We start from the raw sequence: 121896 nt of genomic DNA, 5'->3' as shown, positions 1-121896 counted from the left end.
CTTCTCGGTGGTGGCTCTTGTGACATAAACAGGGGAGTGTGAACACAGGTTAATTGGCCAAAGGAGAAGTTGACAGCTGGATAATAGAAGAAGAAGAAAACATCGGCGATAAGAAGTTAAGAGATGAAGCTGTGATGAGTGTTGAAACTGACACCAAATTGCAGAGAATAAACACAATAATCCTGCACATTACCTATGAGGGGCATTTTATAGTCTTCAGTCAATCAGCTATTGTGATGTATGAATCAATGATTGTCTTGCAATACATCAGTTATCTGGGAATTTCTGGATCAAAATATTCTAGTTATATGCCCCTCTTTTTTTAAGCACATCTGTGACTTTATCAGTGTAATACTAGACCTACTGCCTTGTGCCTATTATTAAATCACAGCCGTGTTATGACTCAGAACAGCACGCCATCTCATGTGCTTCAGTCTGGATAAACAACTCTGGGCCTGACGACTGATCACAAGACATAAGGAGTCCTCAAGCAGCTTCACACACCCTCAAATATTCAAACAAGCAGCTGTCAGCTTCCTCATCTTAGCTTGAACACACTTCATAGACCATATCAACAATATCAACAGTTAACTTTTGGAATAAACAAGACATTTTAGAGTGACAGGGATGATGCACAGCCCCCTTCCCCAATCTCCATCCTCCTCACTAGGCTTACTTGTCCCAACCCAGGTAACTTAACTGAACACAGAGACAGGATTTATACTAATCCGTCAAACTACAGGTTAGACAGTAAGCGAATGAAACACTTCCTTCGTTTAGAACACGCTGTTATCATTTGATTTAGGTTGTCCGGAGGGACTTTTTGAATCGCATGTCATTCGCATCAAAGGCAAAATAATAACTGATTCCTGCACATCCTATTGGCTGACTAATTACGAAGTTCAAAGACTAAAATAGTGATTACTAGCTGGAGAAGGTGTGTGTATATGTGTGGGTGTTGGGGGGTAAAGAAGACAGATACAGGTATCCCAGAATGAGACAACCAAATTCATTGAGAGTTTCTGCTGTAGCAGAAGAGGCACAAGTATCAATAACGATTATTTCTTTGTGACAAACACTGAATTTAATGCACAGACAAACAGCAGACACACAATCATTGAACATCCTTCATATGTAGCCCTCCACATTCAGCACATCAGGAAATTGCAAATAAATAAAACAACTGATGTGCCAAAGAAGAAGTGTGTGCTACTGACCGAGACAATGCTTGTCTTTCTTTGTAAGCAGTAAACATTGTGAGTAAACTGATCCACAGGTGCTATCGGTTGAAGGTGGGAAAAAGGCCAACAGCCATACATATCTTGAAAAGTGATCAATATGTTCATTTTATTTTTCACCTGTTTTAAGAGTCACAAATAGATGAAAATGTCTGTGTACATTCTTAGTTCAACTGGTACATGTGTTGAGAGGATTTCTCCATACAAGACGCAGGATTCTTCACAAAGTGGGCCGACATAACAGGCAAGCACAGTAGATCACCGTGACAATAAATTTTTCAGTAAAAAGGATTCATCATAAGGGGGACTCCACCTCTTGTACTGACTGGCATTATCATCAAGCAGACAAGAAGTCTCTTGTATATGGCTGTAAATTACACTTTCTATGGAGCTTTTGGATTTGTGTAGAAAATTCCTGATGAATAGTCATTTCTGTGAATGTATTTAATCATATGGTAGGATTCCAATCATGAACATTTGTTCGCAAAAACAATACATATAGATGAGTTTTCTTCAGCTACTGTACTGTACACTTACTGTAGTCTTTACGGTGGTTGACCTTGGTCTTTGTATTTCAATGTCACATTTCTCTGGTGTTTCTGTCTTGTTGTTTCTCTTACTGTGGCTTATTATTATCTTCAGTTATAGTACACTCATTATGAAGTGTCAAGCTGAACTACAACCAGTGAAAATGCACAATGACATCGCCCTCCCTGAGAAAAATCAACAGCTTTGTGTCCTGTTAAGACATTTCTTACATTTCTGTTCCATTTGTACGCTTCTAAAGGTGATAAATGATTGTCTTCACTCGGGGGGTCTGCACAGCCGTAGCTCACTCAAAGTACCAACACTGGAAAATATTTGTAGATTTATTGAGAATTTGTAAGGTTGTAGTGTCAAAACAGTCCTGATGGCATGGAGAAAAATGTGCTATATAGCATTCAGCTTCTTACCATCTCACCATGCTTACATAAAATATTCATACGTTTTTTCTTTTGTTTGTAGAATTCATTCATTTATTAATTGCATAAACCAGTGGTTCCCAAACATTTGAGCCAGGCCCCGCTTTGGCTGAGGAAAATATGGTCCATCCCCTTTCACCCCCCCCCCCCCCCCCCCCTAACCCTTCACCCTACACATCGAAACATAAATCAATATACACTAATCACACTGCCAGTCACACTCTTTGATTTAAAAAAAATCAATATTTTTAAAATTCACTTGAACATCGACTGCAAAAAGTACAAAACATCAATAATTGACAGCAAACTGAAATGCCAAACAGACCACTTCTCAAGAGGGAGCAATTAAAAGTGTTACTGTAAAATAAAACGTCCACATTTTGAAGATGTAACACCAGCCATTGTTTGGAACAGATTCTTTTTTTATTTTTAAACCTGACTCTCTGAAGATGAACAACTCATTTTTTAGGAAATTCCACACAAGAGTTATATTTCCAGTCCACTCCTGCAATAATTTATATGAAAAAATCAACAGGCTTCTCTTTGTGTGCAGGATGTAATGTCTCCAAGTGGAGTCCTATTTTTTTCGGCTTCATGCTGTCAGAAGATAATACTCTGAGGAACAACAAACACTGTGGTCTCTTTTTTGTTTTCCAACATTGTACAGTCTAAGTTCTGATGTGACTCGTCATATTTTCATGTCTTTGTTTAAGCAGTTGTGACGTTTAGATTCATATCCTTATGTTACCTGGAAGCCCTCTAAAAAAAATAATTTGTCATGCTTTGCAAGTAGAGCAGAATGGTAGATAACACCACGCCCCACTTTTGGAATCACTGGCGTATAAAGTCAACGTTTACCTCGATACCCTGTTTGGACTTTGAATTACACGACTGGAATGTGTTGGCAAAGTTCTACCTTCAGTTTCATCAGTCCATACCGCATGCTTAGACCTCTGACCAATGCTACAATGTTTCCTCCTCATCCTCGGCTGTTGCACTTGTATTAAAAACAGGCAGATTTTCCTTTAGCGAGATATCGTCCACCATTTTGGGCCCGCTGTCCTCAGGTTCCTCACGTATGGAAGCGTCTGAGTTACTGATCACATATCCTGGGAGTGTGGCGTGCATGCTGATCACAGGACCCGTGCTCCGGTAAACATGACTCGAAACGAGAGTGGTTGAACGTGTGGAAGGTCCAGCCCCTGCCAGGTGGGAGTGGCTGCTGGTGCTGTTGTTGTTGAGGCCGACCACCACATTGCTGTAACGGTAGCGGCCACATACCACCGGGCCCTCCCACTCAAAGGCCAGGTTCCAGCGGGTCCATGTTTTCTTTATCTCTGCCTGTACCTGTGGGGGAGGTAAGGATATACGCTTTAAATAGCAAGAGATGTATAGCAGAACTACCACTCAGGGCATAATGCACACAGATTTTCAAACATTGTTTTTATGATTTGGGTTTGAAAGTGCTGATTGAATCTGATTCTTTTTGTTTCCATTTCTTAATACTGTACTCTGAGTATTTCTAAGGAAGTTGTATTTTAGCCATTTAGAATATAAATATAAAGGCAAACAATTACCTATTAGTATTCAGAAAACAATAAAATCATCCACTGAAGTCAAGTTTTTTTTTATGAATCCAAAATGATTTACAAAAAAGAGCGATAAGAACCATCAGTAGAGTTCGATATAAAGACACATCAAACCCGTTGTTTGTTCAGTTAAAGGCAGGGTAGATAATTCTCCAAAACTAGCATGATTTTGAAAGTAGCATTCCCTTAGTGCTCGCCAAGTTTCAACCAAAATCTGAAAAAGTGTATCTGGAGGAAACTACCACCCCTGTCTTTAAGGTTGTTGAAATTTCATCAATTAGTAGATTACAGAATTCGGCAAATTACTTATAAAGCTCATAATGAAATGTTGCCTACCAACATCCAGAAAATATTTGAAAAAAGAGAATGCTATTATAACTTTAAAAAAAACCCAGAGATCTTCAAAAAGACAGATTCAGAACCAAATAGAGGAAAAGTTGTCTTTCTGACTGGTATCAGATTAGGGAACAATCTGAACAGAGAAACCAAAAAATCTCAAACCAACATTGTATTCAAAAGAATAATAAAACCCAGTTTGTTGAGGAAATATGATGTGTTCATGGGGAGTTCTGTTTTGTGATGCTGCACGTAAATTATTTTATGATCTGCTTTGAATGGAATTAAATGAATTGCACTGAGCCTGAAGGCAAAGCTCTCGATTTACCGGTCGATCTTCGTTCCAACCCTCACCTACGGTCATGAGCTTTGGGTAGTGACCGAAAGAATAAGGTCGCGGATACAAGCGGCCAAAATGAGTTTCGAGGGGAGCTCGGAGTAGAAACGCTATGGAGCCAGTTGAGGTGGTTTGGGCATCTGATTAGGATGCCTCCTGAACGCCTCCCTTTAGAGGTTTTCCGGGCACGTCCAACTGGGAGGAGACCCCAGGGTAGACCCCGAGTTTGCTGGAGGGATTATATATCCCGTCTAGCCTGGGAACGCCTTAGAATCCCCCAGGAGGAGCTGGAAAACGTTGCTGGGGAGAGGGAAGTCTGGGCTGACTTACTACGCCTGCTGCCGCCGCAACCCGACCTCGGACAAGTGGAAGAAAATGGATGGAAGGATGGATACAATTTATTGTTACCAGGGACCTTCTACTGGGCTGTGAGTGGATATGTTGGCCTGGAGATTAAAAAAAATGTCATTATACATTTTGTTAATGAATATCTTATGAGAGAGGGGCAGATTATTTACAATTATTCTTCTTTCTGCCCCTTTTCATTCAAAATTTGATGTTTGTATTTAATTGTTCAGTAATTGTCAATGAATTAAATAAATGTATGCTCTAGTTTGATTCAAGCCAATGTGTTACGACGTTATTCACGAGCATCATGTGTATTTTCAATATTCAGCACTCTGTGGTGGAAAACCTGTTGATAATTTCATATCACTAAAATACACTCTCCCAAGTCCCACTCTCGTAATCCATTACAAGAGAAACTACCAACTGATAACAACTATTGTGGAGAGATGGTGCTGAGGGTAAAGTAGCCTTAACGTTGCTATCATGGCAGCTCCATTCCCCGTGGGCGAAGTTGGGCAGAGGTCTTAGGGCAATGCACAAACTCCAGTTGTTGCTAATGTGTTGGAATTATTGCTGTGTGGGTTGCTCTATTCACCTTTTATTTGTTGTCCACTTACATAGAAATAGATGTGCAAAGACCTCCGTTTTATTCAGTGAGCTTACAGAACAGTCAGAGGACAAGGAGCAGATATGAGTCAGCTAAGAGAATGACATGTCCCTCTTTTAATGCTTTCACAGACTGCAATCATGATGCAGCCTACAGTTATCTACCAGCAGCTCACCGTCAGCTACCCTCTATATGTGGAGCCAATGACTAAACCAATGCATATACTGTAGAGACTTAAGACTTGTAGAGCTCCATGATAGGGTGTTGGTTGGCTCAATAGGTCCAATGTAAATTGAAAAATTAATCATTTGGATCAAGTTGCATTGAAAGGCTTCAGAAGATAAAAAGGACTTCTCCACAGAATGCAGGGTGAAGAACAAAAGTCAAGAGTGGAAAATACAAAAAAGATCAGAGGGTGTTGATGATGAAATCTTGCTATTTTCATTTGGATTGCCAGATAAAAAGAGCTGATTGCAAAGTGTGTGAGGTAGTGAAGACGGAGCGAATGACGGATATCATGACAGCACCTTCTCTTTTTTCATTTGAGAGGGCAGGAAATGACTGACAGCTTAAGTATGTCGCTTATTACCTCACAATTATGTGTGCCAAACAAATTAGCTCTTTTTTTTGTTCAATGGTCAGGATGAACTAGAAGCCATACCAAGGTCTGTTTGTCTGCAGCTGTTTTTTAATCGCATTTAGTCTGGCGATGTTTGAGCGTCTTTTTTAGGATCAATACCTTTCAGACGAGGACAATAAACTCACCTCTCCGTTGCAGTAGCAGTAGATGATGGACACAAAGAAACCCTGAAGGAGAGAAAGTGACAGTAAATGTATGAACACAAGAGGGACCACGTCTAGAGAGAGCGAGGGTTATATTAAGCATGACTGTGATTCGTATCTGTTGACGTTTAATCGCCTCAAATGGCTGTTATCACATGGAACATGTTTTTGTTTCGTCCTGTTTCACCCTGTGTTCCTGCTTCCTTCATCATAATGCTGGGAACGTGTGTGTGTGTGTGTGTGTGTGTGTGTGTGTGTGTGTGTGTGTGTGTGTGTGTGTGGCTTGCTGCACACCTTTGCTGGTGAGAAACTACCAGGAAGAGACTCTCCAACAAGCTTAAATAAACACAGTGTTCTCTTCTTTGAACAAGTTTGTAGCTTTACTCTCTTTATGCTGGTTGTTTATGTCAAATTTATTTAAGTGGGCTGTCCTTGGAGTTTAAAAAGACATTCTGCACATCAAGTCCCATATGTCAAAATTACAATTGTTAAATTTGAATTGTTTATATGTTCAGTAGATATAACAAGTATTCATGGATTCCATGGAAAATTCTGAATGTCGCAGAATTCAGATTTTTGTTGAAAGTCAGCCGTGTACAAAGTGAACAGGCCCCTGAGGAGCCCCTGTGTTGCTAACCACCGTACCAGAGACACAGTTCCCAAGCCTGACAAACTGTGGTCGTCCTGTCGGGTAATCTGTGATCCATGCAGTGAGAGAGGAATCCACCCCCATCCCCTCAAGTTTGTGTCTTAGAAGAGGGGGCTGGATGGTGCTGAAAGCGCTCGAAAAATCTAAAAAAACATAATCCTCACATAACTACCCGGCTCCTCCAAGTGGGAGTATCATCCACTCCAATATGCTGCTGGTACACAAACTGTAGAGGGTCCATTAAATGTCCAATCTGTTGTCCAAGACTGCAAAGAAGTAGCCATTCCAGTGTCTTCATGATGTGTGAAGTGAGAGCCACCGGCCTATAGTCATTTATCTTGATTGGACGGCCTACTTTAGGTACCGTTACGAGACATGATGTTTTCCAGAGAGGCGGAACTTTTGCGTTCTGTAGACTTAAGCCTGGCTCACACTGTAGGATAATCGGGCCGATTCTCTGCTCAGATTATCTTGTGGTGTGAGTGGTACAAAGATCCAATCTTAACGTAACCGATGTGGCTGGCGATCGTCGGTGATGCCCCGATTTATTTCAAACATGTTTGATATTTAGAATTTAAAATCTTGATGATTACGTCATGAAAGGGTCCGGCAGAAGTTATGTGTGACTGTAGTCATGGCGACCATTGGCAGGACTCAACCTGGCGGTTTTTTTGTTGTTTGTTTTCAGTACAGATCATCAGTGCAGCACTTTTCTGAAACTTGTATCCATATATCTACGATTGTATCAACTTTCCTGTATCCTACAATAACTTCTTTGATGTTAGCATACAGCAGATCAAGGGTCTTATTTTCCCTTGACAGTGACAGTCAACAAACTGTGAAAAGCCAGTCAGATGGGAGTTGAGGTTGACATGATTAAAATCTCAGAGTATTGCGATGAACGCATCTGGGTGTTGAGTCTGTATTCTTACAACAGTTTCATGGATGACGTCACATGTCACCATAGCAACCGCTCGTGGTGGAATGTAAAGAACAATGTCGACGATGTGAGAGAACTCCTTTGGTACATAATACGGTCTGAGACCAGCTGTCAAAAGTTCAATATCCTGACAGCACAGCTTTTCTTTCACAGGTATATGACCAGGGTTACACCACCGGTTGTTCAGAACCAGGCCCCCACATTTGCACTTTCCACTCGCTCTCGCATCTCTGTCCGCTCGTACTATAGCGAAGCCAGTTAAGTCCGTTCTCAACCCCCATGAGCTCAACTGCAGACACATTTCCCCCACTCATTCATTTTTATACATAAGAGTCCTGTGCAGACATTTGCACAAGTGCATTTTTTGTGTGGTTGCATTTGTCCCCAGCTGTTTTTGACTTTCTTTAAAAAAAAAAATTAATGCACAATAAAGTGGCATAAGGTACTCAGTCAAGAGACAGTATGTTTGAAATCCTTTGGTGTGAAGCTAGTAATATCTGATTGAATATCAGTTGCAGCAATGCCACAAACTTCCTAAAAGTCTGCTGGAAATGATCTTGGGATTCCAAAATTCTTGTGAAGTGTCAAAATATGTTGTTTTGCTCGCAAAACTGATAACAGAATTCAGCCAGGGGCTTTAAGATGTCATCATCCCATCTCCTTCACAGTAAAGTACGCTGATTGGGTGCGGTTGTCACATTTGCTGTTAGTGTCTTTCCATGTGATTGAAGAGCTGAGTAAAAGCAGGTATGTCTGAGTGTGCCTCCACGCTTAAGTCTACTTAGGAGACATGCACATAACAGAGCTAAATCTAATTCTTATGTGCCAATGTGTGGGGTGCATGTAAGATTTATGTGAATATCTATCTATCTATATCTTTTTATTGAATAATAACCTCAACTTGGAATGAAAATATTTTTTCCTGGGGGGGGGGGGGGGGGGGGGTAGTTATGTAATACTTCAACTCCTTGTTTAAACATTAAGAAAAAGTGCCTTCAAAGTCTCTGTCTGAGCTCCACTGTGCACTTGGATGAGTGGGTGTCACATTATTATCTTTTGATTAGTTTCTCATCTCTCCGTGCTCTGCATCCGTTAACACATGAATAACCAAGTACTGCTGAAAGCAGAGTAGAGCTGTTTCTTTTGTTGGTTTACATTACAACCCTGAAATTTGGCTTGACCTGATATTTAAACAATGATGCAGGTTCAATCAGGAGAGACAAGTAAATGAATCAAAGATAATTAAATGTTCTAAATATGTGGGATTGAATCATGTTAAAATAATTGTTGGTTCTTGAACCCTACAGGGAGATAGGGTGATTGAAGATGTTGGCAACAAGATCCATCCCCCTGTGGAATCCGAACAGGATGGATGGAGGTGTAAGCTGATGATGTCGTCTGAGGCTGATTGGATGAAGAAACTGATTGAACTGTGAAGTCTGGGATTGATGAGAAGATGGTCGATGATGTAACTTGACGCTGATGGGATGAATAGCTGATCAAACTAAAGAGTGCATGAGGTAGACAGGAACAGCTGATGATGTCGTCTGAGGCTGAAGGGATGAAGAGGCTGACCAAACTGTGAAGTCTGGGGTTGTTGATGTCATCTCAGGCTGATGGGATGAGGATGGCACAGCCTTAGTAGTGATGGGGAGGTGGAGGGTCGCATGTCACGATAGCATGAATGAACTGGTGGAAGAGAAAGCCAAAAAAAAGACAGCAGCTATATGATCGGCTAACAATGAGGGAGTGGAGCAGGGCTATTAGATCGATGTGACCAGGTGATGATTACAAGAAAATGAGTGAGCATGAAAGGAGGAGTGCATGTTACACAGTATGAGAATGAACAATAAAACCAGCATACCAAAGGTCTTCCTGACCAAACTGTTCTATGATGAAAGTATTTTTGATGGTGGCAATGTTTGCAGATCAGAAGCAGGGGTATTGCAACCTTTATTTTGGTAGGACAAAAGTTTTCCTGCAGATATTTAGGAAAAATGCTCTTTGATTTAAAACAGTACTGTAGCTATAAGGGGCGCTGGTGGGACAGTGGTGCAGTGGTTAGTGAGCTCCCCATGTCCTCCAAGGCGGCCAAGGTTTGAATCCAACCTGTAGCTCCATTCCTGCACGCCATCCCCCCCTGATTTCCTTCTCTATCCACTGTCCTATCTCTCCATTAAAGGCAAAAAAGCCCCAAAATAAGAATAAAAGAAACAGTAGGTTTTGTGTTCATGCAGTGTTTTCTCTATTACTGTAAAATCACTTCTTCCTGTTGCTGCTTTTCTCCCGCAGGAAGAGCTTAATGAAACATTTCTATCACCTAAATTAAGTTTGTTCCTGAGAAAATGTCCCCTATGCAATTTTTGATATATACTGTAAAGAAAACAAATCCAATTCGTTTATAGTGAATAGTTTTCAGATGGTTTCCTCAAAAAAATTACATCATTATATTGATGGATATTTCATCTGGCGGTCCCTAAGCTCCCTTCAGTGCATCTGTAAAAAAGAAAAAGTAAGTGGAGGTAAAAAGCTGCTGCACTTAAGCAATGTCATTGAATATTTTTATTTTATGCCGCTGTGTCAGGGTGCCCCTAAGTGCCCCTTCAAAACTCCTGTGAGGAACTTTTAGTTTGTATCAATCTCCCCCTACACCCCATCTCTTTGCTGATCTTGCCCTGTACATGTGTAAGCAGTGTTTTCTGACCATCAAATCATTCACTTTGAATGTTTGCGGTGCGTCTTCAGTTTGCTGTTCATCCCTTCTTCTGATACCTAAGCCACAGCAGCATTTACAGACATTTAGAATACCTTAATAACTTCAATGAACTTCTGATAGTTCATTTTAATTGTGTAGCTCTCAAAGAGACATGAGTCTGTTTCATAATCTGATAAAATCTTCTCCCAGCAGCCATTAGTCCCATTTGGCCAGAAAGACCCCTTCCTCACCTTTAGTTCTTGCTTCCTTATTTCACATGATTACTGAAAGCTCCCGTGAGGAGTTTTTAAGTGCTTATGGAAGAGACTGAAATTAATAATGATGCCTTTATGTGACAAAAAAAAGTAAATAAGACCTCCTGAACAATGACTAATCCTAGATGCTTATTTCTAAGGGATGTTTCAGCTTCCTCTGTGTTGGTGTCAGACAAGGAGATTGTCAGCAAAATGCCAAATAACAAACAACTAAAATAAATTTCAGCAGGTAATTCATTCAAATAAAGTGTTATCTTTCAATTGATCAAGCTTACATTATGTCCATCCATGGGCTTGATGTGCTTTATGTTTTCTTTTTAAACGTCTGCAGCAGATGACGGACGGTATAAAATAACAATATAATGAGAAAGGAGCATTTAGAGATCATCTCAGTACACTGCTTTTAAGCTGGTTTACTGCCGGGTTGCTTTAAGGAATCCCCTCACAACCACTTGTATGTGTTTGTTCAAACACCCATCATCACAGGGAAATAGTTGTAATTAAAAATAATTCTCATCAATGGCTGATTGAACAATGCACAATTACCAAAAACAAGATTACAACTAGATTAGACTAATTAAAATTTTTTTTATTGGTTAATTTTTCTTCCTGATGCATTTTTGATAAAATGAACAAATGTTTTTCTTAACATGGATGTTCTACAGATAAATATATTTTCTTAATTTTTGGAGATTTCTATGCTTTTATTGTAGACAGGACAGTGGATAGAGTCTGAGAATGGGGAGAGAGAGAGAGAGAGAGCTAGAGAAAGAGAGGGAAGTGACCAAGCGACAACCTCTGGTGTTGAAATATGAAGCCAATGCAGAAGTGCAAAATCCTGCAGTTTGTCCAGTGTCCATTTGAGGCTGGCTCAAAGAGCCCTGGAAGTCACATACACACCACATTCAAAATCAGGCCAACAAAATAATTGGTTCACCCCAAACTAACCTCCCTGAACTGTATAACTGCTCAGTGATCAGGAACGGATCCCTTTTTAGCAGCTGTAGTTTTTAACACTCCCCTTTTAATGTGTACTTAATGTAAGTTCTGTTTATTGTTTGAGCCTTGTTAAAGGAGAATTTATGTCACTGTTGGGACAGACAAAAGAGATAATCTGTCTATCAATGTGGATGACATGCGAGAAAGGAGCCAAAGGTCGGATTTGAACCCAGGCCGCCAGCGTCGAGGACTACAGCCTCTGTACATGAAGTGAACCCTTTAACGACTAGGACACTGGCGCCCCTATAGAAAACTAATTTCTGTCAAATAACATAGCATATCTACACTATAATATAGACCTATTTTTCCTATAATTAATTCGACATTTAATGAAAATTCATTAAAAGAGCATGTACCACTACTGAATCTTGATTTCATTTTCTCAATCCATTCAACTTTTTTCTAGGGCTGGGCACGTTAACGCGTTATTTTCGCGTTAACTCATTAATTAATTATCGCCGACAATTATTTTATCTCGCATTAACGCAGTTTTTATTATTTATTTTCTTATTGTAAAAGTCTGTTGCACACTGGCTTTTATTTTGTAAAATTCCATCGTGAGCGAGCCTAGTATGTTGCTTACTGCTGCGCATGACTGCTGTGGCGCTCACAGGAAAGAGGAAACAGTGTTGCCAACTTGGTGACTTTCTCGCTATATCTGGCGACTTTCCAAACCCCCTTGGCGACTTTTTTTGTCAACAGCTACTAGCGACAAATCTAGCGACTTTTTCTGGTGTTATTGGAGACTTTTTTGGTGTAAGAAACTGGCGTGAAAGCACGTATTGCTCTACAGTTACTGTCCTCAACGAGCAGCGGGTGCTGCCGTGAGCCCCTCCCCCTTCCAAAAGCACTCAGCTTTAGTTTTGTATTTATTTGCTTTGATTACATTGTTTAAGTTGAGAAGTACATTTACAATAAAAGTGTGCTATACACTGCTTTTTAATTCATTATTGGATTTTTGCGTATAACAATGTGATTAATCGTGATTAATCACAGGAACTCATGCGATTAACGCGATTAAAACTTTTAATCGTTGTCCAGCCCTACTTTTTTCATAAAACAGCTCATTTCCAGGTTTATTCTTTGCACTGAACCAAGGTAGTAGTAGCTCAGTCTGTAGGGACTTGGAATGGGAACCGGAGGGATCAGGTTCCAGTCCTGGTACAGACCAAAGTATGGAAAATTGGTCTGGTATCTGGAGAGTACTGCTGAGGTGCCTTTGAGCATTATGCTGTATGTTTGTGGATTTGTCTTTGATGTTTTATAAGATGTTTTTTTGGACATAAAGGTTATGTATGTTTCACCTTGAGGCATTTTAAATGTTTGACCACACCTGCCACCAAACTGCCTTTCAGCCTATTGGTGAATAAATCTACATGTTGGTTTAGTTTTCAAAAAGTCCTCTGGTCGAAACGGGTTTTATTAACGTTTTTGAGGCACTGTGCGTGTGTGCACGCTTATTCCTCAACAGTGTAAACATTGAGTTTCCCCTCTAACATTAATAAATATGTTGTCTTCTACTTCTTGAAATTCATAATAAACTAATTTTAATAGCTCCTAACTTTAAGGAGAGTACGTGCTCAACACTCTTAAAGATGTTCTTTACGTAACATTGAAACATAAGCTTGAGTTAATCTAATGGAGTTTGATAATAGGGAAGGTCTCACCCAAATGCACAGTATGAAATTCTCATTTAAACATAGGCAAAGACTAATTGGGACACTGAATCAATCTCGTTATCTAGCTGCTTGACTTAATGATGAAGGGCAATCTTGACTTGACACTGACAGAGTAATTTATAGAAGATAATTGATGTTCCCGCAGCAGGAAAATGGAAATGTGAAAGGCATGAGTTGGAGACCACAGGCTGTGATCCATGATCATTTATGCGTTCCCATGTTGGAATAAAAAAGGAAAAGTTAATCTATTATTGTATAAAACACATTTTCCCCATTTATTAATTAAGAGAAAATCACTGAACTACCTGATAATAATAAATGCATAATGATCTACCTTCATCAAATACAATGACATTCAGAAAGAAAAAGTAGTACCTGAAAGGAGTTGAAGAAGAGTTCACAGTACATGCGGACTTCCCAGCTCAGTCCCTGCAGTGTGTGAGGCATCCCAACAAAGATGATGTAGTGGATGCCGAAAATAAGCACTAACACAAGGGTGGACTTTGCCAGTTTCCTGTGGAGAAACACAGACACACATACACATGCAGAGGTGAATAGCTGTTCAGTCCCACCTGCTAACAAATGGAAAAGAAAGTGCTTTTAGTTTGAAAGAGTACGTTCAAAATACATTAAACGTTCTTATTATCTTAATTATTGCATGTAGTAAAAACACTGCATTGCTGCTGTTATCATCTTTCTAAAATGTGTTCATTTCATGGCCTATGGAGAAACGGCTGCTGTCTGGATATAGGGCTAAACTTATATGACAAATGCCTTTGGTGTGGAAGAAGAACAACATTAATTTCCTAAAGCTTATGTTATAACCTGTGACTGCAAAAATGTGCAACAAATTGATGCCAAAAGGGGAAATGTGATTGCCTGTTGGCCAAATGAAATTGGTTATTTGCCATTTAATAACCAATTTGTCCCCAGTTGTTGGCAGAAATGATTCTTTTACAGAATAGAGGCCCTCAGCTTTGGTCATCAGGAACAATTTTAAGTATCCACTGCAGCAAACAGAGGTTTGTATTTTGAGGGATTAAATTCCCCAGTTCCCACCAGTTAAATATACCTTAAACAATACTACGAGTACAACACTACAAAAAGAAAAAGGGCTTTTTTGCTTCCCATTTATGTTATTAGAAGTTCAATCAGGAGAGGCAAGTAAATTAATCAAAGATGAAAATTATTTACATATTTGTTATTGAATTATTGTCAAATGATTTTTGGCTCTTGAACTCAACAGGGAGATAGGGTGATTGAAGATGTCTGACCTGAGCATCAGCAAGATCAATAAAATAAAGCGGGCAGATGTCACCTGCTATTGTATATACGGTGCTCATGGATGCTTAAATGGCTTTCTGAATGAATAGTGCATACAGTCTGAAATGTAAGCAGGACTCTATAACCAGCCTTTTGAGAAGTAATTGCATGTTCCCTCTGGGAATCAATAAAGTACTATCCTATGCTCATTGTGTTTCCACAGAAAATGTGAAAGAAAAGGCTACAAGATCAGTCTGACCCTGCAGACTGAATGGAACTTACTAATGCATTTTTCAATCAATATGTGACGACAAGATGTCTCAAGGGTTTATGATAGTTTCCAGACAGTTTCTGAAAGGAACCACAAGGTAGAGTTGGAACTACTGTTTGGACTGCATGTATGGGGGTTAAAAGGAGAAATTTCTATATATGAAGCTAATACATTGTTTGCTGCCGTTGCTCAGACAAAATAACTGATTTTTCATGCAAATCCTAGTTTGAGATTGTTTTGAGAAAAGATACATACTGCCAAACAAAGTGACTGAATATATTTTATCACTGGAAGTTGAGGATACAGCCACACTTTACGTACTTAAAATCATCACAAGGTTAGGCCCCGTGTCCACCAAGCCGTTTTTTTCTGAGCGTTTTTTTTTTTTTTTTACTGTTTTCAATGAGGAGAAAGCATTCACAGCACAAAGGGTCTGTCTGGACTTTTTTTTGTGCGGCTGCTCTGAGCGCTCAAGTTGAAACTCGTTCAACTTCTCAGAATGTTGACGTCACCAGCACGCATGTCCAAATGTATGACCTTCCCTGTAGTTTTGCCGCCTATACAGATTATATCATGTACCCACATCCTCTTTGCTCCGTGTCTGAAAGGGAAATAAATGACCTCAAATAAAGAGCATACAGTAAGAAGTAACGAAGCAGTGTTGGTCATACAGTGGCCGTTGTTAACAGACTGTTGTCATAGAGACAGGACGGATGTGCAGCGCATTTCCAAACGCACAGCCAGAGCTTTTCTGCCCAGAAAAAAAACGCTAGTTGGACACAAGGCCTTAATGGAGCCACCGGTTGATGGCACAAATACATGCCTGTTCTGAATGCTTGCATCACACACCTGAAAAAAACACTGTGCCCAAAAGGCTGAGCAGTAGAGGAGTTCCATAATGAGTTGCAGCCCTCACACACGTAACATAAAGACCAATAAGAAGGCGACGGGCTGTCCAATGGAACTGTGAAAGTAAAACTGCCCATGCAGTTTTAGTACGTTTAAGTTTAAGGCTCGGCGCTGCCCTATACTGCAGGGACATTTAGAATTATTCTTTATATGCATGCAATGTTGTGTGTTATGTTCGGCTATACATTATTATAAACTAAACATTGATGCAGCTGGAGTATGTGGTGTTTTTGCTCTGTTGAAAGTGCAAAAAGTCTCTAACATAATCAGTAATGAAAGGTGTGCAGCCTCATTATCTCACAGGCTAAGCAGCAGTTAACGAATAGTCACCAACCTTTTGCTTCTTAACATTGTTTCTTACATCCTCATTCAACCCAAGAACGCAGCTGTGCAGTGTAACGTTGGCCACCAGATAACGAGGGAGCGCCAACTCTGAGTTTACCCTGCTGTGCCGCTCCACAGAGCTGCACAATAGAAAAAAGGCCTTTGTCTCTGCTGTCATACCTCCCAAACACAACTTTGAAAAAGAAATATCCAAATGGCAGAGTCATTAAAAAGCTTTGCTCAAAGGCTGTCCACGAGTCTCATCCTGGTGTGTTCCTTTGACACATAAGTACTTAATTACTGTGTTTGCAAAGTGGCATAAATTGTGAGAAAATGATAATGTGTGGCAGGAAACCCACTGTTAACAACAACAGTGATTACAATTTTGTGGACACTATAGTTTTCCCTTTCCTCTCCTCAAACTCAGGAAAAACATGTTTGTGCCAAAAATCTCTCTTCCTGTTGATGTCCTTCACAATTGACCTGTGGCTGCAATAATTCTGAAACCTGACTTTTTGAGAGTCTACGTTATTACTATGTCATAAAAGCTGCCTTATTTTCTAGACCTTTATTTGTCCTGAGAGCTGGCTGCTCAACCATGAACCTGTCATCGATCAACACTAAAGAGTGTTATTAGACACACACACACACACACACACACACACACACACACACACACACACACACACACACACACACACACACACACACTCACACAGAAGATGCATAAAGAGAACAGAGCCCATGTTGCTTCAGATTTCCCTCTCACCTCTCACTACTACTGTCTGTATTTGAGAATAATTGGATCATTGGATAAATATTTTGGCAGCAACTCGACTCACATTATAATTTAAATGTATTTATAAACGTTTGTATAATTATACCTCTACGACAGGATGTACTATTTATGATTGTAGATGATTCTAATAGTACTTTTCAACTTGAATATGACTAATTATTAACAAGTCTATGATGAGCATATAATACAGAGACACTTGATTTAGAGAATATTTATATAATTAATAGTCAGGTCAAATGATGTCTCTTTGTGATGCACTGTAATGCTTTCGATCATGCCTGCCAACATGGACCTCAGAGAAAGTTCAAGCAGGAAGACTGGTTATATTCTCTCACACATTTATTCAATTTTCTTCATTCAACTTAGTCACTTCCTCTCTACCACTTCCTCTGTTTCCCTGCTCCAGTGATCAGCTGATTATGGGCGTTTACCCTTTAAGTAATTGACAGATGAGAGAGTCTCTTCTGTCTTGGATACAGAAACAGTTCAGCATTGTAAACATGTCCTAGAGAGATTTTAAATTTGCAGAGACTTCTCTGCAACTCTGTTTCACCAGCTATGTGATAACTTCAGAGGAACGCTGAGATGCAGAAGGTTTTTCATAACTTTTTAGCTGATTGTTTGGCATTTTTCGCAGAGTGTGTAACAACAAGGGCTTCACGATTCTTGCTTCTGCCTGAGAATTGAGATTACGATTCTCTACATGCGCCCGGGGGTCTCCCACAGAAGATTTGAAGCACCAAACTTTTCTTTTCCTTCATTCTGATTATTTTCATGCACCAATTTGTACCTTTTCTGCACAACTTTAAAATTATGATCTAATCTTTTTGTCCTTTTTTAAAGTCTTTTTTCAAATCTCTTTCAGTGTTCATCAAAAGATTAATGCAGAACGTGATTCATTTTAGTTTTTGTCTTGTTTTAAGAGGAGTGGACAGATGACAGACACACCCGCACCTGCCTGCGGGTCCAATGAATGCACGCACCAGTGAGAAAGATAGACAGAAAGAGAGAGCGAGATATGCTACATGGAAACAATTCCCAAAGTCCGGACCTCACTAAGCGCACTGACTTGTAAAGCCTGGCGTACGGATTTAAAAGGCGTGTTTATTTTTTTCTTAACTGAGCCTTCAGGGACTCCGTGCAACACAACAAAACTCCTGTTTCTCTAGCGTCTCACTTATCACAACAGGCGAGCCTCCTTGTGTTTAGGGCGGCTTGTTATCACGATGCAGCAAAACCAAGAGATAGCAGAATCACATTGGCAGCAAGCATTTTCAAAATAAAATACTGAAACCAAGGCATCAGGAGCCCTGTACATTAAACGATGCATCAACAGGATGGACGAGGGACAGTGGACCTCTCTCCCGCTCATGCTCTATAGGCTACTTGGGCGGACCTCCCAAGTATGGTCTATGTGTGGGAAACATAGAGGGAAATAGGGGCAAGTGAATCACCATCACATAGAAATGAGACAATTTTTTCAGACAGAATCTACATGTGTAATTGAAGAGGTGCCAGATGTTTTGCCAGATTGTTTTCAATAAAATACCAAACTTTAATGAAGGTGTTTCCAAAGCTCCAGTATTTTAGAAGTTGTGTGCTGCTATGTGTGCTTTAATTCAGACCTGGTTTTGGTCCCTCAGTGTGAAATATCTCAAAGTCCTTACTAAAGGCATCCAATTTTATAGTTGAATACTTCATCTGATTAGTGAATAACAGTGTTTAAAGTTGTTATATCTGTACAGCAGGCCGCTGCTTTGAGGAACAGACAGCTGCCTCATCATTAGTCAATCTACAGAAAGATATCATAGCCTGTTTACTGTGGCAACAACAAGGAAAGGAGAAGCTAAAAGCGGAGAAAAAAAGGTCAGAAGACACAAAGAGCTGGATGACAGAGAAGCAGACTTATTAAAGAAGGCAGGAGATGAACACACATAACAGTCTGGGCTGTGGCCGTGTTAAAAGACTGATTGATAAGGAAGAAAAGACTTTGACGGATATGACGCAGAAACCTTAACAATGTGTTGCAGTAATTTATCTGTTCTGCTTCACTCTATCTCACCATCAATGGAAATGCTCCGTTCATCAAACAATTTCTGCTAAAGCTCAGCCAGCTGTCCTGAGGACAAGAAAAGAGAGGGCTTCATTTCCTTATTTTAATTCATGAAGACCATCTGGAAGTTTCTAGCAGCAACATGCAATCAAGGAAATGATGAAACCGGAAGGCCTGCTCCTGAATTATTTTTTTTTTTGCAGTATGTCTGCAGACTGAATGAAATATCCTGTGAAGTTAAGATGATGAGTATAGCTCACCTTGTTTGTTTAATTACACCTGGGGAGGAGAAGAAGTGCTTTCTATCCAGCTGCATCTCCTTTAACTCTGCTGGTAAATATAAAGACTCCTGTGTGGAGTCCAGGAAATATTTGAAACAGAAAACAAGGAGGGTGACCATCCTCAACTGGTCTAATTTTGAAAACCACATCAACCAAGAGCTGCATCCTGAGCTGAAACTTACCTGAAGGAAACATATACTGTCTATATGCATTCATTCATTCACTCTCTATATGCATTAACTCAATTGTTGCCCTTTAGTGAACAGAAGTGCAGCTTTTCTCTGCTGGCTTATGCAGTAATTAGTGACAGTGATACTCGGTGACATCTATACATTTTCACAGGCATTTGAAATTTAGTTTCTTAATAACATAGCAAATACCGTCTGTTCATTTAGGTACTTAAGTAATGATACGAAGGCAATATCACACGAGAGGGTCTGCTACCAGCACTGCTGTGATTCTTCCATAGACCCGGGGCTACATGCCAACTTGAAACTGGATTGTTGCCAAGCAACCACAAACACTCTCACTGCGCTCCTGCTACTTGTTTGTTTAAATGGTTACTCTGTATTATTAACATTTATTTGTATATTTGAAATGGCTGTGCTGCCAGTGGAATTATAGCCTGTTCTGTGATACAGAGGTGTCAGATTGATTGATAAAGACAAACACTGTCTGCTTTGATGTTAATTAACTATAGTCAGAACAGCTGGCTGAGGTGGAGTGATACATACTGTTAAAGGTCACAGTTATTATAGTGTTGTACTCTATATGTGCAATCATAGAATGTCTCTCGTCCAATCAGACTGCTCAGTGGGAACATATGGTTGTATAATAATCAAGTAAAGGCTCTGTACAAAATGTGTTAACATTGGGCTTGCTCAGGAGAGTTTTAATATCTTTCTGAATGAATTCTGCATACAGACTGGAGTGCAAGCAGTGTAACCAGCAAGTTGAAATAAAATGCATGCTCAGTGATGTTATCAGGTGCATCAAACTGTGCAGAAAATGTGAAGAAAAAATGTATACCAACTCTGCAGACTGAAGTCAGCTTTGATTTTTGGAAAAGGCCAATGTAAGATATCAACAGTTCATTTTTTGTATGTTGTATGTTGATGGCTAGAACCTTGAGAATAAACCCAAGTTGTAATAAATTGCAGTTTTTGGCTAACTTTCAGCAAGCTGGTGGAGTAGGCAAAAACAATTATGTCTGACCCCACCCACATTCTTCAGTTTGAGTTTCAGCTTTTACCCTTTGGTAGAAGATACAGGGTTCCTCTGACCAGACTGAACCACTATAATCATTAATTTGAGCAGTGTAATATGTCAGTCTGCGCTTCAAGAAGGTGTTTTTTATGTAAATGTGGAGTTGTCACATGTTTTTCTATGATATCCATTTATGTGTTTTTTAATTTTCTTTTAACTGCAGGACAGAGTCCAAGAAAAATGTCCATTTGGGGATAAAAAAACATATCTTATTTTAACCATAGTCAAAGTGTAAGAAGTTTAGGTTGAATCAATATTAAAAAAATATACAGTATATCAATTTTGGCACGTTGTGACCACTTATATTTCTTGAGAAGAATTTTGTTGAGGGTCACTTCCCAACACTGAATTCCTTACATATTACTTTATTCCTATTCTTGACTTTCTCTCCCTTTGATTTCTCTATCTGTGTGAAATGCATCGGTAATTGGTTTACAATCAGCTTCCAGTTATAGCTTCTGGTTACATCACAAGATCACTCCCATCTGTTCTGATGAGTGGTTTTCTCATCTCGCTTAGTTGCAGCATACATTCAGCTATAAAAAGACACTGTAACACAACATAATGTAAGCATATAATTATAGTCTATTATGACCTGTTTTTTTAATTTATTAACGACGTCTGACACTGGACTAAATATCTTGGGGTTGAGTGCAAAAGAGAGGGAAAACTGAAACGACTATCCAGTGGAATACATTTTTAATTAGACCAATCCATTGGAATTAATGATAATAATCAAACCAGAAATAATGAGATAGCATCGTCTAAAACTCTGGTGGCTTATCGTGGCAGCCATTGGTCTAAGTTTTCACATACATACAGTATCTTCCTTTCCCCTTTTTCAATTAACAAACTATACCATTCATAAAGCCACTGTAGAGTGAACTACTGAGTCTTACAGTAAACTACTGTACAGCAGAGACACCTAACAGCAGAAATTAATGCAGTGTGATTTGCCCATTTGTCATTTGAAAGATGCGATCATAGCTCATCATTCAGGTTAAAAATCAAGCATGAGTGAACCACTCGCTTTAAAGAAACAGAGTACAAACCTGTACTGTTTCCTCGTGTCGTATCTCCCGGCGTTTGTCTCTCGGATTTTAGTTGCCAACACTCGAACGATGTTCACAAACAGGATGAAGTTCAGCTGGAACAAAACAACAGGGATGGAAAACTTTAAGCAGCTGACGAAGAATAAAAAACTCATGTTGACTGGCTTTTTACAAACTAAACATATTAAAGAAAGTCTACAGATTTGGTGTGCCGATTTAACCAGTTCATAATCCTGGAGGATTTATACCATAAACTAACAATGTCTTAAACTTTTGAGGCATTTACAAACCCCAAATGAACCTTGGGTGATGTTCTGTGCCATGAAAAGCTTTTTCAGCCAAGTTACAGGATTTCTTCTCTAAGACTTAAATGAGGCAAAAGCAAAGTCTTTTCAAAAATGTAAATTGAGACTTATGTTTTCCAAAGCCAGAATACAGGCATGACAAAGGAGATTTCCTTTAAAACATTTACCACACATACTGAGCTCCTCTTCAGCAGCTAACTTTTCACATGATTTATCGTCTTTCTCCACTTCCTTTCATTGAATCTTCATTATTATTTTTGTATATTAATGCACATAGAAAAATAATAATGAAAGCAGCCATGCTTGAATGTTTCAGAGACATGTTTTATACACATTAATGAGAACGTGCTTTTTGTCCCTGAAAATAAGTCAAACGTATAACATTTTTCAGTGAAAAGGAAAGGGAATATTTAGATTTAGAACACCTGATCTTTGAAAATAGTACTGAGCATACCTCTTGACATGCAGAGCTGATGAAATGTATCTTCAAATATATGTCAATAACATTATGTGACAAGTGTTTGACATGTAATTACACAGATAGCAATGCGTCCATCAAGGTGCGTATTATTTGTACATTTGATGTCTTTGATGAATAACATCTTATCTTGACAAGCTTGCCAAACCAACTGCATTGCAAAGCATCAATAATTCATAGCCAAATTTTAAAAATTTGTGAAAACCAATAAAACCTTAGAAATCAACCTTGTTACTCTGCCTGGGAAGAAATCATCCCTAATGAAGCCCAGCGTAAATTCAAGCAGCAAGTCTGTTAATATTCTCTCACACATTCATTCAATTTTATATATTCCATTTAGCCCCTGCCCCCCTGCCACAACCTCTCTCAACCAATCATCCTGCCGCTGTCACATTTTTTAAACCTGTTCTCCCTCTTCCACAGTCAGCTTGTCATTTCAGTCCGCTCGCTGTGACCCTCCTCTGCCCTGGTCACCTCCATTCCAGCTCAGCAGGGTTCAGATACAGCCTCAGAAACCCACTCCTCATCACAGCCTCCATACCTCCATCACCATCAGGGTCTAGACTCCAGAGGGGGGTATCCTATCCTGCTGTCGGCCTCAATACCCTTAAGTCGTCATGATGGAGTCTAAGCTAAAGACATTTCATATTTATTTTCTCCTAACTTTTCCTAACTAAACAATTGTAAATTATAACTTAAGCTTCTCCTGATTGAAATAGAGTGAGTGGGATTCATCCACTGGGCACCATAGATGGACAAGATTCCCTGGCAGTCCTATATTTCCTATATTGGCTGAAGTAAAATCCAACAGATTGACTGAGACTGTGATCCTGCACAGCTGCAACACATATTCTTGTAGGACTAATTGATTCTGGCGCAATCAACAACCCAATAGTTCTATTATTTCATAATCCTAAACCATATAATAAACACTGTGAAACCACTGAAATAAACCTTTATTTGATCTTACAGTCAGTTTTTTGACTCCTGACATACATTATACATGTAGACTACTAGGCTGCTTTAACAAATGGCACTGAATGGTATCACAAATTAGACATTATGATGTTCTGGACCTTTGGTTGAGGACATTTTCTAGAACCGGACCCAGTTGATTTCTAGATTCAACACCCGGTCTCACCCAATTTTCTGCCTTCCTTGCCAATATCAACTTCTGGACCTTCAATAACGTCACTAAACTTGATGATGATGAACAAAAAAAAGTGTCCTTTTTGCCACACCCAACTCTGTAAGTGAAATAGTATGCATCATAAACCAATTTCACATAACTGAGAACAACTGCTTGAAAGTAAGGGGTTCTGATGACTGGGTAAGGAAAGATTTTCAATAATGATTCCCTTGGCCAAAGACCATTTCAAGAATGACACATTTTTTTCGGACCTTCTACGGTAGCACAGGTTTTATGTCCTGTTTGGACTTATGTGATTCCCTATATACAAGTATTACTCTTGCTTTCTATTACCACCTACATTTGGTCCAAAATGCTGCTGCTAGACTCTCACTGGTTCAAGAAAACAAGACAAATTGGTGTTATAACATCCTCTCAGCATTGGCTTCCTGTTCATCCCAGTTTGGTTTGAACAACGTTTACTGCAAATCTCAAGCTTTGTGTCACACTCACACACTTACCCCGATGGCTGTCAGGATGGGAACCTGGTAGATCCACTTTATATTACCAGCACTGAGCTCCCAACACCTGCAGGTCAAAAAGACGGGGGGGGGGAATAGATAGCAGGTGAGAATAACTTTAAAGAAGCAGCAAAAATCGGTAGAGGAGCGGAGAAGAAGTCAGGTGGTGTTATTCAAAAGAAATGCTGGAGGTGGAAGACGTGACAGACTGAAGAGAAAATTGCCACCAAATTGAACGTACGCAGTTTGAAAAAGAAAAAGAGAGCTAGAAAAGAATTGGTCATACGTTATACAAACTGTCAAACACTTTCTGTTTTGTCAAAAGAATCAGAGGAGCAATCATAAAATAGACTAGGAATAGCAGAAATGGAAAAAACTGATCATGAAAAAAGGCAGGTAGAACTCATTTACATACTGCTTTAAAGACAAACACTTAAATGTTTAAAGGAAAGAGAAATAAGTAAAACAAAAAAAAAGCTTTTTCATTTTCAGTGTTCTGGGGATGTGTCCTTTGTTCCTTTGACATTTTCAATATGTGGTTTCCCCCATTTTCAATACATGGTAAACAAACGTTTATCCTTTTCCATTATTACGCGATACATTTGTCAAGCTGAATTTCATTTTCCCAAATTGTAATAAACAATTTCCATGCCATAAAGTGTTTCCTCTTTGTATTTCAGGTTTTCTACTTCACTTTCTGTGTTCAAACTGTGAATGTCTCAGTCTATCACCTTGTATTGAAGTGAAATTGTCAATCCTTGCATTATTTACTATTTTATCAATTAATGTATTCATTAACTCACTTTTGTCAGCTAAATGATCCTAATAGGTATATTACATCACATACATGTAATGTGATGTTTACTTCTCTCAGTCAAAAGTGTTACAAACAGCAATGGCACCATTTAAAGTGTCTATCGTACTGAAACTGTGGAGGAGATTCGTCATGCAATCTCCGTGAACAATGATAAATGCATTTTTTTTTTCTGACTAAAACCTTCAAAGGAAACCTTCCATCATTTAACAAACATGTAGCTTTCATCAGTATGGAAGTTCAAGGGGATTATGCAAACACGATTATGCCGTTGTATGTGCAAACAGACTGCAAGCCGATGAGAAGAATGTACTTTGAATGTTAGGCACGGATGTTTTTCGAAAAACACATCCCCATGTCATGTGGTGAAAACAGAATGAAAGTGGAGTCTCACAGTGACACCCTGAATGGATGCTTATAGATAACAAAGGCCTGCTGTGGTGAGGAGTCGGAACAAAAGCACAATTGGAAGATTGAAGCTTTGGCAGCTAAAACAACTTCAACCATTTTGCTACTCTCAAATGTTAAATGTGATGAATAACAAGTGGTAATCATGTTCTGAACTAGCAGGTAAAGAAAAATGTCTATTTATTCCTTCATTGGAGTTCTAAGCTAAATCTGAGTCAATGATTCACATAGCATTCAGTAACGTCATTGATCTGTTGTCATTGTCTGGGTGGGAAGCTCTGTTTTATGTCACTCTGCTTTGTTCCAATTGTTCAGTTGTATAAATGAAGGGAAACCTGAAAACCAAAAGGCCTTCATGGTTTCACAATGGATCCGTTTCTAAAAAGACAATTAATGGTGACCTTTATGATGAACATAAGACCACAATCCTACAGTAAGTAATATGTCATCTTGATCCCCGACTGGCTACCTTTAAAGAACAGCTAATGTTAGCATTAAACCAATTCCCAGCTAATTTTACAATACAGGGATTAAAGGACCAATATGTAAGATATCTACTAAATTAAATCATAAAATGGCCATACTATATCATCAGACATAGAGGAAACTATATTGAAGTGCTGGCAGTATTTCCCCCTTCTAATTCCCGATTCTGGTCCGGAATGGTTCATTTTTGTTTGGACCAAAGAAGGTAGGCAGTTTTAAGGCAACCCCACATAGCGATGGAAGAGTGCAAGCGAACTGGTTCAGATATAACTGATTCTACTCCTAAAAAGCCTTGGCATTTTCTAATAACCACCACAAGCAGAACGTAGGAAACCTAGGACAAATATCGGAGAGGCTTTGAAAAATGGAGAGAGTTTACAATGCAAAAACGTCTCAAGACCAATTAAAAACTGGCTAAACACTGTCTCTTGCCACCTACAACATATTTGCTAGTTTTTGATAAAGCTAAAATCAGCTGTTGTCTGAAGTTCCTCTAGCTAATTAACTTTTTCATGTAACATGAAATATTGCCAGATTTTCTCTGTTAACTAACTGAAGTATTTCCTATGATTCAGACAAGGTGCCATGACAACAATTTTTCAGATATCCAAAATGTATATAAATTAAAACTGGGATGCCAGACGTATGACATTTTTACTGCTTTTCAGTGTCCCATCACACATCAGGGGAGATGGCTGTTGTGCAAAGTTGTTAATAGCTGTTCTTCCATCCAAAGTTAATTCTTAACAAAAACCCACCAAAATTATAGATCCACTTTAGATCCTCTGTTTAATTAAATCCAAGCCCTGGTTGTTTTGTACATTAGCATAGACTATGGATTGAACACTGACAACAGTGCTCCTCAACATCAACTAAATAATATGGCTCATATAATGATGACATAAGGCTTTGGATAAGGTGCAAAGAATTCTGCATAATAAGTGAAAATTAAGACATGATACAAACCCAAAAACCCCAGTTATTAATATGTTTTTTTGTTACTGGGTGAAACAAGCTGCACCCTAAAAAAAGACCTCATCTATAATTGATTAAGTGACAAATATTCTCCCCTTTTCTTGCAGACCATCTGTAAACAGTCTGAACAGAATCTAAATTAATAAGAGAACTCTTCACAGCTTTTTGAAAAGCCATTTCCCAAACCTGTCCAAAATGTTCAGGGCATCAGGGTCAGAGCACAGAGGAAACAACATGGCCAGGTCAAATACAGACAAATAGTCACATTAATAAGCAATTTAGAACTTGAGAGTGGAGAGAGGCAACAAAATAAAGCGGTTAAATTCAAATCTACAGTATAAGGCAGTGGTGTTGAAAGTGAATTTAGGAGTGCCATAACGCTCTTCATCGCCATAAGTGTAATGAGTCTGAGAATGTATACTCTCCTTTTATGATGAAAGAGTCAGCTAGGAGGCTACATGGACAGCTTTGGTTTAAATCTGAGAAGTTTCAATAAAGTATGTTTACAGAGCCTTTGTAATGGAAATCATTTGATACCTTCTGCCTGTTAACTTAAATGCATGTCTCCATAACGTTCTTTTCTGCATTATAATCTATTCTAAGCCAGCTTTAATAAAACTATGTGATGAAAATTGCCGTCGTGCCTGCACTTTGATCCACCAAGGTAGGGTCCTTAAATTCACAGTGAGGTAGAGTGGGTCATATTTGGCAGAAAGAAAACTACATCAATTTATGAAATCCAGCACTTCACTCACCACTCAAAACCCTTTGCTTTATTTTCTTGATATGTATTATGGAGTCAGAAGATTGCAACTGTTCATATTACACTATACTTTGATGCTGAAGTAGAAGAAGAATTTATACTTTATTGATCCCGCGAGGGGAAATTTGTTTTTACACTCTGTCTACACAAACATAGGCTGAAATACACACACATGCACAAACAGGATCCTATGGACATGCACTAATGGAGAGGTCTCAGAGTGAGGGGGCTGCCCACAGCGGGCGCTCCTGAGCTTGTGGGGGGGTTAGGTGCCTTGCTCAAGGGCACCTCAGCAGTGCTCAGGAAGTGGCCTGGCACCTCTCCAGCTACCAGACCACTTTCTGGACTTGGTCCGTGCTGGGACTTGAACCGGCGACCCTCCAATTCCCAACCCAAGTCCCTACAGACTGAGCTACTGCCGCCCACACTGAGCTACTGCCACCCACAAGTACTGTAGTTTACTTTGACTGCGTTGATCATTTTACCTTTTGTCAAGTCAAGTCAATTCAAGCTCTCTTTATTGTCATTTCAACAAAACATAGGACACAGTAGCGTTGCAGTCAAGACCACACTAGTAGAGGCCAAGACATACTCAAGACCAGAGTGCTCCAAGACCAAGACAAGACCAAGACATTTAGGGATCAAGACCGAGTCAGAACAAGACCAAGGCAGGGCAAGACTGAGACAAGACCATAAATATCACTGAAAAATTACTCACAGAAATGACCTGAAAAATAGTCTGTCAGTGGTGGTCTTGACTGGTCTTGATTTAAAATCCTGAACCCACCCAGTCTGAGACCTAGACAAGACCAAGTAAAAATGCTTTCGAGTCCGAGAAGGAACAGAAACCATCCAAAACTGGTCTCGATACCGATCTTGAGAGCAAGACAGATCTAAGAGTACTACAACACTGGTACACAGTGAGACGAAATTGTGTTCCTTTAGAACTGTAACGCTAGATAAGACAATGGTGACTTTTATGTTACTGTATGTATAGGTACAGACTTTCATGTACATTTGGTTTGGGGCTATATTTCAGATGTGGTTTAGACCCATTAGTTCTAAATGAAGGGACATCTTTAATGCAAGAGCATGCTTTCAGAAAAAATCTTAATGCTTAACAGCACATCACATTTTTCTTAGCAGAAAGGGTTTGGAAACTGTTTGGGGAACATTGTTTCCTGTTTCTTTGTAACAATATCCCCATGCACAATATGGCATGCTTCTTACAGTCCAAAGCGATTTATATTCAAACTATTTTAAAGGCTTTCAATGTGATCCTTTTGAAATTCAGGATCAATTTTAAATAACCTAAATTACAGAAAAAACAGCACATCCAGAAATTTGGGTTACGGCTAACCACACCCAAATGTTTATTCCAACATTTTTTTAAATGATTTCTTCCACTACAAATGTTACACTTTCGATGAATCACATGGAAGCAAATACACTAAATGGCAAAGACATCACGAATCATCTTCAAAAATTACAGTTTGCTGAGAACTATAATTCCGTCTACTACATCCACCACAATGTGTCCTCTAGTAAAGTGTCATCTCATGCATTATTCTTTTCAGAACATTTCATAATGAATGGCCATTTTCCTTAGTGTGCTGTCGAAGTGCCAGCCTCTTCACTATCTTGTTCTTCAGTTCATGTAAACTTTTAAAAGCAGACCTTTGGTTTAGTGTATCAATTCTCCTCATCTGGAACATCTTGTGCCCGGACCTCTTAAGATCTAATCAAGGTCACGCCTGTGGACTCGGCTGCGCGTCTATTGTATTTTTTAATTTATTTATTGCTATGTCTGATTAAAATGGCTTAAAATAAGCTGTAAAGTCAGAAAATTAGCTGTCATGTTCTGTGTTTTTCTCTGATGTGCAGACGTGGACTCGACTGCGCGTCTCTTTCTCTCTCTCTCTCTCTCTCTCTCGTCCGCCTGTTTGTAAACTGAGCACGCTTCATAATAACATAAAGCGTGCATGTGTTGTATTACGACGTTATGTACAAGAGGTAATCGTGCTTTTAGGCACGGATAGTCCTGTGTAGTGTGACCGCGGGCCGCGCCGGCCAGCGGGGGAATGGCGCTGCGGGGGGGCAATCGTGCTTGGGTACAGCACGGTATGGATGGCCAGTGTGATCGCGCCCTAAAAGCCTCTTTCCACTGTAGTCAGGCCGTGATACAGGAGAAGCAGCTTTTACCACGACTCCCATAGCGCAGTGTTAGTGTTGGCTCAGCAAGATGTGGTGCTGGAAGACATATAGCCTAATCACAGTGAGTCGGTAGGAGAGGAAAGTTTCATTATAAACTCTACAGGTAATAAATCACCACACTGTTCCAAACACATGCAACAAATAGAAAGGATAGGACCAAAATCTATAAAAGAATATAGAGTAACACGTTATCTTGCAGTGACAACATCTTATGGTTAAAAAGCAAGGAAATTGATTTGCCATTTCAGAATACTCGTTAAGAGCTTTTTTACATGATCTTTGGTTCTAAAGACATTCTAAAAACAAAGACACCTTCTGACACTTGCTGAATGAGAATCCCCATGTTGCCCTGGCACCAGTCTGGATCAGATTACACATCTCTATTGGGTTCATAAAGGTGGTCTGCCTCAGAGTGAGATATTTTAAGTGGCCCCATGCCCTGTTCTTTCCCAAGAGAAAATGACATTGGTTTGATGCAGTCCGACCTAAACTTTAGCAAAGTGAGGTCTCTCAACTTTTTCTGTTGTTTGGTATATAACCTACAGTATATAACAGCTTTCATCCAAATGAAAGTTCTGTTTCTTGCTCATGGACATCTCGATATGTGGCTGCAGGAGCTGGGATCAAACTGCCAACTTCCCTATTGAGGGATGACGGACTCTAAAACAGAGGCACAGCCACCCCATCTTCATTGGACAAAATATTGTAACATATTATTTGATGATATCTGTTTTAAATATTTGTTCATCAGTTGACTTAACATCAATGCTGTATCATGATAAATGCATCAGGTTTACATGTTGACCTTAATCAACAGAACAGTATTACAAAATGAAGACCTCTTCATATAATTGTGGGCGTTGAATTCCATCACTCACTCATCTGATGCTGTCAGGTTAGGACTCAAGGTCCTGGTCACATACATGTGGAAGAAGAGTTTTGCCAAGATAAGAGGTTTAGTCTTTTAAAAGACAATCTTCTTGGATTTGGTTACATCTTTTTCATGACTGTAGGCTATCCTAAGAAGTTGTGGTACAAAAGATTGTGATGGGTTCCAAGAATGGATGTGGAAATTGTGTTGCTGTAAGGTGTGGGCGCCCAAAGCTTCTGAACATTATCAGTTGAGTTTCTTCAATTCCACTCAGCCTCTTCTTGCTGTAGAGGCTTCAGGATCTACAAATTGACAAATGGTTTGTCCATGAAGACAGAGACTTATTGACTGTCTTGTTCTGATCCCTTTCAACAACCTGCGAATTAAAAAAGGATTAATGAAGCATATAAAATATGGAGGAGGAAGAACAATGACGTATTCAATATGTGTATCAAACTGGATAACAGCACAATGTATTAATAAAGAGAAGGCTCAAACAAGTAAGGCAACAATTGAATTAAATAAACTACTTTAGAAAGTTTAGGACAGCCAAATCTTGTGATTTTTAAGATACTCTCTCCCACAGCCAAAAAAGGTATTTGTTACTTAAAACATACAGAGAACCCATAACACAGCCACAACAGTACCTCTGTTTTGATATTTACCCAGATGTTGTCTAAGTGCTGTTGTCCCTGGTGATGATGATGAAGGTAGCGGCAAACAGGAGACCAGGGCACAATAGGATGGTGAAATGCCTAGCGCTTGTGGGCGGATGAACTTGCAAAAATCTATCTATTGCTTAAATACATTGGCTGGTACTGATTTCAGCCTAGCGACAAAAGTCTTGGTTGGATGACCATTTCAATTGAATTTGCACTTCCCCATACCGTCCACTGACAGCTCGCAAGCAGGAAATTAATGTTTTCCCTTCATCCCGGCAGCAAAAAAATATATAAGCTTTGTTTTTGTCCCCTATCCTGATCTGAATTTAGGGTAGATAGGCTGAGTAAAGCATATATTCAATTACAATTGATGTTACATTTTGACTATAATAAATCTCTCTTTTTTGTCCCGTATAGACCCTGAGCCATTCTGCTTCTTTAAGGTACAAGTGTTTTTATGTGTGTGTGTTCAAAGTTATTTAATCTTAAGGTACTTTACAAGTCTGTGCCTTTGTAAAACTGAAAGTGATTTTATATAATTTCATAACAAGTAAGGCCTTATTCTTATGTTAAATTGTTTAATCTGATGCCATTTTAAAACTCCAAATATTTCCCTGCAGCCCTGAGAAATGTTTTTTTTCTTCTGAGTTTGGTGTGGAAGAATATGGCAAACATTCACAATGAACAGGCCGAAACCCAATCTGTTATCTTTAAGAAAGCAGACTGTGTGATCCAGGCCTTACTGCGGATGACATCACTATGAAAGAACCCTTCAGCAAGTTACCAAAACCATGTGGAAAGTATACCCAAAGAAGTGGACATTACTATATAGGAACCGTCCAATGTCCAAAGTTTAGAATGAGATGTTTGTCAATCATAAATGGTTCAAATATCATATATGTTCCAGATAGATACATATTACATGATTTCTTTTAATGAGAAGCCTGGAGAAAACATGGTTTTCATTAAATTTGCAAATTATATCATGCATATTTAATGTGATTTCAATGAGGATTGATTCAAATGTCACTACAATTAGGAATTAAATACACCATTAAGTCTTCTCATAACGTTATAACAGACTGTAAGACTTGTTCTCTCACCTTGCATCTGCTAGCGTTGCCCTGACAACGGCCCACACTGCCACAAAAACAGCTGGAACACCTGAAATCAAATGAAACAAACGTAAACAGTGCTGTCTTGTTACTGACATAAGCCTTGATTTTCGCCTTGCACAAAAGTCCTTAAACACTCCTGAAGTTGTTGGTGTGAGCTGCATGTGTGAACACAGACAGCTGAATGGTTCGCTCTGACTTGTCCAGAGTTTCTCCTGCCAGCCCCCCTAGTAGTTTTTCTGCATGAAGTGCAAATGAGCTGATGTGAGAACAAAGCACGATATAATCAGGATATGCACAACCATAGAATGCATGCACACAAACGTTGCGATCTCCTTGCATGTAATTAAACTGCTGCATTATGTTTTCTGTTCGCCAGTATTTTCTTCTCCATTGTTTTGTTCATGATGTATGCTGAACTACACAAAGAATTGAAATGAAGGCAAATAGTCTCATTACAGCGTCGTATAGGGGTATCTGTTGCTTTGGCTGAGACCCCCTGCCCCAGCTCCTGTCCGACAAGGACAGTCTCCCACTGTGAGGTTGCGTGTGTGAACAACAAGATCAGGAGCTAATGTATCCAAGTATAATTTACATTCCTTTTTTTCTCTCAGCAGCAGTGCGGCAGCTTTCAGTAGCACTTCCCCGCTTCCTCACGCAGCGGTCTTTGGCGTAACATCGTCGTGTCTGTCATGGCGTGCACCAAGAAAGGCGCAGGCTGTTACAACTGATAACGTAAGGGATTTCTCTGGCTTCGATAACTGTTGGAAATATTTGAGGTAGTGTAAGTACTCAACAAGAATATTTCATTACATATGTTTAGTCAATTTGAACTAATTTTGATATTTAACTGTACAAATGTAAACATGTTACACCTTTAGGCCCAAATGTTACACAAATTGAGGGGTCATGCCACGACACCTGTCACTCATTTACACTACTGGAAGAGATTTCTGCAGTGCTCAGGCTGTAAGAAATGATCCCATTTAGAGATATTGTCGTTTTTTCTTGTTACATTTAAGTTTGGTTGCTACTTTAGGTCCTACCAACATTTAAAAAGCTGTTAAAAGTAATAGAAGGAATCATTTTCTTATCTTAATTGTATGAGAATGGGAGGTTTCAGCCCTGCTAGCCCATTTATTCCAGCTGTCCCTGCTTATATGTATCACAGAAGGAAATGGAAATGAATGAAGAGAGACAAAGAATGAAAAGAGTACGAATGGAAAGTCCATTAACCATAATGGAGATCACTGCACACAGCACAGAAAAACAGTGATATATTTGAATTTTAATGGGCTCTTGGTGTAAGTACTAATGGAAGTACCTATTCACCTGCATGTTATCTAATTAAGTTGTTCAGACATAACATTGAGGGACGTCTCGTGTATTTAACGAGACAACACAAGGGAAATTCAAGTAATGTAGCAAGTTTGAGGTGATATAAGTGCATAGAACTAGTTTATCAGACCTCATGGATACAAAAAAAAAAGTACTTTGTTAAGTAACAAGGGATGTAACAGAAAACTTAATGGAGCATCCATATCACATTATCTGAAACTTCAACAGTACAGCTTTAGTCCAACATGTTGAAGAGTGTTGCTCCACCAATCTGCTCTTTCTATTGTTCTTTTATAACCGTTAAATCACAGGAATAATTAGAATGCTTAAAAGCTGTGATCCGTTAGCTGTTGGATATTGTTATTTACTCACAAATAATCCACTGTTATTATGAATTTGACAATATTCCAAGTTTGAAATAAGTCTTTACACTTCCTGTTTTTCATTTAAAAAACAGTCGTGCATTTTCTAAAAACTTCTGCAAAGATGTCAAAAACTACCAAGAACATTAACCAAGTTTAAAACAATAACAATGATGTAAAAGAAGTCGATTACAGTAAGCATGCAGAACCACAGATTCTTGTCTTTCAGGATCCTCCGCGCCTCTGCATACTCCTTCCTCATGGCCATGATTTCCGGAAGATAGTCGTGGTCGAGGTTTATCTTGTTGTTGTTCCACATAAAACCTTTCTTCTGCCATGCCAGATTAAGCACTTCTTTAACAGTGCAGCACAGGAATTTTACCAGGATCTACCTGGGCTTGGAGCCGTCTGGTGGGGGAGATGATAATGCTCTATGCGCCCTCTGGATCTGTAGTGGGTGTTGAGATTCTCCCGAAGTAGCTTCTCCACAAAATGGATCATAGATTGTGATCCCAATTCCGCTCCCTCCAGGACCCTGTATAGTCTGAGCATCTCCCTCCTCGAGTAGGTTTTTTTAAGCTTTTCCTGCGTTGTTATCATCTCAGATAATATCTCATCTGTATTTTGGAGCTTATCTTCGTGCCCAGCGACCCTGGTTTCCACTTTGTTGAGCCTCGCATTGGTTTTGTTCAGCTCTCCTCTGATGTCCAGTAGTTGTGTTTTTGTGTCTTTTCAAAATTCTTTTACCTCTTTCCCAATGCCTCTTAGTTCTTCCAGTATCAACTTCAAGCTTACCGGTTCGTCCTCGTTCTCTGTCCCAGCGCCATCATAGCTAGGAGCCGGGGGGAGGGCTAACGTTAGGAGGGAGGACTAACGTTAGCTTCTTCTGTTAGCTGCATCTTGTCGTCTTCAACTTGTTCGATAATTGACTTTTTACCTCTCCTGTTCTTTTTGGACATCATTTGTGCCCCTTCTCCCTTGTTTTCGTGTACTTCGCTGGTTAGTAAATTCACTTTGGGGCAGTTTTAATTAATTCTTGTCGAGAGCTCTCTTTCTAAGTTGCCTTTCCCTCTAGACCGGAACCGGAAGCCCCAGTCTGAGTATTGGCACACACTGCACAGGGGCTAATTTTTTTTTTATAACACATACATTTTGATTTTATGAAGGATACATGTAATCCATAATTAGGCGTGCAGCTGACATGATTGACAGGACTTTGATGTAACGGTTTGTCAAGAGGCTTAAATCCCGCCTACGCTCCAGCTCTAAGCCTGTCGTTAGGTTGACTGAAAGTTAGGCTGAGACAGGATTTCCAGTATAGTGGCTCTTGCCAATGAGCCTTCAGAGCCCCCTGCCGTAATAGATGGCTGATGTCACTCAGGCTTCATCCATTAATATTGCTTGTTTTTTTAGTTTCATGTTAATTAGTGAATGTAAATCAATGTATATGTATGTACATCCCTCTGTGTGTTTCGCAAGTTAAACAGGAGACTAAAGTAGACGTGTAAGAGTTTGGTTTGGCACCAAAAGGGTCAAAAGGTTAAATCTATGCTTAAACTGCTATATTCGATTAGACTGACTTAATTCTGCATAAGGTGCAGGCTAACAACAATGCATCTTCACATATAAAATGTTCATAAAGATATGCCTCTATCCATAATTTTAAGAGAATAGTGGCATGACACTAAATCTGTCATTACATTCAAACAAGGGTTGGTTTACCCTGAGAGGCTTGGCAACATTACACTAATATAACTGTTACCTAATACAGTGTTTGCACTAACAAGACATTGACAGATGGATTCATTCAAAATGCAAAACAATATCCTGCTAAGCTATTAAACATTTGAGCATAATTAATCATAATCCCTTGTTTTTCCTTCTTGGTGCTTCCTTCTGGTCAGTTTTCTCTCCAGTCATAGCAGATTTACACAGATCTCACAACTCAGATCTCATTTTCATTTTCTGGGGCCAACTCAAAACCAAACCAAAGCAGCCTCTATAGTGGATGAGTGTAGCTGCACAAGATGAGACAGGGAGCCAACATGAGGGTCTTCTCTTTCTTTTCCTCTTCTTCAAAGAAAAGAACAAAAAGGGTTCAGGGACAAAAACCTTTCATCTACATGTCTGAATGTAGATGACATACTTCAGGGTTTGAAAGTACAAAAACTCATTATATAGCCTCCAAATGTCTATTTCTAAACTGGTGTTTTTGTTTTTAACATGTATTTTATATATATTTTATAACATGTATATTTGGTTCTGTTAATCTAGACTCTAAACAAACTATTTTGCCTTCAAATCGAAACAATTTATGCAAATGACATTTGTTTCGTGTGAATTATAAAGCCCTGATCCAAGGTAATTTCTCTTTGACATCATGAAGTCCAGCTCTGTGTGTAGATGGACTTTAATTTAGTTATATTCATATGCATGGGATAATATTAAAGACTAGAGTGCATTTAAACATCTTTGCTATAAATGTCTGCCTTTGCTGTAAAATATAATATTTTCATTGTCATTGCATTTAATATACTGTAGATTTAATCATAAGGTGACAAGGAAACCTTGGTTGTTTTATAGAGTTGTAATCTGTAATGCTGAAAATGAAGGATTGTTTCAATGGGTGCTTTAGTTACCATCTGTGGTTATAGAAATGTGTAATATTTGGGGTGCTGGTAGCCTAGTAGTTAGTGCGCGCACCTCATGTACAAAGGCTATAGCCCTCCAAGCTTCAAAGGTTCAAATCCAACCTGTGACACCTTTCCTGCATGTCATTCCCCACTCTCACTCTCTCCCTGATTTCTGACTTTATCCACTGTCCTATCTCTACAATAAAGGAATAGAAACCAAAAAATAAATGGGGGGAGGCAACAGAGGTATTTTTATGCTCACCCCATCCGATGAGAATAAATCCCCAGAGGTATTTAGAGTCTGATCTGAAGGCCATGAAGATGAGGCTGTGGAGATAGAGGCCTTCTACAAGGATCCAGTAGTAGTTGGTGGTCAGAAAATAGATGAAGAGCAGCACGGTCACCTTGCAGCCAATCTGATAAGGGAAAAGAAAAAACAGTGACACCTTTGTAACATTCTGTTTTTCCTTTTAGGTTGAAGTCTCTGTGATCACACATTGTGACACCACAGGTGCCCATCAACTAGATGATCAAATTTACATTTCAAAACACTTTGCTGTATAAATTTGCACAGCCATTAGGATAATTACACAGAACTCAAATTGTACATTTGACATTCATATTGAAAAAAAGCCACCAGGGGTGCCGGTATAGCTCAGTGGTTAGAGGATGTACCCCATGTACAGAGGCTGCTATAGTCATTGTCCAGATGACAACAGATTGGGGACGTTAAGATTGGATCTTTATGTGACCCACACAACTAGATAATCTGTGAAGATAATCGGTTCTGAGGAGGCTCAAGTCGGGAACACACCCACGATTATCAGGAAGGAGGGATTGGACCTTAAATTGGCCAGATTATCCAGCAGTCTGAGCCAGGCTTTAATCACAAACATTTCTGCCAGCTGTAACGTTATCTTTATGTAACACCTGAGTGACACACAGAGTGAGTCCTAGTGATTTTGAACTCTACATCAGTTCTCATGGACAAACACAAACTCATATGATAAAACAAAATAAATGAACTTTCTATTTCCGTGATTAAGTGAATTCAGTGTTTGGATAACTGGAGCTCCACATAAAGCCTCTTGTACACAGTGTCATGAGAGAGAACAAATTCAACAGCAGAACGAAATAAATTATGCCAATATATGCAAAAACATGCCCAAAGGATATGAAATAAACTCTGTTTTTGATGAGCTCATACATACATGCTGCTGTACAACCTGTCTGTCATCGGCAGCTCAAGTCCTGATTAATATGAGGAATTAACATGAGAAATGCATGAATACAAAGCTGTAAGCCAGCCACATGTCATTAGCTTGAGTCATAATCTTTCATAAAAAAATATTTTCCCAATGCTGATGAAGCAGTAAAAGCAACGTTGGGTTAAGTGTCTTGCCCAAAGGACACATCGGACATGTTACTGCAGGAGCTGGGGATCAATCCCTCAACCTTTCATTTGAGAGACAACCAACTCTACCACTGAGCCACAGCCGCCCAGCCAGTGAACATGTACATTTTTAAGTAACCCATAGTCAATGTAGAAGACTGCTTTGCAAGAAGACAGATTTCACATTTATCATCCGAAGTTTCTGTGCTTACCGTCAGTCTCTGTTAAATAGTCCAATGCATGCTACGTCATGGTCAATTGAATAGAAAGCAATGCATGGTCCTTACAAGTGTGTGATGTAGAAACTTCGCGACTTTCACTACCATTGGCCTGTGCCGTCCCGACCACCGCCTGACGCCCAGCCACCACCATCGGACTGTGCCGTCCCGACCACCGCCTGACGCCCAGCCACCACCATTGGAATGTGTTGCCTCCTAAACCATCGGCATCCTCATTCATGCACGGCCTGCTCTAACCCCACCTCAGTGGCAAGGAAGTGTGGACAACCGGAACGGGAGGAATTCAAAGGAGAAATCCTTTCTGCTTTTTTGTAAATTGTCTTGAGACAACAGTTGTCATGAATTGGCGCTAAACAAATAATGATTGATTGATTCATTTATTTAAGTCATCATTTCACAACTGATTAAGAGTAGTTTCCGGTTACATGTAGAAATTGATGTGCAGTCTTATCTATGAGCAGATGAAGGAGAGGTGATGTTAGGAAAAAGAGTCAAAATTTGAATGATGACTTATTGTGGCTTCTATGTCCGTATAGAGATTCAATTGTGTGTGAGTGACTCCCACTCCCGCCTGTCCCACTAGTGCAGAATTTTCACAATAGTCTTGCTCGAGAGTGACTTCAAAGTCAAATGCATTCTGAACTGGCTGTTCAGATTGACTTGGGATTGAGTTTTATTTAGGACCAAATATGATGGTGGCACAAATGGACGAATGGACAGAAATAGACTCGTGAACAAAAATGAGGAGATATTTACTTCATAACGTTTTTGTCAATAAGTAATATCTTCCCATTTATACAGAGAAAAGTTCATTTTAATCTTTTATTTGTAGTCCAAGTCATCCAGTGAAAGATGTTTAAGGTGAGGAATCAGACTGCATGGCTGAGTGCAGAACAACATAATTGCTTTTACTATGTTTGGATTTCATAATTGTTCATTCTCAAATCGATAAAATGACACATTTATCTTCATCCAGCCAATTAGAGATACCTAGATTTTTCTCAGACCTCAACTCAAAGAATGATTATCATTCACAAGCAACGTTTGGATCTTCTCAATGACGTGAATGATAATGACACTGTCAGATGAATTGTTGCTTCATTTGATGAGTAACTTCAATTAAATGGAATGCAGCCAAAAAACCTTGATTTGGTACACTGATTTGGTCCATTTGGATTCATGCTCACAGATATGGCTGAGTCGCTGACTGCATTAGTTGTTCTTTTTGATCAGAAGAGTCCCCATGAGGAGTTTGTTGTCGAGCCATACTAAAAAAAAAAAGATACTTAGCCCTTAAGAGTTTCAATGATGAAAGGCTTCCTGCTACAAAGCAGCGAGTTTAAGGATTCTTCTTCTATTTCCTGTTGCAACACAACAGAAAACGGACAGACGGAACAGGCAGAGACAAACTTTATGCCCTGAGAGCAACAGGTCCAGGTGCTCTGAATTGGACTAGCCAATCTTTTTGTAATTGAATGTTGTTACCCCTCTTTCTAAAGTTTGAGTGACCTCCCTTTCTGAAACGGAAAAAAACACAGAGTTTCCCTGAGTTCAGGGTTAACAGACTCATGGTTTGCACTAAACCTGCTTTCAGAAACGGGCATGAAGCAGGTTTGCATGCTGTTTCACAAAGCTAGACCCAATAGTGATTTATTTCATCTGTTTATTAATCTCCTAATTTTGTACTCAGTTCATCTTTCTGGTGTAAATCTACAACGTCATAGTCTTTCCCATATTTGCTGTGCACTAGATTTGTCAGAAAATAATTAAAGGCCTGACTCGTATTGATGCCTGTCCCAAATAAAAGCAGGGTAATTTTTAGAGCCCGGGCTTTTAATCGAAGTTTTACGGTATCTATGAATTCATCTGCCAATGCATCATTAAAGAGACATCTACAATTTATCATTATGATAAAATTAATTCCCTACAAAACTTATATATTTATGTTTTTTTTATATGCTTAACTTTGAAAGGCAACTATATGTTGATTATCTACTACAACTCTCTTTGCAACATTTCATTTCAATTTCACAGTTCTGAAAATCTCACAGGAAATGAGGAGACTGTCTGCGATTAAAACAAAGAAGTGATCACACTTTTTGAAATCACATTGTTAAGAAGATCCAACAAATAATGTCTCTGTCTTCTAAACTAAACTGGAGGTCTGCACTCAGTTGGATGTGAAATGACATGTGGCTGAGATAAGACTGGAGGCTGAAAGGCAGACCCCTCAGGCATGGAGAATCTGTTCATCTTGATAACCTCCAAGTTTCTTTTCTCAAAGATGCTTCAAACTCAGTGAACCCGAGGACAGACTGTTCTTACCATCAACATCCCAGACACACAGCTTTCAGAACCAAACACCAATGTAACATTTTAATTTTTGGCATTAACAGTCTTTTCATGAACACCATTACCGTCGCTGTGTGTGCTGCTCCACAGTTATAATTATTTAGCACTTTATGGTGTATCTGCTCTGAAATGATTCATCACTTAGGCTCAGAGTGTAGTGATAATGGACTGGTTGTAGTTCAGAATGTGTGGCTTATTGTACATTAATTCCAGGGATGACATTGAGGCGGCCAGCTCTTCCTGCCCATTTGTCAAGACTATTAAAAACTCATTTATCCCTCACACTTGGGTTATTTGATAATATAACCCATATCAAACCTGACCGTCTGGACAGTTAGGTTCTCTTACTCTCACTGACTTTAATTGCGTCAGTTATAAAAGTTAAGAAGGTAATTACAGATTATGAAAATTCACTTTTCACAATATAAACAGACATTGTTTGTCGTCCTTTTATTGTTCAGAATTAGAATGAATGTTTAACAAGACGGTGAATAAGAAATAAAGGATATATAAGAATGTGTGAGTGATACACTGAGCTCCTACAAGCAGAATAAAGTGATTTGACAAAAGTAAGATAGGGCATAGAACGGCCTTCCAGTTAAAGTCAGGATCAATAAGGTCATAGTACATAAGAGAATTAGATTTATGACTTACTGAATAAGACATTCCAATGACAGGCAGGTCAATAATATGTTGATGAATAGGGTCTGTGTCTGAGTGGAATGTGCTGAGTATCTAAGTATGCGCAGTGTGCATAGGCGTGTGTGCGTGTACTGACTTAAGTATACTTTGGTTACCTTAGAAGCAGGGATAAGCTAATGTTTTGAACACTTGTGATAACTGATGTTTTCATTTAATTGTTCCAATGTTATGTCTATGCAGCAGTTTCTCCATATCCGAGAATATATATATATATATATATCTCCATATTTCTCAATTTCTCCCCAGGGAGACAAATAAAGAAACCTTGACCTTGACTTGATGTTGGCCCAGCTAAATACCTCAGATGCCTCTAAAATTAAGACCAAGATAGAATAGAGCTACATCTTTAAAAAGATCATATACAAGCAAGAGGGATTCATGGGTTAATAAAAAAATGCAATTAATGCACAATGAATAATTAAATGCATTTAAAACCATAACCAGGGTCAATGCTCACAGTTGTCTCACCCTAATGTTGGGTTAACCTAATATTGACTGTCTTTGTCAGAGTTTTTTCAACAATAACCGAAAAAAGTTGAAGTCTTTCCCTCGTTTAGTCCGATTAGAATCCCACTCAAGATGCATCACACTCAAGCAGGCGCGCAGACCTTTTCCAGTTTGAGTACATCAGGTGACTCAATCAAAAGCAGATTCCACTCAGAGCATGTGGGCATTATCATTGACCTTAACACTGTATGGCTACTTAAAACATGTCAGTATTTGAGTGCTGTTGAAGAGCTATGGACAAGAGGCATGATCACATAAAGCCATGCACGTGTTGTATAACGGTCTTATGTACAAGAGCACACCGTGCTTAGCCCTGGAGCAGAATGAGTGCTGGCCAGCGGGGGAATAGGGAGGGGGAGCAAACGTCCTTAAGTACCATAAGGGACAACTGGGCCTAGTGTGAGCGCCCTAAATGCACTTTCACACCTGTGATTTGTTTCAATTTATCAAGACCAACAAAGGACAACAGACCTACTTGTGGAAACACTTTAACACTCCTGATGTGTTCATTAATTTTATTTGATGTCTAAAAAGCTCCCTTAAAATGAATCAGTATAATCATTATAATTATCATTGGAGTTTTGAGTTATGTCTAACAGCTAGAACCAAAACACATGCTATCCTGTACGATAATAACTGGGGCTTATTCTTGTTGTTTTGCTGTCACACTGTCTCTAATGGACCAATTAAATTGCTGAAGTGCACGGAGTTGGATGTGACAGCTTTTGACCTCTTCATGGAAGAAGAAAATGTCACGTTTGGCAGAGGGTGTAATTAGAGGCTAAGTCTCTGGCAACCCTTTCACGACCTGCTTCTTCAAAGTGCCGTTGACTGACCCCACAACACTGAGCTGGGTTTAAGTGAACCAAACACATATAGGTGACTGAAGGCATCATAGGTTGTCTCTGTGATTACATTACACAGCTTGACCAAATAGGACCATTTTCTTTTGATATCCATGAACACAGAGCTTTAAAGGCTTTATATGTGATTTTTCACACTTAAATATAATAGAAATCAAGTATATCCTCTGAAAATAACTCAGTGAGTCATGACTGTCTACAATGAGTGTAACACAGGAGTCCCACTGTCTGTGATGCTTTCCGAGTTTTCCGAGTCATATCTTCAGTTTGTTTATATCGCCGGGACGGCCGGCTGACTCCTCCCCTCACGAATAAAAGTTGTTTAATTGAGGGACTAGAGAAAAGAAGAATAACATACTGTACTCACTGCTTAACTGTGTTTCTAGATCACGGTCATTTCGGGTAAATTTACATGCAGTGTGAAGATACGAGCATAATAAAGATTGTTACCATTAGCATGCTAACACAACAATGCACCGCGAGTTGTTTTGGTTTCATGCTGGTGCTCAAGGGCGACATCTGCTGGATGAAAAAATTGCATATAAAGCCTTTAAGTTGAATAACTTTAACTTTACATTTTGGTTAATGCCATTAAAAGTTTGACGATTTCCTGTTTAAGAGTTGGCACCATGAGATTAAAAAGTTTGACCTGATGTGAGAAGTATCACTTACAGGAACTATTATAGATTAATATTGATAATTAATGCATAATAAAACATGATGAAAACTCTTCGAAACCACAAATAGAAATCATAGAGGCAGTGAGAAACAAAGGCAGACAGGAGTCTGTAAGTGATCATTTCTTCACGAGTCAGGGAGAATTCAGCTGAAGAGAGTGAAGCGGTTGACTTCTGCTTCTATAATTTAATTTATTAGTGAGATAGATAAAAAAAACTTTGCGGTCGTGGAGCTTATTAGAAAAATGCAGAGTCTATCTAAACCATCGCTGCAGCACCTGTTGGTTTTCAGGTTGTCTGGCAAACCGAGTCCTCTGGTCAAAACTGAAACAAACCATTGTCAGAGAAGCCAGCACTGCAACACAGCATGTTTGCTTAATGTCTGATGATATAGTAGTAGTAGTAGTAGTAGTAATGTTACTATATTCAATTCAACCTTTATTTATACTCAAAAGATCATTGAGGGGCAACCCTCAGTTGCAATGACATCGAGTCATTACAGAAATAATTAGAAAACAGACATTAAATCAAAAAGAAAAACAGGGGACAGATAATACAAGACTGCTAAAATCGGTCTACAAAAGTCTAAAATGTACTAAGATAATTAAGCTAGTACAAAACTGCAATAAATAAACACACTTATGTAAACAGTTACAAACAGAGGTTGGGAGGCTTAAAATCAGGTTTCTAAAATGCCCAAAAGGTAAAAGTTAATTTCCATCAAGAAGATGCTGTATGTTGTTCCAAGAGTCCAGTGCAGAATAACAAAAAGCAGATTTTCCCAGTTCCAATCTGAGAGGAACATTCAACAGTAAACATCTTGAGGAACGTGTCTGGTAATGCCCAGTCGAAAGATGGATAAGTTATGTCATGTATGATCATATCATTGATATGATTTAATTCAGTAGATACTCGCTGCAACAAAAGCTTTCCACTGTCTTGGCTAGTCACATGGAGCTGCAAAATACACTTGAAGGACGCAGCAGGGATCTTGTTTGGTTTGAGCGACAGCCTGACATGTCCGTCTGTCAGACAGAAAAACAGGATGAGATAACCGGTACTTACATACTGAGACTTGTCCAGTGGTGCCATGCTGACTGTTTTTAAGTTGTCCAGAAGGGCAGAATCAAAGTCCTGCAGTCCAGCACTGGAATGGACGACCTTGTCCTTCACAAAGATGCTGACTGCCCGCAACATGAAAGAAACAAACAGGTGCATGTGGATGTAGTTTCTGGTGCAGTGAAGACGCCTGCAGTGAACACAAAAAAGGCATTCATTGATTTAGATGAATAAGAGCAGAGAAAAATGCAAACATGCAAGCCCCTGACACATTATCCTAGAGGGTTAGATTGTTAGATGTAATGCAGATCAACCATTGCTTTAAGGGCATCCCCAGTGACCTTTTTTTAAATATCTGTGAGAGATATGAGATCTTCAGATTATAAAAAGTCAAATTTGGTTGAGATCTCAGCTCATGAAACGTATTTATTCTTCACATGGGTTACATTGCAATGCTTTCACCGTCTCTCTGCTTGACCAAAGCTTGTGCATTGCGTGACCGCTCCGGTCCGTCACGCCTCAGTGCACCCTCGTCCGTCAACAACCACAGGCTCAGTCATTGTTCTGAACCGTAAAACCGATGGTTTTGTTCTGAAAATAAATCAGATGTTTTAATGTTGTTGTGTAGTCCGACTTCCCGTCCCGTTTGTTCTTTACTGTGCTAAATCGATGCGTTGTACCCACAGGCTCAGTGCGCAGCAGGGAAAGCAGAGCCGGACAGCTGGAGTGCCGAGACAAAGGAATTCCCGCGGTAATTTTACAGATTCACTCGTCACAGCATGAGATAATACCTTGTATGTGGTATAAAACTGTATAAAACCATTTAAAACACATAAGCAAGCACACTTTTGGTCATCGTTCGGAACTGTCAAAATGTGTTTTATTCTTAAAAATAAACCAGATTTTTTTATGTTGTATCGGAGTCTGACTTCCCGTCCCGCTTCTTCTTTTCTGTGTGAAATAAAAGCCCTGCGTATCTGCTGCGGAGGGCTCTGGACTGCTGGAGCTGAGACGGACCGAGCACGCATCTGGTGGAAGTTGGCCATCAGAGCCACACCAGTGGTATAGTATATCAAAGGGGTAATACGTATAATTTCATTTAAATTAGAATCCATGCTATTGTTGCTGCTAACACTGCCGCCCCTTCTGTTGATGTGTGTAATTACTGCGACTAAAATTTCTCAAGTATTGAAGATGATGACAGTGTTTAAGTCGGTAAGTAGCTCACTAGTTAGTGATACAGATAGCTTCCAGGTCTGACTTAAATCTGTATATTGTTTTATACATAATCTGCTCTCATAAGTCAATCAATCATTGTAGACAGAAGAGAGCATTGTCAAGTGGTCCAAAAGCTTTTTTATTACGATTTATTTTTCTTTTAAAACGCAGATATTTTTCCATGTATTTGATCACGACCATAACATAGAAACCCTTTCTTTTACTGAGCTCATTCTGTTACAATAGATAGCCAGGATACCCACGTTTTATACAGCACTGTAATAAGCTGAAATGGGCTGTGGTTTGATTATGTAAATGTACCACAGCATCATAAATCTAACAATTATTGGTTGCTGCACATAGTTTACAGTGACTGCATCTCTCATGAGAAGAAACAGAGGTAGAGAGCGAGCAAAAAGAGCTGACATTGGACGTTAAAGAGACTAAATCAAAGCAGACCTGTTTTTTTCACCATGAGGCATGTTGATGGCTCTTTGAACATTTTCCCCAATTGAACCAGAAAACGTGGTCGTCTTTTTTGAAGTGTTCCTTTTTCCGTATTCTGCTTTGATCAACATGATGACTTTGCTTCACAGAAGTAAATGCTTCCTTTTCCCAACTTTCTACTCACCTCTCACCAAATCAAACCCCCTCGTTTTTCATGAGTTATGAGTTCAAAACAAGCACAAATCACGGTATGCTTATGACATTTTGACAATATTATGTAGATGCCCAATCAATACTGAAATACTGTGAGAGTGGATAGATCTGTGGGCAATAAGTGTGTGAGTGCTGGCTGTACTGACTATGAAAGCTGCCTTCTCCTGCCTGCTGAGCCGTGCCAGCAGTGTGTACTTGTAGCAGAAAACTGTGGTAAACGTTCCAGCAGCTGAAGCTAAATCTGTTCTTCTCTATGTGGCTTTAGGCTTTGCTCGAATTAATACGACTGAATATTCAGTCAGCTAAAACATCTTAAAATGTTCCCCATGCCAATCCTCTGCACCGTCTTGCAACAACTGCGGACAGATTTAAACTATGTGGGATAGAAAGAGGTAAGGTTAAACACCTGCACAATGTTCGTCTAACAATGACATGGTGTTCACTTTAAAAATATTTTCTTTAGCTGAAGGCTGGAGATTAAAAGGACAACCTTTTTGTACCCCTCTTACATTTGAAACTGCCTTCAAATAAGTTTCAGATCACACATCAGATGACATTCATTAATAAGATAAATAGATGACCACTGTGCTGTTGTACTCTAATCAGGCTCTCCCTGAGGCCAACATCTGCTCCTCATGCTGTGGCATGTTAAGGCAGTTACTCATAGAGATTTAAAAGAGAATATTATTACACATTAACATCAGAAAATCATGTTGGGTTTCTATCTTCCCCTTAGTTTTTTCCTTCATTGGCTCTTAAGACAGGGACAGGGCTGTATGAATTTAAGTATGATCACTTCTTTTACATCACATTCATTTATGTATCTATTTATTAGATACATTTCTGACGTTGTATTTATGAATTTCTAGATTTCCTAGCTCCGGCTTCTCATTTGGCGACCTGTTCGTCTGTTGAATTGTTGTTACTGACAAGTGATTGTAACAGTCTGAATGCTCCTGATTATTGTCTTGGCTTCTTTCAATGACAGGGTAGGCTGAGAATTGGAATTGCCCTTCTGGGATTAATCAAGTTGTCTGAATCTGAATCTGAATCTGAATCAAAGTTGTGTTGTTCTGATAGAACCTTGTTTTAAGCATTTCTAATTGTGTTATATTTGGCTTTGATATTTCAAAGTCAGGGTATGTATAATACTGAATATTACAACGTATTGATAAAATATGGTTTTGAGCAGCACATACTATGACGTCATCGAATAGAAATACTTCTCTCAGAACCCCCAACTGAAACTGACTTCCAGCGTCCCTGAAGTGTTCAGGAAAAAATGTCCTTGAAAGAAAAAGCTACATTAAAAGCTAAGTTCTTGTGACAGCTTTTCTAAGTTTGCACGGCACAGCCCTGGTTCTGCAAGTGGGAAACAGGAAATGGTATAGAGCAAGCCAGCCCATGTTGGCCCCCTGACATATATACTCATATGATGATGAGTTGTCAGTATGGCTATCTTCTGCTGCCTTGCTGGTTGTTTGAAGCCTTCTCATCCTCTCTCTGCATTAAATTTAGTGTTGACGGCTTTCTAACCTCGCTGATGTTGATTCAATTAATTGTCGAGTTGTTGTTTGCATAATTATTTAATCCCAGCATTTGTCAGTCGACAGTTTGAAAAGTATAAAAAAATGCTTCAATCCTTATGACTGTTTGTATTCCTGTGGAGGAATGTCCAATTATGTTATGTATGCGTGACCCACAGTGTGCAATGACTGATAGGCCCTTGTTAACAATAGCAATTAACTTGAGTTAATTCATTTGCAGTGTACCAATTCCCACTGCTGTCATTTCCCCTCATATAGAGCCCATTAAAGAAAGAAGAGCTTCTGTTCTGTGGTCACACAGCTGCTGAGCTTTCATTGGAGCGCAGAGCAAAAAAAAAAGATAAACATGAGATAGGGAAACTGAAGGTCTGTAGAACGCTGACTGTGGTTTAATACGTGAGAGATTGACTCTCAACAGATCAATTCACCGCAGCTTCTTGCACTTGCTTTATCATACCTGCATTGGCACTGAATATGTGAATGTGGACATGATTTAGATATTCTGCTGCATTATTGTTGCTTAGCGTTTCAGTGAGCTATTTTCTAAGTCTTCATTTTCTTTTTCAAATGTTTTTTTTTACAACCATTTATACAGAATATTCCTTCGATAGAGAGACAGAACAGGAAAGGATCTGAAAAATAAAATCATCAAAATGTAAGAAGTATCGCAATTTATCTTTCCATGTTTACAAATATATGTCATAGATAATGTACTGTATCATTTTGTACAAGCCAGAAACAACAATATTGTGCAATTTCACTAATTTGCAAATAGCCAGCAAAATATTTTTCTTTTTTATTCCTAGGCTAGCCTTTAATGCTAATTTTATTTTTATTTATTTCATTATCATATTATTTTCAGACTTTTGTAGTTCATAGAGCCCAACGGATTAATGGGCTGGCCAATAATGTTGGCAAATATTAGCATAGTGACTATCAGCATCGTCTAATTTTATCTCAGATATGTGCCTGTGAGGGCACTCACTCTTTCGGCCCGGTGAGAGTGGTGAGAGAATCAGCTCCCAGCAGTCAGGTGTGTGTGACTGATTGGCTTTGATTAAGCCCAGGTGTGGGGAGTTTTCATATACCCTGGGTCTCCAGAGCTCTGTGCTGACTCATTATCTCACCTTCAGAGGTAGTGAGAGGTTCTCCCTGTGGTGTCTCAAGTGGTCTGTGTGTCTTAACACCAACTCAGAACTTTGTGTGTATTTGATGTCAATTGCGTGTTTCCCAGAGTACAACTTGGGCTGCTAGAGAGTTTGTTGGGACTTCAGCCTTTTGTGTTATCAAAGGTCTCCCAGTCAGCCTTTGCCTTTCGTGTTTTCTGGGTCTCCTGGACAATTTAAGTTTTGAGTCTGCAGTGTTTTAGTTGATCATTTTTGGTGCATTAGTTCATTTAGAAAATCTGTTGTGGCTCTATACAGTTTTGTTGTTTTTTTCCCCTCTCCAATCTGTCGCTATTGAGATTTTGTGGTTATCCTTCTGGGATAACTTTGCGACACCCCTGGGTCCGCACCTGTCCCACCCCCCAACCCCCCACTTCCTGACATGTGCCGATGAAACTATAGTTATTAATATCTACATTTCTAAATTAGTATTGCAGTGGACTGTTGTTAATCTGGCCAATAAAGGCTTTTGTACTACTGTAAAAAGAAAAAAACTTGTTTATTCTATTCTTTTTCACAAATGTTTGATTTAAGGGATAACGAAGATAAACAAAACTATATTGGCTGATATATCGTATTGGTCGATATCGGTATTGAATATTTTTCTCTCCCTAATATTAGAATAGATATCGGCCCCAAAAATCCCATACTGATCAGGCCCTAGTTTGTGCATTATTTGGTTTTACTTCTTTTTTTTAAATCAGTCCCTTGTTCCCTAATTTGTGTCCATGGTTTCATAATCATCCACATGAACCTCAATGACTCAATATTTGCATGCTGAAATGTTAAGCATTCCTTGATGTTTTTTTTTATCATTTTGAACTAAAGTGGAACCTGTTTCTTTTTTTTGTTTTTTTTTTTAGACTTGTTTTTGGGCTTTTTGTGCCTTTTTTAATGTAGAGATGGGACAGTGGATAGAGTTGGAAATCAGGGAGTGAGAGAGTGGGGAATGACACAGGTGGGATTTGAAACTGGGCCACCCGCCTGGAGGACTACAGCCTCCACACATGGGCCGCACTAACCACTGTGCCACCAGTCCCCCGAACCTGATTTAAAAGTAGTAAGTAATTGGTAATAGAGCAGAACTGTCAGGATGAAGATACACAGGATGAAACAAGATGCAGCTGTAACAGTGAAACGAGCATTCCCCTCGGAATCAGAGATGTTTCAATAGCCAATGAATCACATTAACAGTGAGCACTCACTGAACACTGACGCATTTCAGCTTTCGGTTTGTTACCTGCAACAATGATGATGGTGTTACAGTTCGGTTCTTTACAAAACGAGCCATGCATTTAAGTATCAGCCATTCCTCTCTTACCTGAAGTATCCAATGATGAAGATGGCCACGAGCAGCGAACTGAAGGACACAGCGTAGCCAACGGTGTACATGACATACAGCCGCTCAAAGAATTGTTGCTGTGAACATAGATAGAAATGCTTTTGTTTCAGGTGGAGCACACAAGATTCACAGCTGCTTTGTTACAGGATTCTGAAATGACAACAAGTAAACCCTCACGGCTGTTGTTTTCAGTGCTTCAATAATTTTCTATTTGCCATTCGACAGAAGGAGGAATAGCATATTAGCACCCAAATTATATTTAAACTGATGTTTATGCTGTTTATTCGCTGAGGAATTGATTTAGACTTTCTCATCCCAAATGGGGAAGTCTTCTTCACAGCAGTGTGCAGGTTTGACAGTAATCATCATAATATGACAGCACAGAGAAAAACAAGTTTACATTTCACAGTAAAAACATTAAGTATACGGCTGGTTCACGGAGGTCTGCTCTTTAAGGGCAGCTCAGTGCTCTGTATACCTTCGCCCAGTGGCCCGAGGAGTGAGGTGATAATTTAGTGGGTGTGTGATGTCCTGATAGCTTTACTGTTCAATGATGTGAGGTTGGATGAGGGGAGACCAATTATTTTGGCAGCAGTTGGTAATGCGTGTAAGTTTGACCTGGTTTGTGACTGTAAACATGTTTTAAAAAAAAGCACAGGAATTGGGGCGCTGGTGGCGCAGTGGTTAGTGTGTGCACCCCATGTATGGAGGCTGTGGTCTACCAAGCGGGCAGCCCAGGTTCAAATCCAGCCTGTGGCACCTTTCCCGTATGTCATTCCCCAATCTCTCTCCCTGATTTCCAGCTCTATCCACTGTCCTATCTCTCCATTAAAGGCATAAAAAGCCCCAAAAAAAATCTTAAAAAAAAAAAAAAGCACAGGAACAAAATATGATAGGCTGAATGATTATTTGATACAACAGGAGGGGAAAGTGTAGGTTGTTTTATCACAGATATGTCTTTCTGTGTTTGACTTTAAGTTTATAAAAAAAGAGCTGGATTAATAAAGTCTTAGCATGTCTATAGCAGTCTTAAGCTGTGACAGATGAGGCTTTACAAAAGCTGACAAACTGGAGACAACATCAGGAGTTTAAAAGAAAAACCTTTTGGCCTGAAATCTAAGATAACACCATTTTTAATAAGTGTTTGCCAGACTCAAAGATGCTAAGATACCTTCAACAAAAGATGAGCTAAGCTTCAGGCTGACGACTAAATCTCAAAGCTCCCAAGCCTCAACAACCATATCAGTACATGGATGAAGGTTTGTTTCTTTTGTTTTCTATTGTTTTATTTTCACTCTTGAACGGTGCAGACTAAATGCAAACCTTCAACGGTTGCAAATGTATCAAAGTACTCGCCTCCCATCGAAGCCTCATCAACCCCTCTGGAGTGCATTTTTTCGAAAACTGTCATTCTCTGGCAACGTTTAACACAACACAAACTGTGTCTGGACTGTCACAGAAGATATCTTATCGTTTTAATGTCTACATGCACCTGGAGAAAATGTAAAGCTGAGGGCTGTAATCCACAGAGGCAAAACATTATGGGGCCCTTTTACAGTGTCTATATGGGTATGTATGGAGATAAGGCGTCAGTTTTTGAACCATTATCATCAACCTTTTATTTACGTTCTCGGAGAGGTCATTGAGGGCGACCCTCATTTACAATGATGCCGAGAAAACATACATAAATGACAAACGAGTTAAACAAAATGAGAGAAATCTATCAGAAAATAAAATCAATAAAAGAGCAATAACACTAAAATCATTTAAAAGCTTGAAATTACTACAATGATAAGTCAGCAATTAAAATCAGATAAAACAATTACAGTCAGGTATTGGGCGGTTAAAAATAATATGATATTTAAGGGAGACAGGTTCTGTACCTAGCAATCCACCTTCTGGTCCTGGACAAATAAATGCTGACGGTAAAATAAATCTTTAAACTAGAGTCCGACCAATAACTTAGCCAGCTGATAATATTAGCATATCAAGTGACAATCGGTATAGGATAATTGTATTGCAAATATGTACCGATATTACTAGATTTACTCACCAGTCAAATAGCATTTCATATAAGTAGCATTGTATAACAATAGCAGTTTTCTTTTTGTTTATCACCAGCAGAGGGTGCTCTATTGATTACAACAAGCATTATCATCCTCCAGAGTGTCAAGCAGTGATGCACATGTGCAGTTACTTTCCAGTTGAGTGACCATCTTGTCATGAGTATATATCTTTTCTTTAAACTATTTGAAAACTACTTGAGGGATCAACCCAATTAGTGTGTTTATAGATATCTATCTATCTATCTCTACAGATCTAAGAGCAACTGGCCGATATATCGTATTCAATTTTTTTTTTCTCTCACTAATATCAATATTGGTATCGCCCCAAAAACTCACAAATGGGTCAGGCCCTACTTAAAACCAAAGCATCAACGAGCTTGAGTGATTTCATAAATTTTTGAAAAAATATATACAGATTTAAACATAACACCCAATTATGTGGATAATGGCCATTATGAATTAAATATATAAATTAATTAAAGCCCTGTTGTTATTATTATGGATCTCAGTGGTGCATATGCAACTAATAATAATGTCAGTATAGTTGCAGATTGAAGAAGCTGTTCTGCCATCAGCCCACACGTCACAGAATAATATAAAATGTAATAATGGCCTGTAGTTTAACTAATGTATCTTGAGTAAGATAGAAAGCATCACCCCTAAGCTCATAAGTCCTCCTGAAGCTTCAAAGTCCAAATGTAGATGCAAATAGCTCACAAGAGCTCCATCACTAGCAATCTTTTGATTTTATTTAAACAGCAGTAACATGAGTGGGTTGAATATCATAAGGGGATTAAGTTGAGTTCAGTGAGTGTGGTTTAATTGTTTTCTTTATTTAGTGTCTGAAAAAAACTACTTAAGAGAAAAAAAGTTCTGTTCCTCAGGGCAGTGAATGGTAGGTATTGGGAAATGATTAAAAATTATGAACATTTATTTGAATTGTGCCTAGTTTTTTTCCTGTCTAACACTGCAAGGCTTAGATTACTTTGCTCTAGATGTGAAAATGAAGAAATAAAAATGTTTGAGAGGGGAAGGTCACTCTTCAAATCAGCGGCTTACAACTCAAGAGGCAAGGAACTGTCAGGAGCTCACACTGTTTCATAATCAGGATTAGTGAGCAAAACAAGTATATAGACCAGATCTTTTTTACTTATTAGGACTGGCTTTTTTTTCTTTATTCATAATTTTGAAGAAGGTAGAGAAGTGTCCACTAGAGTGGACATCATGAAGTTTATCACATATCCCATGAGCTGGACAGAATAATTTTAGATTTTTTTCATTTAGAGTTATAAAGGTTTTTCCATCCATCCTTAAACAGGGGGAAAAAAAACGCTTGATTGGGCTTAAAACTACCGCCATCGATTTTGCCTGGAGGCTGCTAGAACAGCACAGCAGCAGACACTTAATGGGAGAGCAAATATTGATGGAGGACTTGCCATAGAAACACATTGATTAAAACTTTCTTAATAACTCACAATATTGTTTATGTTAAAAACAGAACTGGCAATTTACTAATTTCTCGTAAAAAAAAAAAAAACATTTTAAATTACTGAAAAAAGTACTCCGCATCAAATATTTTCAGGATTAGCACAGTCTCAGAATTACTATAAATTGCAGTAGAATATATAGCCAGCAATACATGATGTCCAGTTTAGTGGACAGGTGATCAATCATTATTTTCCCAAAACCATAAATCACTACTCAGCAATACTAGGGCTGTAGGGTGGTGCAGTGTTTAGTGCTGTTGCCTAACAACGAGGAGGTTCCTGGTTTGATTCCCCGTCGGATAGAAGCCTCTCTGTGTGGAGCTAGCATGTTCTCCCCATGCATGCATGGGTTCCAAGTACTCCAGCATCCTCCCACAGTGTGAGTGTGGCTGGTTATCTGTCTCTATATGTCAGCCTCTATTTGTCAGCCCTGTAACAAACTCCACAGAGAAAGACTTCTGTCAGACAGGGATTTGATCCAGGAACCTACTTGCAGTGAGGCAACAGCGCTAATCACTGCACCCCTGTGTAGTACTAGGAACAATTTTATTGTAATATTAATTCCCAAGTGGTGATTTTAGGTTTGGCAAACAGTCTCTGTTACCCCGAACAGGAAAAGCGGTAAAGATAATGGATGAATGGATATTGTTCCTAAGTTTCCGTCTGAACTGCAACAAAAATGTTTGGTTGAATTACTACAGCGGGCTAGTGGGTGGCAGCGTATGGAATGATTTGCTAATGTCCTCTAAAGAGGCTGATATGAAACCATTTCATCAAAACCCATGCATTTAGCAGAAAACTGCTTTTGAACAGCTGTGCACTGACCAGTACGCTTACAGGGTGAGATTATGAGAACTGTTCATTTGTTATTAATCAAGGGCTGAGGTGTGAATTTGAACCTGTACTACACTGAACAACTTTGCAAAATATGTCCTTAAAATAATTTCTGTACTGTTCGTAGACTCCACATTAATTCATGTCTGATGATATTAACAGCTTTGACTGCTACATATGCTAAGAATCTGTGGCTGCATATCTATCCATATAACAAAAAAGTATGTGAAATACATTTGGCAAGCAAGTCATACTTACTCTCCCTTCCTCACCGCTGGGCTGCAGGAAGCGCAGACACTCTGAGTAGTTGGTCCATGTTTTGTTCCAACGGTCCACAAACACCCAGGAACCGTTGACATCACACTTCCTGTAAGCATGACCTGTAACAACACACTTTGACATGATTCAAGACGTTTACAACACACAGAAATGAAAAGGTGAAACTATAGGCCCTGCAGTGCTGGTTAGGAAGCACAGGTTACTGTAATTATTCAGGCTAACTAGACCTCTGCCCAGGACTGTGTGAGTGTGCATTAGAGAATACTTGATTGATGGCTCCCTGGCCATGTCAGAAACTGTATACCAGTAATTATACTGAGTATGACGTCTCATTGAGTATGTAGTGCATTTCTTATTTATAGTATGTCATTTTGTGAATGCAGGAAATGCCCAGATTTACAGATTGAGCATAATTGTAATGAATGATACATGAGCTCACTCAAATAATATTGAAATAAGAACATAGCTGTGTATGAATTTGTTTTCGTTTCGTCATTTACATGACCCATCCCACATAGAATTATTCAGACACAATTGCTGAAAGTCATCCAGTCATCGGCAAAAAAGAGAAAAACTAATCATAGTGAGATGTAATGCCACGTGGATAGAGCTCGTTGCAAAACAAAGGTGAACCTTGAGTTGGCTTTCAGGCACTGATGTGGAGTTGACTGCTTTCTGTTGGACAAGCAGTTGCAAAACATCAGCGGTTAGCTTGTGTTGGCTTGTTAAATTATCGGTGTAATGTAATATTCTCAGGTAGCTTGCAGTGTAGGTAGAAGTAGAAAAGACACCCAAAGTCCTGCAGTGTGCTTCTTGTATCAATGAGCCTAGGAGGAGGGGCCCAATTTGAATGTTGTGTTTACGAGCTGTAAAGAACTCTAGCTTTAAGGATTAGGTAAAGCCCACTTTCTATCATTCTAACAAACCTTTCTCACAGATGACAGCTCGAACAGGGGTGGGGGGGGGGGTTTCAGGATAAAGATAGGGCTCGAAATAGTCTGACCTTATGATGACAGGTTTAGCTTTTACATTAATGCTACTGAGCTTGACACCGTATCGACAAACCAGTGGAAAAGAACACACTGGAGAGCATAAAGCTGCTGTCTTGCATGACAAAGATTATTGGCCCCATGATATACTGTAAATGTCATCACCTCCTACAGCTTGCAATAGTTAATTTTCATGATTATTACCTGCTGCACTCACACATCAGCTCACTGGCAGTCAAAGTTTGCGTTCACACATGCAGCTCATCTCATGCAGAAGATTTTTGTGTATGTGCATAATAAATGAAATATAGGACTTATCCAATGTAGCTGCTGTTGGTCTGGGTCCTGTTACACTGCATGCTGGCTCACTGTCACACTGTCTTACTGGGACTCTTGAACAGCCATCATTAATGTTATTAGTATCACCTGTGCCTCTTCTATGACGGCTCAAAGTATCTGAAAAAAGTGTTGGTGCAGGAAGTCCAGCTACCTCCCGTTGTAACTCCTCACATCTTCCACTTCAGCATAAGTATGTATCGTTTTTCAAACCGTGTGTACCATTTATTAAGAATTGCTCTCGGTCTCAATGTTATTCACTGTGCATGTGCAAAGAACTTTTGGCCTTTAACCTTTGTGGTTGAAGTCATAGATGTATGAAGGGCAGGGAACCTTGGTAACCAGTCCAGGGGTGCCGTGGGGCCAACAAATAAGACCATCCCAGTCAGGAGGGCAGATGTCATCCACTGAGAGAAGAAGAACAGTGAGAAGATGTCAGGATCAGGAGATATGGTGATACTTCAGCTTTAGTGTCATTGACTAAGGTCTGTTCACTCTTCTTTGCGATTTGAGACCACAACTGGAGGTGCCTTACAGGCGGACAAAACGGAAAATAGTGATCTTCATGTTACTGTTGATTTCCGGAAATGTACAGCCTAATCCTGGGCCTGCTGATATTACAAGTTGTAATATGGAGGGAGCCCCAGGATTTTATACTCCTGCTGATTTTAAAGCACAGACTGGACTTGGTTTTATTCATTTGAATGTGCGCAGTTTAATCTCTAAATTTGATATGATGCGTATTTGGGCACATTCAACTGATGCAGATGTTATTGTTTTATCTGAATCATGGTTGAGTAAATCGGTTATGGACAAAGACATTGGTATTGAAGGTTATAATGTCTTTAGGACTGATCAACCTCTGTCTTTTATGTCTGTAACTCTTTGTTGTGCTGCTGCCCCTCTTGGCCAGGACACTCTTGCAAATGAAGTTCTTAATCTCAATGAGGTTCTCCTGGTTAAATGAATTTAAATAAAAATTTATGAACGCCAACTTTTCTCACTTTAAATCCGATAGGTTGCTGATGAACTTAAAATGATGCAATTTAGTGAATGTCAAGTGTGATAGTACACAAATGATTTCTAATCAGTATGTTAATGTCAAATGCATTTGTTATCACATTGCCTTCCATCTTAATTTGAATTGTGCCATAACAACCCCTGACATTCACCTCTAGTTAGAAAGCAAATCTGTGTTTTGACTTGCTGATAAACAGTATTGTTTATACAATTAACCAACAGTAAAGAAAAAAACTACTTCTACTATGACCACGTTTTGCAAAGGCCAGCAAGAAACTGTTACACCTTTGAAGGCCAGGTTGTATAAGTGAAGACCTAGTAATAGGATGTGCTGTCATAGTGCTCAACTCAGCTGAAAAGCTGAAAGGTACGTGTGAAATAAGAGCTCCAACTCTACTGACTTTCTCATCTCCACACAGCCGGCTAATTAAGGCTCCAATGTGAATGTCAGACTGTTATTTCTTTACAGCTATAAACGGACCACGGGGTGCACGGAGTACGTGGAAATTTGGGAGTCATTGTTGGTTGTGTCCTTTGACTGATATGATCTTTGCGTTTGTGTGCTGCAGAAGAGGAACCTGCTGTAAACCAGTTTTAACTGAGCCTGTTTAACTGTGACTTTTAATCATCTCCTGTATAATAACATTTAATGAATAAAGTAAGAGAAATAGATTATGTAATGTTTACTCTTAAAATGTCACGATTCTCTTTCTGCTGCTAGAGTGAAGAAGGAAAGAATCTACCAGCCTGCAAGTGGCTCTTCACTCTCAAGGACAGCTCAGCTCAAAAGACAGTTCAATTGTGCTCAAATGCCAAAACAAAGCATGTAAGCTTTCTTTAAAAATGTTGAGAAAATACTTTTAACCCGTATTCAATCCAATCCAGCTTTATTTATAGAGCAGATTTTAACTACAGCGGTGTTCACCAAAGTGCTATACTGTCCACGATTTAAAAAAAGAATAACAAAAAGAAATTTAAAAAGTATATATCTTCAATAGAAAAGTCACAACATAAAAATGATAACAGGCAGGTGACATGTGACAGTGTGGAGCAATACATGTAAATACAGGTAATTACTGACAGGACTCCTGGAGAATAAAATCTGTGGGCACAAGGGCTGCAAAGTGTAAGGTTTCATAGAAATGCTCAGGTCAGGAGAACTGGGGAGTGGCAGGAAATGAAACGAGACATAAAAAAAAAAAACTACAAAATAAAACAGGAAAGACTAGATTCAGGAATATAACATACCAAGGGCAAGAGGTTGGTCAAGAGATGACGCAAAAAGGCAAGAATTACAAAATACAACAGGAAACACTAAATACACACACAGGAACATTCAGAAACACATGGAAGGAAAAGACAAAATAAACATAAAACATAAAGAACTACCAAAAATGCATTCTAAATATAACTAAACTAGAACACCTGACAGTCTGCCAGTGGGTGAGTTAGGTCCACAGTGTATGTCCCCACACACTGACCTGATCAGAGAGAACTGTCTACATCTAGAACTAGTAAACCCACGTTTTCAGAACTAGACATTTTTGTAAACTGGGTGCTGTAGCAGGATGAGCAGATAAAAGTAGTACTTTCATAAGTTGGGGATTAAAGTTGGACTTTGAGTGTTACTTCAGATATTGAAATTGAAAAGTTGGAAGTGCATCTTTCCACACATTTCTCTATTGTTTGCTATTTGACTAAATTGACAAGGTGGCACCTGCGAGCAATACAAAGTCAGACAAGTGCGATGATTTGTTTTCCCCTCAGGGTGAGTGGAACATAATTGCACTCTGGTGTTTTCACAAGCTTGAACTGTCTGTTGCAATGTCTAGCACAGGCTGCTGTAAACATTTTCTTTTTAAAAATAAGAAGAGGACCGAGAAAAGATTGAAGCCTTTTTTTCCCAGTTACTTTTTAACTTTTTCCAACAATAACGAGAAACAGCACTTTACATTTGTGTTGGTTAACCATGGACTCAGAAACGTGCTCGGACTCACTCACAGTCAATTTCACTGACTTACAGAGCGGCAGAAGTACAAACTCTCTTGGCAGAAGAATATTCTATTTCATTTGTGAGGCTTCATGAATTTAAGTGTTACTGCCTTAATACTTTGGGATTCTGTCACAACTTCACTGTAGTTTTTGTTGGATGCATTTTGTGGGATTTTAGAGGGATTGCAGGCCTGTGAGATTTAGAAAAAAAAATCAAACATCAAACACAAACATTTGTATGTGACCTTGAGGTTTGTGGAGAGGTGTGACTGAGTCGCAAAATAACAAATCAAATTTTACTCAGAAATTTGACACCCTGTCTATTTTTTCACTCCGTAGTTGGACGCCATCAGAGTTAAAGCTGACATTAACAACTCTGTCCTTTAATACCATTTGGATAACTTCATACTCCAGCATTAAACAGCCCATTTTAACCAAGAAAGTGTTTTAGTTGGCTAAGAAAACTTGTTTACATCATTCTTAAGGCCCCTCCTCTTAATACTTCTTTGTTTTTGTTCAAATTGAAATTATTCATACCAAAGATGTAATGAAGTTGCCTTTTATTTAAACGATCAATGCCCTTACTTAATGGGCTGTTAAACAAATCAAAGTAACTGAACCATAACCTTAACTTCCAACAAGCCCTATCATTAATATCATATAACAATTTTTTGTACATTTTATGCTATTTCAGCACTCTGAATGACAATCAATCCATGGAAAAAACGCAGATTAGAGAGAAAACAGCAGGGTTGTGTAGCATTTCACAAACACAAGCGTTTTACCTGTGGACCCTGGTTCAATGTTGGAGAGGTTCTGGTAGCATTGCAGTTGTATTTCATAAAGGATGTACATCTGCTCCTGTGCAGAGAGAGGACCATCAGACCCCATCTGTGAAAAACAACAAACAAGAACAGCGGTGTAACCAAGCACAACTTGTCACACAAATCAATGCGGCGTCTACAGCTCAGCAGGCTGTTAACTGTATCAAAGAGGTCTCAAAATGACTATCACAACAAGAAGGTGATTCAGAGGGCAGTGTGAAATTGCTTAATGAGTCTACACAACTGGCTGCAGGCTACGCTGAAGAGAATGTCATTCAGTCTGCTAAAACACTTTGAACCAGACTGTGCTAACGTCACAAGCTGCTCTGCTGCTGCTCACTGGGACTAAACCGAGCTGATAGGTGCTGAGCAAGCGGAAGGGTCTGTGGTGTGCAGGAATTTGAAAACTCAGGGCCTGATTCACAAAAGGATTGCTCACCGTTTGTGCCCACTAAATCTGCACAGATGAGACAAAAACACACTTTTTAATTCACAAACAACACGCAACGGTCAAGTCTTTAAATTTTACTTCGACATCACACTATTCTCATGAGAATCAGGTGTTAAATCATTCTGGGGCAGCAGGGACTGTACATGTGGAAATAATAGAGCTCAGTCAGGAAGGGAGCACAGAGTACAGCTCTGCACAGCAAAGAGAGGAGATTACTGCAATTAGACCCAAAACAAATGCAAACTGCACAATAGAAGTGCAAATGTATTGGTGTTTTGCACTTGAATATCATTAGGGAAATATGCATTCTGAATTGGAATTTGAGACCTGCTGGTGCCTTCTGATCTTTTCTGTTAGTCATAAGCAATGGAATGTAAAAGAAACACCATTATCCATATCTGTCTGTCTCTCCTTTAATTCATATGTTTCAAGGCTGCTTTGAACAAACCAGTTATCAAGGCTGACAACTGCGTACTTCTAACAGAGGAGAAAACTCAGACTGTGGCCATTAAACCTACGGAAATAATTTTCTCAAAGAATGTTTAAAGTTTTAAATTAATCACTTTGATGCTCACAAGCATTCAGTGTCTTGGAGCTTTGCTGCCATTTGGACATGTTTAAAGGAGGCAATTCGATTCCATTAGGGGCAAACTGCAAATAAGCCTAAGTAGTGGCACAGAGTCCAATTTACCAAACACCAGCCCTCATTGCCACAGGCAGTCAAAATTAATATTATTACTCTCTGGTTGGTATAAACCATGTTCCTGTGCCAACAATTTAACTTTTAAGTGTCATCAAAAATATTAAACTATCGGCAAATACAGTCTGTTTTGACAATATTGTGATAATCAGGGTTGGATCAGTCTGGAGCAGTGCGAGACTTAAACCCAGACGCAAGAGATCACTTTTTCCAGATTAGCGGAGAAAGGTCAGGCCATTACTCATGATGGGGGTGAAAGAGTCACTTTATCTGGACAGCCTGGTCTTGCACCCTTCAGGAAGGAAGCCATATAAAGGAACCAATAACTGGTATCACATCTAACATTCCCCTCCCAGCTCACCGGGTTTATGTGGATAGAACTGAACACAGAATGAGAGCCTGGCTCCACCAGCAAGTTGAGTTGTGGAAAGCTGTTCTTTGCAATCCGGAAACAACAAGCTCAAAATATACTGAGCTGCAAAACGCTATGGTTACGTGTCATCTGTAATATCACAAGTGCATTACTGCCTCTGTGAATCAGACCTTTAATCATGGCAGATAGAAAGTTCAAGATGTGCAGTGCAGTGCAGTGCTGTCGTCAATTAATTCCCTGCTACATTTTTCTGTTCTTCAAGCCCAGAGCAATCAAAGACTGGACTAACACACAGCAGATACTGTGCATTACTGCTACAGAAGTCACAAGCTAAATAATTCACAACAAATTACACAATTGACATCTGTACACACCAGTATTTTACCCTCATAAAGGTATTTGTTTTATTTATTGAAAACCAACATATGTTTCTGGAACAAAATGCAGAATACATCATATTTGTTAGTAAATACACTGTCATAGCATTTTTTTCGAATGAGAGTAAGCCATGAAAACAAAGACACAGCAAATTAAAAAAACAAGGAGCTAAAATCAGGACAAGAACCGTGAAGTGTGAACCGTCTCCAAGGTTTGAAAACATCTAAATACATTAACAGATCTGGGGCCCGTTTCTGAAAGAAGGTTTTGTGTAAACTCTGAGTCAGTTAACCCTGAAATGAGGGAAACTGTGGGTATTCCGTTTCAGAAGAGGAGGTCACTCAAACTCGAGACAGAGGGGTAACTCCAGCCCGTTTCAGAGGGAGAGGTTACTTTACCTCTGAGTCAGTTACTATGGTAACTGAGTCTGTGAACCTAACCTGGTCGTGAGCAGGTTTTCTTGAATAAACCCCGAGTTTCTCTCGGTCTCCTCCCTCTTTCAGAGCCAGAAACGCCGTTTCATTTCCTCATTCTTTCATTCAGTCCGTATCAGGCCGTGTTAGTGAAGATTCACCGGTTGTCTGAATAAAAATCCAGGTTGTTTTAATATGATATGTTAGGGTGGCAATAGCCTACTACAGCGTATAAAACAAACTGTTTAATCGAACATGGCATGTCTTTAAGTCGGTATGAAGGGGCTGCATTACTCCGCAGGGAATTAGAGCTTACATTAACGTCGGGAGATGTTAATTTAATAGGGTTAATTTATAAACTAAACAGGATAAAGGTGAGAGGACATTTAGCCTGTGTGTGTGAATACAGCTTTATGTTGAGGATAAAGTTAATGCACATTCAAATAAACTCTGAATGAAGTTAACTATAAATCTATATGAGCCTCTTATAGTATTATATTTCATTTTGAGCTGTTTAAAAGTCGATTTTCTTTTGCTGGATTGCATCTTAATGAAAATAAATTGTATAGGTTTAATAGCCTACCATTCCATCAGTTTTGACCTGCAATATTTCAATTCTGATTAAATATTAAATTAGTAGACTTTACGTGCTGATGCGAACAGCTCTTGCATCACTTCTCTCTCCTGTGTCGCTGCACTGCAGCAGTTTTCCTTTTTTTTTTCCTTCTTAAAAACCTGTTCATATTCACCGTAGCCTGTGGCCACATGAAGATATTGATGTATTTCCAGATGGTTAAAGTAGGAGGATCTCTTTTTTGTCACCTGTTGCCATGGTGAATCGTAGTATCGGGGCTCCATTCATGTCAAATCTGCTGATCTGGAACCGAAATCTCAGAGTTTCCCACCTGTGGGTAAATCAACTCAGAGCTCAGGGTTAGACTGAGGGTTTGTTCAACCTTCTTTCAGAAACGGGCCCCAGGTCTATAAGTGACTGCCTCAGAGTCAACCAATGTTTATCAGCAGTCACAGGGGATAATACAATCACTCTTAATGGATGTAAAAACCTCTTGCCACAACCACTGCAAACCACGGCCGCACATTTTCTGGGAGCTCTTTGCCACAATTTGGGCAATACATCATGCATTTTAAATCTACGCTTACGTCGTTGACATTTCTCTGCCTGGCTCCAAAGGCGTATGAAGCATTTAATTCCGGTTAAAAAGACGGATATTGCGTTCGTCCAATCAGCGAAGATCCTTGTCGACTGCAGGTACCTACCTTTTCCAGTTAAAGTTAATGTTGTCGTGTTTTTTGATTTGTGGTTGTGTTTTTTTGATTTGTGGTTGTGTTTTTTGATTTGTGGTTGTGTTTTGTAATTTGTGGTTTGCCTTCTTTTACTCCCGTGTTCGCTCTTTTGCCGCTGTAACATGAGCAGCTGCAGTTACCCACTTGGTGAGAGGAGAAATCATATTCAATGAAATTGAACTCATTCTAAATTGATCTTGCCCATACCGAGGAGAGCTGTGCCTGAATCCACCGTCATCGCTGAGCTAAGGCAGTGAATTCCACTTCAGTGATGAGTTGTTTATGTAGCCTGTTTGGCTAGCGCCGAAGTCATTAGCATTTAAACTAATTATCGCTAATGTGTGTGGCCATGTTAAAGTGCTAACCGTTCAAAGATAATGTGAGATTGTGGTATTAAAATGCTTATATGGTCATCAGCCACAATAAAGCTAGCGTGATACAGTCTATTGCCTGTGGAAAAGCTAATGATTTTGTCTATTGGTTGTAAAAGGGAAATGTTCCTTTTCCATACTGTTACTGACTGGTGTTTTGTTAAATGAATGATGACAGATCTGTTAAATTTAATTGTGTTTTATGTGTTTATAGTGATTAAAGGGGCCCATTTTTAGTGCATTCTCTCCACTGTTACCAGTGCAGGGAGTTATATTTAAACACGTAAACGTCTTAATGCCTCAGAGTTACATTACTATAGTTAAAGCCCTGTGAGGAAATAATTCATGTTGATGAATGTTAACTTGCACTATGCAATTCATGCCATTTTATTTATGATAGTTACTAAGGTAACTCAGTTTCTGTGTAACTTGGATTAGACGTTTATTTTTATAAAAGTTTGTCTATTAACGTATTTACAGTTTTGATATCTGAGAAGAATTGTTGAACAACTAAACTGATATTTTGATTTGCCTTATGGGTTTACTGAAATATTAAGCTCTTTTTATTTTCATAGTAGCCTATAGCAATTGATTTGATTACAGAATGATAATTGAGAGAAATGATCTGGCCTCATTTCTAGGTCAGGTTTTGGTGACGGGCTGGAAATCATCGGACAGTCCAACCATCTTTCAATAACTTTATAACTTGAGTTACACCTCCACTACATATGTTATTTTTAAAATTAAAGTGTCATAGTTAAACGTGGGCTACACTTAGCAGTATCATCAAGCAGACGTCCTAAAGAAACATTATAGTGTTTTTTACCCAGCCATTCATTCCACTCTATCACAATCAGGTGGTCTCAGCAGGTACTGCACTGCAGGTGTGATTCCCCCTGAGTCTTCCTTCTAGTCAACATTAACTTAAAGGTTTGTAAAATATTGTGTTTTCAATACTGTTATTGGTGTGCAAACAATTAATCTTCTACAGGTCATCTATGTAACATTTAATGGGGTGCACAAAAATGGTGTGGATAATGATTGTAGATGGCTTATAAACCAATTATTAATCATTGATAAAATATAAATTATCTAGCTAAAAAAATATTTATAGATGCTTTACAAGCTATCAATAAGGGATTATAATCTTCAGTTCCAACTTTATAATAACCATCCAAATAATGTTAATAGACACAAATATTTACAAACCATGAACAAATTTCTGGTCCATGTGTCTCTGTGATGTTTATAGATGTTTTATAAACCATCTCTTAAAGGTTTATAAATCATTTGGTCATCATTAACAAACACTTTATAAAGTGTATGAAATGTTATAATTTGTGCATCAATAAACTGTTAACATAACATAAATAATAGCATTATAAATCATTAGCAAACACTATTGACTATCATTTCATTGTTTGTTAACAGTAAATAACTATTAACTAATGGTTAATTAAGTATCTATTTACCCTTATTTACCCTTTATAGATGATGGTTATTATTAAGTGTTACCAAGCTTCCTCTTTGAATACAGCAAATACATGTAAGGGCAGCTCAGAAAAATAAAAAATAACATCACATCCTTAAGTGTCATGGCTCCAGACCAGGCATGGGCAAACTACGGCCCGCGGGCCATATACGGCCCGTTGGGCTTTTTAAGCCGGCCCGCCGAACTTGTCCAAATTATATTATTATTATTAAATAAAATTGTATTATAATTAAACCTCATTCATTTTCCCCTGTAATGCCCGCGTTTCCCCAATAGATGGCGCACTTCAGAGTGTGGTGTATTACACCCTTCTTCACTTTTTCGCTTTGCCCTATGAACCCGTATGAGCCCTTCTGTAAAAATGAGCGGATCAAAGAAAAGAAAAGTGGACAGTGAATGCCGAGTGTTTAATACGGAGTGGACAACTAAATATTTTTTCACTGAAGTCTGATCAAAGGCTGTATGCCTGATATGCCAAGAAACTGTCGCAGTTTTCAAAGAGTACAGTATCAGCCGTCACTTTGCTACGAAGCATGCTAACTACGCTAGCAAGCAGTCCACACAAGAACGGGCGGCTGCGGCTCAGAGGTTGAAGGCTAATTTACAGACTCAGCAACATTCTTTTCACCAACAAACTGCGATTCAAGAGTCAACTACCAAGGCAAGTTTTTTGCTGGCATTCAAATTAGCAAAGGCTAGCAAGCCTTTCTCCGAAGGCGAGTTTTTAAAAGAATGCATGGTAGAGACAGCAGGTCTCTTGTGTCCGGAGAGCCATGGCCAGTTTGAAAAAATCAGTTTATCACGCAGGACTGTGACTCGCCGTGTGGAACTGATTGACGAAGATATAGCCAGCGAATTAAACAAAAAGGCTGAGTCCTTTAAGTTATATTCACTAGCGCTGGATGAAAGTAATGACGTGAAAGACACTGCTCAGCTCCTCATTTTTTATCCGAGGGATTAATGACAGTTTTGAGATAACGGAGGAGTTTTTGACCATGGAGTCCCTGAAAGGAAAAACGCGAGGAGAGGACTTGTATAACCAGGTGTCTGCTGTCATCAAGAGAATGAAGCTACCTTGGAGTAAACTTGCCAATGTCACAACGGATGGATCGCCAAATTTAACTGGAAAACATGTTGGGCTGCTGAAAAGAATCCAGGATAAAGTGAAAGAGGAAAACCCTGACCAGGATGTTATTTTCCTTCACTGCATCATCCATCAGGAATCTCTGTGTCAGTCTGTATTGCAGCTTAATCATGTTGTGAATCCAGTTGTAAAGCTTGTTAACTTTATACGAGCAAGGGGACTTCAGCATCGTCAGTTTATTATGTTCCTGGAGAAAACTGATGTGGATCATCAGGACTTACTGTACCACTCTCGTGTCCGCTGGTTAAGTTTGGGCAAAGTGTTTCAACAAGTGTGGGAGCTGAAAGAGGAGATCAGCGCATTTTTGGAGTTAATGGGGAAATCCGACGAATTTCCTGAGCAAAGCGAAAGAACTGGCTTTCTCCAGACTTTAATGCACTGGCAAAAAAGGGAGATCAACAACACTGTTCCCACTGAAACTGAACGTGAGTTTCTCTACTGTGTTTATTAAAATGTAATGTAATTAAATGAATGCATTTGGAAATCAATTTGTACAATGAGCCTTGCATATTCATGCTTCGCTACCTGTTAAAGGCCAAATCCTTTCATGTAATGGCTTTTACATGTCATTTATATTAGTTCACACAAACACTCCATCCATCTGTTCCTGGCCCGGCCCCTCTGTCAAATTTTAGAACCCATTGTGGCCCGCGAGTCAAAAAGTTTGCCCACCCCTGCTCCAGACTGTCTCCACATATTGTGGATGAGTCACTGACCACCCTGGACTGATTTAACCCTTTATTATATATATCATAGAAATGTCAAAGTAATACTTCCAGACTCACTGATACTTTTTATCAGTAATACAGACATGGAATTGTTTTCCTGAGCACTGGATAGATTTGCATGACTTCTCTTATACAGTAATTACTGTAGCGAAATTACCACCTATTCCCAGCAGACAGTTTTTGCTCCACTCTTAACTGTGTGTGGCTGTTAGCGAATTAGACACCTTTTGCAATGAGGCAGATTTGCTCAGAAAGGGGACAGTTATTCCCCAAATTACTGCTTAAAGGCACAATGCACAACCAGCACCGAGACACTGTTCACTATGCAGCCTGTGTGTGTTGAGAATTACACAGTGTCTTTTTGATTCATTTGCACAGGTTGAGCAGGTGCAAAAGCAGAGCAGTGGTTCAGTGAATTAGACCCAACGAGTGCAAAATAACATCCACTGCAAGCAACTGCAGAAAAATATTAAATCGACGGTGGTGTATCTTGATTGTGCACTTTGAGCCATGTCCCATCTGTTAACATGGAGGCGGGGTTCGTGACCAACAGTGCAGTCATGAGAAGGGGGAGCTCTTAATCTTTTGGCTTCACTTAAAATGAGTCATACCGCTGTCCATCCTTAAAAACAGACTATGGTTTAAGCATGAATCCAGAACACGAGTCTATGTTGTGTTGGAAAATCAGAGAAGAGAACACATGCCATCCCCTGATCTGTTATATCAATCTGTGAACATTTGTAAAAAGTTTTTGTTGAGCACATCTATGAGGTAAACTGAGTTACCTTCACAGACTTAACATATTCATGATGAACATGCTCAATAAGAAAGAGAGAACGAGTGTCTTTAAATGTCTTCAGTTTACCTGAGTTCATTTAATAATTGCTCTTCTATATAGTTTCTACTGAAGCTTTTTGACTGGAGCAGTTACAGCAGGACTGACACTGAGTCTATGCCCAGAAGTTATAGATATCAGGGAAGCTCTAATACTGAAAAAGTCAATCATTCCTTGAAGCACAGGACAGAATGCTGATACTTCATGAGCTACTTTGAGCAAACCACACATAATGATCAGACACATAACACACTCAAGACCCCAGAATCAAACCAAACTAAATCAAATGGAAATAATGCTGCTGGGGAACAAAATCCTGGTAGCAACCACAGTTCAAAAATGAGCGACTGGACAAACTGATGGGCTGAATTATTATGAGACGGGCCTGTGTAGTAAGATAAGAGAAGCGGAAGAAAGGACGAGAAATGAGTCTGAATAACAGTTTTAATTAGAGAGATAAAATAAAGTCAAGCTATAGTTTCTTCAAAGGAGGAATGTGTAACCTTTTGATCCAGTAGATGTTGCTCTTGAGCTCAAGCATTAAACCAAAACAAATTGCTGTTTGGCGACACCTCCGCTGTTCTGAAGCCTCCAGCGGCAAACCTCCAATCCCTCTCCAATCACGTTAGCACAAAGGAGTTATCAATTAAACACACCATAATTAAGCACAAAGAAGCGCAAGTGGCGAACTAAATTGTCCTTTGCGCGAGCTGCAATCACCTGTGGCCTGCATTGTTGTGTTAGCAGGCTAATGTTAGCACCCTTTGCACATATGACCAAGATCTATATAGAAGCGACTAGTGATCAGAATTCAAATGATAAAGCTAATTTGAAAATGAAAATGCATCAACAGAAATGCTTTTTAAGGTTCAGAATATGGGTGTATTATTTGACTCAAAAATAAAATGATGATTCATTTATCTAACTTGCATTTTAGTTTTCAACTTCAAAAATGCACATTCTTTGACTAAATTAAAATTAAGAAGAAAATGCTTTTTCATTTTCAAAAAATGCCCCGCTAAATTTGTATCATAATTCAAATGACATTGCTAATTTTAAAATGAAAATGCAGTTACAGAAAGGCATTTTCATTTTCAGAATATGGGTGCATTATTTTATCTATATTTAAAATTAATATTATATATTATTGGAATCAGCAGGCCTAAAAAATATGGAAATCCTCATCGGCCAAGGAAATTGCAATCTGCTCATCACTTATTCTAAAACTTTTTATTGTTTTTCAGGCAGCTTTTAAAATGATGCAGCATTATTGAAAAACAGTGTCCATCAAATGAACTTAAGTATAATCTTTCTGAAATGTTACATGATATATAAACAGTAAGGTTAAGAGTCGAGCAGTACACGTCCTTTTCTGGAAATATAATGAATGTTTCCGCTCTTGTACCAGTGACACAGAGCAGTTCCTGCCTCACACATCCATTCTCTTACCATGACCCCTCCTTAGCCCTTTGTCCAAAGTAAAGCATTTTTTGATATGATGTAGTTGGTGTAGTAAAGAATAGGAGTTAATGTTCATACTTTAAAGAAAACCTTCAGGGCGCCGATTAGAGGCGTGACTTCTGAACGTTTAAAGTAAAGGCGGCGGCTGTGGCTCAGTTGGTAGAGTTGTCGCCTCTCAACCAGTAGGTCAAGGATTCAATCCCCAGCTGAGGAACATGTCCGATGTGTCCTTGGGCAAGACACTTAACCCTGCATTGCTCCCGCTGCTTCGGTGGCGGTGTATGAATAGATTACTGTTGTACTTAGTCTCTGATGTACGTCGCTTTGGATAAAAGCATCTGCTAAGTGAATTGTAACATTGTAAAATCAGCAACCATTTAAATGGTAATTAGTTATTTCCCACATTTCATTCCCCACTCTCTCTCTCTCTCCCAGATTTCTGACTCTCTCCATGGTCCTCCTAGCTCTACAATAAAGCCCAAAAACACATCTTTAAAAAAAAAGGAAACCATGCACACAAATAACACTTGAAGATACTTTGCATTCAAATGTAGAGCTGTGTTTCTTGCCCTCGCTGAGAGGTCTAGGATCTATTCAAATGCAAATATTGAGTTGCCTGAGGACTTCAATACATGATTTCAAAGGAGTAGTCAAGGTGCTGATTTAGGTCATGTGTGTTTCATATTTTCATGTTCACTGATGAACCAAGAGCCTGTTGAGTTTAAGGAGCATACTTTTCTTCCAACCTCTGCTGAAATGATAATTAAGACCCTGGCTTTACCAGGCCTGAGGACCTGTAGTCAGCCCACGCTGTATGAAAAAGTGAGATAAGAGAGGCAACATGTGGGAACCGAGGGGGAGATGTTGATAACACCTGCTATGTCGGCACAATCGGTGCCATGGATATATCATTGGAAAAAACAACAAGCTGATTTTTTTAAACATTGAAATGAACAAATAACTTGCTCAATGTCGATCAGATGAAGCAAAAAAGGTTAGGTAGATTAAAAGAAAACTAGCAGGGCAGAGAAGTGATGATGAAAGACAAATATAAACTCAAAAACAGCAGACACAGTGTCCTGAAACAGAAGCAAAAAGAAAGAAAAACTGTGCTATATTTGACAAGGCCAAAGGCAGCATTTATGACAGCTCCATGTCCCCATACATGATGAAACAACGGACCAATTAAGATTTTAATTCCAGCAGCTGTCAGTCTAAAAATCATTCAAAACAACACAGACAGTTCATTGTAACCTGCATGCCATGTTCAATGTCAACATTTCCAATAACCAAAAGTGCCTACATTCCTACACTGCTCCTGCTGCGCATGCTTTGTAGCACCCATTCATACTTTTTGGAAGACTATGCACTTCGTTCTCTTCTCATCATCTGGTCACATCCGTCCAATAGCACCGCTACACTGCTCTCTCTCTGTGTGTGTGTGTGTGTGTGTGTGTGTGTGTGTGCCCAGCAGTGAGTATGAAAGAGAGATAAAGAGCTTTTTATTGCTCCACTTCCATACTAAAGAGATAGGCGCATTGAGGAGGAAAAATGTGCTGTTGAACGCAATACACACCACTACCCACAAGGTGGCAGCAGTGGGGGTATGTCCCATAAATTGAAACGTAAAGAACGAGTCAAGCATCGTGGTATCAGAGCGTGGAACATTTATTAAGGTAGACCAGACTAGCATGAGTCTGCAGTTTTTGAAAGATATGCCTGTCAGTGCATAAGGTGTTGTTTGTTTCGGATGTGATGTAAAATGAATCTTTTCCCAAGGTTACCGTAGCGCAATGCTAATTATATCAAGCTAACAAACTAAGCTATACATCACGGTCCATCTGTGAGGAATTCTGCCCACACAGGAGAACGATGCACCAGCTGTCACTGAGTATACCAACCAATTCATATTTTTTACATTAGAATATCAAATACAGAAAAGATTACTTCTCGAATAAGAAGAGGCACACATGAAATAACAAAAGCTGAGTCAATCACAGACATTCTCCAATCCACATCCTCATCAGGCCACTTAAGAAAAAAGAGTTTGCACAGAGCAGCTGTTGTTTGTGCAGTTTTATAATGAACAGTTGTTACAGCTGCAGGCTTCAGACTCAGTTTGTTAAAGGACCCTTAAAAACCTTGACATTTCTATTGCACCACAAGAGTCCTAGATAAAACGTACTAAGAACCTTTTAATTTCCGTTTTTAACCCTGAACTGCATGTCATGGGACTACTACTGTAGTCAGGTACTTTCACAGTGTGGCAAGGGTTCATTATCGACTACCCCTGGCATTAATTTTTCACAGCAGAGCTACAAATTTAACAGCTTTTTACTGTATACATCTTTGTAAAGGGAAGGCTTAGCCTTTATTGATATTCCCATACCGACCTTAGTCCCTCACTGCATGGGCAGGCTATCGTAAGCTACGGCTCAATGTTGCTTCTCTCTGTTGCTCTCACAGTATTCACTGCTGCACACATAAATGCAAGCACAAAATAACACACTAACACACACACAATTGGTCCTCCTGCTCTCTGCCTGCAGCACACACACATCTCTCTTTTCTGCTTGCATTTTGACTGACATATAAGACAAACAATGGGGGAAATAACTTGAATTTTGAAAGTCTGACAGCCCACTACTAACATTTTCCGCCCGTTCTCATAACCTTTCACAAAATAAAATTTCGTCAGACGTTTGTTTATTGAAGATTTTTTTTTAAGGCTCGCCAACGTCTCGTCTTCCATCAAGGGAAAATGGTCGTTGATGAACATTTATCCAAATAATTTCCGTCAGTTATTCAATTATTACAACCTTCAAACACAGCTTAATCTGACCAATTGCTAAACAGCACTCCACTCTTCTGTCTGTCTAACGTATGCTGCTCCACGCAACAGCGAGTGACATAATAATTGAGCATGACAACGAATCGCTAATTCAGTTTGTTGCCAACACTATTATTCACAGCTTATTCGATTCATGGTTGCAGCCCTATCTGCATGCAAGTGCAGCTACCACATTTAAAATTTCAACTTGAGCGAACAATCTCTTCGATGCTTTGTCATGAAAGCCGATCAGCGATAGGAGTCCTGACCTTCTTGAACACATAAAATATAAGTCATCTGAATTCCAGTTAAGAAACAAGCTAGCTTTTAACCTTTTACAAATCTGTATCATAAGGCTGTAAACATTTTTTAATAAAAAACAATCATACATTCGAACCTGGGAGATGAAGTTCACATTGACACAGTAAAGAGCCGTTCACATTCAAAATATACAGTCTATCGGCAAATCAGGCCATCTAAAGTAGTATACAGTTGATCCAGCAGAGGGCGCTCTCAGCTAAACTTGACCATTGCAGGCCCTGGGGGGTGCAATTACTGTAAGGGAGATGCAAACTTGCATGAGGGAGATTCTCTGTCTGCAGACAGCACTCTGCTTTGATGTAGAGATACCAACAACTCTCCAAGCTGGCTCACAAATATTTGTGTTTGCCAGGTAGGGCTGGGCGATATGTCTAACGATGTTCGGGTGGTGTAATTTCAGATTTAATTGCATCAAACTTTTATCGAATGTTTGTTAGATTTATTATGAGAAAAATTAAATAGCGATAATTATTGTTAACGTTTTATCACGCAGTGCCATGAACCTCTGTGCACTCGTGAACGCATGTTGTCGTCGGCAGGTTATATTGTAAATGCAAAGAGAGAGGGCACATCTTAAGTAGATGCAATAAATCAAGAAAATATGACATTTGCTTTGCAAACATATCTAGAAGGCACAGCGAACTATGCAGCACACAGAAAAGGAAGTATTGGCTGGAAGTTGTGAATCACCAACTGCTCGCTACACCAGAATTTTAGAGAAATTGTCCATTATTCCCGAGGAATATATCGACATCAGCTTTGGCAGACAGTAATAGCTGAATGAATTCTGAGACTGCAATTAGCCAAGACCTTCCGCCTGCAGCATACTGCTACACCTTCACCCAGTACCATCCTCTTCTAACACCATGCACAAATACCAAAGTGAAATCATCCACCAGCAGCCCACTGCCCCATGCAGCCTGACTCAATTTCGCTATTTGTCAGCTGTCAACCTGATACCCAGCTTAATCAAAACTTGCAAAGTTAAAAAAAAATCAAAAAAATACTTTTTTCCTTCTCAAGAAGGAAAACATAATACTGTGCATCAGATCAGAAAATGCCACTGATCAGCTCAGAAAGTCTTAAATGCGAGAAACAAGCCAGAGCCCAGATCCTTGTTCATACAGGGAACTAATGATCTATGCACACAGCAGAAGAGAGTACTGGCATCCTTGTAAAGTTGTGCTGAAGAAAGATCAAGAATGATCAAAACTTTTCCTCCGTCTAGAGGAAGTTCATTTTTTTTCCCACACCGGTAAATGTTCAAAACATGAAAGTACATTTGCAGAAGATGTAGACCTATATGATTGTTAACAATGTCATACTTTAGAGTTGTAGCTAACTTCTGCATATGAGAAATTAGGTTTCAATTTCGTATACCCACCAAAAAGATTTTTGATGGGGAGGGTCTGATGATATAATGTAAAAATCCACATCACTCTCATGTTTGTGTAATCTGCCTTCATCCATTTCCCTCAATCTTACTGACTCAGATGTTTGGCTTTAAACGATGTATTGATTCAGCCATAGTGTCAGCTGGAGCTATTTTCACACAAGTCATTTATTCAACTACCATATTTACAATTTCATGGCATCACCATGTTGCTATTAATTGCAGATTTTGTTCACACTGTGTCCCTTCTATTTGTACCTTTTGTGGGTTTTTTGCTGAAAGAGCTGTCCGTGGTGCTGATAATGCATGAGGCTTTCCTGCTGAAAATTCAAAATCATACAACAGCAAATATAAAGCTTCTTACGCTCTTGTACTACTCAGCCATTCACAGGTCCGTGACTAATAACCTTGACAGCCTAGTGATTCATTTTTTTAGAATTTTACTCAGCCAAGCCTTGTGTTATACTTTTTTTTTACGTGAAGCTCATCACTGCCAATATCCAAAAGGGAATCGTTTAAAATCTAAGAATTAAGTATTTATACAATTATGACAAGTGTAAGGTTTAACTGGAGACAAACACTTCATAGTGCTGGTCTTGTCAGATTGTTGCACTGTTGTGTGCATAGTGACACTGTAGATATTATTAAGTTGAATTCCAGCTTTTAGCCAGAGATTACTCCGAATCTTTGTAATTACAATATGTTTTTTAGACTAGTTGAAGTAATAAGTATTATATATCAATTATTTCACGAGGGGGGGAAATCGGGTGTTGTATTACTTTATAGTAGAAAATTGTCCTATTTAAAAGTGGATTTAATGTTTCCTTACCTGTGCGTCAACCGAAGTCCAGCACAAGAAAAAGTTTAAGAATAATATCCACACAAAAAAGGTCACACTTTGTCGGTCTGTCTTCATCTCCATCAGCATCAAGAAAATCCACAATCCGTTAATTCGCATCCAAGCAACCTCATTCCCTCTAATCTCGAAGCGTCATGTCTAAGAGCCTCACATTTTTAAAAAACTTTCATCACAACTTCTGGTCCAAAAAAAAGAGCTGCCAAGCGCAGTAGGAAACATATGGCAGTGTACTTCATCAGATTCCAAATTTCCACGTGGTTTAGCCATTCAGGTCCTGCTCCTGTAAACTCAGAAAGGTTCTCGGATCCGAGCGCCGTGCCATTTCTGTTTCTGCAGCGCAAAAAGTCAGGCAAACACTGGAGATTTCTGTGGCGCGCGAGCAAAACAACACAGCGCTCCACAGAGGCGCGAGGGGAGGCAAAGTGTGCTTCACCCTCATGTGTGATACTGAATCATCTCCTCAGCTTGTGCGCAACCCTTTAGCACAGCTTTGAAGGGCGCGTAAATGCTGCCTTTATCTTCCTTGCGCTATACGCCACCATGTGATTATGATGCTCCCTCACCTCGCGCATCAATTTCATGACGCGCGCTGTTGAATTGTTGGATAGGATGCTCACCGTTTCTTGCGTCACTTTTGGTTGGAATGTTTATCACGAGATTAGAAACGTTTTTCGGATATGTCTCTATTGTAAATTTAATTTTGTTTTTGAATAACATCTTTAAGTCAATTGTGAATCATCCAAGCCTGAGTCTAGAACAGGGGTGGGCAACTGGCGGACCGGGGCCACATGCGGCCCCCATCAACCCTCAATGTGGCCCTCAGGTTTTTACATATCAATGAATTGGAAACATGAAGAAAATGTGACAAAATCTGCCATGAAATCATGAAAACCAGAAATACGTCCATAATAATATTTGATCACCGGTATATGTTGAGTTAAATTTGAGACATAATTGATTTTTTTTTATAATTGATTCATAATTGATCGTTTTTGTATATTACAATTTGGCCCTTTGGCAGGGAGAATTAATTGAATGTGGCCCTTGCCGTGACCAAAGTTGCCCATCCCTGGTCTAGAAGGTCATTTATTCCAAATGATATTTTTGCCACCACGCTGGGGATATTAAATAGCCTATCACAAAAGCAGATCAAATGTTAAAAAATAAAATAAAATCTAAATAAATTATTAGACTTCCAACTATGCATTTTTGCTTATAAAACCTTAGCACCTGCGAAAAAGACGTTAGTTTCTTCTAACACTAAGCTGCTAAATGGTTAATAGGAATGCATTTGTTTCTTGCTAACTTACTTAGTCTGTTTCCCGTTTGGTTCTGAGCATACAGTCTGTTTACAGTCTGCTTTTGGAGCATTTTGACGGCTAGCTGCTTTGAGAGCGGTGAGCCGAAACCTCAAGTAAAGTTATTGAACAAGTAATTAGGTCAATGCTTTAGTGCTGTTGGGGTTTTATCTAGTCAACTTTGGTTATATTCTTTAATAATTATATTGAATTATTCTCGGGGGCACCACCCTGTAATCAGGGAAATATAACCAAAATATCACCAAAATCCCCACTTTTCACACCTATTTGTTAGGTGCTGTTGGTTGGTGCTGGGCTAAGACTCCTTTGTATAGTTCCCTCCAAAAAAAACTCTTGTCAGGCTTGAGAAGTGCGATACAGGCCTGAGTCCTTTGTCCAGCACACATGGCTGAGGCCCAACAGTGCCAAAAACTGCAGCTAGGCTAGGCTACTTGAGGGGCTGCTTGATGCTGCTTCCAAATGTTACTGAATTCCCCTGAGGCTCCCATATCCCAATCCACAACTTCACAACAGGAATTTAAAATGTGTACAGCATGTTACATGTAACGCTGCAGTTGTGTAATTTGTCAAAAGTTGGTGGCTTGTTGTGGGCTGAATTAATTGAGCCTCGATGATCAGCAAATCAAGTGGGTGTGTAAAAACACTTGTGATTCATTTACACTACAGAAGAAAGGGAGGGCTAGCCCTGCTAGCCTATTTATACTATGATTTATACTCCCTGAATATTTACAGTCTATGGTGCTACCCTGCAGTCCATTTATGAAAACTAGTTCTAGAAAACCAACATGGCTGCAGCCAGTATGCTGATGGTGGCTACATCCATTAATTATATAGTCTACAGTATGGTTGCACGCTGACAGCGAAATCATGAGGTGAATGACCCTAATTGATAAGTAATGTATATGTCTGTAACATTGTGGGAAACTAGAGAGTGAAGTGAGAATTCTCCCTGGCGACATATCATTTCCAGAAGGACATTTTCATCCCATTTTCTTCAAGTTAAAGGCAGCCTAAGGGGCGCTTTTTCATGACTCATCTATTAAAGGGTACTCCTTGACAGCACTGTAGCTGTTTGTTTTTTTTACCCTTCCAAAACACATCCATTGATATTCAGTCCGACAGACATCTTCAGTAGGGAGATTGGAGTTGGATCCAAGATTGCATTGCCGACGAAATGATTTCGGCTTCTGTACCTTTTGTTTGTGTGTGTTTGTATTCCTATTACAGAGTATTCCTTGCAGTCAATATTTCCAGAGATCATAATGTTAAAAGAGCTTCAAAAGGCGCTGACAAATGCAGGATAATTTAGCTGCCCAATTCAAACCATGTAATAAGCCTTGATCGGACATCAAGTGCTGAGCCTTTTCCCCCAGATTGTGCTGTAGTAAGGTTGTGGTGGCATGTGAGTTTAGAGCATCTCCCCTATTAGCACAAAATAAAGTGAGTATAAGAATAATAAAACGCCGGCTGCAGCTTGGCTGAAAATAACATCTGTTTGCCTCCTTTTAATTCATTCATTGTGAATCTTTTAATTGTGTTGCCTTGTGTGTACCACAGTGCACACTGTGGGCAGAACCTGTCTGCTGACTCACAATGACCTAATGCATTTAACAACATACATCATGAGCACCACTGTTAACAGATACAGATGGTAGCTGTTGATTGCATGCAGCTGTCCAATTGTAGTACGTGTGCCAGTCTTAACCCAGCATGTAATCAGTGTAAAATAAACCACTTTACAACCTTATGTTAGCGAGATAATAATAGTGAAGAGGGACAGACAGAGGCGGTGAACAATGAAAACATGTTACATTTAATATTAAAACACTAACTGAATGAATTCCTGCAGATGTAGCAAGAGTTTCCCTGGGAACAACTTTCTCATGATATAGAAAGCTTGAGTTGGCTATGACTAGCGTATCATTTTACACCAAAGCACTTACTTCTCCTCTGCTAGATTAGCAGTAAAAGGTCAACCACTTATACTTCTCTTCAGCCTCTCGCTAACACATACTGGAATCGCTGCAGTGATGTCCTAGGCGGGTTCCTGTCCATCCACTCTATGGACACTTGTTGAGAAACAAGATGGAGTTCTCCCATGTCACCACCCCTTGAGCAAACTTACAGCCTCTCTCAGCGCTCATGTAAGACTTGAAAATGTATTGCTTTTTGCTGAAATGATTCTCCAAAAAACATCTATGTTGAAGCACTTGCTCAATGAAATATTAATGTTTTGGTAATCCGACATAATTACAGGACAAAGACAGAAAGCATTTTTCATTTAATTCTTGTTTCTGATTTCAAAGCTGCCTTTCATTCTCAACCAAACATCAGCCCTTAAAACCAACAGCAAGTCAAAGAAAAGCCCTCAGTCTGTTTCCTTTGCTGATTTAAGCACGTCCACATTGCCTTCACTGTTAATATGGCACCCTATGTATTCTTTGATCTCATATATATTCATTACCCCCAACCCCCATCCCCTTCCCCCCAACTACAATCAAGTGTACTTGCAAAATCATTCTTTTTTGTGGATGTGTGAAGCAGTCAGAAAAAGGAAAAAAACATCATGAAATGCTGCGTCCTGGTTGATCCACGTCTGAGAAAAAATTGCTGCGTAACTGATTCTCTTTTGCTGTTTGGTTTTGCGTAAGATTTATTCTTTTTTTGTGTTCTCACCACTCATTTTGTTTTCAAGCAATTTCCTTCTCCACCTTCAGCTCCTGTAGAGTCATCTCTTATTTTTTATTTGTTCACTTTGCACATATGGAGGTGAACGGTGCGTATATAAAAAGGCATGCCATCGGGTTATTTTTTATTACGAAGAATTTACTGGCCTATCAGATTTTTTGCCAGAATTAAAAAACCTAATTGTGATGCAATCAACAATTGTTTTGTTCATTTTTTTGTGGAACAAAAGCGATTTCATCAGCTGAGTTGAACAGGTATATATATATATATGATATAGATAAATGTATGTTGGGGGATGGTTGTTGCTCTGTTGGTAGACAGGGAACGGGCGGCTGCGGCTCAGGTTGAAGGCTAATTTACAGACTCAGCAGCATTTTTTTCACCAACAAACTGCGATTCAAGAGTCAACTAGCAAGGCAAGTTTTTTGCTGGCATTCAAATTAGCAAAGGCTAGCAAGCCTTTCTCCGAAGGCGAGTTTTTAAAAGAATGCATGGTAGAGACAGCAGGTCTCTTGTGTCCGGAGAGCCAAGGCCAGTTTGAAAAAATCAGTTTATCACGCAGGACTGTGACTCGCCGTGTGGAACTGATTGACGAAGATATAGCCAGCGAATTAAACAAAAAGGCTGAGTCCTTTAAGTTATATTCACTAGCGCTGGATGAAAGTAATGACGTGAAAGACACTGCTCAGCTCCTAATTTCTATCCGAGGGATTAATGACAGTTTTGAGATAACGGAGGAGTTTTTGACCATGGAGTCCCTGAAAGGAAAAACGGGAGGAGAGGACTTGTATAACCAGGTGTCTGCTGTCATCGAGAGAATGAAGCTACCTTGGAGTAAACTTGCCAATGTCACAACGGATGGATCGCCAAATTTAACTGGAAACATGTTGGTCTGCTGAAAAGAATCCAGGATAAAGTGAAACCAGGATGTTATTTTCCTTCACTGCATCATCCATCAGGAATCTCTGTGTAAGTCAGGACTTACTGTACCACTCTCGTGTCCGCTGATTAAGTTTGGGCAAAGTGTTTCAATGAGTGTGGGAGCTGAAAGAGGGGATCAGCGCATTTTTGGAGTTAATAGGGAAATCCGACAAATTTCCTGAGCTAAGCGATATACCTACGTATGTGAGCAGACATTCAGCGTCATGAACATCAACAAAGCCCCTCACAGATCCAAGTTAACTGACCAACACCTCGGATCTATCCTGAGAATTACCACTACAAACTCCAGACTTTAATGCACTGGCAAAAAAAGGGAGATCAACAACACTGTTCCCACTGAAACTGAACGTGAGTTTCTCTACTGTGTTTATTAAAATTTAAATCAATTAAATGAATGCATTTGGAAATCAATTTGTACAATGAGCCTTGCATGTTCATGATATGCTACCTGTTAAAGGCCAAATCCTTTCATGTAATGGCTTTTACATGTCATTTATATTAGTTCACACAAACACTCCATCCATCTGTTCCTGGCCCGGCCCCTCTGTCAAATTTTAGAACCCATTGTGGCCCGCGAGTCAAAAAGTTTGCCCACCCCTGCTCTAGGCGAACATAAATCATCCATACGGAATCATGATAATAAATCATCAGTTGCCAGACACTTCAACAGTTGTAATCACACTTTGAGCGACTTGCATACATGGGCAGAGAAGTAGTTAATATGCCTCACAGAGGTGGGGGCAGGGACAAAATCCCTCTGCAGAGAGAGACTTATTGGATCCAGTCCTTACTGCACCCTTATTCTCAATGGTTTCCATGAGGAGATTTCCTTTTTCTGTTTCCTACGGACTGATTGTATTGTACTGTATTGTTGTTTCTATTGTCTTTATGTTGGATCTGGGGCCCGTTTCAGTAAGCAGGTTTAGTGCAAACACTGACTCTGTTATCCTTGAATTTAAGGGAACGTTTCAGAGAGGGATGTCACTCAAACCCGAGAAAGAAGGGTAACTCAAGTCAAGTCCAGAGAGGGAGGTAAACTTAAGCTCTGAGTCAGTTACTATGGCAACTGAGTCTGTGAACCTAACCTCGTTGAGCACAGGTTTTCTTCAATGAAGCCTGAGTTTCTCACAGTCTCCTCCCTCTTTCAGAGCCAGAAACAAATAAAAGTTGTACTTTTTTTTCTTCTTAAAACATGTTCATATCGCTGTATGTCCGCATAAAGATGTAGGTTATATTCCGAGAGGGTTAAAAGTATGAGGATCTTCTTTTTTTTTGTCCCCTGTTACCATTGTGAATCATAGTATTGGGACTTCATTAACGCTGGCTCTTTATCCTTGTGGTGCACACGCTGAACATCGAGTGAACCTACTCAAGAGATGATTAAACTCAAATCAGCTGTGTCCCACCTGAGAGAAAATCAACTCAGAGCTCAGGGTTGGACTGACAGTTTGTAAAATCTTCTTTCTGAAACGGGCCCCTGGTCGTTGAGGAGAAAAAGTTGACTGATGCTGCTTGTTCTTAGTTGAAAAGGTGTGTGCTGGAGACTCCCCCTGCTGGGATTGATTTTGGACATATATAATTAGTCTCACCTGTGCATGTTTTAGAAGATTGCCTGTAACTCTGAAGAAAAGTGCATGCTTGAAAGGTCCGTCTGGCAATTGAAAGTACAATTCTAAACCATCTTTATGATTTTTCTTGTGTTGGATATTTATGCAGGATTCAGCGCCCAGTCGTTAAGGACTTGAGCATGTTTTACATTCATATTATTATTATATTATTATGTTTATGTACATTTCTGCTTTTATTTTAACTGATGGAACAATTGAATCCCAATCAATCATACCTTCTCAAAAAGAAATCTGGTGGCGCGGTGGTTGGTGCGCACGCCCCATGTGGCTGTGGTCTTTCGGGCGGGCAGCCCGGGTTCGGGTCCGGCCTGTGGCTCCTTTCCCGCCTGTCGTTCCCTGCTCTCTCGCACTGGTTTCCGACTCCGTCCACTGTCCTATCTCTACATTAAAAGGCACAAAAAGCCCAAAAATAAATCTTTAAAAAAAGAAAATAGAAAGAAAAACTCTGAAACATATTTGCGATTATTCCAAATAATACCTCCATTGCATTGTGTAACATAAAACATTTGGTTGCATTTCCTCCCATCTTCCCATCTGTCTTTACAGCATGAAATACTCCTGACGGATGTAATAATGATGGAGATAAATGCAGGGTAGTGTACTTTATTGTTTTCATGACCACAAAGCTTCTGGATGGATGTATGCTGACACTACCATGCTATTGGGGTAAAGTAAAATAGGAAGCAGTTTGTGTTCCACTTACCAGAAATATGTTGTTTATGTTGCCTGCAGCTTAAAGTGACTATAAATGAGTAGGACAAACTTTCTACTACAGTTCTTATCAAGACTGTGCCCTCACAAAGGTCGAACGTGTACTGAATATAGAAGGAATCAATAGAAGGAGAAGATTTCTTCCTCCACACCAGCAATTTTAGAGCACTTTCACACCTTCCCCAATACAGTAGATGTAAAAGAATAGAGTGCAGTTCTTACCGAACAGTGTGTATCCCAAGCACTGTGACATTTATTTCCCAGCTCTGAGTCTTGCAACATTACTGAATAAACAGAAAAATTGAGGAAATGTTGACTCGCACTAAAAGGTTGTCAGATTTTGTCGTCATTGTTGCAGATTAATATTGTGCCTAAACGCTGCCTTAAATTGACTCCAGCAGCTGAACAAAATTAAACAAAAATAGAGGGGAGGCAGCATCTGTAACTAAAATTAAAACCAATAAATCCAGTGAAGGATTTATCAATTTTTAAATGCCTCGAGGGAGCGGCTCTACATCACACAACAGATCAATTTCTGCAGCTGTGTGTAAAAAGATGCTTCAATAGTGGTTTCAGTGCCCATTGACAAAACCATGCAATGTAAAGATTTTTGCCTGTGCTGCAAAACACCATGACATTTTCCAATATTTCTCAGAGAGTTGTTGTCACTGTTGGAACATTTTGTAAGGAGATTAACTCTGTTTTCCTGGTAAATGTCATTGTGGAAGTGCAGCAGAGAGCCCCTATCTTTATATCATTACTACACAAGTAGCCTTTCCAGAGTGCGTATGTACATGGTGTTCAGCAGGTGGCAAGATGTATGATGTTGTCTTTGAGATTGCACAGCATCATGTGGCTGAAAGCAGACCCTCTAATGTAAGCTAGATTTGAGGTTCTGACTTTAAATAGTTGATGCTGTGAAGGCATGATACATATTCCTAAATACAAATAGACTTGTTAGTTTTCTGAAACTTAAAGGTGCACTATGTAGATTTGGTAATGCAATTTGAAAGCGGAAGAAGTGAAATAATTATGTGCTATATTTTCTTAAGTACACAAACTTTATTCAAAGGAAAAAAATGGGTCCCTGGCACACTGTTTGGATCTACCAGGAGAGTTACCCTTTCACTAATGCAGGAACTCCACCATAATGTAACACTCAGGATACAAAATGTACTTTAACTAAAATATGTATTTATAAATAATAAATTATCAAAAAAACAAGTTGTAACAAATTAAGGTGTACCGGGCTAATGTACTGTAGGTTAGACTCTTGGAGCTGGTGGAGAATTAATTAAACACACGACACAGAATGTTGATAACCGGTTTTGTATTTCAAAGTTCCATTTTTAACAAATAACACTTGAACTTAATCAAGGAAAATCCCACAATTTAAATAAAAGAAAATGGGCCTTCAATTACCAGATTCTTCAGGGCACCTTTTACCCTCCATACCCCATATGCTAAATATTCCCAATTCTATTCGTATAGATCAATGCACCAAAACACATTACACGTACTGCAGTTATTTGTTATGTGTGTGCAGATGTCCAACGAATTCAAATGTTTATTTAGATAGGGGAAATCCTACCACACCCTTTAACCAAACAGCCAGGCTTGAGGCCTGCCTTTTCAGGGAATCTTGAGTCTTTTGAAGTTGCTCCTTTAGCTCGCCATCTTCTTTGCTCCGACAATATGGCCTGACCTGTTTAGGCAAACAGGTAACAAAATCACACGTCTGCTCAACTTGGGAGCAGCAATTTAATCAATGTTCTACTGTGGATGTCTCACCAGTGTTCAGTCCTGAAACATTCCTCCTCAGCAGCAGCAGCAGCAGCAGCAGCAGCAGCAGCAGCACAGCAGCTCCTCAAGGGCTTGAAGTCTCAGTTCAGTTAAGTCCAGCTTTGTGTCCAGGGTTGAAAGCACAGTGTTTTTCTTTCAGAAGTTCTCCTTGACTGTTTTAGGAATGACTGTCCCCTGCTGCCTTCTGACTGACTCCTTGAATGGTTTCAATTAGGTGATTAGTTCACCTGGGGAAAGGGGGTAGATGCCTGTTGGCTGCAGACTGCATCCAATTGGCTCAAGATTTGAATGACAGATGCTGTTGTCCAATGTCAGCAGTGTTACAATAACCTCTCACATAGCATTTTATCTTCAAACAGTGTGACTGTCACGATCGGTTGAAAAAACAAAGGTGGACCCAAGCGCAGAATCAAACTTCAACTATTTATTTAGACAAAAAGGCAGTAGGCATACCCAAATGGGTAACACTTTACAATAAGGGTACCTGAATTAACATTAAGGCATTATTAAGCCTTAACTAATGGTTACTAACAGTTAACTAATGTGTCTAGTAATCATTTATTAAGGGTGTTAATGTTAACTACGGTATTAATTAATGCATTATTGAATCCTTATTACGGATGCTATTAACATTAGTTAATGCCGTAATAAGCCTTAATTAACAGTAAATTCATACAATAATGAACATTAAGAAACCCTTAACAGATGTCTCTTGTTAACATTAATCAAGGGTTTAAGTGTTAATTAAGCCTATTAACTAATATTACTAAATGCTTGATAAAGATGTTAATTTAGATGCATGTCTTGAGGTTCACAGCTAAGTCATGTCATTAAGACAATAGTGTTTGTTTTTATTCATGTTTATTTAAGGTTAATGACTGTTCACTTACTTGTCATCCTCCAACTGGTGACTTATTTTTGGTAAAGGTTGAGATCAGTGGACCACACCATGGTCTTCATGTAGACGTTAGATTGTTCCTTTATCTTCATGTAGATGTTCTTAACTTACAGCCTAACATATCTTTATTGTTGATGTTATATAAGCATTACTTAACCATGATCAACCATTTATTAATGCTCTGAATAAGCATTACTAAACCATAATAGACCATTTATTAATGCTCTTTGTGACCCAAATGGCAAACATATATCCCTTAAGTTACACTTTATAAATGCTTAAAAGTGCTGAATAAGCATTACTTAACCATAATTAACCATATAAATAAATAAAAAATCAACTCTTACATGTACTGCTTTGTCCACGGGGGGCGCCAAAGTCTACAATAAACCAAAAGTTATTCACAGGAGCTTTAAAACCGAAACCAATTCCCTGAACCAGAGCTACTAGCTCTTATATCGGACACATGTCACGTCTTTTTGCACCCCTTATAAAAACAAGTCTGTAAAGCCAGTAGGAGTTATGTTTTATTTCTCTAGCCCTTGAGGCATCCTATTTTTCTGGTGTTAATTCCTCTATTTACTTCTTTTGATATTCCTTGTTTGTCTCATTGAAATTAAAATTGAAATGAATCACACTCAAAGGCATCAAACCTGGCAGATTTGTTCGCATTCTGGTAAATAACAACAAACATTCAGTCCTGAAACATGGTGCATCCTGTCCTCTCTTGGAGCGTCCTTGTAGCAGAAGCTTCTTGGACCACACTGTTATGATTCTACGGGTCTTAAGGGGCGAAATTTCTAATGACACTGCCAATCTGCTTTTTATCCCTTCATCATCTTGGGGCACCAAAATAATCATCATGCATCTTGCAGATCCTTAACTTCTACATTTTTCATACAAACATAATTTCATGGCATTAAAAACAGGTCTGAGGGAAGTGCCTACCATGATGTAGATGGGGAACAGACAGGGATGCATGTCGTCAGTTTATCCTAGTTGAAAGGTTCTGATAGGATTGATGATTAGGTCTGTAATTACCTAATTTACAACATGTGGAAAGTATTGTTGAGAAGCTTTATAAGACATTTCATAACACCTTATTTTTCTTGGTTTACCTTGGGCAGCAAGGTTTCACAAAGATTCATTGTCTCCATATGGATGGGACTCTACTCATCCTCCTGTTACACCATAAGGTCGCAGATAGAGGTTCTGACTTTTACAAGGGCACACTTGGAAAAAGAGCTTTGCTCCCTCAGCAACTGAAGCTCTCTACAAACTGGCACATTAAATGTTATGTGAACTGTTATGTTTGCTTCTCCTTTTCCGTGTTATGTACATGTACATGTTACTCATGTGGTATCCATGCACCAGCTGTGTAAGCTGTGACTACAAATTTCCCACAGGGGGAAAAAAAAAGTATTATAATGTATTATTTCAAATGTCTTAATCCCCTGTCAAATATTATTGATGAACAATGTAACAATAATACTGCTGATGAACAATCAGAAAAGAGAAATAGAGAATAAAGGGGCCATTTTAAACCACTGGGGGCGCCAAAATGGACGCAAACTAAAACATACTCTCAGGTGCTTTGAATAACTTTTTTTTTTTTTTTTTAGGTGAACTCCCATTTCAACAATCAAACCATGCAAATAAAGCACACAATTAAAAGGGATTGAAGTGTACTAGTGGTTAGTTTGCATGTTCCATGTACAGAGGCTGTGGACCTCCAAGCAGGGGGCCAGGGTTTGAATCAGACCTAAATGGTAAATGGACTTGAGACTACTCAAAGCACTTTTACACCACATGTCACACCTACCCATTCACACACTGATGGCAGAGGTTTCTATGTAGTGAGACCATCAGAAGTAACTCATTCCATTCCAAACATACACATTCATATGCCGGCAACGAGGCGGCGGAGGCGTCTAGGTGTCTTGCCGAAGGACACATTGGATGTGTTGCTGCAGGAGCTGGGGATTGAGCCCTCGACTTTCCGGTTGAGGGACGACGACTCTACCAACTGAGCCACAGCCGCCCCTGTGGCTACTTCCCTGCACTCTCTCTCTCTCCCTTATTTTTGACTATCCAATACGGGGGCCCTTTCCGAATAGCCACAGTTCAGTATGCAGTACTTACTTTTCAGTAGGGAGTTTCAGTATACTGAACTTTAGTGGTCATTCAGTATGCATTTTTTGGGTCCACCTCAGTATACTGAACATTTCAGTATGGATACTAACTTCCGGGTTTTATGCAGTATGGATCGGATGCGTGCTTTCAGGAAATGAATTGTATTTTAGTACCCACAATGCTGTGCGAAATTAACGTAAATCGTCACGTCACGTCCGCCTCCAAATCAAAACAAACGAGTGTGGATTAATTGAATCAATTTTTAATCTAGAGTTAAAGTCCCAACTGAAATCGCTACTTTTAATTAACAACAGAAAATAAAACAAATGTCTGCATTATTATAAAACCTTTCTCCCTCTATTTAAATAATGATTTCACTATTTAAATGTGTCTTTATTGGTTTATTTTACTTTATATTCTGTATATTACTGTCTTTCATTTATACTTTTCTTTATGTAGGCTACTGTATGTTATTTAGTTATTTAATCTGTCTTTTACTTGATTTACATTGTGATATTGTTTTTTTGTTTACCTGACTGTATATGCGCATTACTCTTCTTGAATAAAGCTAAACAAAAAAAACAAAAAAACATGGGTGGATGCGGCCGGTTCGGGTAACGTAAATGAAGTCACTTCCATACTGAATGAATCAGACGAAGTAGGAACAAGTATCTGCCTACTGTGCGCGCCTACTAAATAGTAGATACTAAACAGTATTCAGCACGGATAGTAGGTACTGTCTACTGCCTACTGACAGATTGAGTAGGTACTTGGCAATTCGGATACAGCTCCTGTCCCTCCAATAAAGGCACAAAAAGCCTAAAACTTGCTCTAAAGCTCCTGCTAGGAGTCGCAAACAAGATAATAACTGGTGTACAGAATTACACATTATTGTAGACGATATTAGCAGCCACGTTTACCAACCTCTTATTATTAACCAGTATTAACATCTTGGTTACTTTTTACCAAGAAACAAAGGAACTGATCAATGATTTAAGTCTCCCTCTCAGACAGGCTCCGGAAGACAGGATATTATAAACTCTTACAACGCCTAGAGTAAACAACCAAGCGGAAACAGAACACTCTGCTATGTACGAATTGACCCCAAAGACATGAACTGTGACCGAAACCAGTCTCTGCAAAGTCGTAAAAATTGACCATCTGTTGAAGGACTGCTGAAGAACTGAATTAAACCACAGCATTTCATTCTGCATCAAATGAACATTTATATCTTTATTCATCTAGATATTTGTAATTGTCACATTGAATGTATTATAATCATCTTTTTAAACTCAAAATCTGATGTTTAGAATACAAATAAGAGTTATTATAGTTTTAATAGGACTTTGACGTGGAGCGCTATTGCCATCTAGTGTTAGAATTTCCATGAATACGTAGCCTTCATAATTATACATTTAGACATGTTATAAAGCATACTCTTTGATATTAGCTATAGAAGGTGTTATTTAAAGACACCACTTTATTAATATGTCTTCTTAAGAATGCTGACTGTATAACATGGTTTTGTTCATCTACAGGCTGGGATTAACTGAGGATGTTCCCAGATGGTGTGATTTTCATCTCAACATGAATCTGATAGAAATGCATGTCTAAATACATGATGTGAACCTACATCAAGGTGGATCTGATAGAAATAATATCAAAATAAATGTATGGTGACGTATATATGTTTAGATTCTTATTCTTAATCTTATTGAGTAAACTCGGTTTAATTTAAACAAATGTCCTCCGGTCAGAATGGGAGTAACCCTTGGGCGGCCCCCTCTCTTGCAGCTGATGAAAGTTCAGACTCAGCTCAGATCTCTGGTTCTTGCTTCTTGCTCTTGCTCGCTTCTCTTCGGACTTTAGTTTGAATCACCTTAAGACTTTTAAGTTTGCGCCGTAGAGAGACGAATCTCTGCTGAACTTTTATTTTCAACGCACATTTTGGAAACATTATTTTGGCTCAAACAAGGCTTTTGAACTTTCTTCTCCAAAGTCTTTGCTCTTCAATTTTGAACGCCAATTTCTTAATTTGGATTCATCGAGATGGCCATCAGGTTAATCTGAATTGGAAATCGACGTATCAAAAGACTCTTTAATACTTTTCCTGTTGGATCCACTTGGAGCTGATGAAGACACAACCACGACAGCTGAACTGCCATTCCACCTCCATCCACTGCATAATCCGACCCAGCTGCTGTGGCATCTAATCTGTGTGTTTTCTGGTTTAATTAATTACTACAAGCAATATTAATTTCCTTTCTTTGTAAGGTGGTGCCCCTTTCTGAATCCGAGGTTAAATAAAGATATAATATCTTAATAAATGAATTACGCTGCATTATCTTGTGATACAACATAATAATCTTGTGAGCACAAGTTATTATTTTGTGCTAAAAAGTAGGATGATAACTTGTGCACACAAGATAGTAAAATTATGTGTAAAGTATCATTATGTTTTGCACACACTATTTTTTTGGAGGACTTCATGGGGCACCATAGATACCAACAATCAGCACATAAAGAAATGACATAATCCCTGAAAGATGAATTTAGCATGGCTTCTGCTACATACTGAAAACTGGAGATCCAAAATCTTGACTCTTATTTGAATGATAAATGTCAGCATTAACAACGAAACATCTTAACATAAATCAATACATTACCACGGTGACGGTGAGATAATTTAACATTCTGCTGCCTCCGTCAGCTGCATCCAATACAAACTATTGATCCAAGTCACATGGACCCTTTGTCACTATGTGTACACTATCTATACACAACACTATTGATGAAGTGACAGAGGAGGACGTGTTCCTTTAATGAGATGCTGAAGACATCTTCCACAGTAGATCCAGACCTACTTACCTCGCCTTGGCTGACACAAGGAAACGCTCTGTCTGTTCTTGAAAACATCGTGGCAGGAGTGAATCCAAGGGATTGATCCCACACAACAACTGAAGCATATGTAGCAAATACATTGCAGTTATGAGGATTGGGGTTGGTAGGTGTTGCAACAGATTTTGTATAAAATCAGAGCAAATCAAACTCTCTAAAAGTTTTCATAAATGATTTAAATTGTGTGATTAAAAGGACAAATTATGTGCCTGGCATGTCCTTTCAACAAGTGTCTCTAATTTTTGAGGAAACTTGTTTAAGTGTGTTGGCCTTTTGTATTCAGCAAAGGGAGGAGCATTGTCCGTACAAAATACGAACAAACTCAAAAAAGGTTGTTAAACTAGGCAGCAAGAAAGTAGGAAGCAAATGTGCAGCATGTCTTACCTGACAGACCAGTTCACCCTGAATTTAAACCATCAAGATTACAGCAGACCCTCTGCACCCCCTTTTGAGAATCGCTAACAGCTGGTTGTGAAAGATGACTTCAACTGTATCAGCTGGGATCATATATTGCGTCTTTTTTTTTGCATCAGAGTGTTATTCCATGCATGGGAACTTTCTGAAAAGGTAACTGTTGACTCTGAGAAAATAAACCTTTTAAGGCATGCTTTTTCAATCTGCCACCAGACTGCACAATTAAATTAACTCTCTGTGAGTTCACTCAGATAAATCTTAAAAAGGGTGCCTTCAATCCAGCTTCTGTATCCTTCAGGGCGCAGGTACAGAATGACCAGGATGAGGACTATAAGAGGCATCACATCCTTTGTATCATACAGTATAAACTCGGCACTTTATTGAACTTGCAACTGAAATCCTTCATGTACTCGTGTGATGCTTTAATGATGTATTTTAATTTAGTTGGGTTTTTTTGTTCACATTTAGATTTCAACCCTTCTGTCTATGCAAAAGCCTGCAAAGCGAATTCCTATCAGATACAGCCAAGCTTTGTTTTTCATATTACATAAGAGCAGGCTTTTGCATGAGCTGTAATTTGGAGTGTGACGATATCCTGACGCTAGCATTTACCCCAAAGAACTGCAAACCTTGAATGGTTGTCAAGGATTAATTTGCAAACACATCTAAACACACATATTTATTATTTAATACTTGACAGTAAGTCTTTCATCAACTATATCTATAATCTAATACAGCAATGAGTTATTATATATATTCTTTAGATTTACACATGAATGTAACTTGTCTGCAATCGCTTGCCAAGCTGCTTGTCTGGCATTTGCTCATGTCGAGGTGTTTGATTTGGTTGTTAATAGTCTTGACATTTTCATATTCTTCCATGATGGTTTGCTGTTCAAGATGTGTAAAAAATGTGACGGCTTTCCTTTAAATTCGCCATTGATTATCACAGAGAGAATCACGATTTCTGTGATCCACGCTGCTCCCTTTTCATGTAGCGTTCTACATGAAACAAGTATCCTGATCACTCGTCTGGTTCCAATTAACGATACTGATTTAGCGCCATTCAGCCTTCAATCATCACTTGGTGCTTGGTGCATTTTTGTTCCCCCTCCCCACTTCCACTCTGTCCTCTTCACTCTGCTCACCTGCATTGGATCTACAATCAACACCAGTGTTCACCAACACTCAGTCTCTGCCGGTATCATTGTGCCATTCACGGTTTGTTTTGTCAAAAGTCCAGCTCCTGCTTTCCCGGTTAACAACCTTCAAGGCGTTGCTTAGTTGCCTGCCTGCCACTGCTCTGACGCCTGTTTTTTGTCTCCAGCACCTCCTTCTGCCAACTCGAACTCACCGCCAACTAGCCTGCCAGCCAGCCACCTTCAGCTCACCCACAGCCCCGGACACCTTCCCCCTGCATATTCTAAATGAAGTATTCTTTGACACCTTATCTGTTTGGTCTGCATTTCGGTTCAGCCTCATTCCTGACAGAAATAATTGAATGTTTAAGTGGAACTTTCCCGTGACTTGAGGGACTTCTAATTTCTCAAACCAGTTGTTGCCCTTAAAGATTTGTTAGATCAGTTTCAGATTGTCTCTCTCTTGACTGCATTTAACTCTTCTCTCAACATGTATGTGATCCCATTTGTCACTGACAAATGAACTAGCCTAATAACAGTTATTGATTTCAATGTTCCTGCCCTCTCTCTTGTGTCTCTGCTTTAGCCCTTTTCAGCCCGCCTTGTGAATGTGCATCAGTCGACTCCTGCTGCCCCTCTAATCTGAAGAGAAAAGAGGAATGGAAACCCAATTTTCTCTGCAGGATTTTTAGTAACACCTCCATCCTGCCTTGCTGCCAGTTCCGTCCTTTTTCATATATCATTTTTATTCATGCAAATTTCTCTGTTTGCATCAGCACGAAATGGCTTCATTCTGTCACCATTATTGTTTTTCTTTTCCTCATTATCTTTGTCTCCACAGAAAATCACTAGAATCTATCCATCATTAAAAGTCACATTCTCTATCTGCTCTTTACAATAATTATGCCCCCTGTAATCCTGCTATTAATAAATGCTATTACTACATAGGACTGGATGGGGTGAATCACTAACAGTTGGTTGTGAAAGATGACTCATTTCTTCAACTGTATCAGCTGGGATCATATATTGCGTCTTTTTTTTGCATCAGAGCGCTATTCCATACACGAGAACTTTCTGAAAAGGTAACTGTTGACTCAGAAAATAAACCTTTTAAGGCATGCTTTTTCAATCTGCCACCAGACTGCACAATCAAATGAACTCTCTGTGAGTTCACTCAGATAAATCTTAGGGTGCCTTCAATCCAGCTTCTGTATCCATCAGTACTGTTTCGCATATATGCATCCTAAATCCAAACAATTACACATGCATCCACACACTTTAAAAACAGAGCCATGGAGCATCCACTATTGAGCTGCACGATCCTTGTTGTGAATCTGAGACAAAGGTCTTCCTTTTTTGGGGGGGAGGGGGAAATCAAGGAGAGAGAGAGTGTTGATTGACATGCGGGGAAGGAGCCACAGGTTGGATTTGAACCTGGGACGCCCGCTTGGATGACTAAAGCCTCCATGCATGAGACACGCGCACTACTCACTGCGCAAACCAGCGCCCGACAAAGGTCTTTTGAAATCCTATTAAATATAACGCTGGACAGGCTGTAGGAATAAATGAGCGAGTTTCTGCTCTTGAAAATGCAGACCAAATGAATCCATGCAGCCGGTATAAAATTATGCAAGAGTGTAATAAATGAAGCAAAGATGTACACTGAGCAAAAACCCAGCAGCTGCATTATCAAAGGGATGTCTGTGGTAATAAACAGCAAAGGCTATCAGATAAGACAGATTAATAAGAAACATGATCCATGTTCCCTCATCATAAAAAATAGAAGTTGTCTGTATGGTGTTGAGAGCAATTGAATAGAGCACATGGTGTGCACCATGTGTGACATTATTGTGTTGCTGCCCGTCTTGGCCAGGACATTTTTAATCTCAACAATTTTTTGTCCTTGTTAAATGAAAACAATATATATGAAAAGAGCGAGGACCATGAAGATGAAACTCAGATATGCTAAATGAAATTGCATATAAAAATGAATGTAGGGGTTGTGAGCCTTTTTCAACCAGGACTCATTGATTTAAAATGACATCAAAGTGATGAGATTCATGGTGGCGGCGACAGGCCATGCGTGGTCGGAGACAGCTGAGGAACAGCAATCTTTAATTTGCTACGTTCAGCTCTGATCTTTGTGTGGCTTTAAGAATGTCAACCAGGCAATTAGGCGTCTCCTTTTCCCTGACAAAACATTTTAAGTATGCTACACAACCCCTTATTTGCTGATTTGCATTTAAATGAACTGTTTGCAGTAAAAACAAGCAATTGCAGAAGACCTATTTAAAACTTGTGCATTTTTAGTTTTTTATAGAGGCTTTTAAAAAAAAAGATTGGTCCTGTAGCAGAATATCATTTGAGAAAATCGATTCTTTCACTCAGGTTTTTGTGATTTGTTGAATTTAACTTTGGCACATCTCTTATGGATTCAAACATTTGTGTATTGCAAAGCTCTTACAACCCAAGTATTCGAGAGATGATCTGTTCTCAGTAAAGGGCTGACCCCCAGTGGTAAGATCCTCACATGGCAGAGAAACTTGTAGGTACAGGGTTTTTTGTCTGAATTTTCTTACATGGGTTAATTAGAAAATATCAGTATTGTCTTTTTTAAAGGACTCTGGTGTGTCTCTGCTGGCCTCTACTTGCTTCAGTCTTACCCTAATTATCAAAGAGTCTTTTAATATGAATGAAACAGATTTCATTAGAACTCTTTCATTTTCTTGAACAAGGTTTAGGATCACTTAGGTAGATCTTTACAGTATACAGTATGCAGCTCTCTTTCCGCTTGTTTCATGTTGAGCGCCTCTCTGTACCAATTTCACTGTGCAAAGGACATTAATGTGAATCAATGACAGAGATGCAGTACCTGTGCTGTGCTCTGGGCTTGCCTCTCCCTCCTGAGGGTTTGAAATCAATGAGGCAAAAGGTGCTTTCAGCATTCTCACCCCATTGATCTCAATGGACCGTGACAGCTCTGAAGATTAACGAGAGGAGCTTCTGCTGAACAAGCAGGTCGACTCTTTTACCACATGTAGGTGTTCGCTGTAGCTGCTGCACACGGCTCTGATCGCCGTCCATTTAGCCGTACATTATGTGTGTGATTTTGTGAGCTTTGATGGGTACCTAAGGAAAAAGCAGTGAACACGAAAAGTCACAATAGTTGTATTTCTTTATTGAAATATAGTCGACCCCTGAGGCTAGATTAGAAAGGCCACACGGTTTATTTGTGCCTCGTCTAGCTCCTCAGTCTGACATAGCCCCTTAGAACACAACAGACCTGTCAAAAAAAAAACACACATTACACAACTCGGGTGAAAACTCCACATTTTGCCTTTTTTTTTTTGTCATCCAAACTTGGAGTCACACCACCCATTTTACATACCGACAATATTTCAGGACATACACGATTCAAACTAACTGCATTACTTCAACAATACTTGGCGTCTGTTTTGAAAAAGATTGCTACGTCTCCAATCAATGAAAACAAAAACAAAAAAAAGCTCAATGAAGCTAAAATATAATCTCAATGAAGCTAAAATATAATCTCAATGAAGCTAAAATATAATCAGGAATCACATTATTGGTATGTTCACTTTCAGATTTTTGTATTTGGTCTGCCTGAGATGTGAAGCCAGCACAATAAATCAGCAGGTTTCATTCCAGAGGTAACTTTATGATTCAAACTGCTTTTGGACCGCAAACCAAATCATTAAAATAGCCAAGAATACATTTTGTTGATACACAGGCCAAGTCTGCTTCAAGAAATTGTGCTGTTTCTTGGGGAAATACACTTATTCTGTTTCTTATTGAGGGATAAATGAGAAGTTTGATACCGCTGTTGTATTCGTATACTAAATATTAAGCTACAGTTAGCACAATTAGCTTAGCCTAGCATAAAAAGAGGTAGCAGGAGAACAGCTGGCATGTCTACAAGAAACACAGTCGGTGTTTGCAGGTGAAATTTCTCGCAGATGGAGTGGAGCTTGATGTACATTGTATAGCTAGTAAGCTAGATGCTAACACACAATATAAATTGCCATTAACGTACTGAAATAATTAGCATTGTGACCGCTGTGATTACGACTTAAGAAATAATTTATTTTACTTGACAATGTTATGTGAAATAGTCTTAAGTTAAGAGATGCTAAATTAGTTAACAGTCTGTTATGCTACAGTTGTGTCATTGGTCAGAAGCTAGTGGCCTCTGGGCTGATTGAAAATACCAAATGATCAGCTAATCAAGGGGGCGGACCATGACACCTGTCACTCATTTACAGCTGTGAATGGGAAATAAACCCATTAGAGACATCTTGTGTTTGACTTGTAATTATGAGGTTCCATACTGATCTAGGTTCCACCAAAACTAAAAAGTGAAGTATCTGAAGAATCATTTTCTCATATGTACTGTTAAAGAAAGGGATGGCTGTCCCTGACCAGCATCTCTAAAGCGGACTAACAAGTTATGTTGAGCTAAGGTTGTTTAAAATGTACAAGAGCTTACATAGCCTACGAGATCGTATCTTACCTCAGATGTGATGAGAGAGGCTAGCCGTTTCCTCCTAGCTCCAGTATTTATGCCAAGCTACACTGAGCTAACAGGCTTTATATTTAGTGTTCCTACAGGGCGTCTGTATCAGTTTCATCATGTAGCTTTAAATAACACGTTGAACATGCACTGAACAAAGAAACCATTTTAAAATTGTAAGGTGGAAAACAAACTTTCCTTGTGTTTTACCTTGAATGATTCCATTTTCATTTGTAAAGTTATCATTATGAGCGCCAATAAAACGTGGGACCAATTTTCTTCTTGGTCTGTGACGTGTTAAAAGTCTCTTGATCTGGAGGCTCAAAGGCAAAAGGCCTGTGACCCGTTAAAAGTCCCATTGAGTAAAAAGAAAAAAAAAAGCTAAAAGTGGGAGGAGTTAAACTTTTTGTCCAGGTCTGGGACAAGCTGAGGTAACATAGACCGTAATAAATTATTCAGTTGTTTAAAAAACACTTTGCAAGAATCATATCAATAATACATATCAATTATACAAAATGGTATCAAACATATATGATGCACCATTTTCAATAAACACATTCAGATGTTTTTTTTCTTTACTCCACTATGATCCAGAGTCTGTCGCTTCACTGCTCAATGATCAGTTCTTCAATGTTTTTTGTCCTTTGCTGGAAACTTTCTGTAGTCCCTTTAACAGTGGATGGAGATACATACTTTCCTCCTTTGTTGGCTGAGGTCGATTTCCACTTCCAGGCTGAGGTGAAGCCGTATGCCGTTTGATAGATGTTTTTTTAGAACTCAATCTTCTGAAATCCAAACAGAGTAATACTGAGTTTTTCTTTCAATACCTTTCCAATAATTGAACCTCAATTTATCTCATCTCTGTTACAATCATCGCCATGATGACCGGCATACTCAGGCACACAGGGCTACAACCCTAATCATCATGTTTTGCTTATTTTGTTATTTGATTTACATTCAAATCATTTTAATCGTGCCTTTCATTTCACGCGCAGATTAAACAGAAAACAACATGCTGATAGGAAAGTGAGAAATTGTATTAAAAGTGCAAAAATGTATTCCTTCGAGAGACCGTATTCATCCAGACAAAAAAAAAAGTTGTCCACTGAAATTTTAGTGCATTAACAGTACGAGCCATTTTCATAGGTTATTAAGTTGTACATTCCTATCAACTTCACGGCTACAAACATGAGCACAAAGAACACAATATCTTGTTGCTTTGATTGTGTAGTTTGTTGACGACATAACTAAGTATGTAGCTGGGTTACCATGGCTTTAAGCCCCGGGGGGGGAGGGGGCATGAGACTGCCATTTCATCTGGGACTGATTCCCCGGGGCTACAGTACGCCTCCTCAAACTGTAGGAGTGATATCCTTCACTGAGCACGGCTCCTCTTAGACTCTTCCTGAATTCAGCGGCACTGTCTGAAAAGCCCCAGGATTGGAATAAAGTGACATCACATTATTTTGGTTAGTGGCCAGTGCAAATTAGCTTCTCCAGCCCGTTTCACGTCTGAAACATGAAGCTCTAACTATCCCTTATCTTATTGTACAGCTCTTTTGTAAAACAGCAATTCATTCGAGTTAAATCGCCACCTACAGTTAAATTATTTTTTTAACATGGTAAATATAATTGTAACTCTCTATATATTTTTATAACAACAACACGTAAATTAAAATGGCTTAAGGAAAATCTTTTAAGACTACAAAGACAAAAACAATATCAGGGCTATTGTTGATACAGTACTGATGTAGGCTGCACTCATGCTGCTGGTAATGAGTGAAGAGGCAAACTTGATTAACCATAATTAAGTTCAAACACTTCATGTTAAGTGGCTCTGATTTACTTCTTAATATGGGATAACTATCCTTTTATGAGCGTCTGTAAACATGGCCGCTGACATGTCAGTGTTGGTCCAAACCCTGCTTTTTTGACATTTAACTGTAACCACAAACACCGACCAACCTCAGCATCATTTACAATTACAATAGTTAAACAATAATAACTGATATGATACTTTCTCTCTCTCTATCAATCACATTTCTTTTGCTTCCCGTTCAACACGTCCTTCCACCCTCTCTGAACTGACTTCTCAAACACCAGAGCATCACATGACTACAGGGTACAACATGTACTCACAGAACTCACGATTCATTCATCCACAACACCACACTAAATCTATTTGTTACCACTACCGGTCCCATATCCATCCGCCCCCGCCATTATGATGTTCACTCTACACAGAGAGAACGCTGCTAACATATCTGGTCCACACAGGCTCTTTTCTTCCTGATTTTTATGGATATTGAGGATAGAAAGGTGACGTCCAGCAGGCTGTTGGAGTTAAGTCCTGAAAAATAAAGCGCCATTTTCAGCCAGTTCCTCCCTTTTTCAAGAAGATACAAGTCCCAATATCAAGATTATTTTGATCTCTGGCTTTGCTCCCAGAGTCCGCTGTCTTGTGCCACATTTGACATGGAATTCAAAAGTGACACTTGATTAAGAAACAGTTCTCAGACACTGTCTTTCTCTGTTGAATACAGATGGGAGGGATGCAATGACCTTTGGAAAGGACCGTAAATTGAGGAGAGAGGGCACAGCACTCATCCCAAGGCATCCAGGAGGGTGAGAGGATATCAGTCCAACATTTCGGATCCTCCTCTCCTTCTGTTCCTACGTATCCATCCAGCTGTTCGTTGACCCCACCCCTCCCTTTTGTGCTCCAGTAGTCAACCACTGCTAGGGAATTCCCTGAAATCCAAAGGTATGTGGGTGTGCGTGTTGGTGTACATGTTACTATTGATACAAAAGAGACAGGGGAGGTCACAATATGGCGCAGTGGAACCTGTGAGAACCTGCAGAGCGTTCTGCTCTCCATTTCATCTTCTTTTTCTTCTTCAGGTTTCGCTCTGGGATCTGTTGTCTGTTGGTGGAGAGAAAAAAAACAAACTTAGGAGAAACACTGACAAAGTAAAGTGGAAACTAGTGTTAAAGGAATAATTCAACTTGCTGAGTTGGGACATGTGCATATTAACTTTCTTGCTTAAATTGGATAAAAAATAATGTTAATACTCTCATGTCTGTACAGTAAACATGAAGCCATTCAGGGTGGTTGTGGCTGAATCAAGAGTTTATAAACAGGAAGGTGGGGGGTTAAATGGACTTGAGCTGTATAACGCTTTTCTAGTCTTCCGGTCATCAAAGTGCTTTTACAATGCAGGTCAAAACTACCCAGTTACTGATGGTAGATGCTGCTCTGTATAGTGACCATCAGAAGTAACTCATCAATTCATACACATTCATACGCCCCTGTCGTAGCAGCGGGAGCAATTTGGGGTTAAGGAGGAGCTGGGGATCAGACCCCCGACCTTCCCGTTGAGAGACGACTGACTCTACCAACTGAGCCACAGCCGCCAAGAGTTCATTCCTTAGCTTCTGTATCCACATGTCCAAGTGTCCTAAACAAGACACTGAACCCCAAATTGCTCCATAGCTGGCTCCATGCTGCTGCAAAGGTGTGTGAACGAAAAAGTTCTGATGGGAAGTTGAGCACTTAAGATAACAGCCTCTGCCATCAGTGTGTGTATGTGGTGTGAATGTAACATGTAGTTAAATAGCACTTTGAGTGGTCAAAGGATTAGAAAGGACGATACAAGTCCAAGTCCATTTACCATTACTACCATAATCTCTCCACACAAAAGGGACAGTTTGTGTGCCAGACTACTGTTATGTTCAGCATTGAAGCAAATGATAAAAAGTAATATATAAATATAAGTCAGTCATATTAAGTTTTGAGCCAATTAAGAGCTATGTTGTCATGTCTTAAAGATTTTACAGAAAACACTGTATCGACAACTAATATGAAGAGGATTGAAAAACTCTGCCTGAACTGCTGATGCACCAGTCAGAAAAAAATGCACAATCATTATTTATTTTATCCACCTCCTGCATGTCTGGATTCCTTCAGTCTGACCACAAGAGGGCAATATTGATTCATCAGTCAACTTTCCGTAGTTAAGGTACATTTTGACAACAAAATAAAAAGGGAGAGTTCTTTCATGAGTCAGTTACAGACCTGGCATGTTGACATTAAGAGCTCTGCCTGTCCTGGATTATTGTATTTTGAAAAGTCTGAGTCAGGATCCAGAGTAAGCACACTGATGTGCTAACATGTGACTTATTATAAGAGAAAGGGTCTCGGACAGGATAAGTACATGTACAAAACATGGAAAATACCCAAATTCTTCTGAAATTAGACGTGTATCAAGACAGGAAATTGCTCTGGGGTTTTTTTTCTTTTCTTTTCCACTCTCACTTCACTGCCCTCACATACCAGCATAACACTCTGAGTACCACTAAACACTCAATAACAAATTAAATACAGACTGAAATAAAGGCAGAAAGGGTCAAATGCTTTGAGTCAAAACAAATGTTTACGAACCATTCAGCTGGACCAGTTCAACAACTGTTTTAACCATCAAATTGTCTGAATTGATTTTTTATGCAGGTCTCAAAGTCTAAAAATCAAACTGGAGTAAATCTTGAGTTACCTTATAACACGAACCAGCTCATGAAAGGCTTTGTCGACATTCATGGGAGGATCCTTGGCACTGGTCTCAATATAAGTTATCTAAAGAAACCATGAAACAGTAAAAATGCAAACATTAGTGGCAATTACTACAGCTGGGACTGATATATGAAATGATGTGAGAAATAAAACAACCAAAAGACATAGGGACAAGAAACATAAGTGGTCTAAATTAAAAACTGGCTTGTGACCTCAATCGAGCAGAAAGTCATTTCAGGAAAGAATCAGTAACTTTTCTTAGTTCAGTCTCAATAAATCAAAGACTGAGATTGATGTTTTCATACAAGAGACGTATAGTAATAGCCATGAAACGACACTAATGAATGAGCAGTCAGTGATTGATTACTTAAAAATAAATCATCTACCACTGGGCCACAGCAACGTCTTCTTAATCTATAAATAATACCAGGTTTTGTGTTACCAGCCACTGTAAGCCAATATTATATATAGGAAGAAGGAACAAGCTACTTTAAAGGCAGATGTGTCAAGAGTTGGCATCCGAACTTAAAGAAATACATTTATACAACAGATAAGAAGATTCAACGCCTGCATGGCGGGCGATCGTGTTGTTTTTTGAGTATGTAATTAAATAAAAGTAAATGTAATTCAGCCCTCTTGTGTGCGGAGAGTCTTCTCAGTTGCAGTAAAGATGATGCTTCCTGTCATCACCTGCACCAAGATATAAGGACTGACTGTGCTGTGCACAGGGCATTGTGTGATTATACATTTTTACACTTGAATTGACATTCCAGTCAACTCTGAATTTATATAACTCTGAATTTATATAACTAAGTTCATGGTGTACAATTATTCATTTTTTTAAACAATACATTTCAAACAGTCAACACATGTTTGTCTTTGTATTTACTTAATTTGTTTCTGACTTAAGTCAAGATTCTAAGAAAAAAGTCTGAATTACAAAAAAAGAAAATAAATCTAATGTCCCAATCCTCTTCCACAGCTTTAAAAAGGTGGGTAAGGCAATGTGTGACTCAGGAATGCCCTGCACATAAACATATGAGACATATAGCATATCAATCAATCACTGATATACTAGCTGAAACCCAAAAAGTGGAATATCTGGACTGAAAACTGTTCTTTGCATCACTACCAGAAACAGTGGTTGTCTCTGTCCTCAACATGGTAAGTGAGTGCTTTAGAAAAGGTGAACTACTTACACTATGTTTTGCAGCCATCTCTTGACCCTGATCAGTGGTGATCTTTCTCAGGTGGACTAAGTCTACTTTGTTTGCCACCAACACCATCGGGAAGGCCTCCCTGTGAGTAAGAGAACACACAGACACACATTATCATGCTTTCAAGAGGTGAAATTTCTGCACTTTTCAGATACTGTAGAAATTAGCTACAGTAGAGCTCCACATAATATGAACATTCACAGCTTGCTTAGTTCAAGTTTCTATATTTGTATCTTTAGTTTTAATCGGCGACAGTGAAACACTGTCAGAGAACAGATGCCCATTGTGCTTGTTGACACAGTGGTCTGGTCTCTGTTGAGTGTTGCTCAGCTTAGCTGCTGAAACCTACCTGTCCTTGACCCGTAGAATGAGTTGATGGAATCGGTCGACATGTTCAAAGCTGGCCTTATCTGTCACAGAGAAGACGATGAGGAAGCCGTCTCCTGTCCTCATATACTGCTCCCTCATCGCACTGAACTCCTCCTGTCCGGCTGTGTCCAGCACTGCCAGGATGAAAGAACACAAATTACTTTTATATGGAATTGTCCCTTTTTTACTCACTTTTTACAAAGTTTATATCTGTTCAGATGAATTGCAGTATGTATCTGAAAAGGGCTTTAGGGACTGAGTAAGTCATTATTACTACTTTTCCGATTAAATACAACATCCACTTTATATTATTTAACGTTTCTTTAATGGCAGTAGCAAAGTCCTTATTTTCTTGTCTTTTCATCTTAAAACGTTTTGTTCACTGCACCAGTTACACCTGAATAATCCTAACAATTATGAACTTATTAAGCATGCCAAGACAACATAAGTGGTAAGATTTATTCCATGTTTGAAACCCTTCTATCTTAAAGCCTTATTTCATTCCTGTAAACATGGAAAAAACCAACTATGTTTGCAGTTTAGGTTGGACTATTAGGATCCCCAGCTATTTTTCCTGGGGTCTATTACAACCAGGACAGTTACTGTGTCATGACATCTTACATTTACAATCAACACTACACTACAAAACCGGACTTACATCATAACCCATAACATTACAACAATAACAATAACAATAACCTTGGCCACAACTGTATCAGAGCAGTTTCCAAATGTTGAGAGAAAAATAACATAACAGAATTTCAAAAATGTATATCGATGTATTTGCATAAGATGTCTTTGGTTGAATGGTTTTAGGAGTTTTTCAACAAAGGCTTGACTGAAACTTTACTGTGGGAACAAAAAAACACATAATGATGCATCATTTCTTCAACATGCAACGACTGTAGCATTGCCTTGTTCCTATATCCTATTTAGCTGAACAGAAACAACAGAGGTGTATTTTGAAGCTAAAAAAAAAATAACATTTACATATACATGGTTCCCTCATGTTGATGATGGACATGATCAATTGCAACAACAACAAAAAAATGAATTAAAGAGACTGAAGAGCAAGAATCTTTATCAGCTGCTTTCACATGTGTACATTTGTACTCACCATCCAGAATTGCCCACTGTCCATCTATCTCTGTGTGTTTCAGATACGAGTCTTCTATTGTGGGATCGTAGTCTGGCACGAAGATCTTCTGGAAAAACTGGATGGTGAGGGCGCTCTTCCCAACACCACCATCCCCCACCACCACAAGCTTGTACGTTGGCAGGTTGTCACTTGGCAATGCGCTGGTTGCCATGGCTACCTCAACAGTGGTGGTAACGGTGGGAATTAGGGTAGTAGGATACTGAGGGGAGACACCTGACTGAAATGGAAGAACAACAGAGAGAGAAGGAGATAAGAAAAAAAAGGGAGTCAAAAACATTGTCAACATTGGAGGGGGAAAAGAACCAGCGAGAGAAGTGTTACGTTTTTTTGCTGCTTTTTTAACACCATGGAGACCACAGACCATGTATGTACCATAAAAATGTCTATAAATATTCAAGGTGAGGCCAAAAGGCAGAGATCAGCACACTTAAATTCATTTAACTCACTGAATACATCCAAAGTAAAGCCTGGCCTCTGAAATTAGCTAAACAAATCTAATATCTGATAAAAATTCTGTTGTTTTTTTTTGTTTTTGTTATTCAATGCTATTATTAGGGCCTGACCAATACAGGATTTTGGGCTGATATCAATATCGATATTGGGGAGGATACCGATATAATGGCCAATATCTTTCTTAGCTCTGTTTGATCTGTGGAGCTACTGTACATATATCGATATATACACACACACACACATTTATTACGTTGATCCCTAAAATTAGTTTTCAAACACTTGTGTAAAAATTCTAAAATGAAGACAACATGGTCACTCAACTGATAAGTAACTGTGCATGGACATGCATCACAGCTTGACACTCTGGAGGGTGATAATGCTCGAACACACTCCGCTGGTGAAAGAGAACTGCTAGTGTAACACAATGAAACTCAAATGAAAGGCAAGTCGACTGGTGAATAAACATAGTCATATTAGTGCATATCTGCGATAAAATTAGCCGATACCGATAGTCACACCGATAGTGGATATGATGATAATAGTTTGGTTGGCTGGTTAATGGGTCGGGCTCATGTTTGTCTGTAAAGCTCTGTGGTCAGCTGAGGCTGTTTTAAACGTGCTATACAAATAAACTTGAAGTTCACCGGCCACACATCGCTGTGTGTTAGAGAAAATAGAACGACAAGTGACAAGTTGGACACAGACTTAATAATAAGAAGGTTGAAGAGTGAATTTAGATTTTTGTCAAGATAAGCTTTTGTTTTTCTTGACCTGTAGTCACCCTTGCTAGTCAGCAGCAGCACGATTAGTCAGTTGAATTAATTATTAATACTTTCATTAGTGACGAGCAACAATGCTGAACATCTCTTGTCTTGGAGCCAAAGTCTAACAGCTATCGCTTTAACTGCATCGTCTTAGGACTACTGAACTATCAAATCAAGTATTCATGCAAGATGGGCAAAACTTAAACCAGGAGCTCTGAAGCAATCTTATTAATAAATATACCATTACTGTATTTGATTAAGATACCCATATGTGAATGGAAGCTTTTAGCTGTGTAGTATGACACCATCAATCCGCTTAATCCAATTTATTTTCTCAAATACAATTAAGAACTAACTTGGTCAAATACTTTGCACACATTTCAGCACACCATGCCATGGGCTGTAGCTTTTGTTAAACTGGCCATTTGCATGTCTCAAAACAAAAGGAGAATGCTTCTGATGATAGCTGCAAGCAAAACCCTGAAAACGGTGTGGGTATTTTTCTACCTGTGTGCAAAAAGGAACGATAGCAGGTTATAGTTTGATTCAGTTTTTGCATTTCTTTGTATCAATATATCAACAGATACCCTGCTGTAATACTGAGAGCCTCAATTATCCACTAAAGTCATTTTTTGCAAATATGATACTAAATGTTCAGTAGATGTCAGCATGCACTATGTCAAGAATTGAGAATAACTCGTAATATAATGTAATCACTGGTCAGCTATTCACATGAATTTCTTCTTTTGTCATTGAACAGTCCCAGCTAACTCACGATGTTACAGTCCTGTTTTGTTAAGTACTGCTTGGAGTCTTAACTGATTAGTAGCTTGCTATGTGAGCTTAATTAGCACTTAAATAGCTTTAGTGTAACATATTAGGACAAGTGCACTCTGCTCAGATAATCGAGGGCAGAGCAAACAGACTTTAGATATTTTTGTTCTGGGCCTGCCTTGCCCACACGAGGATAGTGGAAGACATTAGAAAGAATAAGTGGTCATATGTTACACAAGAGGGTTTTAGAGGTTGTGAAAATCATGGCCAATCACATTTAGTTTTCATCCTCTGTAAAGGCAGGCCCCTCCCTTTTTTGACACACTGACACTTTGGGGATCTTTTAAGAGGTTTTTTTTTTTTTTATTTGAAAAGAAACTAACTGTTGTCTCTAGGAAGCTTCAAATGTGGTAACACAAACACGATAGCCACTCAAATAGACTGCTCAAACCCTTTCTCACTCCTTTTTAAATTCATTTTTTACACTTTATTTTTACGATATTATGTTTACCATGCATATCATCAGCATCACAAATCTGGGAGAGAATTTGTTTCCTCTCTTGTCTTCAAACTTAAATCAAATACACATGGAATTTTTATGTTTTCCTTCATTTACCACGCACCACAAATTGACAAATTATATGCAGATTTCAAACCATTCGCTTCTTGGTTCAACAAAAAAAAAAGTAACCTTACTTATCTCTTTAGTCATGAAGGTCATTAGAGTCACAGGTCTACCTTAACGGTCACATATTATGCAAAATACACATAACAATGTTTTCGTACACTAATGTGTGTCCCTAGCATTCCTACAAACCTCCCAACTATGAGAAAAGTCCATCCTCTCCGTCTTTTGCCTGCTCCAGTTTACAGAAAATGTGTGCTCAAACAGGCTGTTTGCAGATTTACCCTTTGTGACATCACAAAGGGCAGTAACTCCTCCCCAGTACCATATATATTATTGGGTGACACTTACACAGCTAGGGCTTTTTTCTGCCCTCTGAGTCTGCCTTTCCCCCGTAAACAATAGCGCATGGTGCAAAAAAGCCCAAACCACACAGCTCACCTGCATTAAAAGCTGCAGACACAGAAACAGCCTGTTTTAAAGCAGGGCTGAAATAGAGGGGGACATGTTTTGGGGAGCTCTGAGACTTATTTAAACTGGTTGAAAAGGAGGATCATATGTGACCTTTAAAAGAAAACATTGGTCAAACTTGCTCAATTAAAAAGATGACATCTGCATCCATTAAGAAGACTGTGCGTTAAGAAGAGACCCTATGACTTTAGAAGAAATGAACTGTCCTCAGGAAGTTATTAATGGAGCATTTTAATTGAGATGGTTTGAAAATAGTCAATAAAAATAAGTTTGAAATGCACATAAACACAAATGATATGAGTTCCCAAGTAACACTGCAGGAGGAATATTCAACACCTGTGCTTAACACCTTGTTGCAACAACACAAAAATAGAGCCCAGATATAACTTCTTGAGCGCTGTTTTAATCCTGTACTATGTTCCTGTTTGTTTAAAAGAGATATCAGACTTTCTGTTATTAGACCCAAACTCGCTTACGCTTGAGTTGCATGCAGCATCCTAAAGGTATAGGATTTATGATAAGGTTACTGATTTAGTGTGCACATGTGCACTAGAACACACATGCATCCATCTACGCTTGCAGGACATGCATTCTAATAATCATGGGCAAGCCAAAAACAGCTGCAATAAGCCAGCAGAGACACGGAGGAAGAAGACTGCTAAAAGAAAGTCAACATGAAAACAATGTTGAATTTGAAATAAAACGTGTTTTTGGAGGAAGAAAAAAAATGTTCATCCTGTTTGTAAGTGCCGAAGAATACACGGGGGTCGGAGTGAGTGACACCTAATAGTGCCAATGTAAGGCCTTGCATTAAAAGCTAACATAACGCTATCATAATGAAGCAGGGTCAGGAAATGCAGCCACATTTGTCACTCAGATCCACCTCTAACTGCTATTTCTGTCATTATTTGTAATCCTGGAGTTGCTCTACCATTACACGACAGCCTTCTCACAATATGCTGACACATTTTAGATAAAAGGCTCAGTGGGGGGGAAAATAAGCGGGAAAAAAACCTTCAATAAAACTGGTAGGACTTTTGGACACTATTCTGGTGATAGAAGCTCTTTTCTAAGTCATTCACAGCAGATATGTCAAATCTGCATGGAAAAGCAGCTAAAAGGAGCCATGGTGAGCTTGGTTTTGGCTGAGCAGAAACGAGTGTAATGACGTCTATACTCTCAGAGGCCCACTGTGACCACAGAGCCGGAGGAGAAATATGATGGCCTCCACACAGATGGATTGCTGTAGTTTGCAATTATGGCTTTTTTCAAAACAAAAATAAACATCTCTTCTGCTACAATATGAGAGATTTAACAGAAAAGTATAGGGTATTTTTACTGCACAAGTGAAGTAACGCAGAGACTCAATATACCATTTGCAAATGATTTAGATGCATTGTGAACATACACCTCAATAAAACTGCTGGTAGAGTATTTAACAAATGTGCTTTTGACTCAATAAAAAGTAATACTTAATGGTGTGAAGATTGCACTCGACAGATAACCTCTTCCCTCTCATTTTAGCAAGTAGGACAACTTATGGTGCCAATATCAAAAAACACAAACCGCCTGTACTGGAGTGTTTGTTTCGTCCTTTCTGGTATTGCAGACATTAACAGACTCTAAAGTAGTGGGAACCGGCTCCCTCTAAAAAGATATCCAAAAAACCTCATACTAATAATCAAACTAAATCTTGTTTTTCTACACGATTGACAAGAATGAAAACATGCACATAAATATTGTTTTCCATCTCTACCAATAGTCCCCTTGATCTAACCCACTGGACCTTTAATATGTGTCACGCTAGGTCGTGCTCATGCATACAATCTCACAGCACAGCTGGCCACAGATATTGAGAGTGCTACAGAAAGAACGAGACACAGGAGGGAAGCAAAAGCAGAGAGGGGGAAAGGCGGGTGAGAGAAATCGGAAACAGAAGAGTGAGGGAAAGGAAGCCAGGGCACATGAGGACAGAGTTGAAAGAAATACTACAATATGGTGCTGAGTTATTACAATAGACACCTCTGTTTTAGCATGTTTTCCTCTTATTTTTGGACACTTTTAAACTGTTATTTATACTGATAGATGTTTCCAGCAATACAATCATTAAACACCTTTAACTGGATGATTTTATCTCTTAACTATTATCTGCAGCATGCCCAGACTGAAATGGACTGAGTAGAGTTTGATCAGATGTAACACCCAACACCACCGCATGTGACACCCTCTAGCAGAGCACTGGTTTACAGAATAAACATTCAAAGATGTAGGAAGGGTAAAATCAACATTGAAGTCAAATTGCACAAAAGGATGCACATATACATGAGCAAGCAAGTGGGCGAGACAGCAAGCATTCCTGCGGCAGGTTTCACACTATCCCGCTGATGGACAGTTGGAGGTGAAAAACATGGAAAAAAAAAGAACTGCAGCAGCAAAGGTAAAGAAGAAGACTCATTGAATCAAATGTGAATGCATGATTTGCAATATTTTTTGTTAAACAATTTCAACATTTATAGGAGAGAAAAGCATCAAATACTTTAACTGGCTTTAAGGAAACTGTTATCTGGGGATACATTAATGTAAGCATATATTGCTTTTAAGTGAACAGGTAACTTATCAGACCTAAATGTATGATGAATTACATATCTCAGGGGTTAATCTATCTTTAAATAAATTGGGTTATTTTTTACAATTTTGGGACCATTGGTTTGTGCAATTTAGAGAAAAGTAGAATTAGAAATAAAGCTAATCTTCTGGATCACATTGTGAAACCTTGAGATTTGTAGTTCTCACAAAACCTTGCAACAGACCAAAGTAGACACAAAAACCCACATTCACTCACTACTAGCACAACACCCACACACCCACGCACCCATTCCTCCTCCATCCACCAGGAAACAGCTGTCAGCTGGCTTTGGTCCATCCTTTCCTGCCCAGCACAATGGAGGGAAGGAAGATGTTTCCTTCCTCTCCAAAGTCAGCCAGCCAAACAGCCAGTCACTCTGCAGCAACCAGACAGCAAGGTTAGGCAAAGAATTTCCAGGCCAGATTCCTGATGTTCAATAGCCTCTTCAGTCAGTTCAAACACTGGCTTTCATAAAATCACAGCACAACTGTGTATGCCACTACAGCCTTTCAGGTTTTTAGTGCTGTAAGGAAAAACAAATCACATCATATCTGAGTACCTGCCACCCGTTTTCTCGGCGGTCCTGCCTGGTGTGGCTGAGCTGTATCCATGCCAGATCACAATCGAGTGCGATGTGTCAGCATTTCCCTCTGTTAGTCTATTCGGTGGAGTGCACAATCCTATGAGACGCCACTCATCATTCTGTGAGACCAAAATAATCCACAGTCACAGTTTAAGACAAACTTATTTGGAAGTGGAACCTTGGTGAAGGAAATGTTGCCATGTTTCCAAACCAAAGTTAGTCATCTGACCGATGTGGCTGTCTATATGGCTTTACAGGCCCTGAGGTTTCAGAGGACTTACTAAGGCTGCAAAGGACATACTTTGAGTATTGTATCAAGCACTGTGCCATGTTCAAACCTATGTTTATGTCACTCAGCTTTGAGAACAAAGTAATGTTTTGATACAGGGCCTGCATGCAGCAGGGTAGAAATTACCCTTTGCCCTGATTAACACACAAGTAAGCAGAACTCTGCATATTAAAAGATATGGGTATCAGATTTGTATCATTAGCCTGTATAGAAACTCTACAGAGAATTACTTTTACATCAATTTGCAACATCAAGTTAAGAAAAATTCATGCCAACCAGATGTTTCAGGATATTTCAACCAGGCGGCAACCTCAAATGTAAAACAATTAAGCGAATGTGGAAGTTCAACAACCTGCAGTTCTTAGGGTGTCCACTAGATGCTGGCTGGAATTCAAATACACACCCATTCTAATATGTACATTTTTACAGCAGAAATATACAGCCTGGATAAAAACAAAAAGCAAATGTGGTCTGAATAGCTCAGTTCATTATCGGCACACAGGGGTGAATTGTTATTTTTTACCTATCTGTTTTAATTTAATGATGCATTAAAGGTGTTCATAATATGGGGCGTAGCTGATCTGACTGACAGGGGGTGTTTTGTAGCCGTTTGTCAGGAGGCATAACGCCTGCCTCAAGCTTCACCTCTTTGCCTGTCCCTAGTTTGTACAAAAATTTGTTTTAGAAACTTTTTCCAATATGGCGACCGCCATCGATGGGCTTCAAAAGTCTGCTTCAGAAACCAATAGGTGATGGCACAGACACTGCATCTATGTTTTATACAGTCTATGAATTCAACCCCTATGCTCAGTCCTGCACTTTACACTGATACACAGCAGATGACATTTTACATTACAACATAAATGGGGAAACAACTATAACATTTTTCCTAGAAGGCAAGATTTTATAGATAAGAGCTGACAGAGAATAAGAGTCATCAAAGATTCAGTAAGATTTTTTCTGTTAAGAAAAGATAAATACTGGCCCCCGGCGCTTTGAAAGAAGGTGACTGAACAGCCAATACAGACAATACCCTATACAGATGTGGTTTTATACGTTAAAACAATACAAGCAGCTGAAGTGTTTTTGACTTTACATTTAGTAAAAGAATCTTGCTGGGCTCTTGAGAAGTACTCGCTGCCATGAGAAAGGATAAAGGGACTTCCCTCTTCACATGGGAACAAAGCAGCTACATATCACACACACAACATGTCTAAGGAGGAACACAGTGGTTCACACCCCAGCCTGTGCAAAGCGTTCATATCAACACTCATCAATCATCAAAAGGAGGTGTTAAGACACAGAGGTCACAGAGTTCAAGATATACTTGCACACTCAGGTCGCTGTCAAGTGACTTTTTACTCCACCCTTGTTTTTCCATTAATTTGCAGCTGATCAGATCTATTGTTTGATTTTATGGAAACCTTTCAAGCAAAGAGTAAATAATTTAGGGAATTGTTCTTTGGTCTGCCAGAATATTGTCATTAATTTAAAAATTACTTTTAAGAGACCGGAGAAGCACATTGCTGGTTTGTGTCACCACGAGAGCTGAACTTCAAGCAATAATCCACCTAAGGGCTATCTTTGCTTTTCCCAGCAGAGGAGAAGAGAAAAGGTTCTGACATTTCTTTACCAGTACTTTTGGCAACATTCTCCATTTTCCACCTGTTATGAAACTGAAGAAGGGCTGATACTTTGATATTGGGCAGGGGAAAAATTGGATACAGATATTGGCCGATATCTTTCTTAGATTTATGTTCAATGTGTAGAGATAGATAAAGACATACACATTTATTGCACTGAGACCTCAAATGCAGTTAACAAACACTTGCGGAAAATATATACGGTATAAGGAAGACAAGCTGGTCACTGAACTGGAAAGTAACGGCGCATTGTAATCTATATAACACTCGGTGGTGTAAGAGAACTGCTAGTTTAATACAATGTAACTAAAATGAAATGCTCTTCGACTGGTGAATACATTAAGTAATATCGGCACATATCTGCGATAAAACTTGCTGATACCCAAAGTCATTGGATATGCTAATATCGTTCAATGTTATCGGCCGGCCGATTAATCTGTTGGGCTCTAATCTAAAGCCAAACAATGTCTTTTTTTACACTTGTTCTAAATGCTGCATCAGTCTCGCTAAATGAAGATATGTCTTCACACAATAATATGACTCTTGATGAAGATGTTAATTTCAGAAAACAAATTTAAGTGAGCACTTCTGCTCAGGTTGTTTCTTTCCTGTATTTTACACTGATGCCATATTTTAGCAGAAATCTGGGCTAATAACACTGTACTTAGATGTCTTTGGACTCACTCTCTCAAAAGAAGTTTGTTCTCTACCAAACAGCAGAAACACATCAATGAAAAACAAAATTTTTACTTCTGCTATCTGTATACAGTTTTGTTGAAAACATGAGGCAAAGTGCCCCTGCATCACATTTTCTCCAAAGATGGGAATGGTACCAAAATAAGGGATCCTTCTGCTGGGGTGCCAAGGTTACCGATCGGACACTAAAGGGTCCCTTGTTTACTGTGTCCCTGTTCTTCTTGAACGTTTAGCTTAATTAATAGCTGGCTACACTGTGTTGGGATGTCACACTATTACATAGCTGACTGACGCGGCTATCTCCATCTGGCTTACCCTCCGCGTAAGACCTATGGATGGCTGTGTAAATGCAAGCAAGTTCAGGGTTTACCATACCAAACTGTACTGAACCAAACCGGACTGCTTGGTGGAAACGGGGCTTATGCAACATTGGGCTAAGAGGGCAAAGTGCAAACAGCCTAACAGAGGGCTTTTTTTTAAACTGGTCACATGGTTGTGGATAAACAATTAACATTGTTCAAGCACACTTTTAGCCATGAATTTTATTTGTCCTTATACTTCACCATTTAAGAATAAGCTGCATAATGCTGTGACTCAAACATAATAACGCCCCGTGCCTTGTATGGTCTGGATCCATGAATTAATCCAATGATCAATGATCCAACATCACTGGTGCACAGAGAAAATAAGAAAATTACATAAGAGTATCTCAAACAGATCCTACAGTTATGCAACTTGTGATTTACACCCTAATGACTGGTTTGGGGGCAATTTCAACTACTGTACAACCTTTCTTTCATTCATTATTTTACTTTATTTCTTGCTATTTGGGAACTTAAGCCGAGACACAGGATGCCATAAGTAAACCCCAACAAGGGCTGTGCATCTTCACTGGTCTCAAGTTCGATTCAACGACGATAATTCTGTCAACGATTTGATCCAATATCATGATGCATCATGATGGGTTGCATCCTCAATTTTTGCACATAGCTACTTTTTCCATCAATGATAAACAAGAAGTCAGATTAATATGAATTTCCTTTTTTATTATTTAGAAAGGGCTTTAGAAATCAATTTCAACATAAATCTAATGTGTAAGAGTGTCAGATCTATGCCAAAAACAAATCAACTTTAAGCTTGATCTTGGAACAAATCAAACATGTTTTAAAATCGCTTCAGACTTTAAACCTTTTTTTTTAAATTCAGGCACACATTCAAAACCCACTGAAAATGGCTCCGCGAATCCCGACCCATCAGTTGAGAACCACTGGTCTATATGATCTTAGACACAGCTCCAAGAGGTCAATCATGGCTAATAAGGAAACAATATACATGATTTAAATTAGACTTGTTATGTAAAACTCTGGGTCAGAACTGCACAAAATGGTATTCCTTCAATACAGGCAATGCAGTAATTCAATACTACCTATATGGCTGGTCCATAATCAAAAAATATTGTTTACTGGCTTTCAAGTTATTGCATAATTTTTGTTCAAATGTATGATTCTGAGCAAGATGTGATGAAAAGCTAAAAACAATTTTATTTTTTTATACTCATAGAAGAGTTAGGGCTGATATAACGCACAAGTATGAATCAGTTCAATAATTTAGACATGATAATTAGTTAGTCAACATGTTTATCACCCGATGTGCAATGTCATTACAGTGACATTAGTTTTTCCTGGAGTTTTCCTCTTTAGACATGATTTTTAATGTATTTAACACATACATAGGGAATATATAGAATAATATTTGTATTCAGCTTATTGAAAAACATCATTAGTTCACACAGTAAGCAGGTAATTGGTTTAATATTTATCAAACATATAAATTCAGCTGCATTTTTTGTTTCTGCATTTCTTGATGCTGTCCGCTCTCATATTCTAAAAAAACAAAGAAGAAGCTTGATACGAACATTTTCCCATGAGAAAATGTGATTGTTGCCAGCAGCGAGTCACTACTTAGTAGGTGTCATTTAGTTTCTTTACAGAACTGGCAAGTGGATAAAAGCAGGTTTCCAGCTGAATTATGTAAGCTTCTATTGTTGAGTCCCAGAGTAAAAATATAGAGCTGAAAATAAGCATAATAGGTCTGCTTTAGGGGGCAGAGAATACGGAAAAAGCCCTGAGCCTGGCACCAGAACTTATTGGCTCAAATGATTGTATGCAAAAGATACAAAGTCAGCTGATTTTTTCAGATGGACACTGAGGAATAATAGAAAGAAACCATAAGAAAATATTCACATCAATTATGTTTACTGAAAAATGTGTTTAATGTATAATGCTCTTGTTCACATAGTAGGCTACAGACTGTCTTACAATGTGAAGCTCAGAACACATTTTCCTTATTTAAGGGATTTAAGGGCATTTTACAAGACAAGAAATTGGGCCCTAGTTTATTTCACTGCTTAGTTTTGTCAGGACTGCCTGTATCCTCAGGGTCAGGTGCCTTCTTTTCTACCCTTTGAGTTATCCTTTCTTACAGGTTGAAGTATCAGAAATATCACCTGGGAGAGTCCCCGTGAGTCACAATTTAAAAAAAAAAAAAACTCTAGGAATCATGATTAAGTAACAAGTGTAACAAATAGCCCAAAGGATTCGAAACCCCAGAATGAACCAGTCATCCAAATTACAATTTCCCCCTGGTCAAAAGCTTTAGCAAAAATTGTGAAACAGCATGCAAAAGTGAGCAACCAATTACTTTCACCAGAAACGTCAGATTTATCAGCAGCCACAACAGCAGCAGCCATAGCAGGGGTTTGACATTTCAATGGAGTGAGGATGGCAGGATTAAGGGAGATCTGTCCCCAGACAGCCAAATTATCTGGTGATTTCACTTCGCTATTAATAGTGATTAACGCGTGTGTTTGTGTGAGTGTGCAGATACACAATGTGTGTATGTGTGTAGACTGACTGGTGCTTCTGAATGATCTCATCCTATGATTTGATACATGAAGAATCTCTCTGTTCTTTGTGTCCAGCGGGTTAAATGTGCACGTCACTGTGCTTCAAAGACACAGTGTGTAGCAGCTACTTCACACAGCTGTGTAGGAAAATACATGGTTTATGGACATTTCTGACTGACGACAAGAGAGGCAATAAGCAGCGTGTTTTTGTTTCGTCCCCACGGGGGAAAAAATGTTTGACACACAGGAGGCAAGGCCCGTCAGTGTGTGTGTGAGCGCCCGAATGGAAATCTAACAGTAGCCGCCCCTAAATAACGGTCCTCGGTTGCTTCATCTTTCTCTTTAAGTTTGCAGCAAAAAAAAAAAAAAGAATTTCCGCAAATGGACTACACTCGTTCACAACCTTAATAAAGGCAAGCCAAGACTCCCTTGACTGTCCTCTCCACTGTCACAAGCAGGAATAATGTGTTGACAGCAACCTCGGCAGCAGTAAGTTGTTGATATAGTGAGAGTAGTTATTTTACAATAACGCGAGGTGTTGCCAGCCTCCACTCTGCGTGGTGAGTACAGACACCCGCATTCACGACCTCTTCTCTGTCAACCAGAGAGCTACTCACCGATATGAGCCTCGCCGTGGGGAACACAAAGAAACGTCCTCACGCCGACATATTCCTCCTGCTTTCTCTCGTTTTTCTCGGCTTTCAGACCACCGCCGCCCTTTCACCACAGCCGGGAGTGTGTGCTCCCCACATCTGCGAAACAATACGTTGAGTAGCTAATCTTTGTATTGCAACAGCTGATGCTAAAAATAGAAACGCCCAAAAGGGGTGATCTCCGATTTTGAGAGAATATCAACTCATGAAGTTTTCGTTTTTTTCAGTGTAATATTCATATTCCCGTTAAAGCTAATGAGGAAAACATACATGTTCGTTTTCTTTTACCGGATTCCTGTCGGATAATAGTTGGAAATCTCTGGAAAAACGTCAACCAGTTCCCCTTTTTGCTACATGGGCTGCCCCTTTATGTAGTGTATTTCTTTAAAGGGATAGTCCTGTCAAATTAGCCGGACCAAATTTAAGGGGAGTCCAGATTTTCCACTGAACGCTTGACTTGTTTTTTTTTAGAAAAGGTGTAGATTTACATTTAGTCAACCGTAAGAGGTCAACAGGTCTTCATTTTATGTCTAAATCGGCAGAAGTAGGTCATGATTTTTGTTATTTTTGTCAGATATTTTTCCTCCTGTTTGCACAGCCTTTAAGCAATTCCAATAAAAACCTCTCCTAGTGTAATATTTTTTGTCTAATAAGTAAGTACTCACTAGGCTTTTGTCGTGACAACAAATCACACACTTTTATACAATGGCAAATAATTGATCAACAGGTGTAGTACATCAAAGATGTGAGCATGCCAGGATACAGCTGTTCAGTTTTTTTTTCCTTCCAGATTACCACTAACTATTTATCTCCTCTGGTTTACTTTTGTCGTTAGATCTATTCTCCAAATGATTACCTTGTGATCCTCTTCATGGATAAACTGCTGTCTTTTTAATTATGCAGCCTAACACTAAATACTTACAAGCGTTTCCAAAAAGTGAATAAATAAATGTGGGAAAAGGAGACATCGTGCTACTGACCAGACAGTGAAGTAGCTTAGTGCAATGCAGCCATAACTAATTTGATCATTAACACCTGTGGTAAACACTGTGACATTCAAAACAAAGTTCTAAAGGTCAGTTACTTTATAGTGAATGTATCAAGGGAACGTAATTGTATACAGAGATGACTCGTCGATTAGATGCAGAAAAACATTTTCATTGGAAAAACATCAGACATGGCTTGACAACACACTGATATGTTTAAACAAAGGCACATTACCCTGTTTTCACAGGAGCATAATTTATTCATTAAAGAGAAATGAGTTGAAGAACCTCCCCACATAATCATCAGTAACATGTGTTTAATAGTTTTCTAATATTTTGTGATCATATAACATTTTTCAATGAAAGTAAGGATTATCACTGCAGAAGACTTATTCACAAGGAGAACCTTTATTGTTTTTTTACCTTTGTAGTTTTCTGACATTAAAATGGAGAGAAAAAAAACATGATCGTAGACATTATATTTCCTGGATTTCAAGGTGAAGGTTACTTTTTCTTCTTTATTCGTACGATGCATTTATTTCCCTCTTTTAGTGAACAGTCTAAAAAAAGGGTTTGAAGCTGTTCGCAAGGTTTGTTTTAGCTTTAGAGGTCAAAGACGCAGATAAGCATCAGATCAATCAGGAAAAGCAGTGTGTGTGTGTGTGTGGGGGGGGGGGTGCTGTAGGCTTGGGTGAACAAAACATCTGCAGTCACCTGGCTATGTTGCCATCCGATCTGCCGATTGCATAAAAAGTGTGAGTGTTTGGTGTTTGTTATACATCTTAAAACATGATTATTAAGCCTTTCGGAGAAATCGGCTATTGATTTGAAATTGTTCTCGGTAACAGGATGATAATTGATATTTGAAAGTACAAGATGCAAAGATACTGCATAGCTTATTGTAAGGTCAACAAATATAAACAGAAATCTCCTTGAGTCAGTGCAGGACAGAGTTCAAATACAAAGGAACATTGATGCCTACTGACGTATTCTGTATTTTAGCAGGGAGAACTCACCTATAGACCGAGGTCTCTTTTCCAGGGGGTTCCCTGTAGACATGAAAGAAAGAACAAGAAAAACATATCACAGTTTACTTTGGTCTGGATGATCCTCCCCTGTTGACTTTGTATTTGTTAGACAGTTTATTGAATCAGTGCATACACACACACACACACACACACACACACACACACACACACACACACACACACACACACACACACACACACACACTACACATACATACACAATTGTAAGAAAAGGCTCAGAAAAACAAAACCCATATGCACACTTTTGCCACATTACTGGCAAGACGGATTGTGATGTAGCAGTCCATTAACAGTAGCATTCAGTGATGGGTGTGTGGAGAGACAGAGGGAGATAAAGATGTAAATAATTCAATTGAAAAGAGGAAGAGGGAGCTTGATATGAGTTTTACCTCAGTAAATAATCCAGGAAGAACTCACATTATAGAATACGTGATGGGAATGAAGTGTTCTTCTCTTTCTGTGACATCTACTGTGTTGAAAAGTAAATACATGTGCACACATGAAGGCCCAAAAAACAGATAATTACTTTGTAAATCAATCAATAAATGTTGCAAAGCTTTCTCTTTTGATTGTTAGAAATAACCACATCAGATTTGAAAAGAAACTAAGAAACAAAGGAATAAAAACAAAGGAACTTAAAAGCAAAGAAATAAAAAAAAACTTAAAGAAATAAACAAACAAAGACAACAAGAAAACGAGAAGGATTAAAATATGTCATCTGTGATTTTTCATCCAATTGCCTCCATTTATTGTTTGGATTTTTTGATTCCAGTCAAAACAAAAACACCTTAAAGAGGTGAGTGAAAATAATTTAAAGACAAACTTTCTCACATTTAAAGTTATTTAAATATTCATATTTTTAATAAACAATTTAACTCTGACTCGAAAAATAAAAAGTTTAAATAAATTAAGTTAAGATCACAAGATAGGGCTACAAATAGAGGTACATTTTGATGAGGTACACTTTTTTTTGATGGTACATTGTGCATCCTTTGGTCCACTGTGGAAGAGTGAATCATCCACTAATACCCATTAGCAACCGAAACTGTTTCAGACAGCATCATAGCCTTCAGTGTAAAGTGTGTGTAAATTAGATTCCATCACATACAGACAGGCACCTTGTATTGCTGCCTCTGCTATCACTGAATATGTGTTAGCAGATCACTGCTGACATGTTCTGTAAAGTGCTTTGGAGGACTAAAAATGAACAATTAACGTGCAGTACATTTACCATTTACACGAAGTCCAATTTAGGCTGAACTTATCGAGCATTCCTCCAGCATGCAGAACATACAGTGTAACCATGGTGTGATGATGAAACAACACGTTATATCTTGATGATCTGAGAGGTTTTAAACCTCTTTCTTTAGTTCAAAAGTAGAATGGGAGTTTGGCTTGTTTCTACAAGCCAAAGTAAGTATCTGAAGCCTCATTGGCATCCGTATCAAGTTGTACTTGAGCTAAATACTTACGTGAGCATTCCAACAAACTTTAATGACCCATTAAAGTCCCAATAAGGTCATGCTTAAAATGTAAAATGGACCTCGTTTATATCTCGGCTTAGCACATTAGCATGCTTACGCTTGTTAATCAGCACATTTGTAATCCTCTTACTTCTTCTTTGTGCCAAAAGAACTGATCTCTGAGCTGAATCTAATTTCAACACTGCAAGTTGTTGTCAAGGCATTTCTACCAAACCGCATGTCAACCAACAGCGGACGATCGAGAAAAGAGCAGGTGTAATAATGTTTCATCATATCGGATTCACAGATATCTGTATAGAATTGAATACCAATACTGAAAGATCCTTCGGTCTGGACCAGTCATACTTCAGTCTGTTATGATGTACCGTACTAAGTTTTACCAGTGAAGGATCAGAAATCCAAATACGCACCAAAAATAAATCAACAGTTTGTGAAAGTTAAGGCGGGTATCCTTAACTCCAAAGGGGTCCAAACATGAGGTGCATCCATGTTTCAACACATTTTAACCCAAAACGATACACTTTTTACTCTTCTAGTACAATCAAGGAGGAGTCAAAGGTTTCCTCTGTTTGACGTAAGCCTCTATTGATTTAGTCTTTGGAAGACTTCAGGAACCAGTCAAGAGGTGTTGAGTTGATTGACTGAGTTATTGATGTATACATTCATTGAGAAGTCACTCCACTGGATTGGATGGGCCAGTTGAGAGGATCTTAATTGGAGAATTGATTGCATTGTGTCTCATGTGTATTCTGGATTTTTGAGGACAGGGGTCAGATGGGGGGGTGGCCGCCCTGTACATACAGCCGCAGACGTTTGACATTTCTGAAAGGAATATTTGTAGCATTTGTACTAATGTGTCATTATTGATTTTCTACTTAGTTACAGGCAGAGTGTTAATCATGCACCTTTAAAAGAGTGTTTGACATTCAGTGACACGGCTCATTAAGCACCAGTGACGTCAATGTGTGATTGTGGCTGTGTGTCTATTGATGCACTGATTCCTAGAATGCATGGATGTGCTCATGCATCCATGTGTTAAAAAACAAACAACAAACTCCACTCAATGCACGTCAATGTCGAGCAATCACCCACTTTGACCTCTAGGTATCGGATGCTGTCCTTCTGTTGAACTCAATTGGCATTTGATATATGCACCCACACCTGGGGTCCGACCTAAAGCAGATTGTTTGAATCACTTTTGATTGGTGGAGTCAGTGGTCTGTTAACCCTGTTAAAACCTGAGATCTATGTAGTCAATGCAGGCTGATATAAAGGCTGACATGCATGAATAATAAAACATTATTAACATGACATTGTAAAACAAACGGAATATGTCTATGTCAGAAAAACTTGAATTAGAAGAGAATAAAATAGAAAAGAACAGAACAGAATATGATATGATACATAAGTACAGAACTGATTGAAATACAATATCACATTACCTGTCTGACTCCAACTGCTATCGCTATCTAAATAAGCCTTACGTTTATCATGGTAATGGTAAATGCACTTGAGCTTGTAAAACACTTTTCTAGTCTTCTGACTACTCAAAGCGCTTTTACACCGCAGGTCACAGCTGCTATGCAAAGTGACCATCAGTAATATGATGACTAATCCATTGCCGCCGCCAAAGCAACGGTAGCAACTTGATATTGAGTGTCATGTCCAAGAACTCATCAGACATGTGGCTGCAGGAGCTGGGGATCGAACCCCTGACCTTACAGTTGAGAGACAACTGACTCTACCAACTGATCCACAACCACCCCTTAAAATCAATAATACTGATAAATTTGATTATTGCCATTGGCTAAACTTCAGCTTTCATCATTAACATTATCCTCCCCATTTAATTGACATAAGGGTTGTTCATGTAAATATTAATGATCCGTCTATTATCATACTTTGTTGTTACTGCAAATACAACACTTACCTTTTATCATCATTACTGGCATTGTAGCTAAAAATCGTATTTTCTTCATTGTTGTAGTTTTGTTACTCTTTGTCTCTAGCCATCTCGTCTCTCTGTTTTTCTCTCTATCCCACTTTCTAATCCCAGCACAGTTTAAGCAGACGGCTGTTCAACATGAGTCTGGTTCTGCTCCAGGTTTCTTCCTGTAACAAGGCAGTTTTTCCTTGCCACTGTA

General features: G+C 39.1%; 2 protein-coding genes across 2 annotated transcripts; both read right to left on the bottom strand.

Moving 5' to 3' along the window:
• Positions 1–2370: 2370 nt before the first annotated feature.
• pth2ra (parathyroid hormone 2 receptor a) lies at positions 2371–75700 on the bottom strand. Its single transcript, XM_061053787.1, has 13 exons — positions 75306–75700; positions 60243–60348; positions 56739–56852; positions 55100–55221; positions 50434–50531; positions 44528–44711; positions 36992–37145; positions 32385–32445; positions 24089–24155; positions 21656–21750; positions 13813–13951; positions 6183–6224; positions 2371–3547 (listed from the first exon to the last, which is right to left on the bottom strand). Exons 1-13 carry the CDS (start codon positions 75432–75434, stop codon positions 3164–3166), a joined length of 1695 nt encoding a protein of 564 aa, XP_060909770.1. The 5' UTR covers positions 75435–75700; the 3' UTR covers positions 2371–3163.
• A 19369-nt stretch (positions 75701–95069) lies between these two features.
• On the bottom strand, positions 95070–116561 carry mrasa (muscle RAS oncogene homolog a). Its single transcript, XM_061053786.1, has 7 exons — positions 116198–116561; positions 103710–103968; positions 102573–102726; positions 102206–102305; positions 100990–101069; positions 95491–99362; positions 95070–95446 (listed from the first exon to the last, which is right to left on the bottom strand). The coding sequence occupies exons 2-6, from the start codon at positions 103900–103902 to the stop codon at positions 99263–99265; spliced, it is 627 nt and encodes a 208-aa protein (XP_060909769.1). The 5' UTR covers positions 103903–103968; positions 116198–116561; the 3' UTR covers positions 95070–95446; positions 95491–99262.
• Between the last annotated feature and the right edge of the window lie 5335 nt (positions 116562–121896).

The sequence above is a fragment of the Labrus mixtus genome, chromosome 13, assembly GCF_963584025.1.
Source record: "Labrus mixtus chromosome 13, fLabMix1.1, whole genome shotgun sequence".
Taxonomy (NCBI): Eukaryota; Metazoa; Chordata; class Actinopteri; order Labriformes; family Labridae; genus Labrus; species Labrus mixtus.
Note: the sequence above shows the minus strand (reverse complement) of the source record. Positions and strands in the feature narration are given on the sequence as shown.

Coding starts and splice junctions, on each gene's coding strand:
- mrasa (XM_061053786.1), bottom strand. CDS start 103,902: ATGGCAACCAGCGCATTGCCAAGTGACAACCTGCCAACGTACAAGCTT. Junction 102,727..103,709: donor ACAGTGGGCAATTCTGGATG/GTGAGTACAAAT, acceptor TCATCCTGGCAG/TGCTGGACACAGCCGGACAG. Junction 99,363..100,989: donor GAGCTGGTTCGTGTTATAAG/GTAACTCAAGAT, acceptor CTCCACCAACAG/ACAACAGATCCCAGAGCGAA.
- pth2ra (XM_061053787.1), bottom strand. CDS start 75,434: ATGCGAATTAACGGATTGTGGATTTTCTTGATGCTGATGGAGATGAAG. Junction 32,446..36,991: donor ATTTATTCTCATCGGATGGG/GTGAGCATAAAA, acceptor ATTTGATTTCAG/GTGTTCCAGCTGTTTTTGTG. Junction 6,225..13,812: donor TCTTCTTCAACTCCTTTCAG/GTACTACTTTTT, acceptor TCTCTCCTTCAG/GGTTTCTTTGTGTCCATCAT.